At 33.8% G+C, this 144,179-nt stretch overlaps 7 protein-coding genes and 1 long non-coding RNA gene across 11 annotated transcripts; 5 read left to right on the plus strand and 3 right to left on the minus strand.

Moving 5' to 3' along the window:
• The first annotated feature begins 3,944 nt into the window (after positions 1 to 3,944).
• On the plus strand, positions 3,945 to 23,811 carry LOC123531256 (interferon-induced protein 44-like). Its single transcript, XM_053517924.1, has 7 exons — positions 3,945 to 4,076; positions 7,638 to 8,185; positions 9,273 to 9,328; positions 11,706 to 11,903; positions 18,248 to 18,391; positions 18,603 to 18,774; positions 23,012 to 23,811. The coding sequence occupies exons 2-7, from the start codon at positions 7,648 to 7,650 to the stop codon at positions 23,311 to 23,313; spliced, it is 1,410 nt and encodes a 469-aa protein (XP_053373899.1). The 5' UTR covers positions 3,945 to 4,076; positions 7,638 to 7,647; the 3' UTR covers positions 23,314 to 23,811.
• A 10,194-nt stretch (positions 23,812 to 34,005) lies between these two features.
• LOC123531193 (uncharacterized) lies at positions 34,006 to 45,225 on the plus strand. 3 transcript variants are annotated; one of them, XR_008366158.1, is made up of 2 exons: positions 34,006 to 34,839; positions 39,149 to 45,225. XR_008366158.1 is itself a non-coding variant. In XM_053517922.1 (2 exons), the coding sequence occupies exons 1-2, from the start codon at positions 34,761 to 34,763 to the stop codon at positions 37,807 to 37,809; spliced, it is 1,461 nt and encodes a 486-aa protein (XP_053373897.1). In that variant the 5' UTR covers positions 34,006 to 34,760; the 3' UTR covers positions 37,810 to 38,414. The 3 variants fall into 3 exon arrangements, 2 of the variants coding, with proteins under 2 accessions (XP_053373897.1, XP_053373898.1); XM_053517922.1 differs by lacking the exon at positions 39,149 to 45,225 and adding an exon at positions 36,428 to 38,414; XM_053517923.1 differs by lacking the exons at positions 34,006 to 34,839; positions 39,149 to 45,225 and adding exons at positions 35,537 to 36,093; positions 36,428 to 38,414.
• Positions 45,226 to 47,233: 2,008 nt separating this feature from the next.
• Positions 47,234 to 61,102, minus strand: LOC123532535 (interferon-induced protein 44-like). The gene is made up of 7 exons (XM_045313995.2): positions 60,691 to 61,102; positions 53,247 to 53,790; positions 52,533 to 52,588; positions 52,002 to 52,199; positions 51,106 to 51,249; positions 50,469 to 50,640; positions 47,234 to 49,809 (listed from the first exon to the last, which is right to left on the minus strand). The coding sequence occupies exons 2-7, from the start codon at positions 53,779 to 53,781 to the stop codon at positions 49,490 to 49,492; spliced, it is 1,425 nt and encodes a 474-aa protein (XP_045169930.2). The 5' UTR covers positions 53,782 to 53,790; positions 60,691 to 61,102; the 3' UTR covers positions 47,234 to 49,489.
• Positions 61,103 to 67,393: 6,291 nt separating this feature from the next.
• LOC123531990 (uncharacterized) lies at positions 67,394 to 70,576 on the minus strand. 2 transcript variants are annotated; one of them, XR_008366160.1, is made up of 3 exons: positions 70,341 to 70,576; positions 68,404 to 68,595; positions 67,394 to 67,771 (listed from the first exon to the last, which is right to left on the minus strand). It is a non-coding gene; the product is annotated as an uncharacterized LOC123531990 (long non-coding RNA). The 2 variants fall into 2 exon arrangements; XR_008366159.1 differs by having other exon boundaries at positions 70,143 to 70,576.
• A 14,560-nt stretch (positions 70,577 to 85,136) lies between these two features.
• Positions 85,137 to 87,537, plus strand: LOC123531255 (uncharacterized). The gene is made up of 2 exons (XM_045312062.2): positions 85,137 to 85,522; positions 85,859 to 87,537. The coding sequence occupies exon 2, from the start codon at positions 85,864 to 85,866 to the stop codon at positions 87,241 to 87,243; it is 1,380 nt and encodes a 459-aa protein (XP_045167997.2). The 5' UTR covers positions 85,137 to 85,522; positions 85,859 to 85,863; the 3' UTR covers positions 87,244 to 87,537.
• Positions 87,538 to 87,579: 42 nt separating this feature from the next.
• Positions 87,580 to 93,493, minus strand: LOC123531254 (interferon-induced protein 44-like). The gene is made up of 4 exons (XM_053517927.1): positions 93,279 to 93,493; positions 92,098 to 92,241; positions 88,972 to 89,143; positions 87,580 to 88,633 (listed from the first exon to the last, which is right to left on the minus strand). The coding sequence occupies exons 1-4, from the start codon at positions 93,396 to 93,398 to the stop codon at positions 88,329 to 88,331; spliced, it is 741 nt and encodes a 246-aa protein (XP_053373902.1). The 5' UTR covers positions 93,399 to 93,493; the 3' UTR covers positions 87,580 to 88,328.
• Positions 93,494 to 137,264: 43,771 nt separating this feature from the next.
• Positions 137,265 to 138,589, plus strand: LOC128546687 (uncharacterized). The gene has a single exon (XM_053517925.1). It carries the CDS (start codon positions 137,405 to 137,407, stop codon positions 138,566 to 138,568), a length of 1,164 nt encoding a protein of 387 aa, XP_053373900.1. The 5' UTR covers positions 137,265 to 137,404; the 3' UTR covers positions 138,569 to 138,589.
• Positions 138,590 to 138,985: 396 nt separating this feature from the next.
• On the plus strand, positions 138,986 to 140,170 carry LOC128546843 (uncharacterized). The gene has a single exon (XM_053518241.1). It carries the CDS (start codon positions 138,986 to 138,988, stop codon positions 140,168 to 140,170), a length of 1,185 nt encoding a protein of 394 aa, XP_053374216.1.
• Positions 140,171 to 144,179: the final 4,009 nt, after the last annotated feature.

Consider the following 144,179-nt stretch of genomic DNA (forward strand, 5'->3'; position numbering starts at 1 on the left):
TAGGCCCTACTATTTCCTTTTCATTATTTTGATGAGCTTTTTCTGTCGATGTTTAGTAAAAGACTGAAGCGTTAAGTCCCCTGTCAGAAGACAAAATAAGGCTAATGTGAAATAACTTGATTAACGAGATCCGTATTGGCCTCCTCAAATTAACCATTAAAATGTTGTTTTTTTTTTTTATTTCGTATTTGCCTTGTTATTGTTACTTGTTGCTTAATTGAGAATTATATGAGGTCGACCTGTTCTGTAACGTATGCACAAAGTTTCTTATATAACTGAATCAAATCAATGATTTTATTCAACTACAAATCACAAAATGAGATATTACTAAGTATTTCTTACACAAATTAGTTCAGAGGAGAAGAAATTATATCGCGAGGGCGCATCCCGAGTGATATCTAATAATACGCATCTGAACGACAAACAATTCAAGAGCAAATCATTAGATTAGATATATTATTTCGATTCTAACACGTTACCAAGGATTTTTAAGTATATCCTTGGCGGCATCCGTCAAATGTTTGCCTGTTTTCTATTGGTTTCTTTGCCAGTGCGCCAAACTGCCGTTTAACGCTATGACGTAATAATTGTGACGTCAGAAAAATGAATTGTATGATAGCGCACAATATTCAACCTTTTTTGTTTAATTAATAGGAAAATGTATAGGGTCGTGTTAGAATTGATTGTTTTGTTGGTTTTAACATCAAACAGACAAAATTATAGCTCATACAGCGACTTTTCAGCTTTTTTCTGTGTGCCCATAAAAGTTATAGTTTAGGCATGACTGGGCACCTGGATAGAATAACCTTGGTAGAATCTAGTTCCTCGCATGAAAGAAATCTGTTTTTATATTTTCGTACATTGTAATATACACAAAGTGCACATGTTATACAGTTTAACACTGACAGATATTGTATATTAACAATGTATGTCAGAAAGTTGAAACAGTACAAATACTACGTAACAGTAAGCTGATATACCCAATACTAATATTGTGTGTAAAAGGTTTTGTTTTATGATAATAAAAGGTATAGGAAGTATTTGAAAAATACCCAAAGGAATGTAAGCACAAATGTCACTCGTTCAAGTCCAATACGGCGTGATATATGAAGTTTGCAAGATTCAACTTTGGGTATATTTTTGTTGTAGATCTACTTGCACTTTTTATATAGATCTATGTACAATATTTTGCTAATAGATCTATCAAAATAAAGTTGATTATATTTCTTTTTTGTCATATCTTCTAACCCTTATAATACATTTCTATAAATAAGCATGCGTATTTGAATATTTTAGTTCTAAGAAATCTTTGTTGCATTCCCAAAAAAAAAGTATCTGGGTTTCTGGGATTATTGAATAAAAATCACATAACCTAGAACTTGTGAGTTGGTATTATTCTCATCATTTTTTTACGCTGATAATCTCTTACTTTCGTATCGATAATATACTTTGTTGGTACTGTAAACTGTTTAAATTTAACAATTCTGGATTCCATTCAATTAGAGTGTTTTAGCTAATGTGATTTAGTTTCATTTGTAATTTATACAACATTTTGTTTACTTTTATAGTTTGGTTAATTTGAAATACGACTGCAAGAAGTTAACAAACTGAAAAAACAACAACATTGAAATGCAATAAAAACCGAACAAGGACTAAAGTATTTAGTCAATGATTAATGAATATTAAACGTGTATGTTACGTAAAAAATATTGTAGTTGCATTTAACAATCTTGGGGTCATTGGAGTTCAGCCATATATTCAAACTTAGTTTTAGTAATTATAATTGACAAAAGACTATAAACATGACGTCATTAACAATACTTGAAGGCCATTTCAATAGAAAGCATTCTACCGCGTCGTTCGTATCAGAACAGCTTAAAAATGAAATAAGACAAGTGTTTGGTGGATTAAAATGGACCCTGCATTTCTGACGATAGAGTAAAATCTAAATCACATTAGACAAGTTATATTGAAATGTGGTGATACAAAATAAATATTCATGGAAATTTATTTTCTAATTCTGAAAATTATGTTGAACTTTCAGAAACTAAGGCCATTTAAAATGCCATTTTTAACATGAATAGCCAAGCTGATGTCGGCAAAAAGTGTTCTGGAACGTTTTTGCATTGACAAATTCATCATTATTAGCTTCTTCTTTTTCAGTACCCGCATCAGTCCAAAAGAGTACACATGCGCTTTAAGTGAATGTAGTGTTACTGCAAGCAATACATACGCAGCTGAAAAGGAACTAGAACTGAAAGTCTCTTTTAGTATACGGCTCTCGAGAAGTATCTTTTTATATAGTACGGTGACTATGGGTATGTTACGATATTATGTAGTGTGTACTATTAGAGTTAATGGAGCGTATTAGAAATGATAGTTTTTGCGGTGATGGCTGCTCTGTTCTGAATCATCCGTAGCTGGCCGAATTTCAAGCATAGGGGCTACACTGTGGACGCATACTCCAATCTGGTATGTTACTTTGGCACTAGTACGAGTACACATGAACGCATTTTCCTGAGGATAAATGCCATTATGGAGTTTTTTTTTTCAGAGGCTGCGATAAATTTGAAACATTTTGCGCCGTCAGCAGGTTTCAGCGGAGTGTAATGGATTGTGTATGTGAGATCAAGTGGATTTCGTTTGTTGCTTATGTGGATAACCTCACAAACTTGTTAACGGTCTAAGATCTTTGAGCTGATTACGTCTCTCTAACAGAATAGATTTCTGAACTATTAACATCAAGGGCTATTAAGTATGTGCGACAAAGCAGGAAAATAGATTTGAAGCTGTCCCTTACATTGGTGATGTCCAACTTCTGTAGGATGTAGTGATCGTAGTCTAACCTTATCAAGGGCGGTCGTTTCTTATTATTATTATACCACATTTATATAGCACTCTTTTCCGTACAAAATATGTGCGTTCAAAAGTGCTTTAGATCAATGGAGCGGTTGCGATTATTAAAAACAGGGAGATTGAGGACAGTTTGCAGAGTGCAAGGAGAAGTGTCATTTTCCCACAAAGATTCACAAGAGGGTTGCTGCTATAGAATATTAGCTTTCTTCCTGGCTGTAGTGTAGGAGATAACAATGCTGTCCAAAGTTGATATGTAGTTTCGCAAGACGTTATGGTTGGTCTCATTGTCTTCTGCTAATGTAGAGGCTACAAGACTAGTGTCTTATAGGCACAAGGCTTTCTAGACTACACATGTTGTGGCTGTATACTTTTACATTATTTTTTGTTACGAGGAGTTTGACCTTTTGTCATACCTTAGACAACTTAATTCGTTGCAAGACTCCCGTTGAAAAAGCTTACACCATAAACCTGAAACTGCGGCAGAGTTCGACTACAAACCCACCAGCTCTGCCACACTGATATGGAGTGATCTCCCGTCAACACGTCCTCCAGTCAACTCGTCCCCAGTTTGGCCATTTCGTATCCTTTGACGATTTCAAAAATGGTCATTTCGTCCCCCACGTTTCAGTCTTACTTTTTGTCAAAGTTTTCTAGATTATGATTAATATAATTATGATGTAAAATATGTGTTCTGTAAAATATGTTCTACGTAAAAACATAAAAATACTTAAAAAATCTACTTTTATTATTATTATTACTATTATTATTATTATTATTTTTGCTTTATAAATACCCGATAGTATATAAAAGTGCAGAGTGCATGCACGTTTCTCAGCTTAAAGTGTGCATTGACTAATGCGGCCGTGTATCTTTTTAAAGATACTTCTTGTTATATATATTTTGCAACTGCAATGGATATATGAGCGGTCTATTTCTGGCCCCCTGGCGAAATGTAGCCTAGGCATACCGTACCAGAGTGAGTTATAAAACTGAGAAAACTCACAATGCAATATATATATATATTTTAAAACAATCTGACATACTACATATTAATTCCTTTGCGACTTGAACAAAATATTACTTCCGTGATCTGTGTCAGGTATTCAAGATAGTGTATATTTAAGTAAACCGATAACGTTACTGTCGTTTGTAAAATTCAATATAAAATATTTACCTGTTAACCTTGTAAAGGGATTTTAAAGACAGCAAGGAAATCTCAGGTAAAAGTTTGATACATTATTTATATGCTTGTTTGTCTATCCCGATATTTATGTTCTATTTCATGTACTATCACGAAGTATTGAAAACGAATGAGAGGGATGACAGGTTTTGTGAGCCTGTGCTAATACCCGGCATTGCTTTCTAGTTTAGGATGTTTTGCTATACAGGAGCCTTTGGTTCAGTTATTGGTAAATGTAATACTTTACATTACTTGGACATATTTGACAAATCAGCATGATATTGTGATCATTCTTAATTGTTTATTTTGTATCAGCAATTGAATATTAATCAAAGACACAAACACTCGCAGTACTGAATATTAATGAAATATGTGAAGACACAAACACTTGTAGTAACTAAAATTTATTTAATTTTATGTTACTTGTTTCCGAAAAAAAGATAGATAAATTGAACACATTTGCCAATTTCAATTTAATTCATAATTTTTTTATAAATTGATTTTAACGTAACGGTTATGTTATGTGTATATGCTTATTTGTTACGCTGGATTGCATACGATTGGCAAGTGTAACAGGACCTATTTTTTAAACTTTTTGTATGTTCTGGTCCTTCAGATCATCAGGGTAGCAAACCCTTATGATATTTAGTTATCTCCAAAACGTAGAAATCACTCGATTTAGGTAACATTTTTGTTTATAGCTTCCTTATTACTTGACTGACTTTGATATTATAAAATAGCGCCGAAGACAGGAACACGTGTGCTTTCCTTGGCATAAAACGTCTGCCAAACACTTTGCCCATTTCTTTTTCATGGATTGAACGGGTAGGTAACGTGCACACTAGAATTTGGCAAAGTGTTTGAAGAAAGTATTGAGAATGTGTGTCAAACAATGTCATGTCTTCGAATCAAAGTCGCAGGTAATAAAAAGAGACAAGCAAAGATTTTAACTAAATCGAGTAATTTTTCACGTATTTACCACACCGAAAAGTAACGTTGGTAAAACGCGACTGTCATGGAGTCCATTTAATATCTGTGTAACAGAATTCCGCTTAATTGGGTTCAAGAGGGCGCATGATTTTATAAAACCGACACGCTTTATCCATGAAAAGAGAACATCAGTCGTAAAATAAACATCCCACTAGTGTTGTTAAACAAACAGAAGAATATGTAGAATATGCTGTTCAATTTCTATGTTAAACAATTCTTTCTTTCTATTATGTGATGATGTTAAAAAGTCCATCTAAGTAAACTATTTGAAGACGGAAAATTGAATATATTTCTGATATGTTGTTACAAAGATTGTTATTTTCGTGTATTTCTCTCTCATTGAAATATATGTTAAATCTGTGAATACAAACTAGACTCTTCTGCATTTCGAAGATCTCGTAATACAAGATATTATGGAAGTTTGTGAGTCAGCAAGTCACAAATAGTGTAAATAGAAAATAAAATGGAGCTCTGCCCAGATAAACGGTAAAGAATAATGTTTGAGTGATTAAAAGATAAAACTTGGGGAAAAGGCCAGTTGAAGGTAATGGTAAGGCATGTTGTAAGAACTCTTCAAGCTTTGGGAGGAAGGGGATATCAGGTTGGAGTCTGTTCATTAGAACTACAGAACTAGGAATGACCGAGTACTTATATATTAGCCAATGATTACAGCCGAGTACTTATATATTAGTCAGTGATTACAGCCGAGTACTTATATATTAGTCAGTGATTACAGGGATCAATCTTCAGGAGATGAGATTTCCTAGTTAGAGGGATAACCTTAATTTGGGATTGCAACCAGATGGTTTGCAATTTTATACATAAAATACATGCGATATTTTAAACTATGTTGTGTTTCTGTTAAACTAGATTGTCGGTCAATGTCAGACAAGCACATTATTTTTAAATTCTTGTATAAAGATTAAAACTTAGGAGCTATATATCAGTTAGAATCATCAATCTTACTAAATTTCTCGATCTTCCTCAATCTTAGATCTGATGGCGACCCATTCAAATAAAATGATTTCCAATATTCACCAATCTTTGTTTTATTTGAACCAGCCGGGCGACTTGTTTCAACAAGCGTTTGGCTGAAAAGGATAAGATTCCAGATTTAGGCTATAATCATAGTTTGAATTAAAACTTCGTTATATTGTGAACAAAAGAACATAAGCTTGTTTTCTAAACTATCCTAAAATGCGATTTAAAGAAAAAAGCATGCCAGTGTTAAGAGACAAACCCGGGTCGCTGCAGTAATAAAAACATTCCCATGTTCTTGACCAATACCCCATAGAGAAATACATACTTACCGATTGTAGAATAAAGCTTTAATTAAGGCAGTTTACCACCGGTACCTCATTACAAACAGTTTTAAATTTTGAAAGGAAAAAAGGGAATGTGTTATCATAAGTTTTATTATTTTATTTCTTCGCAAAGAAAATCTCACGTGGGCGCAGCCATAAGAATTACAAAACCGCGATAATCTCACATCGAGAACTAGAGATCCCAGGTTGATATATATATTTTGATTTCTACTTTCACTTTAAAAATGCTGAAAGCATAGCTCTGATTGGCCAGCGGAAAGGACGTCTGAACGTGACCTTCTATAGTTTGTATTCAGATCTAATTTGCAGCGTTAACAGGGGATGATTTTAATCAGATTGAGCATCTCTACTAAGCCATAGACTTAAAGGACGTAAAACTGACCTTTATGTTATGTTAAGATATTTTCTGAAACTGTTTCACACTAATGTGCGAATAAGAAATAAATCTTGGATATTGTTTCCTCTAGTAGGTAGGTTTACCATTTGCTTGAAGTTTGCATAAATTAGGATCTCAAGGATACATTTTGTATATTTGAAAGTATTTCAAAAGCAGACAAGAAAAATGATGTGATATGTCTGCGGGTGTGAGATTATAAGGATCTTACATGGCTTCGTGTATAGAATATCATATATAGTTTTCCCAACCCAATGAACAGCGGGGAAAAAGAAACCAAGCGCTTTGGCTGGCTGGAGGGTCAGATAAGTACCTGTCTGACAAAGTGAGATATCTAAGATCAACTTTTTTGTTTTCAGTTGAAAAACACTTCGAAGATATTGTTAGTATTGTAAATTGTTAAATCATGTATGTAGTTTAATATCTCATAAACTTAACGTTAGAATGTGCACTTGTAGCTTGTCTTTTCTTTTGGGAAAGGAGTAGATGATCTACAACGGAGACATAATTGCCTTTATGGTGTTTTCGAAAACCTCAAGACAAAATGAATAATTTCCTTACTAACGCCCAGTTGTACCTCGGTTTGAGAAATATCTGTCTTACACAGTCAGGCATGTACATGTAAAATCCTTATGATCCCGTTGATGATCTCAAACATATTCTAAGCAAGTATGTGAGTTGTTCATGTTCAAAGATTATTAAGAAAAGTGTGGTGTAAGTAGCGGTTAATGCAAAAAGGAGTTAGTTTGAAGAAAGTCAACGGTATAAAAAGTAAGTAATGGAAGCTGAAATTAGAAGATCCACAACAAAGCATATTACTTGTATGTGAACCTAGTTATGAAAGCCTTTAAAATGCAATTTACACTCAATCATGAAAATCTTATCCTTTCAGTATTGAAGCCATGGCGGGAAGATTAACAAATAAAGACAGAGATCAATTAGAGAAGTGGATAGGAACAGGCCCCAAATCATTCACACTTCTCTATGCTATAACAAGAGACAGATGTGAACCCAAAATATTTCACGAGAAATGCGACAACCAAGGACCAACAGTCACTGTAGTTTACAATACACAAGGATCTGTATATGGAGGCTACAACGCTACTACTTGGACCACAAGATCAAGCCATCAGGACGATTGCTGTACCGATGCATTTCTTTTCCAGCTTTACTTTAACGGAAATCCAAAAGCAAACAAATTTACGCTGAAAAAAGGACGGTATCAGTCTGCGATTCACAACGACCCAAACTGGGGCCCTACATTTGGTCACTACGAGCTGAAAACATTTACATCAAATATTGTTTACTCTGGATCTTATTTCCCTTTAAATGGCGGCCCCAGCAATTTTGGAAGCTTTTATGAGATGCAAGGCATGACGAAAGATGAAATTTACAACAATACAATGGACGTCATTGAATTAGAAGTGTACAAAGTTACATGTATGTTTAACTTATTAGATTTTCCCTCTCACAATAACCTCGCTTTTCTTAAAGCAACGCTGATGTTTTTTAACATGTGTCTTGTAGATGTCATGTTTTTCGACGGTGAAATTCCAGACCTTTATAACATTTATATACGGAGTTCTTTTTTGTGCATATCCTGCCATCAATAAAACCGCGAAGGGAGGGCGGCAGAATTGCAGGATAGTATGATGGTAGGATAACGACGGCAGGATTATAGGATAGCAATTATAGTAGGATGGTAGGATAGGAATGGCTGTATGATGGATAATATACTGTCACCCTTCTATCCACCTATCGGTATCCTACCATCCCACCATCCTCCTATCCTATTATTCTACCATCCAACCATCCTACCATCGCCTTTTCTTCCATCGTTTTAATTTCTAGAGCGTACTGTGCTAGGAAGAATAGCCGTTTGTACCAGCTATGTTGGCGATATCTTGATAAGTGTTGATACTATCAGACGATCCCACACTATAGAAGGGCAATGACCACTACAATGCTAAAACACGGGAAGGAAAGGACGAAAGGTAATGGTAGGATAGTAAAATGGTAGTAGTACGATAGGACAGTAGGATGGCAAGATGATAATACATTAGGATTGAAGGATAGCGATAGCTTGCTGGTATGATAGCGATTGTAGGATGGTAGATGGCAATATTTCATCATATGACCCTACCATCGCTTTCCCTCAACCCTAATATCACCAGCATACCACCGGTTATCCTACCATTCTACAATCCTTCTATCTTGTCATCCTACTACCCTACCATCACGCTTTGATAATTGGACGATGGGCGATGGTAAGGCGTGAAAAAAAGACAGTATTTCGTATTGTCTTTAAAACATTTTATAATTATGATAATGTTATGTCAAAACAATTACCTCAAAACAATGTTTTGTTAACTCAGACAGGTTACATACCGGTATCACATAAAAGTGCTTGTGAAAGATAATTATTACAAAATGTTTAGTGTAATATGAGTTTTAAAGTGACTTTTGCATTCTTGTATACAAGAAATAGAAAAAAAAGTCAATACTAGGTCTTTAAAATATTTTTCAGATGACGAAAACAAAGAGAGAAAGCCATGGCGGGGTGTTGGCAGTTGGAATAAAAAGGTGATTCATAAACAAAATCAGCCTGTTGTTGATCGATTATTAGCTATTCTACACACACGGACGTCGGTATCGTCGTCAGTGTCACACTTCATTCGTATCTCAGTATTGAATTGACACTTTAATAAAGGTTTCCTAGTCATCAAAACTACTGAAATAACCAAGTTAGATGACACTTGATAGAAGTTAATTCCAATCAAGACCTTTTTTCGATTTAGAACAGTCGGTTAAAGTTTCGCGTGCAGCTAACTATCAAGCAATGTTTCAGTGAAAATTATTTGTCACACAATGCTTTCAAACCGTCAAACCTACTAAAATAATCACTGTTGGTTGCAATGTTTTTTTCTAACAGGCCCTTTTCAACTAAAAATACCTGGTTGATGTTTTGCCAGCAACTAACTGCAAAGGCTCAAGATGAACTGTTTTGACCGCTTAAAATGTCCGTCCTACGTCGTCCGTCGTGGGTCGTCCGTCGTGCGCCCGGCAACAATTTCTAAAAAAGTCTTCTTAAAAACTACTGGACAGATTGACAACAAACTTCACAGGAATGATCCTTTGGTGATCCTCTTTTACTATTTCCCATAAAATCAAAATCCATTCAGAACTGTGGTTGCCATGGCAACCAAAGGGAAAGTCTTTAAATATCTTCTTCTCAGAAACTGTCGGCTGAATTTCAAAAATATTTTGTAGAAATGATTTCCAGATTACCCTCTACCAAAATTGCTTAAGCCGTTTTATTTCGGTAAAAAACATGGCCGCCAGAGGTCGTGGCTTATTTTCCCTCAATGGCTATATTGTAAATTTTAATTTGTTTTCTTCAAAACTACTGGGCATGTTTACACCAAACGTCACAGAAATGATCCTTGGATGGCCCTTATCAAAATTACCCACAGAACTAAAATCCATTTAGAACTGTAGTTGTCATAGCAATAGAAACCAACTCTTGTCAGAAACTATTAGCCGGATTTCTAAAATATCTTGTAGAAATGATATCTAGGTGACTTTCTACCAAATTTTACTAAGCCATTTTATTTCGTTAAAAGATATAGCCGCCAGGTAAATTTTAACAAATCTTCTTCTCTGAAACTTGAAGACCTAGTGCTTAGATATCTGGTATGTGGCATTGTCTACCAAGTTGACTTTTAGAAAGATTGTTTAACTTCTGATCCCAAGGTCATTACGATCAGCAAATAAAACGGAAACTGTGATGGATATTCTGCATAACATGCCTACATCGGAAAAAATAGTTTTAGAATGTGTAGACCTAAAATAAATCGGTACAAACCACGAAAACATATCAACAAGGAGCTTTCTCTCAGTACACTATATTCTGTTATGACTTCGGTCACTTTCTATCCATGTTGTAAAGCGATTTGGTATAGAAATGGTGTCCGCCCATGTGTTTGTCTGTCCATCTGACTGTACATTAATAACACGTTTTGTCCACATCATAACTGCAAAAGAGTTAAAGGAATACTTTAAATCGAAAGTGTTATGTATTTGAATCATAACTCATAACTCTAACCTCCTTTTTTTTTTAATTGTCTCGCTTCGTATGATTTAATCACTACTCTACTCCTAACAGTGTCTAGAGCATAACTAGAAAACTATTTGAGGGATTTTGTTTCAATACCTCACAATCACAGAGGAAGTTCAGCGTACAATAAACTTGAATATACTTTTCTTACTTTTTGATATTTTTAGTTATCTCCATTTGGTCTTTTGAACCTTTTTGAGCGTGATACAGAACGGTAAAAAATGCAGCGTCTATAAATCGTTACATGCATATATATTGAAAAAAAGTAATTTTTGAAAACACTCTTTCTTCCCTACATTATAGGCATATAATTTATTATTTATAAAAAAATCCAGTTATTAGCCGACTTTTAGAAGAAAACGTGTTTAGGCGAGCTTGAGAATGAATTATAAACATGGCAGTAGATGGTAATTATCTGTACAATTAAATGTTTCACAACAACTGGGAAATAACTCCGCATCACAAATTATTTCGCACTGCTAATCTTACTTTGATTCTTGTTAGCAGACATCCGTACAATGTTGAACATTTCATCGTTTGACCGTGGATTCGTCGCAGGCTAAATGAATTATAATCCTGTCTTGTCTTCATGAGAAAAATAAGTATATTGGTGAAACAGTATCCATAGAAAGTAACAAAATATGTTATAAAAGTATTACTAATATGCGTATCAATAAAAACGCGGTGTCTTTAATGTTTTGAATTTCTTGTGTCGTACATAGACTTTACAGAAGTGAAATAAATGATGAGATAATTGATATTTCTTGTACTTTTACATAACAAGATGCATACTGGCTGAAGACGTCTTTTTACAAGTTGTGAATTTATGTTTATATTTTTCAGTTGCTTGAAAGACTTAAAGACGAAATCATCACATTTAAGCCTGTCCCAGAGTTGAATTTCAATGAGGCGAGGATTGCTTTGATAGGTCCAGTAGGAGCAGGAAAATCCAGTTTCTACAATACAATAGATTCGGTATTCCGCGAAAGAGTTACACAGCGAGCTTGTAGCGGAAGTGCTGAGCAAAGTATTACTACAAAGGTTAGTCTCTTTTTAATTTGAAAAAGAACGTATACAGTTGCGTTGTCTTTTTAAGCTCACCTGAGCCAAAGGCTCAATGTGAGCTTTTGTGACCGCTCGATGTCCGTCGTGCGTCGTGCATAGTGCGTAGTGTGTCAACAATTTCTAAAAAAGTCTTCCTTTTTATAAACACTGGGCAGATTTACACTAAACTTCACAGGAATGATCCTTGGGCCCTTTCAAAATTGCCCAAAGTTTGAAATCCATGTAGAACTCTGATTGTCATGGCAACTGAAAGGAAAACCTTAAAAAAAACACAAGTCATAGGGCTTTTATATTTAGTATGTAGCATCGTCTAGTGGTCCTGTACCAAGGTTGTTCAAATTATCCTCCTAGGGTCAAATATGGCCCGTCCTGGGGCCACATGGTTTACATACTCTTATACAGGAAAAACTTTGAAAATCTTCTTGTCCGAAACCACAGGTCCTAGGGCTTTGATATTTGGTATGTAGCATTATCTAGTAGACCTCTACCAAGATTGTTCAAATTATTCCCCTAGGGTCAAATGTGACTCCGCCCTGGGGGTCACATGGTTTATAAAGACTTATATAAGAAAAAACTTTGAAAAACGTCTTGTTTGATTTTTGGCATGTAACATTATCTTGTAGTCCTCTGCCAATATTGTTCAAATCATGCTCTTGGGGTGAAAAGAGGCCCCACCCTGGGGGTCCCAAGTTTTACATAGACTTATATAAGAAAAAAAAATCTTCTTGTCTGAAGCCACAAGACCTAGACCTTTGATATCTGGTATGTAGCATTGCCTGGTAGTTCTCTATCATGATTATTCAACTTATTACCCTAGGGTGAAAAGTGGCACCGCCCCGGGATTCTAAATTTTACATCGTATATAGGAAAAAACTTTTAAAATCTTCTTGTCTGAAACTACAATGCCTGGGTCTTTGATATTTGGTATGTAGCATTGCCTTATGGTCCTCTACCATGATTGTTCAAATTATTACCCTGAAGTGAAAAGAGACCCCACCCGGGGGTCCCAAGTCTTACAAAGTCTTATACGGGAAAAAAACTTTAAAAATCTTCTCTTCTGAATGTTCAAGGTCTAGGCCTTTGATATTTGGAATGTAGCATTGCCTAGTGGTTGTCTAACAAGATTAGTCAAAGTATGCCTCTGGGGTGAAAAGAGGCCCTGCCCCGGGGTCACTTGTTATATGATTTATATAGAAAAAATACTTCAAAAATATCTGACCTACGGTTTTGTTTTTTAATATACAGCCTTGAAATTCGGATGAACTGTACAGTTTTGCACTTCGATCTTAAAACTGACTTTCAGTGACCATGAATGTGACCTACTGACCTACTAGATATCTTTTGCAAATAAAATCAATTGAAACAACGCAAGAATGCACCGAAAATAAACAACTCGATGTTACACGTTATCAAACACGATGGAGGTATTAATGATTAAGCTAGTATGGAATATGTAATATATTTACTAAGCTCATCGCATCAAGGACGTAAACTTGAATATTCGTTTTATATCAGGTAAAAAAACATACAATATTGACTAGCCTAAAAGTCTGTTGTTATATAAAGTTTACAATAATACATGTATCATCGGTTCACATTATGTGGTCTTGAAATGTCACAATTGTTTAAACTAGAATTGTGTCCATTGGACACGGATCCCTCCTCCACCCCCATACACACACTGTACCACTCTCTAAATAGCAAAGTTTTTGTTTTTTAGTACAGACCATCTTAATATGAAAAACGTTCGACTAAAAATTTGAAGCAAATTGTATTTAGATAACGTTGTGCATCTCAGCAACTTTGCATTCATTCCTTCAAAACAACAAACTTCTTCACTATGGCCTATTTTGTGAAATGGAGAAAGGGCAATAATTCTAGAAAAAAATAGTCCAATTAAAATATCCTTTTTATGGCATATTCGCACGAAGGTCCTCCATCCAGCATATCCTTTCAATAGATTTTTCTCTACATTCTATATAGCAAATTATCAAAGGGCCATAACTGCGGTCAAAAAAAGTCACAGCAAAACTTTCATCCTTTATCGTCATTTTCACATCAAACTTGTTCATCTGTGAAAGATAGAAGCGAGTCATGCTAATAGTGTGTGAGGAGTATGACAAACATTTTTTTGTTTCTCTTTAATAGTATTCTGTATAGCAAAACTATCAAAGAGCCACAGCTGTCGTGAATATAGTTACAGAAAAAAATCCTTCCTTTATGTCATCTGCACATCAAGCCTGTTCATCTGTGAAAGATTGAAGCAAATCAGTCTTATAACGTGGGAGGATTCGGACACACAAGATTTTGGGACGTACAGAACGACGGACGGACGTACGAACAGCAGCAACGCTATATGCCCCCACATAAATGTGGGTAATAAAAAGCAACAGAGACATGAAAAGTATGCGAAGTTCTAGCTTTTACTAATTAAGCTTCTCGCGGAGCATGTTGATATGTCTAAACGTCCCATACTGATAATCTTTGTCAAACATATTTGGCCGTTTCCTTCAATCTATTGACTTCTCAAAAACGTTCGGAGCATAAAAATACATATTTCGCTTGTAATATTTTAATAGTAGACATGTTGTAAAATCTGCCATTGCCCCTTCATGAATTACTTCATCGTGGGCGGCCACCATGGTAGAACCACCGACGTTAGAAAATACTTTAAGAAACGGGATTCGTAGTTGAACGAAACCTTTGTTTGCAGTTCACATGCGAAGGATATCACGTGGCCGTATCTGAACGAGTATGTCTTTATTCAAGAATCACTGTCTGGCATGTATTATTTTGATTTTAACACGATATCAAAGATCATTATCAACATCATTGACGATATCCGCCAAAGATTTGCCCGTATTGCGTGGATTGTTTTCCAGAGCATCGGTATTAGGCAGTTTTAGAATGTAAGATATATTTATATTTATGTATGTATACCAAATTGTTCAGAACAAGTATAAGAGGCTTTCAAAAGAGAATACTATGTTTGATTTTTTCCTGTCCCCGCCCCCTCCCCCCGCACCCCCATCCGCTCTCTTGGAGTGTCATATAGTAACTGGTTTGTAACTTGTCATCCAACAAGGGATTCTATATTAATATAACTATTCTATAATGTAGGGATAATACACGTTTTTTTTTTGTATATTAACGTCTGCAGAAGTCCACGGGATTGTTTGTGACCGAAACCGAAGGTCGAGGTCACAAACATATCCCAAGGGCTTCTGCAGACGTTAATACACAAAACAAACGTGTATTGTCGCTATTCTTGCATAAAAAAATATTTCACGACGATTTATGTATTGTTTTCATATGTGATGACTTGACGATTCCGGTACATTTTTTTATTTACCATTCCTGTTATTCTTGGAAACGGTAAACATGTTTTAAATATCCGTATCCAGGGCCCGGAAATAAACAACACTATCAAAAGTACATCCTGAAGGTTTTTAAGCGATTTTTTTTTATCTCTCATTATTACAAACATAAAATTACCAATAATTGTTCATATCATTTCACAATTTTTTGACTCGATCACAATTTCAAGAATAATAACTTTACATTCGAGTTATATTGAGTACGGGCACGGATGAGTACGAACGTAGTGTCAAGCTTCCAAGCTGTTTATATAAATTCTTCGAGAAATTAGATAAAAACATACCGACTGGTATTTACTAAAATCATAAATATGATACCTAAAAACAAAGAATCGCACAGGAAAACACGCGATTCTTTGACATTCACGGTTGTCTACAAAATCTGAATTAACGCCGAGTTCTGAAAGGGGAGTAAACAAGGGAAGAAACGAGTACGAACAATGTTGGGGGCAGCGCATTTGGAGTTAGTTACTGATACAGTAAAACATTCTATGGTTTAGATTGCATCTTTTATGATTCAAGAAGAGGTTTTTATGAAAGAAACAAGACGCAGATACCAGATGTCAATCTGCGCAGAATTACATATACGTCCCTGGGAAAGCATTTCAAAAATAAAAATCGGGTATTAACAGCACGTGAATTGCCTTGTTTGCACACGATTTTTCTCCCGTTAATACATGGGCGGATCCAGTGAAAAAAGTAGTTTTATGCAAGAATATTGCTTGGCACAAAAGTTCCCCATAATGAGTTGACGTGTTGTGCGCAATACCCCTAGCTCAAAAGATAACGTCGCACTTGGAGGTAAAAGATCATACTTGCTTTTTTTTCTGTCCGGTTTGAAACTCAGCCATCTATCTAAGAATTTTAATATTACATGGCAAAAATGTTTCCCATAATCAGGCAACATGTCATGCGCAATTACCAGAACCCTAGTTTAAGGGGTAAGGTCACACTTAGAGGTCATAAGCCAGTGATGTTTTTCCCTGTCCGATCCATAACGCTGACATCCTTGAAGAGATTTTAATATTACTTTAGTCAAAAGTATCCAATATTTAGTTCACGTGTCATGCGCACAACTTAGACCTCTAGCTCAAAGGCTTTGAGGTCAAACATCAGTAGTATTTTTCCTGTCCGGTCGATTACTCTGTCCTCGTTTAAGCAAATTTTAATATTAATTTGCACAAATATTTCCCAAACTGAGATAACATATAATGCACAACAACCAGATCTCTACCTTAAAGTCAAAGTCACAATTAAAAGTCAAAGGTGGGCCGGTGGTCTAGTGATAACACGCTTGACTGTCAATCCTGAGGTCCGGGGTTCGAATCCTGGTCCAGGCACTGGAAATTTCTGAGATGCTCTTGAGTGTCTCCCACCTGACTAGAGGCCTGTACTGGTTTTTCCCAGGAAAGACGTCTTATCGTGTATAAAGACGGCTTCGCGTGTATCGTAGCTATACACCGGGCACGTGAAAGAACCAGACTGTCTATTCGAAAAGAGCTAGGCTAAGTTAGCCGGGCACGTCTGTATCAGAAAAGTTCTCTCTGTCTGTTCTGGGGGCTTTATCTCACTCTGTCCCTCTGGTCAGATCGCTAGATCAACTACTAGTAGAAGATGATTTCGCGCCCTGTGTGGCTGCAGTATATGTAAAGCGCCTTTGAACATGTTTTTCATGAAAAGGGCGCTATATAAATCTGGTATTATAACAATAATAATAATAATAATAATAATAAATAAACATTAATAGAGTTTTTTATCTGTCCATAAATCTGTCATCTGCCATAGTAAGACGAGAAGACAAAGTGTCATGCGCAACTCTCAAACCTTTAACTCAGATGTCAAGGTCACACTTAAGAGGTCTGAAGTCAGTAGGACTTTTTTCTTGTCCTGTCCATATCGCTGTCATCCTTGAAGGGACTCAGATGTTCCATGGCACAAATGTATCCCTCAGTGAGTCAACGTGTCATGTGCAAAACCTTAGACCGCTAGCCCAAAGGTCAATGTTACACTCAGAGATCAAATGTCAAAAGATTTTTTTCTCTGTCCTGCTCAAAAGTTAACATCCATCTAGGGATTTTAATATTGCCTGACACAAAGTTTTCCCAAAATAAGACATTTTGACGTGAAAGGTCAGTGTCACAATTTGAGGTCAACTTTTCCCATGCAGTCCTTAACTCTGTGATCCATTGAGGAATTGTTATATTTCTTTGGAACAAATGTTTCCTATAAGGAGGCAACTTGCCATGCACAACACCCAGAAGACAAGGTGTCATGTTCAAAGATCAAGGTTAAAATTTGAAGTTAAAATTCAATAGGCATTTTTCTTTCTGTGCAGTACATAACCATGCCTTCATCAAGGGGTTTTATAATTCTTTAAACACAAATGTTTCCTATAATGAGACAACTGTCATGCGCAACACAGAACCCCTAGCTCAAAGAACAAGGTCACACTTGGAAGTCAAAGTTTAAAAACTTTTTTCCATATCTGGTCTTTAAAAGGTTTAAGAAAACATTTACCCAGATAATACATGTCAGTCATCACTGTCATTCAAATGGAGCAGCATGGGTGGCACTGTACCTTTTCAAAAATAGTCTCTTGTCTTGTCTTCAATAACCTTTTATTTTCAAATTTACTGCTCAGTATGTCGGCAAAAAGCGGTACATAAATAATGGTGTCTCTATTTGTATCTCTGTACTACCGATTTCAAATAAAACTTATATCTGTATCTGCGCATTTGTAAATATGTAATAATGTTGGACTGTATAGTTGGTACTTGTCAACCAATAGAAATCTTTGGAATATTTGACTGACAAATTAAATGATGTGAACGTGACGACAGTATTCGAAAGTACAGTAATGGTTGAGAAATATAAAAGCAAATAAATAAATAAATAAATAAATAAAAAACCCTTTCGTTTTATGTTTATATTTGTATACTTCAGTACATACCATACACGGTGAGACTAGAATCTGGAGACTCACTGAAGTTTCTCTTGTGTGATACACCTGGTTTAGAAGACTCTGCTGGACTTGACGTAAACGAATGTACCTTCCTCCTGGACGGAAACATACCCGACTTCTATCTAGTAAGTATCAATCTTCAAAAGTAAGTTGTTGAATATAAATAAACTTAAACAAAATTGCATGAAATAGAAAAATACATACATTCTTCTTAAAAACTCTAATTGATAGGTTGAATAGATATTACCCATTGACATTTAGGTTTTAGATATAAATGTTAACTGACAGACATGCTCACAAAACGTTGTCAATGTTTATTTATCGAACAACAACCAGTTCAACAAGAAATCACCGCTTACACCAAAAACGGAAAGCTTCAAAAATGAACCGACAATAAGAGATATGATCCACTGTGTTGTTTTCGTGCTTGATGCCACCACTCTGGATGTTTTGTCTTCTGATGTATTAGAAAAAATGAAGAATTTCCAAACCTTGATGAATGAAAGAGGTATCAGTTTACAATATCTATTTCTAGCATGGCACACAGGATTTTTCATGTTTTTGTCAATTCAAAAATATCTTGTTTTACAACCTGGCGTATTACACCCTGGGGTAACATGACTTGCGTCCTGTAATTGATTAATGGATGCGCAAAGTCATATGCTATTATAACAAAATAATACTTAAAAGAAATGCTTCGTTTTCTTAAACGAAAAATACGATATGTTAAAAAGCATCTGTTGTTAGTTGAATGCTTGATGCCACCACTCTGGATGTTTTGTCTTCTGATGTATTAGAAAAAATGAAGAATTTCCAAACCTTGATGAATGAAAGAGGTATCAGTTTACAATATCTATTTCTAGCATGGCACACAGGATTTTTCATGTTTTTGTCAATTCAAAAAAATCTTGTTTTACAACCTGGCGTATTACACCCTGGGGTAACATGACTTGCGTCCTGTAATTGATTAATGGATGCGCAAAGTCATATGCTATTATAACAAAATAATACTTAAAAGAAATGCTTCGTTTTCTTAAACGAAAAATACGATATGTTAAAAAGCATCTGTTGTTAGTTGAATGTACTGATGGAAATATCTGGCTCTCGGGCAACTGTTTGCGGTTACTAAACAAGAGCCTAGAGCCGGCTATGCCCATCCGCACCTTCTGATAGTCAGAGATTCATTTAATATGTCTCTGGTGTAGATTAAAAGAAAGATGATTTACTTCATACTTAATTTAATGAGTAAGAACATGTACAAGGGCGTGGATGTATGCACCTTTTTTCTTTTAACTTTAAAACATTTTCCTGGTTCTAAACGTATGTTTCGTGTCCGCTCTATGACTCTTGAACTGCCTGGAGGATTTTAAAGAAACTTGGCAAGGTTCTAAACACACGAAATCATTACCAACTTTTAGTAACATCGATCTATCGGAAAATCGATAAATTTGCCTATATAAACAAAGAAGGAAAAAATTACTTAAACTTAAATAGAAAAAGTTCTATTTGGAAATCAAAAATTCGATACCCCACAAATTAAAGTTTAATTTATTCCGGACATTATGAATATTTTATAAAAAAAATATTTTAATATTTGGTTGGTCCTTTTTGACTTTAAATAGACCCACCTCAGTTCATATAGACTCTGTAGGAAACGAGTCAAAAAAAAACTGACTTTTTCAAATATAACAGATAAAATGAGATATTTTCCGCAAATAATCAAAAAATCGATACCCCTAAAAATGTAGAAAAATTATTCAATTTTCGTTATGTGTAATTTGTTTTAAATTTAATAATGGTTTGTTTGGTCCTTTTTGCATTTTAGTGTGTACAGTGAACATTTCTTCAAAAATTCCGGCTTTTTCCGCCGTTATCCGTAAGTATTCGGAAGTTGTTACGGAAAATATTGTCGTCTGCTAGCCTGACTTTGTCGGTACAAATTGTTATAGCTCAAAGCCTATGAACTGAAGGCAACTTCACACTGACAAAAAAATACAACAACAACTGAGATTGTAATTAGACAATTTAAAACAAATTTATTGTTGAACTCAGAAACACCGAAACCTAGATCCAAGTTTCCAAGTTAGTTTATTCAACAAATTCTCAGTTTGTATGTCGTTTAAAATAACGCTATGGGGGATTTAGTGTTCAATTCGCATTAACTATACAAATGCTTTTAATTTTCATCGCAAAAAAAAGTACTTAAAGCAATTAATTCTCATGTGTTTCCGTAAAATATAGACTGTCAGTAATTGAGTTTCAAAGCATTCTTAAGGAATATAGCGATGATTAATTTCCAGATACCTATATTATTTTTTGCCGAACGATCTGGAGACTTTTTTTATTGCCGCGGCAGTCCAGGTCCGATACCCGACGCGGTCATCTTTTTTTTCTTCATATGGGATTTTGTAATAATTTTGAAACAAAAATATCATTTTCTATTATTCATAATATGACCAAACTTTAATTTGAAAGATAGCCTTGATGAACTGATAATTCTGCTTCTTTCCGAACCTCCTTTGTATATATTATTCTGTATTCTTAAATTAATGCATGTTTTTGGTACATTCTTTAATAATTCGTTTAAAAAATTGCGTTATCTATTATTGTTTTAGTCCCAAGCTTGCACATAATCACATTAAGCATAAAATAATTTAATTGTAACAAATATTTTAAAATTACCCTTTGTCTTTTATTCTGTATTACAATATTGCCTAGGGGTAAACAATATCCGGTCAGTGTTGTTTCAAGCCGGGTCATAAAAAATAAGTGTTACCCCACTTACTACATGTGATAGGTATTTTTATGGTTTTATGTTGTTTTTTTCACTTTCTTCTGTCTTTATATAGTATTTTCCCTTTCTTTCAGGAATTCTGTTTTTATGATTTTTACCCTTATTTCATGAATCGTATGACAGTAGGAAGAATCAGTACAAATTTAGAATTCACATCGTTAATAGAGTTGTTCCGTAAATAGTTACTGAGTAAAGATCCTGGCCCAAATTTCACGAAAAAACTTAAGTTATTACTTAGTTAAGTCTGCTTTTCTAAAATTGAGATATTGCTGAAGTTATTGTTATTTAATGTTGATTTTTCCTGTAACAATGTATTTATAGTTAAAGTATACTATGGTATTAGTATTTGTCAGCATTACTTATTCAAGTCACGCAAATATGATATTTCTATTTAAGCACGATAAAAGAAACTTAATCCTCACCATGCTCAATTACAATAATGAACTTGTCTATCTTTCAATTTGGAGAGTGCTATTAATTATGAAACGGGGTGCATACCAAAAAGTTACTGGCTGAATGGCAGACAGTGCAGATCATGATCAGTCTGCACGGATGTGCAGGCTGATCATGATCTACACTGATCGCAAAGGAAGAACCAATCGTGTCCAGCATGGTAAGGGTTAAGTATTTCCTTTTAAAAGTATAAGTCTTATTTCTATACTTCTTTTTCTTTAAAGCGACTGGCCTCCAGATCGTTCGACAACAAAAATATACTTTTTAGACATCTTGAAAAAAAATGCTATATTTCTTATGAAGGCTTCAATACTTAATTACTGACAAACTTTATGTTACGGAAATAAATGAGATTTTGCTGTTTTTACTACCTTTTACGATGAAAATCGAAAAGCGTTAGTGATTTAGAATTTTGAAAATACAATAGAAACAAAAGCTCATATTCTAATGTTCATAGTTGAATTCTTCATGTGAGGAAGCCATCCAGCTGGCTTACGGAAGGTCGGTGGTTCTACCCAGGTGCCCGCTCGTGTTGAAATAATGCACGGAGGGGCACCTGGGGTCTTCCTCCACCATTAAAGCTGGAAAGTCGCCATATGACCTATCATGTGTCGGTGCGACGTTAAATCCAACAAAACAAACAAACAAATTCTAATGTTCATAATACGTGAAAGAAAGCGCGTATAACGGAAGTATATACGCTTTCTAAATATTTTAGATAACATATTCATATTTTTGAATATTTATTTTATTTACAGACAGTTTCTTGTGCGTAAATATTTCTTTTCTGTACATAGATATATGTTAGCATGATGTTTCATGTATTAAAAAGAAAGTAAATGTATGTGTTCGATGTACAAAATGTAACGATTTCTAAATATTTTAGATAACATATTCATATTCTTAAAAATTACTTTTATTTGACAATTAATATAGTATTATATAAATTTTCGACTTGTTCCGATTTTCACTTTAATATTATTAAAACTTCATTAAAGTATATCGTTTAGCAAGCCGCCCGCCTGTAAATGCATCAGGTAATGACCAAAGCTGTTAATTATCAATTTTTCCCACCGTGTTACTACAACAACAACAATTAGTACGGAAATCAACGAATCCGTCCGGTAGCGCTGATATTGGATTATTGATTTTATTGATTTTTATGATAGGTAGACCTGTCCCGCTTTATCGGTTTAGAGATGTTACTAAAAGTTGGTAATGAGCTAACGGACGGACGTACAGACGCACACCGGCGTCATAACATAAAACGTCCCTTCGGGTGTATAAAAACAATCCCCAAATGGGCATTTCAATGGTACGTGTTCTGTGTAAATTTCTATATATTCTCTATTTCATTTTTTCTTTTGTATGGCATGTTGTCTTGTGAACTTGTTGTCATATCAGAGGTAATACACCTAAATGTACTAAAGGTCTTAAATATATCATGATAAACTATAAAACATTGATTTTACATTTAACTACTTCTATAATTCTCCAGGAACTCCACAAATGATTTTACTGACGAAGATAGACAAGCTATGCAAAGACGTCCAGAACGACATTTCGTTCACATACAAAAGCTGGCTTGTTGAGGAACACGTTGAGAAAGCTTCGCAACGTCTTGGTTTACGCCGCTCAAACGTACTTCCGGTCAAAAACTACGAGAAGGAATGCGAACTTGATCTAAACATAAATATCCTTGCATCATTGGCGTTGCGTCAGATTTTACGGTCGGCAGAGGACTTCATGTACAATCTCCTGGACCGACAAAAGTTTGCAAAAATAGATATACAGGAATAAAAAATGAATACATAACATTCAACTTGTAAGTCTCCGACAGTTTGAAATGTAGAAAAAACATGTGATATTCCAATGTATATTTTGTGCAGTAAAACGATTACACGCAACAAAATGTGTAATATTCAATTCGAAAATAACTTCTTTGTCTAAACATTGACACGTTTAAACATTTGACAATGTAGTATGAAACGGCTTATTTAAACCATAACGTAAGTTTGTTTTTGTTAACATCATATGCCCTTTCTTCTATTTGGTAATATGAACGTATCAGTTGTGTATTTCTATGTTTTCTACAACTATATAGGCCTAGCATTAACTGTAGCTCGTCTAATACTTTAGACAAGTAAGTCATACAAAATGTTTGTCCAACATTATCAGGAAAACTCAGTTTCCTCCTACTGTGGATAAATTTTAACTATGTAATTATAATTAGTTGTATGCTAGTTTATGCTCATTTACTTTACATTTTTCTTTTGAGTACAATGTTTTACAATAGCGTATGAATGTACACATTCATTCATAAACTACAGCAGTACAAGAGTCATCTTTCACCCCGGGGTGTAGGACGTTACTATAAAAGTTGAAATTACTATCGATACATTGACGCCTTAATTAATTCAAATTTGAGTCAAATTGATACAATTTCCAGAAAAAGCTTAGTATAAAAATGGTATGAAAAATGTCCATGAATTTGATCATTGAATTTATTCAGTGTTTGTATTTAAGGTAGTTCGGCACGTTCTGAACAAAAGACGTTTTTACAATGTAGAATTTCATTAAACCCTGATTTTTCAAAACTTCAGAGTTCACTTAGAAATTCCGGCAAATTAAAAAGATCGGGACGTTTGATCGATTTTTTTTGTTAGACTAATTTGAAAAAGTTTAACCTCACTCAAGTTTTCATAATTATTATGACAGGAGTATATGGGATCATCACAATTTTGATAATATTTTCGCGAATAGAATTTTTTCTACGATGAAGATTTTAATGAAACTTCTCACACTCGTAAATAAACATACGGCCTATAATATGGTGAAATCAAATGTACAGGTCGGTTTGCTTGCGTTTGGTTTAAACATATTTTATTTTGCAATATTTACAACATGATTACAAATATACAATAAAGGATTGGACAGGAAGCTTTATAAGCTTAAGGTTGTCCTCTCCCTTTTACAACAATGTGCATATATAGTTCATGGCAATAGAAACCTTCAAATGCATGGAAAAAAATTACAAACGTTTACTAAAGAATATTACACAGGTGTAAAGTAACTATTTATAAAGTTATCCGTAGTAGGAGATACTGGTATAAAAAAGAAAGAAAAAGGAACAGAAATAGTAAGAAATTGACAACAAAACTAGAGGCAATTACATGATGGAGTTACTATCACTTAACACAGTTAAAAGGGATTGATATGCTATTTTCCATGTAAGCTATTTCTGATATGTTTACTTCTTGTAGATCAAAATCGTTTGGATTTAACAATGTAACACTGAACAGCAGTAAATATTTCTACGTTGGAATCATCTGATAAGGCAGGACTACCTTGTAAGATAACATTTAATGTTGGAGTACAAAACTGGGATATGATATTGAACAATTGTATTCTTAAGTGAGAATACCTCGGGCATATGAAAAAATAGTGATAAGGCGTTTCTACATCCCCGCAGTCACAATTTGGAGACTCAATAATGTTTTTAGCATAGAGCTCAGAAGATAGAGAGCTGCATTGCGTACGTAGCCTTGTATGAAGTATCTGAGATTTTCTTACTCCTGTCAGAAAGTACTTTGGAACAGTAGGAATGTCATTATTTAACATACGCTTAAAGGATGCTAGAGAACAAGCATTACGTATTTCGTCTGGAAGAGCGTTGAAGTCCCGTATGACTGATGGAAGGAAGGAATTGTAATAAAATGCAGTATGTGTGAACATAGTCTGAATATTTTCAGCATTTCTAAGAGGGTATCTGTGGTCTCTTCCTACATTAGATGGAACAAGGTCTGAAAGATAGGACGGTGTGAGGTTATTTTTCATTTATAAAACAGCACTAACTTATGTTTTTTCCTTCTGTTTGCAAGGGTTTCCAGCCAACTTCAGATAAAAGTTGTCAATAGAAACGAGTTTCGTTGTTCCAGTTACTATTCTTGCTGCTTCATGCTGAATTTTTTCAAGTTCCTGTTTTTCATTTTGAGTGCAATTGTCAAAAAGTACGTCACCATATTCAAGAATAGGTCTAATGAATGATTTGTAGATTACCTCAAGAGAATTTCTGTCTAGCTGAAATTTTAAACTTTTTCATGACATTTATTCGCAGCCAGGCTTTCTTTGTTATGTACTCAATTTGTGTAGTCCACCTAAGATCATTTGATAGAAAAATACCTAAATGTTTATGATTATGGACTTCGTTTATTTGCTGACCCTGCATTAATAGTGGAGGATGATATACTCTATTTTGTTTGCGGGATATCAATAACGACTCAGTTTTAGAAGGGTTAAAGTTCACTAGCCACCTTGATGCCCAGTTTGAAATTTTATTAAGATCTGAATTTAAGATAGCAGAAGCAGTATTTGGATTTTCAACTACAATTGAAAGGCTCGTATCATCTGCAAATAACCTTATATGAGCTTGAATATCTAGGACTATGTCATTGATGTAGATTAAAAATAAAAGGGGGACAAGGATTGATCCTTGGGGAACCCCTGCAGTGATTACTTTTTGAGATGATTTGCAGCCAGGAAGTATAACACTTTGTTTCCTATTATGCAGATATGAGGAATACCAGGATAATAAGGACCCAGAGATTCCAATAGACTTAAGTTTATAAATGAGACCCTTGTGCCAAACACGGTCGAATGCCTTACTTATGTCACAAATATTAGCCCTTATCTCTTTACCAGAATCAATAGCTTGTGAAAATAAATTGTGGATATATGTAAGTTGGTTTACTGTACAGTCACCCGGAACAAAACCAGACTGCAGGGGAGAGAGGATGTTATGTTCATGAAGAAATTGAAAGTATGTTTGAACACGATTTTTTCAAACACTTTATTGACAGTACTTATGAGAGAAATAGGACGGTAGTTATTTACAAGAAAGGGGTCTCCAGACTTAAAAATAGGTGTAACATTAGCGTTTTTCCAACTGTTTGGAACTGTAGAAATACGCAATGAGTAATTAAAGAGATCACACAAGGGGCCGGATAGTTCTAGAGAAAGCTCACGAAGGATACGATTATTTATACTATCAGGGCCTGCAGCTTTACCTAGTTGAAGAGATTGTAAAACAGATATTACTTCATCTGGAGAAATAGTAATACTAACAAGGAGGTCGTGATCAACAGGTTGTGGGTGTGGCAGCGGGGGTGCTGAGTTCTCATCTATACGTGTTTGACCAACAAAAAAATCATTGAACAAGTTGGCTTTACCAGGCATATCTTCAATAATTTCATCATCATATGACAAGGGAGGAATAGAGGAGGAGGAATATGGTTTTATGAAAGATTTCAAACAAGACCACCAAGTTTTGTTGGTTTGAGATTCTGATTTTAACTTTTTAGAAAGAAGATCCAACTGTTGACTCTTTGCAACACGGATTTTGTTAACTATAAGATTGCGGAGGTTTCGAAATTTTTCCCAGTGATACGGAGTATTTCTTTGTCTTGCCTTTCTATAGTAACGTTTACGTTTCCTAATTAGTAATCTGATTTCATTCGTGAACCAAGACGGTTCACCCTCTCTGATCAGTACTTTTCTGTTCGGGATACATATTTTGGCATTCTCAATAATTTTATTTGCAATGTTTTCCGTGTACTTATCAATATCCTCATGTTTGAGAGAGTCCCAGTCAAATGTTAATGTTATTTGCCTAAGCCTGTCGTAGTTACCCTTATCGAATATCCAAACGTGGCGGTAAAATGGTGGAAATTTTGCCTTTTTAAGGTTTAAAAGTCCATAAACTGGGCAGTGGTATCTAACGTTTTGAGGAAGAAAAAGGTCACCAACGCCACTTATGTGTATTAAGTTTTTATTTGAGGTAAAAATTAGATCAATGATTGAGGATGATGTCTCAGTGAAATGTGTAGGTGTATCAATTAATGCGTCAAGGAGAACTGGTCACATATACTACTGACTTTTTGTTAGAAACCTGGTTGGCTATGTTAAGATTAAAGTCACCGGCATAATGATGTTTTCAATACCTGTATCAAAAGCAAGATGAATAGAGTCTAATATCAAAGAGTGTTGAAAGGCATCAGTATTTGGTGGCCTATAAAATGTACCGAAAAGAATATGTTTGTTAGAAACTACTATTTCAATCCAAAGACATTCCACACCGTTGATTTCAAGATCACGCCTTCTTCTATAGTATAGATACTGTTTTACATAAAGAATAACGCCTCCATATCCGTCTGCTCGGTCCTTTCTCTCAGGAAGTGAAAAAGACTCCAAAATCAATTCGTCGTTAGGAAAATCTCTATGTAACCATGTTTCTGAAAAAGCTAAGATATCGAAGTCCTTTAGCTCTGAATAAAGGGAATCTAACTTTAAAGCTATACTTTGAACATTTAAGTGGATAAAGGAGATGTGTTTGGAGAGATCAATATGCTCCGTAAAGGTCGATAGTGAGGATGATGACGATATGGAATCATTCGATCCAGGTCCTGGGTTTAGATGTACATCACCTGATAAAAGTATAAGTGAATGAATATTCCAAATTTGGACGGATATAAACAGTATAGCAATAGAGCCAAAGAGCAAGGATGAGAAATATATGTTTTTAATCTGCTTTTGGCTGACTGGGTATCTGCGACTGTTCAACTGAACCTTAAGGTTGTGTAATGTTGTATAGGAGAAGAAAAGATCCGAAATTATAGCAAATGGCAGATAACTATCACAGCAAGAATAAACAATAACCATACCAGAAAAAGAATCTGAATTTAACAGGCAGATAAATTCCTCTCATGGTGGTAGATGACTTACGTTTCATAATTACGTTACTGCAGAACACAGCAGAAGAAACAATAGGAAAGCCACCATGAAAGAGAAAGTCCTGGTAAAAACTTTAGGATAACATATCAACAGGTAGTACAATACAAAACAATACTGAGTTGTTGTCAAAACAAAGGAGAAAAGAAACCAAAACAAAAAACAAAAGAAAAGTAAAATCATATTTGTAGAGAAGGAAGATAGATTATACTGGAATCAATGCAGTTGACTGATATTTTAAGGAATAGGATTAATTTTGTATAAATTAAGGATGTGGTGTGAAATTCAGCCGCTCCAGGTCTATAATGCATGGTGTTTTATGATGTTTAAGTTTTAGTTATGAAGTAAAAGTAGTGAATAGAAAGTATTGCTCCTGTTCTGTTAGATCATATGATTAACGTTGATAATAAAAATGAAATCGGCTTGAAACTGCAGAATTAGCCACAAAAAAAAATAAAAGAAGACATACCATACATGACCTCGTAGTTTAAGCCTTACGCCATTTTTTTTTTGAGTTACAGAGAATATTACTTTATGTAATCTAGTAATTATTGAAGTTTTGACTTCTGATGAAGTATACTTTTTGTGAACAATACTAAAATAAAATGACAAAAGTGAAATTCTAAATAGGAAGTAAAGCTTATATAGTGTTCTATAATAAGTAACAATTAAAGATAAAAAAGAAAACATCTTGAAACAAGATAACAGAAACATACACAACATATGGTCTTGTGAAATGTGCCGTTAGTCAACAATATGGGGTACAAGTAGTTTTTAGAATAAAAACAATGGATATTAATTTTTGTAATCTAGTATTTATATGAACCTTGTTTTGTAAAGAAATATAATTTTAAGCGAACAAAATTTATTTTGACACAAGTGTGGAGATTACTAAGAAGTACAGTTTCATACAATTAGCATCTGATGATAAAAGGAAAAAGAAGAAAAACATTGATACAGACTTAGCCATGAGAGAAAAACAGTAGACCTGGCCTCTTGGGATACGCTGTAAAACAACATTTTTACTGTTTTTCCCCGAGTTTCAAAAAATATTAACCTATTATAGTGCATCAGTTGCTAAAAACCATGATTTTGTAGTGAAATATAAAATTTTTGCAAGCAAGAACATTTTTTTTACAAAAGTCAAGTACAGAAAAGAGAGTACGATAAACATTTGAGAATAATAAAACTTTTTTGAAAAACGGACTGAACCACATAACACAACATACATTGACTCGCGGGGTTAGCTATAAGATCACAATTTTAAGGTACCAATATAGTTTTCTAAGTTACAGAAAATGTAACTTTTTGTAACCTAGAGATTGAAATCTTAATTTTATAATGAAATATAACTGTTGCGAACAAAAATACTTTGACAAAAGAAATCCAATTTATGACCACTAGATCCTTAAATGTTCCCATAAAGAACAGGAATACTGGAGAAAAATGAATATACTAAAACACAAACAAACTTGCAGACGATAATGCATATTTTACAGTATGTAAATGTTAACAGTTCACGAAAAACTATCGGTATTAATAATAAAAAAACAACAGAAAAAAACAAAAAACACTACGATATAGCATGTTTCGCCTTACACGAAAATTGATGAGACTTTAGTCAGAGTACAATGCATGCGAACTATAAGTAAGCAGGATAAATGTACTATTTTTCCAAGTTACAAAGAATGTAACTTTTTGTAACCTAGATATTATTAAAAACCTAAATATTTTAATGAGATATAACTATTACGAACAAAAAAAGAAATACTTTGACGAAAGTGAAGAAATTTCTAGAAAGTACTGAAGTCTGCTTGAAACTTGTGACCAAGTCTTAATTGTGTAATGATATATACTTTGCGAACCAAATATATTTGGCAGATGGATAATATAAATGAAATTTATACATAACACGTTAAATTCTGATATTTATGAATAAAAGTAGTCCAAATTATGACCACCAGATCCTTAAATGTTCTCTTAAAGAACAGGAATACTAGAGAAAAAACAACAAACAAAAAAAACATACAAAACACAAATAAACATACAGACGATAATGCATATTTTACAGTATGTGTATGTTAAAAGTTCACGAAAAACTATCGGTTTTAATAAAAACAAAACTATTAATACAATAGCATAGTTCGCCTTACACGAAAATTGAAAGGTTTTAATCACAATATAATCCATGCGGAACACAATATGATAATGACCATATCTACAAATAGCAGGATAACGCTACTATTGTTTCAAAGTTACAAAGAATGTAACTTTGTAAGAATGTAACTTTGTAACCTAGAGATTATTAGAACCTTAATTTTGTAGTGAAATATAACTATTGCGAACAAAAAATACTTGACAAAGTGACGAGATTACTTGGAGGTACTGTAAACTGCTTGAAACTTGTGACACAGTCTTAATTTTGTAACGAAAGAAAAAACAACAAAAATCAAAAGTGACAAAAGTGAGTTGTGTGGATATTAAGTGGCATTTAACAACGCTTGCAGATAAGGTTTGTGATCAAGTAATCGTTACAGCGAATGTATGGAATTTCTTACCAAACTGGATAATGTAAATGAAATTTATACATTACACGTTAAGTTCTGGTAATTGTGAATTAAAAGTAGTCAAATTTTTGATCATTTGATCCTCAAATGTTCACATAGAGAACAGGAATACAGGAAAAATATATACAAAAAACACAAACTTACAGACAATAATGCATATTTTACGGTATTGTATGTTAATAGTTCACAGAAAAAAAAACTATCGGTATTAATAAAAAAACAACAACCAAAAAACCCCCAAAAACTACGATATAGCATATTTCGCCTTGCACGAAAATTGTTGAGATTTAGTCACAATACAATGCATGTGAAACACAATATAATAATGACCATAGCTATAAATAGTAGGATAACTGTACTATTGTTATATAACGTGATCTCAGTGACTGTGACAAAACTTATCAGTACAGTTTGCACTTATAATTAGGACACTCTTGTACACTAACGAAAAGTCAATGTTCGAATCTGACCAGATCCTCACTACATGTGACACGATGTACGTTTTGGTGCTTGTCCTTTACAAATATCATACCGTCGAAAGTCCAGCAGCTATCGATTTTGTTATTTCTTACTAGAAGTCGGGCAGTATAGAAAGCAAAGTTACGTTGCTTAGTGAGATCTTCATTGATGTATATGCCATTTAGCCCGTGTGATTTCAATCCTGTACGAGCCTTAAGAAGACGCTGGCGAGATCTGTACGACACAAATTTTACTATGATGGGTCTTGGGGTTCCGGTGTCACTACGTTTCCCTGCCCGGTGGGACCTGTCAATTTCATTGATGTTAATGTCAACATCAAGTTTTTTGCACATGTCAAGAACTATTTGGTCGGTATTTTCACCTGGAGATTCTGGACACCCAGAAAGGCGAACATTATTTCGTCTGCTATACTGTTCCGCTGATTCTGCAGTGGCTTTAAGCTGACTGACTGACTTTTTAAGGGACTCATTCTCTGATTTAAGACGAATGTTCTCAGACTCAAGGGATTTGACTTTGTTCTCAAGTCCAGTCAGACGTTTGCTTGCGTTTGAGATATTTGCCCACGATTAAAGAGATGCGCGCATTTCAAGCTAATTTTAAAACATTTTTCGGAATTATCTGACGTTTTAACATCATTTCTTAACTTTGGATAATAACGTTGCCGTTATGATAAATGAGCTGCCATAAATTCGTAAAATGAGTTTCATCTTTTTTTATCCAGGCTTTATTCAACGTTTTCCAGATAAATAATGTTACGCCATTACTTCCGGTTTATCAAACGTGCAGAACTACCTTAACGTAAATACCATGACATTGTGCAAACACATATGTAGCATTTTCAAGACTTTGGACATACATATTTGATTGAAAGTATTTTGTATATACAGGAATAAAGTTTTTCGGCTTAAACTTCGTTTGTTATAAATAGATTTACTCACGGTGATAAACCACTATTGTTTCTGTGCATTTAATAAACATAATAACATCAAACAATGTATTGTTAGAGTACATAATACATTGAAAGCTAATTGATTTTGTATTTTTGATGAAAATTGTAAGTTGCTACATGTATGTATCGCAGACGTTTGAACATGTTTCCTTTTTGACTAAACATTAACAGGTTGCTGGTGAAGATTCCCGAGGTATAATAATCATATTAAATCGTTAATTTTGTTTTTAACGCAACAACATATGTTTCCGCTGTGATATTTCTGACGTTACACACCAGGTATGAAATGTAAATTTTAATATGGAAAATATTGACGTATATTCTAGTGCAACTTAACGGCGTTTAAAAATGGGTAGAAAATATTAATTACACCAATTCAAAACGTTCTAAGTGAAATGCAATAATTTAGGATTACCTACTACATGTATGCAACAATGTTAAGCTGCCTTTACAACTATGTCGCAAAAATGTTAAGAAATATGAGAAATATAAGAAAACACACAAGACAAGCTAATACATATTTGCGGCACCCAAATGCTATTACCTGCGGCCTGGAGATCGCAGGTATATTGAAATGCAACAAGTAGCGTAGCACACGGGGAACGTGTTTTTTTTTACCGATAAACGATTTGCTCATCGCATGCATGGAACGCCGTTTTTGCAATATAGCTGTCAATCTATATTATATATACAGAAATACTTGTGACCTAACATTTGTGGAAACTGTAGTAAAGTATTTCAATAGTCAATGAATGTGACCAGTTGAGCTAAAAGTTATGTTATACATGAAAGGGAAATAAAGTCATTTTTGCTCAAAACAATACCTTTCAGACTTAGGAAATACATATTTCATAGATTTACTTGTAAAACATACAGAATGGAGTAATATTTCATACATTTAAGCATACTAGTAATGGTATGGTAAATAAAACCAAGCACACTATTCATAAGTTACTTTTAGGCCGAGTGGTCACACATACATCCATAACAAATTCTGGTCTGTATAACTTCTGGCCGCAGGAAAACTTTCGACTTGTCCTATATTGAACGTTATCAAAGGTATGGTGTTAGATATTTAAATGAATAAGTAGGTAGAACAGCAAATATCATCTCGTTGCAGATCAAGATGATAACGCGACGGTACGATGGTAATTAAGCGACAGTACGATGATGATTACGCTACAGTACGATGATGATAACGCAATAGCACGATAATAAAATTGTGAAATCAAGATACTACGATAACAAAAACACGATATCACGGTATTATGACGGTGAAAACACGACAGTATATCGCTTTATTGGCGTACTAACGTATCATCGCGTTTTCATTATCGTAGTATCGTGTTATCGTCATCAAGTTGTCGCGTTTTCGTTATCACAGTTTCGTGATTTCGCGTTTTCATCATCGTACTATCGAGTATCGCGTTTCAGATCATACAAAGCATCCTTCGTGTAGACATATGTTGAGTCGAATTGTTAGAGTATGTCGTCGAAAACTGGTCCCTAGAAAAATAATTGCGAGGATATTTGTTTGTTTCAGTGTTAGAATGAAATATCTTTCACGACTGGACACCAGATGCATAGAGGATATTTGTTTGTTTGCAGTGAGATATCGAAATATATCATCACCGATAAGGGAGACAATTGAATATTTTCACGAAGGCGGAGCCTGAGTGAAAATATCAGAATTGTCTCCCTTATCGGTGATGATATATTTCGATATCTCACTGCAAACAAACAAATTTTCTTTTTATTTTATGCTAGTTTGTGAAGATCAAAGAATTTTCTGTTTATTACATGCATAAATGTTCATATAAATCCAATATTTCATGACGGAATTCGGATTTATTTAAGCTACCGTGTTACATATGATACATCCGCTAAATTACCATGGACACTTAGGCACATTAATATCGAATATTGGTGATTAGGTTCATTAAATCAACACGACGCCATTTTGTTTTTAAAAACAAAAACTGCATTTAAATGTTTTGTGTAAAAATACACAGTCCGCGGCTAACAGAGACATTGACAAATGCCGGTAGTTAAGTAGAAGCATATTTAAAACTTTTCGGGTCAATCCGTCAGTTCGTTGAATAACCGGAAGCTTGCTTTGTTTACCAAAACACACGCTGAAGGTCAGATTAAAAAAAAACAACACTAGAAATCTAAACAACTGTGGAATATGCGTAAGCCCTTGGAAAATCAAGCTGCAGAATTAAATATCATCATGGATTCAATAGAAATAGCTAGGAAATATTGATCTAGGAGCTGCATAGCATAACAAAATGGAGGGAAGTTGGAACACAACTGGCTGGGCTTGGAGTTGGAGTGGGAAAGGACTTCGACGAAAATGATGGCATATTATGTAAGGTTGAGTTGATGTTTTGTGATAATTAACTAAGACAACAACCAACTAAATGTGTTGTCGCCAGTAAAATCTACCACACGGTAGTGAACCAATGGAAAAAAGTAGAGGAAACACACATGTCTGTAGCTACATGAAATTTATGGCAAGGCCTAGCAACCAAGCTGACAAAGGTAGCATTATTTCTTTTGCAAATTTAATTATATAGCTAGCCTTTTCTATATAGGATTGTCTAGCAGTTCATGACTCCTGTTTTGCTTGAGTATTAGTATAATCCAGTAATTTTAAAGGCAGCAAAGGGAGGTAATTAAAGAATATATTTCAAGGGAGATAATTTATCTGGAAAAAAAAGAAGTTCGGCACTGTGAGTGATATCGATTTATATCTCACTGCTATTTTCCAGTATTTCACCAATAAGCATAAAATAAAATAGTTTCACAACTGTAATAGCCATGAGTGAAAATGTAAGATTGGTGTTCACCATTGAACGTTTAATGTGACAGTGATATGCTTGTACATATACATTGAGGAAATTTAAAAAGAAATTCAATTACTATATTTCTGGTTATTTTGATTTGTAGGTGGTGTGATTTACAGGGAGGAGACTATATATATTTATGCAAAGAAGCACTCTTCATGAGATCATAACAAATTTCAAATTGTTTTATCTCTAAAAATGATAAAATCCATATAAAACATCTCATAATAGATTATAATGTACACATTAAGTCACGGATTAATGATTAAAAGGTGACCCGTTGTAATGTAGAAGAGGTCAAATATTTATTCAAAATTGTAAATATTTTACAATGCATTTTCCTTAAATGGCATTACACAAGAACTTAAAAAATACTTACGGTTTCAGTAATTTTACTTTTATATTACACTACACTTTATAATTAAAGAACATCGTAGTCACTTAATCAATGACACAATCATAATACGACTAAAATATTTTTAAAAAATGTATTTTTAGCAACTGAAAACAATATGCACATAATTTTAAGAAACTTGATCATCTTTGCGTTTAATATACAACTTTAACAAAGTGATAAACAAGACCATTATTGCATGAACACAGAGAGACAATTTACGATTCAATGCACAGTTATGAAGTACCAAGTGTTTAAAACTCTCTTTTTGCTTGACTTACTACGGAACAAAAAGTAGACAATATGTTAATACATATAGGAGGTATAAATAACACTGCACAAAACAACCAGGAAGCAGAAAAAATAAATTATCGTCGGTAAATCGCCTTATTTTCATTTAATTCAAACCTGTTAAAGCAGAGAAGAAGAGAGTGAGTAATAAATAGGTAATATAACTAACACAAACTCTTTATTAGATACGTTGAAGATTCGTATGGAATAACGTCCTTTCTTTATGTTGGATTGGAATTAAACTTTTGGTACTCTTCGTAAAAGGTAATAGACGATTTTGGTAAGATAAATTAACATTTTGATCGTAAGACAATACGTTATTTATCTAAAAATTAAACTTGTATTCGATTCAAGCAATTTACTTTGATTCATATTTAAGGTTTTGATCGACGACATTGTTTCCACAAAAAGAGTTTAGGTTTTTACAGCAACACGTATTGCAAAACATATACAAAGATGATATGTTTGCTTACAATATAAATGAACTAGTTAACCTATATAATTCATCAAATAATTGTCCTGTCAAACTTTGTTGCATATTGATTGCTATAGCACAAAAGGTAGTTATGAAACATTTAGTGCTTACATTTCATTTCAGATTTTATGGCAATGGAATGTTCTCTTTACATTTCTGATCTTATGGATCATCTTGGTTATAGTTATGAAATGATAAGATACAGGCAGCAGACGTACAGTTACTACGACAGGTTTGAACGTTGTTCTATTCATACCCGTGTTACAACCGGCGGCAAAGGCGAGGGAACTAATTTCTATTATGAAAGTGATATCGACTATATCCATATTGTGAAAGACGCTCTCTGCGCACAAAACCCCAAAAAGCTCATTCATAAAAAGAATATCTCATTGTTTAAAATGGACATTCAAGCAACAACACCCGGAACTACAAAGTTAAAACTTATAAAGAGTGATGGAGACCCATATAAAATTCCAATAATGGCATTACTGATACTAGACAACGGCGAAAGATACCTCTCAAGTGATTTGTTCACGCATGAGATCAAAAAGTATGTGCATGAATGGCGCCTGAGAAATGAGATCAAAATTCATCCCACTCGTGGTCCATCCACACCAACATCGTTAGGAAACTTGAACATTGACAACGTCAGATGTTTCAGGTGTCTGTATCATAAGCATTTACAAGCATGGGCATCTAGACGACGGCCTCGAGGATGGCCTTCACGAGAACACGTGCATGATATATGCGATATTAATGGCCATGTTGTCCCTGTAGGACTTAAAGGATCGCCAACCCAATATCTTGAATGGAGAATAAGTTACACACCTGCAGAACTTTATTTGATGAAAAACTTGAATGAAACACAGTTAAAGGTATACATAATCCTAAAGAATAAATCAAAATCTGTTTTAAAACCTACTTCAGACGACATTACCTCTTATATAATGAAAAATATCTTTTTATGGCAATGCGAAACGTTGGGCATGGATATATTTGCTAAACACACCTTGACGGCAACAATTGAGGATTGTCTTAGATATCTGAAACGTTCAGTGGAGAACAATTGCCTTCACAGTTATATGATACCTGAACGAAATCTGCTAGATGGAAAACTAAACATAAATCAAAGAAGACAACTAATAAGTTTAATCAATGATTCACTGGAACTAGGAAATATCCCGTTAAGTTACATGTTACGTGCTGGCGTGAGAGTTATGTTTGATGCACCAGATGTTTTGAAAGAGTTTGGTAGAAAAAGAAAGAGAGTTGAGATGCTTGTATTAATGAAGAAACGAATTATTTTGGAAATGCAAAAAACACATGAAACGGAAACCGAGACTGAACAAATACTAATTCTATCCAAAAATAAAGATTATCTTGATACTGTTAAAGAAATTGAAATGCTTATTAATTTTGACTCTAGTGCTTTGAAACAGGAGGGAAAATTTTGTCTGGAAGTCATTGCTGCTTTGGAGGGGAGGCTGACAAAGCTGCTTTCATAATCTCGAAATTATTATTATAGATGAATGCGCGACACAAAAATTCGGTAGAATAGGAATTCATTACCTTTTAAAGCAAAATCTTTGTATACTGCTCAATCATTTTTTATTTCTGACGGCTTCAAGAATATTATCAGAAATATGTACCGGATATAGTGTTGCTATACGTGAATGAATATTTTCAAATGATTTAAATTTCTTTCGTTAGAAATGAGAACCATGCATTTCGAAGAATCTTAAACACAAATTTGAGACCTATTTTTATGTATATGTTTTAAATTAAGTAAACAAGGAATGACAAATCAATATTGCATAAAACAGATTACATGATTATTAAAGATGTCAGATATTTATATTTGTTAGTATCTTATTACCTTGTGTTATCTTATATGATTTATCATAAAAATATTTTCTAGGGTGCATGAGTTAAAACTCTGTGTAACTCGATCCGTTACTTGAATCAACAGTTTCCATTTTTGTCTTTGAGTGATGATATGCATATACTAGATAGTTTCTCGTACGAACATAACACTCTTATATAAGTCTACATATTAGGATATAGTCATGCAATAACTAGTTTTCTAATATTAAGGGGAAATTGTACAAGAACTATAACTGATAACTGAATATGACAAGATGACTTTCAATAATGATGTTGTTATAGTTTTGCGTCATATGATTGTATTTATCTTTCTCATAATATGAGAAAACGTTTTATTCTATATCCCATTAGATTACACAAATATATTATAGCCTGAAGCACTCGATCTCATAAAACGGAATTAAGCACTCTTGGTTTGAAAAGTGAAGTTAAAGAGGAAACTTACATGAAATAATACACACTGTATTATTGCAAACACACATTCTATTAGGAATACTGCATCATCATTTATAATGAGATGAAAAAGACCTTTTCAAAATACTACAGTATAACCGTATAACATTATACAATTATTATCATTATTATTGTTAATAATGTTCTTTGAATTTTCATTCATTTAAAAATATCCATAACAAAGAAAAAGCTTTATTAATGGGTTTTATGTTGCCCCTTTTTGCATAATAAACCTGTTTATTTTTCATGGACCTCTGTTCCAGTAAGGAGGTCGCGACGAGAACAGTATTTTAGTAATTAGTCGTACGCTAGTTGTTTCCCTTTATATTTTGGACGCAATTTGTAATGAAAAAGCGTGAATTTCGTTTTTGGATTTGCCACGTTTGCATGGCCATTTCAATCCTCGTCAGCAATGGAACAACATAGACTTTCACTGAATTTATTTTGCATATTCACATGGTATTCATTTTATATAGAAGTTGTTTACTACAAGACTCAAAAATGCAGGTTAATTCCGTCCTGAGAAGTTATCCACAACCTTGAGAAATAGGCCAATAAAGATCTTCAGAATAAGTGTGTGGACAAAGCACCTATCGTGGCTCTTGGAATGGTTACGGTCAAAGTGCATCTTCATTGATGGAAGCTCTTAGACACAAATTAATATTGAACCGGGTGAGTCGTATTCTTTAATTTATTTCATTAAATTCAATTCAGAGATGGAAAGAATCTTAGAAGTAATATTTTAAGAATGATCGAAAATGCGGTCATATTGTAGATAGTAGGTCAATAGCGTAGCTCAAAGAGGGAACTGTAGGCCAAGTGCAAAAAAAATATGTTCAAATAGCGTCATATGTAGCTTTATATATGGACAGAGACATGTACCATAAGTACTATAAGTTTGAGCGTGCACATGATGTCTGGTCTCCAGGGCTTTTATTTTAATTTATTTTACAAGTACAAAAAAAAATAATATCGAATTGTGAGGGGTCTAAGGTTCAAGACCCAATTGAGCACTGGTTAGGCCCTACGTTAGATAACTTTTCTAATTTTGATTATTAAGGTAATTTTATTTGTGCTCATTTTGAGTCAATAATAATAAAAAAAAAAAAGGAAAAAAAATATGGACAAATTATTATGGGGCGCTGTGAGTTGTTTTTCGTTCTTTAAGTTTCACAGTGGCGCTTTGGGCTAAAGCATTGAACTATTGTACCTTTCATTGTACCTTTTGGTGTAATGACTGAAATGTTAGCATGAATGCTTTGTTGCGGAATCATTTGTCCATATATGGGCAAGTACATGCTTTATATTGGTTTAAGGGGTAAAATAAAATAAATAAAAGTAAAACCCCTTAACTGTTAGAGGCAGCCTTGACTATAAAAAATGTCGGCTGAAGTGTCGTCTCTGTCGGCTTCCCATAACTGACCTGCGCTTATATACTTCAAGGTAAAATGTGCTTCTCATCGGCCGTCCCCAAGCGTCGAGAGTTGCAAAAGAAAAAAGTAAAATAAAAACAAATGTCTTTGCTAAACCTCTAACAACCAGGGTCCCACCAAAGAGGACCCCCTTGAAGCGTTTCCGTGTGTTTGGTCAGTGCAGGTCTGTTTTTGGGAATAACTGTATGCGCAGTACAAGTGTACTGTATCCTTTTGTCCTTTGAACAAGTAGGTTTTAGTTAAAATAGCAAAAATCGTACAAGTAAATTTTGTCTATAGCTAATTTGAGTACCGTATATAAGGGCATGGCAGATTTGATTCCTGTTTAGTTGGTATTTTTTGCATGATTCGGGCATAATATGTTGTCTTGATCTGTCCAGTTAGCGTTCAAGTGCATTGTTATAAATAGTCTTTAATGTTCTGATGTTTCATTAATTTTCGTGCTTATTTAGGGAAAATACCTCCAGGTCAACATTAAAAATTAAGTTTGTAAAAAGAATAGTCGTTGTTATAAGGTATCAGAAATGATATGGGCGACTACACTTCCATGATACGCATGTCTGACAGCCAGATTGCATTTTTTAGCCACGGTACAAGTCCTTTTCTCTTCGTGAGTTTTGTTTTCCAAGGCGTATCACATATAAGACTAATACCATAATCTTACATCCGTTGTGCTGCTGTTTCATTCATATTTTTCAGCGGCATTTGCTAAATTATTGTCATCACAGATTCCATCGATTGGCACAACGGTTCACAAATGTCTTACTGTCGCCATGTTTCCAGTGATTGTCTATATGGGTTGTATACCTGTTGTGATGGACAACTTGATGAGCATTCAATTAACAGGATGATTTGTATCTGCAGCCATCTATTGTAGTGAAACGTCTCTATTTTAGAAAAGGCAAGTATCTTATTTACATGTTTATGTACATATAAACAAATCGTAATAGGACGGATCGCCCCCGATACATACATTTTATTTATTTAGCTGATTAATGAACAATTATTATGACCAATTTTCTAACCATATTAAGGGGCTTACCTCCACGAGGACACCAAAATTGTTTTAATTTTGCAAACTTGGAAAGTATATATATGAGAAACATAAGCGTATGTTTAATATCTACTTTGAAATATGCTTATAGAATATAAAAGAAATGAAATTCTACCCTTATTTTTCATACATCACTTTTAAATTGCTCTACTGTCGTTTATGTTTATATGTTTATTTCTCAGTATGCTTAACATGCTTAACAAATGTTCCACAGATGCGGCACATTCACATTATCAAATAATGAAAGTACATTCTCGTGTTAAAAAAAAAATCTTGAAGGGTATCACTTTAAGACAGACGTTTACATTTATATACTGGTGGAATTAGACCATTTAGGTCCATGTTTTGGAGAAGAAATTTTAAACATCATCAAATCATGGAAAGTAATGATTGTTTTACACGAAAATTTGATGTAGCATATAAAACATTTTTCATTCTATAAATCAATCGTCAATTTACTCGTATATATATATATATAGTTTCGAAAGGGGCCTGCATGGAGAGGCCATACTTTTGTCAGTTCAGCGCCTTTGAAACCTCATCATTGTTATTAAAACAAAATAATAATAAAAAAAAATAAAGAACTGTTACATGTCTTCCTTTGTTGCATTTGCAACAATGTACGAATGCTTGATATGTACGAATGCTTGATATTTACATATCTAGGTTAAACGTCGTTTTGACTATTGTTTAATTTTATCTATGTACAAATGACATTAATTTTGTAGGGGGACAAATCTTTTAGAATATTTGGGTGTCCAATTTGACAGGACAGAACGGTAAAAAGTGTGTTTGAAAGATGGGTTGTTTATAAAGATGTTGATCATTCACTAAAAATTTCTATGGTTTTCGGATATACTGCTAAACCTTACACAAAAATTTCTACATTGATATGATAAGAGTAACGCTTGGTTTTAACCTTGGGGCAATTATTATTTTATTAAGCAGTTTCATTTATTCATAATGTATATATACGTATGCAAAAATAATAATTTTAGTGGCCCTTCAACACACATAAGTGCATTTCAGGTATGGCACTAGGCAAGGTGATTAATAATAAAAGACGGAAAATAATGATTCAAATCGAATTGGTTCTTTGATATTGTTTATTACTAACAGTTTTTCCCCTTTTGCAGCCATCGCTGGGGATGATTGTTCTTTCGATTGATTCAAATTTTATCTTATTTATTTAATGTATTCTGTTTGTACCTTTGCAGTGTCGCTGGGGCAAATGAAATTAGGTTATTTTCAATATACATCTTTAGATTAGCTGTTTGTATAGTATGTGCATTTTAAACATTATGTCACCTTGCCAGTTGCCATGAGAAATCTTTAAAATAAAGCGCGGCCTTTTCCCACTAAACTGTGTTGTAGTTTTCATTTATACTGATATTTTAGTTGTAGTGGGTGTGACAGACGTATATGGTCGGACGCTTACTCATCTGCCAACGAAATGTGATAATATCAGTCATTAATAAATTCAATCTTGTTTTCTTTTAAAATGACTGATGATTTTGCGTCTTGCTAATGGCTGCTGTCATTCCCTGTTACATACGGTCCAGTGATAAAATAATGGGGTTTATGTTCCCCTTTTTGCATAATAAACCTGTTTATTTTTCATGGACCTCTGTTCCAGTAAGGAGGTCGCGACGAGAACAGTATTTTAGTAATTAGTCGTACGCTAGTTGTTTCCCTTTATATTTTGGACGCAATTTGTAATGAAAAAGCGTGAATTTCGGTTTTGGATTTGCCACGTTTGCATGACCATTTCAATCCTCGTCAGCAATGGAACAACATAGACTTTCACTGAATTTATCCCACCCGCCCATGCCCATATTTGTTGATATTGTTTATAACTTTATTGTGAATCAGAAATCTTTGCTGCTTCTGTTCATCTGTTTTTCAGGTTCCTGCATAGTAGATCTGTTTCAGATCATAGAATACGTCATCAGGGAACAGTACAATAGCAAAAAGTGATATTCCCACAAACAACACACACAGCTATGAAGTGACTGATGAATAATTTGGTCATGTAATAAAGTTTACGATCATTCTTTGAGAGGATGTATCAATAAAGTTAACGATCATTCTTTGAGAGGATGTATCAAAATAATGACATGGATTTTGTGAGATTATTGCTATAAGAACTACTTTAGAAATGAAATGGAATACCCATACGATCAGACACTTTAGTGTTAGTGTTGTTAGTAATGTTGTTCGTAAATGTTCTGTTGAACACCAGAAACTCAAACTGATAGATATATAAATATATGTGTTAACGTTATTATTTGTCGCGGCTTTATAACGTTTTCATAGAATATTGATTCTAATTTGAAAATGCACTGTGGGAGTAGAAGAGTACCAAGGTCATATGCATTAATTTTAAAGTAATAGTATTACTCGGAAGTAATAGTTTAATTCAGAATGGTATCAAGTAACTTGAATAGTCATGTTTTTGTTAGTGTTCTGTGTAGTGAAGGAAATAGCTTATTAGCATTGGTTAATGGTACGCCACTTTGAAAAGCTGTCGACCACCGACCATGGTTTATATTTGTTCGTGGAAAATGTCATGAGTCTAACCAGTGTTAGCAGAAGCATTGTCATAGTTTGTCGGCGTATAAGTTTCAATTGTGGGTCTGCACTTGCGTTTTAATGAATGCGTAGTACAATCTCTCGGCTGAAAATGGCTAGAAGCCACTAAATAATTCGGTCGAGGACTGTGGGCCAAGGCATTTGTAGAATACTGTTTAACTATAAGTTCATTATAACTGATTAAATCAAAATTGCATTCCAGCATAGTCGGGTCTACTGTCTAAGTCACTGTGTCATTACCTGACGTCGAAGGTGGACCTCAATTTGTGTTATTAGATGACGTCATAGGTTGAAGGCAGTGGGATTCGGTGGTCTGGAGACTCGACGTAATCAGTTTTCAGTTACTTTGCTCAATGGCTGGTCTGCTATAGACATCTGAGTCGCATGTTTTGTTCGCCCCTACGGTACATGAATTTTTCATAAATGGTCAGTGACATGAGTAGTTTTTCTTCATACGGTACATTTAATTATGATGAATACCGTTATTTCAAATTAATTCATAACACTTTTATATAAAGCGTATATATAATGCGCTTACATGTACTTTCGTGTTCTTCTGCTCCCACAGGTTTGCGAAGTTAGGCATGGCAATTATACGAAATTGTTACAGAAAAATGATAGTCGTAGAGTATTGATATATATTTTAGCATGCTTGAATTCGTTCCGTTTTTCAGTATTTCGAGGAATAGTCTGAGCATTTCAATGTGTTATACATTGGCTACGGAAACACGTTTCCTCCTGTCCTAGTTAAAAATCGGGAAGGGGGTTTTTCGTGGGCGGCTCGTATTCTGTTTGAGAAATATACAATCGAATTTGTTCAACGTGAAAAAAATGTAGCGGCTTTAACTGTATTATTTAATATACAGATTCGATTGTGGCATGCATATCAATTGATATGACGGCATCTCGTATAGCATTTGTACATATCTGAATAACATTTACATTTTGATGCCGTATGTTTGCTTTTCTATTATCGGAATGTAATAATTGTTGATTACTGTTTTCTGTTAGAAGAAAGATACTTTTGTACACTAATAACTTCTATGTACAGTTAGTATTTCCCCCTTTTGCAGCCATCGCTGGGGATGATTGTTCTTTCGATTGATTCAAATTTTATCTTATTTATTTAATGTATTCTGTTTGTACCTTTGCAGTGTCGCTGGGGCAAATGAAATTAGGTTATTTTCAATATACATCTTTAAATTAGCTGTTTGTATAGTATGTGCATTTTAAACATTATGTCACCTTGCCAGTTGCCATGAGAAATCTTTAAAATAAAGTCGCGGCCTTTTCCCACTAAACTGTGTTGTAGTTTTCATTTATACTGATATTTTAGTTGTAGTGGGTGTGACAGACGTATATGGTCGGACGCTAACTCATCTGCCAACGAAATGTGATAATATCAGTCATTAATAAATTCAATCTTGTTTTCTTTTAAAATGGCTGATGATTTTGCGTCTTGCTAATGGCTGCTGTCATTCCCTGTTATATACGGTCCAGTGATAAAATAAGCATGAATATCAAAATACAAACACAAAACCTAACAAGACAAACGGACCTAAAAGTCATTTTCTATTTCCGATGGGGGAAGTTTCTTAGACTAGAAGCAGTATTTGCAAAGCTCCGGCTAGTATGCATGACGGCATATGACACAATGATGACGCAGTGTCTTTCGATCTTAGGATCCTAACTACCTTGTACAATTATATTATCTCCCTAATATAGAGTATTACAGATATGGGTCAGACTTGGAGCAGTATTAGTGTAGTATAAGGCAAAACGTCATAGTTATAGAACAATCTGCTACGTTCATGTTGTAGTTTGTTTAATAGAGTATTATGAAAACGATTAAACAACGCGTAAAAGAAGTCTATCGTGATGTAATCAGGCAACAAACAAGAGACTTGATTTCATAATACTGATTATGTAACGTTCTTCGTATTTGTCCATAACTTGTCCGGCATAAGAGGAGATATGCTGTTCCATATTTATGATGGAGCCTATCACTCCTCTAGCTTTCGTATTGCTGATTTGATTAAAGAGCTACCGACCTTCATTTACACGTCAGCACTGTACCTGCACTGAAAAACAATTCTGTTTTTCCATATAAAGCCTCGGCATGTTGCAGTGCATCCGCAACATATGGCCGGTGAGGTAACCCTCAATACGGTTCAACGTCACACTCCTAGTTATAGCTTCTGTACTGGTTTAAATGACATGTAAAAGTGAGAGTCGCCTTTGAAATCAAAAGCAGTCCCTTGTAATTACTTATAGCATCCATAGGCTTGATGTACATTATGTAGTTCAGTGGTACCAGTAAAGATCCTTGGGATACACTTTTTTCAAACAGGCTTAGATTAATTCACTATCAATGCAAACCGTTTGATAGCGGTCATTAAGATATGACTAACAGCAACAAATACAAATTTTATTTAGTATTAGCCAATATCTAATTGTATCTGGTACTTTTTCATTTAGTCTGAAATGGTGCAAAATGCGGAGTAAACGATTTCTGGGTCATTAATGACGAAAGCTGCAGAAAAATTAAGTAACACAAGGAGTTTAAGAAATTGTGGTCGGTCAGAAGACTGTAGGATATCATCCGGTATCTTTATTAAAGCCGACTTTTGTGTGTGCGAAACTTTCTGTTAATAAAACGTGTTTCCGTAAGATGGCAGTTAAGGTGCGTATCTGTTACCTTCTCCTAGAATTTTAAAATTAATTGTAGCTTGGTCAAGGGTTCTGTGTTTGAGTGGTTTGGATTCTAAACCAAGATTTTATGACGAGGGATTATCCGCACATTCTTAATCTCTAATTCCGTAGATGTATTTCTGATGTTTGGGTTAGCTAGTTAACTGGATTTGTTTAGAACATTTCGTATAAATAATTTTCCCTACAGAAAATTACCTTAACAGAGAGGTAATCAGTTCGAGTCTGTGCAAGAAGCTTATTAACATTTAGCACAATGGTATTTGTATATTATATGAGTTTAGATTTACACAGCCTGCACTTAAACTTGCGTTTCGTGAAATGCATTGTAAATTCAGGATCAGCAGGACCCAAATACGATAGTTTTTGTGCAGAAGGGATCAGTGAACTCATTTGGTTGCTTATGAACTTACTAACTGATACACGCCTGATGGATGTAAAGAGCGCATGTAGCGCCGGAAGAACGTCCAAAAAAGAAGGGCGCATGCAGTTGTAAATTATTTCAATCGTTCGGAAATTCCACTGATATGTAAGTTATTACCCATGTATTTGTTTTCAATATTTAAAGACGTCACGACAAGTTGCAATGACATGCAGCATTATAGCAAACCTATATATCAGGGTATCCCGCCAAGTAACTTGTTATGTCAATCAACAAAGCCGATCTTTACTTTCCAATGGAACAAACACAAAGTTTAGTAACCTATCTTGGGCAAGAACCCTTGTATAACAACTATAATGATGTTCGCTTTACAGAAGTTAGCAAATAAGAACAATCAGTCCGGAAGTCATTTAAAAGCGAAATTCAGTGAAAATATTTTATTCTATCAATGAGTATTGTATAGATGCTAAGTTTCAATTTCATTCACATTTAACTGTATACATAAATCCTGTCCTGGATCATAGTGGTCATATGGGCAAAACAAAAAATAACAACAACATAAATGCAATATCTATTTCCAAATATTCATTACATACAAGCATGTAATAATGTCAAAGAATTGAGGTGTAAGCTATAAGCTTGTATAATATCAGCTTTCATGAATGAAAAATGTTTTGTTCGGGTTTTTTTTATTATATTTATAATATACTAACATTTTTTTCGCTTAAAATAGTGTCTGCAATATCTATAATAAAACCGGTTTTTGGGAACAATAAATATATACACATTATCACTATCACTGAAAATATACGCAATAAATTGATATGAACCTAACCATGAATGAATATTTGTTCAGTCTTGTTATGATAAATAAATAAGTCTCAAGAAGTTTACTCTTATATCTACTAAGATTGATAATTAAACACTATTATTAAGAATAAAGAATATACAATCAATTCCTTTCTATAGTGAAAGAAATAACGTAACTCTGTGAATGATAATATAATTACCCGATATTAGCTGATTTTACGCTGTAAGAACATACTTAGGGGCATCCATGTTACAAGATAACGACGCTTAAGGTAGTACTCAACAATTAGATTTACATAGTCTTTATCTTTTTAAGAGTTATGACCACAAAATGTACTTCTGACCTCTAAAAGACAGGATCTTCTTACAGAATTCATTCCAACAGGTTTAACTTTTAAAGACACTGGTCTCCAGATCGTTCGAAAACAAAAAAAAAGAAAGATTGTTTTAGATATCTGGAAATTATTGCTGTATTTCTTAAGAATGCTTTGAAACTTAATTACTGACAGACAGATATGTTACGGAAACACATGAGCATTAGTCGTTTTAACTACTTTTTACGATGAAAATCGAAAAGCGTTTGTAACGCTTTACGCGAGGTAAATTGCCTCGGATTTAACGCACTTTGAACACTCTAAAGCGGTACTGGTAACGACAGCGGAAAACTTCTTTATTGCCGCGGCGGTCCGGGTTCGATTCATGACGCGGTCATTTTTTTTTCTTGATTTGGCAATTTTAAAATAGTTTAGAAACAAAAACTCATATTCTAATGTTCGTAATATGACCAAACTTCAATTTAAAAGAAAGATCATTTTTTAGCCAAAATCTGGAGGTCAGTGACTTTAATAACTGAATATATTATTGTCTAAATTACTACAAACAAATAGACATTTGGTCTATGCCTGTTCCTTAGTCTAAAAAGAGAATACAAAAGAATTAGAAAAATATGTCTGTCTAATGTTACTATAACAATCTTGTTGCATACTTTCTTTTTAGACAAAGTAATGACACTTAATATTTTACATGGCCTGTGTACTATATAGTATTTGGTTTAAGATGCAAAGTCTTCATGTTTTCAGTTATCAAAACATAGCTATTAAACGACAGCTACCTAAACATTCTTTGTCATAAAATCATAAGCAAAAATATAAAAAAAAAAAGAATTATACATTAAACAAAACTTTTGTAGTCATTTTAGCTCACAACAAAATATCTAAGAAGGAGCAGTCTTCATATGTTTCTATCATGTGCGGTTAAATTTGCTCTTTGATGTAGACATCAAAATTATCACCTGAGCCTCAAATCATGTAACGTGTAATAGCTATCGTTCGCTGTATTAGAACTGTGGGATAGTCCTTAAAACCACATGAGTGGTAACTTATTAGAAATTTGCTGAGTATATATGAAATTAATTACATTTGAAATCATATAACATATATTGTATGGAGCATTATCTTCAACAATGCAAATGGTCATAATCGTATACATCAGGCAAAATTATCACAAAAATTAGTTTCTAGGTTAATAATTAAATTCACAATTTACCTGTCTTCACAGTAGCAGTATTTACTACTTAAATCAAATGATATTTTATTTCATAACATTCTATTGATTTAGTTCCACAGTTATACAACAAAAAATCACACCATGATTGACAGAATGGAAATGGTATTTTCCATTGAAGTGTGCAGTAGATATTTATTCAGTTGAAACATATGAAAAGACCAATGAATAAGCTGACAGCAATAGAGAAATTAATAATAAGCATTGTTCAACATACATGTGCTAGTATTACGCAGTGTAAGACAAATAACATTTAAACTTCACAACTTAAGCATGTTTTTCTCCTCAAAATGTTTCTGAATTTTTCACGAAGCACTTTTTTCCTCTCCGCAAATTTTCATTTGCCCAAAGGTTTGTCGATCGAGTAGATTGTCCATATAATCTTCTGCCAAATCTAAAATCTTTCTTAAAGCGAGTAAGCTAAGCATGTTTATGTTGATATCCAGACGTGTTTCTTTCTCGTAATTTTTGACCGGAAGTACGTTGCATGGGCGAAGACCGAGAAGTTCCGATGCTTTATCAACATGTTCTTTAACCTTCCAGCTTCTGTATGTGAACGATATATCCTTCTGGACGTCTTCACATAGCTTGTCTACCTTCGTGAGTACAATGAGTTGTGGAATTTCTAAAGCACAAGAGGTAAATTTATCATACCTACATGGAAGTATTACAAAAGCGTTTATAAATTTTTTGTCCAATTATGGTCTTATGCTCATGTGATTTTTTATCGGCATGCACGTTAATTTAAGCATAAAAAACGCTATATTATGTTTTGATCAGTTACAAGACACATTCAGGAGTTTTGAAAAGATTAAGTTTAAGGGACTTTGCTTCAGTTTGATGAAAAAAAAATATTTGATGACGTGGAATGTGGCTTTTGCTATCGGAACATTACTGATTTTAGTTGATTTAGCTTTTATTGCCTAATGACAGTCTTTATATTGCATTGCAACCGATTGTAGCATGTAGTGCACGTACATAGATGAGTGTTAACAATACTACTGTTTTCCGGAAAAAGTGAAGATTCATCAAGTCTTAATCTATAGCAAATATTTTTCTCCGTTTAATTGTTCTACATTTTTACCTAAGGTATATCTTTAATTTTACTAATACTATTTTTTAATTTCCGTGATAAGTTTCACTTTTTCTTAAAATATTTTAAGGCGCTTATTTGATTTGATACGGTACTTTTCATTAAATCATACAAAGTGAAATAAAGTACACGAAGCAATGTGCTGTTCAACATCGTCTTACTTTACAGTATTTGAAAGATTTAATGTGTACCTCTGTCGTTCATTGTACGTTGAAAGTTCTTCATTTTATCTACGATTATAGATGACACAGCTTCCAATGTGCTTGCATCAATCACAAACACAACACAATGGATCTTGTCTTGTGTAGTGGGATTCACTCGGAACTCCTCTGCATTTGGCGATATAGGTGAGTTTTGGTTGAACTGAAATGTTTAAAATACCATCATTGTATATGCGTTACTTTAAAATCAGTATATTTATTGATGTGAGCAATTTAACAAAACTGGTGTAATCCTTTTTCTTTTAATTTGATTTTTATAACTCCTAAATATATACATGTATAGGCTTTTACACATCTTTCATCCTTGTTAAAGCAATGTTGAATTCGAGTGAATATTTGTTAATTTTCTGTGCACGGATCGACATATTTTCATATTTCTGACTAAAGAAAAAAAATGAAATAATGCATTTCCTTATATATGGAATATCTTTCGGTACTACCCTGACTTGATCTACTTTGTGACGATGAAAGTTTGTTAAATATAAACTAGCATTCGCGAAATGCACCGATTGTATATGATTTGTGTTAATATCCATTTCGTAATCATAAAAATCATAAAAAAACATAAAGATATATAAACATTCAGCAAAGCAAAGTATACACTTACTAAATAAAAGTCGGGTATGTTTCCATCTAAAAGGTAACTACATTCGTCGACGTCCAAACCATCAGACTCTTCTAGACCAGGTGTGTCGCACAAAATGAACTTCGGTGAACTTCCGGAATCAAGTCTAACTGAGTACGGGGTATACTGTAGAAACAGGACATATTGTCATATTTAAAAGACGTCATAAAAGTACATGTATAAATAATTTCTTTTAAAATAGCAGTTAGTGCCATATTCTGGATAGATTATTTACTGGTTTTATGAGTACATCGTTATAGTTTGCAACAAAAACAAACTACACTGAGGTGAATGTCAATACAATCTTTATCGTTAAAACTTTTATTTATAAAACACACAATGTTTAACATTTTCAGGGTGTGTGTAGATGGGTACTACGTTCTAAAATACCATTAGGCGGTTTTTGAGAAAAATACAATTGAAAAAGTAGAAACTCCACGGTCGCCCAACACGAAAAAACGAAAATGTTGCAGGCTCGGTTTGATTGAGCCTGTTCATGGATGGCAGTGGAAATGCATGCTACCGTCCACGCCCTTTAGCCCCGGGTTGGGCAGAACTCAACATTTACACATGCTAAAAGTACAAAAAGCAATTTAGAGACATCCGCAGATGTATTCAAACGGCGGTCAATAATTACGCAAGTTGAAAGCTAACTTACAATGTATTTACGGACTGAATAAAATGACGATATCAAATGCATCGAAACCGTGCATTGTTTCATACAATATGATAGAAAATTTGATGTTTTTTTGTATCATGAGGCAAGCTGTATCGAAGAAAATAAAAGATATAATTTATTGCTAAATGTTTGAAAGTTAACAGATAAATGATTACAGAAGGATAAAAAAGTCATAGTACAATTTGTACAAACATATTACCGCTGTAGTAACGCTCTGTGCCGAGCTTCCATTACATGCCCTCTGTGTTATACGACCACGAAATATTGAATCTATTGTGTTGAAGAAACTTGACTTCCCAGCTCCAACTGGACCTAATATTACAATTCTTGCCTCGTCGATATTGAGTCCAGGAGGCGGTCTGAATGAAAGGATGTCTTCTTTAAGTCTTGCTAGCCCCTAGAATAAAGATAATAATTAAGATAAATGTACATTGTCAATTTCAAATAACATAAATCTAATATGAACCAGTTTAGGGGATACGCGATGACATTTTGGTTGATTTAAATACAAATTTCCCCTAGCACAATGCCAGTTATAAATCGAGATCGCATAACATATAGCATATCGCCTACACTTTATACGACATTAATTAAAAAGTAGAAAGTATAATTTATTTGTACAGTTGTCCATATTGCATATTAAGCACCTCAACAATAAAACAGAAGATAAATAATTTCTGATGACGGATTAAAAAGTATAAGAGTGTAATACGGTGACTGTCCATTATACCCTTGTATTCCAATTGTCCAACTCTCGCCAGGGTGTTCCTGGTTTATTTTCGTCATCTGAAAATCGTACCAAACTGTAAATCACATTCTCGTACTGCTGAATGGCATGATTTAACATTAAGCATATTGTAGACACGTACATAATATGACATTTCTTTTATATTATCGAGGCGCCTTTGTGTGATTCGAGTTCTTCGAGGGCCTTCATTTAAGTTTATTACAGGATTGTCGGAGTTTATGGTTTACATTGTAACATTGAAATCAATGCGCCTTAAAGCTGCTCGCCCGCAGAAAGGTTTACGGATTCACAGCACTATATGGTTATGTAGGAAAAAGTAAAGCGTTGCAAACGGTTTATTATTTTTCCAATATAGCCATATAGAGCGGTGAATCCGTAAACCTGTTTTCATAAGCCATTTTCTCAGAACGTTACGTAGATTTTCGCTTATTTTGTTGATCATGCCCTTTTATTTTACATTCTTGTTATAAAATGTTGCTTTTGTGTAATTGAATATTTTCGACCAAACTGAGGGCGAGCAGCTTTAACTAAAGAACGCGGTAATCATAAAAACGTTTATTGGAAGTAAACATTTTTGAATTTATGAGAATAATATTAAACTGACATGAAGTGTTTGCAAAGTGTATATAAGAACTTATTTAGACATAAATCTCACTAAAATGAATTTGGAATACTTTTATTTCTACAAGTACGTACATATCACTTTGTAGACTTCTAATTCAGTGACGTGTAAATCGCCATTGTGGATATCATTTGCCCCGATACCGTGCATTTCATACGTATATCCAAAATTAGCACTACCATTTAAATGGAAGTCAGAACCAGAACGATTAACATTGCTGCTAAATGTCTTAAGATCATAGCCACCACCAAATATTGGTCCGTACTCTACATTGTTGTAAACCGCGTTATAATACTGTCCCGGTTTCAGTTCAAACTTAGTTGCTTTTCTATTTCCGTTGTGATAGAGCTGAAAGAGAAAGGCTTCGGTACAAGAGCTGTTCGAATTGCTTGACGAGTTCCAGGACATCGGACTGTATCCACCATAAACAGATCCCTTGGCATTGTAGAGAACTGTAACTGTTGGTCCCTGACCATCGCATTTTTCGTGGAAGACCCTGGAATTACATCCATCCCTGGTGATAGCATAGAGCAGTGTGAATGTTTTAGGGCCAGTGCCTATCCATTTCTCTAGCTGATCCTTGTCTTGATGGTTTAACCTTTCTCCCATGGTTCAAAACTGTTAGGTAAAGAAAACTTGCGTAATTCCATGCTTTCTATTGCACAGCCCAACATGCTGAACTAAATGTATTATTACATTTTTCAGTTGAATGTTTTGCCTACAATTTAAACTTTTTAATGGAAATAATGAAAATACGAATTATTTTCGAAACAACTACTTAAAAATATTTGTACAAAATACGCTTATATATATAAAAGACGAGGCAATTATTGCTAACTCCATATAAAGTGTATCAAAAGGAAATAAAATTTGCATCGATAATTATTAGTATATATATATATATATACAATAACAATAGCAAATTTTAGAATATTGTTAGCATATACATATACTTAAATATAACATCTGTTATAGGTACTTCTGAATTGCTTCTACCAATTTTAAGATTATCATCTAATTAGGTGGTTTTGATGATGAAAGTGCCTCGGAATCCGTCCAATAAGGGCCGGCATGCTAAAATATTAAAGCACTGAGACAATATTTATGTACACCGTTTGCTTTGATAGCTGTCTCCAAAATTGTTGCAATGTTTTATGTAAATTATACGGGGCAGAAGGTCATTCCATTTAATTCTGAATTTGTGATTTTCCTGTGTAGCTTAGGAAACTGACGTACTATAAACAATTTATCTTGGCTATTACTTTTTATTCAGTCGCCAAATTAGTACAAATCAAATCGTGTGTCACTGACACCAGTTGATTAAACGTGTGTCAAAGGGCTTCTGTTAATCTACTTACTTAATGGACTGTTAATTAAAATAGAAAATATTTCAGCAGATGGAAGTCGTAGGAGACAGTACACACAGGGATTAATAATTATTGTATTATTTATATATTTAGGCACATATATATATCAGGTATATTGCAAGCAAATGATCTTTGATAATTTTACATTACTTTTTTTTTCTGCATATTTCTAAAATGTTAGTTACCACACTTATCTATAGCATTGATATACGTATGCATAGAAAGTTAACATATTCCCGAATGTCTACTTATGAACATACGTTACCATGCGGTTATATATTAAAAATTTTCTGTTGCACATCTTTCACTAAAATAGATTTTTTGTTCATATATTATGTGTCTACTATCTGAAACCCAACACACAGTACTGTGTATTGGTTTTCAGACGCGCTCGTGAAAATATTTGAAATTTTTTCACTTCTCAATAAGATATATTCCATATCCATTTAAAAAACAAATATCCTCTATATATTCGGCAATATTCAAACCTTTGACAAATGTTAAAGAAAAGAAAAAGGAATTAACAAGAAGCTGATTTATATTATGTTCATAACAGAAAATTTGGCAGCCACATTTTTAACAAAGGCATTATGACTCTCTCACTTCAATAAAAAATACTTTTGTCTTTGAAAAACATGCGTAATTTGTGTTAAAGCCCTATTTTGGATACACAGTGATTGTGATTTGAACATAGAATTGTATACTATTCAATATCATTCTTTTGAAAAGAGAAATAATACATGATATGTAATATATTTCTGTTCTTTGAAATGTTAATGTGCTAGACTGGTTTATCAATAACGGTAAGCATTGTAATCGTTGATAAATTACCCTCGTATAGGCAAGATAATCTATTTTTCCTGTAGGCAATTTGATCGTATTTATTTAGTTGCATCCTTAGACATATATTTGTGATAGCTGAACTGCGAAGAATCTGCATGGTAAAATTATTGCATCAATGAAATTAAGAAAATTATATTTACGAGAAAAAAAGTTTTGACACCTCCTTCTTGTTATCAATTGTATTCATTAGTTTGCTGTAAACACAGCTTTTCATATGTATTTTGTGACATTTTATGACTGAGAAGTGGTAGTATAATGAGTAATGTTATGTTTGCCTCATTTAATATTTTTCAATTTGTATTTTGTTATTAAAACACTTTGGTCTAAGGATTTGCCGAATTTTAAAAATCTGTTTAGAGTAATTTTCGTAATATTGGAAAAAAGCATATTGCGGGATAGCTGTATTGTTCCTAATATTTACCTTATGACCTTTAACCTAATACATGTATATGACCATACAATGCGTTATTAAGTTGCCCTTTGACCTTCATCACCATTATTCGCCAGTTCGACAATGGGATGGTGGCACACGTACTAGATGATGGTGAGGCCTCCGGGGACTTTCTTGTCAGCAATGTGATCAAACAAGGTTGTGTTCTAGCGCCTCCACTGTTCTCTATCATGTTATTGGCAATGTTCACCGATGCCTTCACTCAAGACGATACTGGTCTGGAATTCCGCTACGGAACCGACGGCAAACTGCACAACCCAAGACGCCTCAAAGTACCAACTAAAATTAGCCAAACCACCATTCGTGACCTACTCTTCGCCGACGACTGCGTTCTGAATGCTAACACAGATGTGCAGATGCAACATAGAATGGACAAGTTCGCAGAAGCATGTTACAACTTTGGTCTTACCATCAGCACCAAGAAAACTGAAGTAATGTACCAGCCTACACCGGGAACTGCCAACAAGGAACCCACTATCGAGGTCAAGGGCACCACACTTATGGCAGTGGACAAGTTCACATACCTGGGCAGCACATTATCACACTGTATGAACATCGACGATGAAGTAAGCAGCACAACTGTCACGGTAAGCGCAGCTTTGTGCCCCACATTATGCATGGGAAAGAAAAGGTTTTTAACTCATAATCAAGCTGAACGTTTATAAAGCGGTAGTTCTCACCACTCTCCTGTTTGCGTGTGAAACATGGACAGTCTACAGCAGACACTCCCGCAAACTGCAGCACTTCCATACAATAAGCCTTCGCAAGATCCTAAATATCAGCTGGCAAGACAAAGGTTCTGACACAGAAGTATTGGAAAGAGCGAGGCTACCCTCAATCTACACACTTCTTCAAAAAAGCAAACTGCGATGGGCTGGACATGTCTACAGGATGCGAGACATCAAGATTCCAAATCAGCTGCTTTATAGTATGCTGATATCTGGAAAGAGAACTGTAGGCGGGCAGAGAAAGAGATTCAAGGACAGCCTTAAACCTGCCCTCAAATCATTGAACATTGACTGGGAAAACTGGGAAATCTTCGATCGATCCTCACTGGCGGATCCATGAGCTCAGAACAGTCACGCCTTCAGACTGCAAAGGAGAAAAGTGTTATCCGCAAAGCCAGGTCAGCCAGCACCTCAACAGAAGTACCTACAAACTACAAGTGTCTCACCTGTGGTCGATACTTCCGCGCCCGAATCAGACTCATCAGCCACCTCCCGACGCACAGAACCCAGTCGACTGCATAGAAGGATTGTTATGGACCTCATCGTACAACGATGAACGAACAACTAAGTTGTATTAAATGCAGCAATACAGCAAAATTATGTGAAAATATCAGTTTTAACATACGACCTTTTGACCTCTATAGTTTTGCATATAAATAGCATATATTTTTAGAGACAGCAGTCCGAGAGTATTTGTACTACAATAAAGTATGTCTCCGAGCATTGACATTTCGGTCTTTATTAACTTTTCAGGAGCTAAAACACCTCACTAATCAGTATTAGAGATTATCAGCTTACTTCGACTCAGGGGTTAGGGGCTGTTATATTTATCAGGGCTGTTATATTTTGATCTTCTCAGATCGTTCAGCACGGCTTTTATGTCGTGTTATTAGTACTGTTTAGTTTCTCAATATGACCATTTCGGCCTGGGTTCCAATACTCCCACTTTCATAGCCTTGGGTATTGTATGATCACCCCTTGGATATTGTGCCTGCTTTTTAATTTTGTCTTTTGACAGTTCCTGTGATACGCAGACTCCATAACCTCAGATCCCCTTTCTAAATTCCAGTTTGTTTAGTTCTGCCCATTGTCATCTCGTTTGGGGCAAACACTTTACTTTATCTGGGGACCAAACGCCGCTCTTCATGGAATTACACGCCTCAACACGTGTATCATTGAAGGTTCCATGTTCACCGCCGTTTGAATACATCTGCGAATGTCTTTAAATTGCTTTTTGTACTTTTAACATGTGTAAATGTTGAGGTCTGCTCAACCCGGGGCTAGAGGGCGTGGACGGTAGCATGCATTTCCCCTACCGTCCATGAACAGGCTCAATCAAACCGAGCCTGCAACATTTTCGTTTCTGTCGTGTTGGGCGACCTGTGAAGTTTCCACTTTTTTTCTATTGTACAACGGACCAAGGACTGCGGATTTACTATAGGGGTTTTCTCAAACTGTATATGGGGAAGTTATGCATAACTGAACACTGGCATATTTAGCATCCGGTACTCTTTCCATTGAAAATATAAGAGAAAAGACAGACATATGATTTATTAATATCCGTCTTATTGTATATGAACTACCGGTATATTTTGTCTTACAAGCATTCTCAACAGCGTGGGAGCATTTTTTTTTAATTTTACCCTTTACCTTTTATATCGCTTTTTGTTGAATGTATCTATTGAAATCTTTCGACTACCGTATTTATAAACAAGAAGCTAGAGGATCTGTATCGCAAGCTTGTTCTTTTTTATTAGAAGTGCTGCAACTTATTTGTATGTTTGCTGTCAATTTTGTAAAGTTCTAGCAAGTATTCGCTAGCAGTTAGAACGGCTGTTGATTCAACGATCAACATACCCTATAATCCAGGATTTGAACCGATGATCTCCTGGTGAGACAGACACTCTTTCCCTGCGCCGCAAGAGGTTCGCCTATTTTAGCTCAGGCGAACCCTATGCGTAGGGGATCACAGCAACATATGTTACAAGTGATTACTTATTATAATAATTAAATATTTGGTATCAAAGAATATATATAGTGTATATGGAAACATGGAGTTTCCGGTATTATTGCACTCGCGACGCTGAACTGCTATTGTACAACGCACAATTTTGAATATGCACGATACGATGCGTGACATTTTAATGCACCGCAGTAAAAAAATGTCGCACGTGCTATTATATGTTCTTAACCATTTCCAACCCTACAAATTCAGTTTTATACGGTACTGAAGTCTTTCAGTTTTCCCGTTCACCCTTTCGTGATATACATGATGGCTATATCTACACATACCATATATGCACATGCTCGAAAAGGTACTCGACTAAAAAGGCTTTGTCAATAATGATAAAAGGCTAGTCTCGACTACTAAGCTGGTTGTATCAAATGACCACAAGAATTGCTCAAATGGTGTCTTTGGAGCTGACTAAGTCAAAATATAATTTCGTTGACAATTCTATGCATGTACTGGCCATAAAATAATTTTTGGAATATGATCGAACTTTGACCTTGTACGCGTCCTAGGCCCTTTGTTCACTAAACAATTTTCCGTTCCAGCTGGGTTTTAGATTTTAATTTTTACAGCTAGTTTTAACGGTACTTAAAAATTAAAATCCAGTTGAGTAGTTACTTGAAAATAGTCACGAATTTAAAACTTAAATTTTAACATGCAATTTTGATATCAATGAAAATGTTTCATTATCAAACTCAGCTGAGACTCAAAATGTTTTGAAGAATATCTTTGCGTGACCTCAGTCATCAAGATCGAGCCTGTCTTGATCTTTTTTCAAAATCTTATATCAGATTATGTTAATACAAAGTGGCTATTCTTTTTATTATTATTTTCAAACATGCTGATACATATCTAATTCAGGATGTTGTCGCTAAATTGTGGTAGTGTATCAGATATGCTTTCTTTTTTTATTTTCAAATATGCTGATACATAACTCATTCAGGATGTTGTCGCTAAATTATGGTAATGTATCAGATCTCGTTTCGACGGGGATGACAGATACATGTATGAGAACTTTCTGTATGTATTTGTTGAACGAAATCATTCAAGATATTTCATTAAAACTTCTATTTTATAGAACATTCTACAATTATCAAATTAATGAAAGACAATGTATTTTTCGTACAAAGTTTACGAGAACACTGTATTTATACTATGCAATGAAAATTAAACGGACGTTCATTTTATTCAAAATGTTTCTTTTTCCCACAATTATATTTTGTACCCATCTTATCTTGTTGCTAGGAAAAACAAGTCTAGAAATGGACGAACACAAGTTAAAACCAAATTGTTTTTATAGGAATCGCCGTTATCTTCATGTACCTTATTAATGCATGAACATTTAAGGTGAAGTAATATCGTAGTACCGTGTGTTCAAAACTTCACATGTCGTTTAGTTCGAGTCGCGCGGAAGATAGGTAACGCCAGAAATGTCTCAATAGCAAAACAAAATGTTAATGCATACAAATATGCTAAAGGCAAGTAAAATGCGACAGAGTAATTAGATGACATCTGAAAAACTAGGCATGTGTTAAAAGTAGCCTGTTCACTATCCATATATTTTCAAACGTATGTATTGTATAATAGCAGATAATTATAGCCCAATAAACTATTATTTTACAATGAAGGCAAAAGTTACTACACATATAGGGAAAAAAACAGATATACCGTAGGTATGTTTTTTTTCTTGCCAATCTTTTTTGAGAAAACCCCTACTGTAAGTACGCAGTCCGCTGTCCGCGTCGAAGTAAGTTGTAAAACTCTAATAGTCGGTTATTAATCCCAGCTGTCATTACACTAAAGTTGTTTATGTAAGAATATTTCCAATAATTTAGCGTGCTTTTCTGTCTACACAAAATCCCCTGACATAGGCAGTAAGGGTATTTTGCACCAGTGTCGCCCCATGTCTATATTAGACATATTATGAAACACGTATTATAGATGTAATTTCCTTATGCATGAGTTGTTGCAAAACATAAGAGGTACAAGTGAAACGAATTTAAGAACAACACTTTTGGCTTCGTTCAAATGTTAACCTTCCAAAGAGAAATCGTTCCTAGAACATAAAGTTAATACACGATCGAGAAACAATACAAGAAAATAAAACGTATATATTACCTGTTGTGAACTCCTTGTTGTTTATCAATATCACTATTACGTACGCTATTCTTAATGCGTAATTTTATTTTTGTATAACTTCGATCTTCTCAAAAGATTGTTTTGAATATGTCAATTGAATCTGAAACCTTTGATGAATGACACGTCCTACTGATTTATAAAACACATTATTGTGAATCAGTTTAGATTTCAAAATATCCAGTACTTAAACCTCTTGATGGTATACCTGTCTATGCGTAGATAAAAATGGCGTAACAACGGCGGAAGTAAATAAAAACAAAAGAGGTCGAGAAAAGATGTCGTACGCCTTACATTGCATGTTGTATAAAAGGACAATAAGCAAATCAAAGCTAGTTACATATATTATACTATTAGAATTTTTTTTCGCCTGCAAATAATTTACTTTATTTTGCAATGAAAAGCTGTAAACACCGTTGCTAGACAGTTACGTCACTATCACTAAGCAATCGATGACCTTCGGGTATTATCATCCGTTATGCATGGATCCCGGTCTGCATCTTATCATTAAGCCGGATATCAGTTCAACTAACGGTATATAAGCAGAATAAATTCGAGCCAATTTCTGTTTCTCGATTCATCACCGGAGATAACTGCTCTGCTGAAAACTAAATTTCCCATGCCACCCACCCTATTTTGTTAAACCTGTTAAATCTTTGCTGACTTGGAACGGTTACGTTCATTTAATTACTATGTTATGACATACATGAAGTATCTTTTCTAAGAGTTGCTTTGCTCTTCTGTGTTTTAATATATTTTCAGGACCTTCTTGGTAATATATTGAAGTGGCATTACTATTCAACAGACAAGGGGTACCACGTGAACGATCTGACACAGAGCAGTTTAAGACAGAACAGAACAGAACATATAGTTTATTGATCAGACTTAAACCAACAAGGTTTATCATCCATATACAATTTTACATAACAAATGATCACGTAAACACATACAATTATAGAATTAACAAATATACTAAGATGTATAATTATCTGACACATTATTAAACTTGAACATTCGGTACATTTTTACGAACTTCAAAAGCTTTACATAAATAATTACACAAATTGCGTACTATTTTACGTTTTTTACAATCCAGTAATTAATTTGAACATGCTAGGTTTTTTCACATAGTACTTCGAAATATATTCATTTCTTAATTCTTTGTATCTATCACACTCTATCACAAAATGATATTCATCTTCGATGATATTTTTCTGGCATATCTGACACCAACGTTCGTTACGTTTAAGTCTTTTTCTTCCGTATCTCGCTGCTTCTACTCTAAGTCTATGCGCAAATATTCTTAATTGTGTTAATAAACGGTTACCAATACTATGTTTTGTTATATCAAGATATTGTTCATACTTTAACTCTTGTTTTAAAACTTTGTATACTGTCAAACAATTTTTTTGAAGGTTTTCGTGCCATTCTTGTAAGTAACAGTCAATAAGTTTCTGTTTAAACACAAGTATGAAAGTCTTGCCATTAACACATTTGGGATTTTCCCACACATATCCAAAACCATATCTGTGCAGTAAGAGTCTTACACCACGTGCCCAATTTGTTCTACCATTTGTACAATCCTCTAAGGATACATCATACACTGCTTTTAATATGCAATTTTTGGATTCTAAAACAGGAAACCAAAATTTTAACACTTTAACATATATGTTTATATACAATGGGTAACGCCCAAGTTCACCATAAACACCTGCGTTACTAGTAGACAGTTTTACACCTAGAATTCTTTTACAAAATCTTAAGTGAATTCTTTCAAGTTCTTTAGATTTGCTGTTCCCACAAACTTCGCTTGTATAAGATAAAACCGACGACACAAAAACATCAAATAGTTGACAATATGTTTTCAATGAGAAACTAAAATTCTTAATTTTATTTAACAACACATTCATTGCCTTTAATGCTTTACCAGGCAACATTATTTGATTATAATTGAATGACCCTGATGCACTGAATTCTACACCCAGGTAATTGAATTCTGTCACTATTTTAAGAAGATTTTCCGTCATAAGTCCATATTTCAACTCTCTTTAAATGACCCTTTCTTTTGAACACCATAATTTTTGTCTTTTCAGTGTTAACACTTAAACCCCATTTATCACAATACAACTTAAGCAGGTCAAAACTTTTTTTAAGTCAGCTGGTGTTTCTGCCAATAATGCCATGTCATCGGCATACTACAACAGGATAAGAGTGATATCTTTGAGTGTTAAGCCACTGTCTGGACGGTTCTCCAAGTACAGCTCAAGGTCCTCGACGAACAGGGAGTATAGAAGAGATGAGCAAATCTCAGCTTGCTTCAAACCGACCGGGATCTCTATAAAGTCTGAGTATTTTTGACAATAGAGAGTTTGAGATTTCAAACTTCGCTTTCCCCTTCAACGTCTCTCATATATATTTTGGGTAAAAAGTCACCGATATGCGTGTATTTTATTTATATCACACGTTGCTACTAAAGTTTTCCATGTAATATCACGTAAGCCTAAGACTTCTCTTTTTTACTATGCGAAATAAAAAGCTTAGTTTCAGGATTTCTGCTTATTAAGTTATTTGATTATCCATGTATATAATTAGACTAAATTTGATGCGGAACACTATCAATAGGTATAAGAATAATAAAGTTTTGTATGGCTAATGATTTTAACTAAATACATTGAATTGAACCTGGAAGTATGAAGTTATCAACTGATTTTGAGAAACTTTGAGATTTTGTTCAAACTTTAACTTCTACGGCATATTTGTGTCCCCAGGCGGTATCGATTATACCAGATGGGCCTTTTTGTCGTATGAAGTGAAGTTTTGAACGTCCGAAGATGTGATATCACGAAAGTCGAAACTTCATTCTTTTTACATCTACTCTGTCCACATACTCGGCATCAAAGACTGAAATCTGGATGCAGGCACATGGCATGACAGTCATTTTACTTCAAAAATAAATAATTACGTGCGAATATCATTTGGTGGAACATTTTATTTTCACATCCAAATAAAATCAATCTGTTTCTGTCGGACACTTAATACGACAATTGCGTTTTAATATAAACATAAAATGGTACTAGTAAGGCGGAAAATTCTTCTGAAGTATCAGACAATTTCAGATCTATGATATCATGATGAGAGACGTTTCCTGTTAGCCTTATTGGATAACTCCATTCTATAATGCACGGAACCAGAGCCTGGCAGAGGGACATTGTGGGTTAATTCCCCCTTTGATTCTTACATTTTACAAAGAAAGTCGGTCTTGAAACTCGGTGTGACCCTACCCGCCCCCCCCACTCCCCCCGCCCTGAAACGGGGGACCCCCTCTTTAATGTTGGTGTCCCTCTAACCAAAATTCCTGGATCCGCAGATGTTTTATTTATAAAATAGTAATCATATTTTGCTGTCTGAGAGTTTGGCATTATACAGAGTCATACAGAGTGTCATTATCACGTTGATATGATCATTATAGGTTATTAACTTTGTATGTGGATATATGCACGAGTTCTGCAGCGGTAATATTGCGCGACTTTAGGAGCGCAATATTGTCCGCAAAAGAATGAGTGCATATATCCACATACAAAATTGATAACCTTTTTATTACATATCCACTATCAAATGATTAATTTATATCTAAATTATCGTTCTGTCACGAAAGACAGGGAAAAATACGGAAAAAATTCTCTGAAAACGCAATAAACAAATCAAACTGACGCGCATTAATATTTTCCGCGAAAATGACGTCAACTTGTTGTCGCAACGTGCGCATGGACGCCATGGACGTCACGCGATTATTTCCATTACAACGTTAAGAAAACATTCCACGCCCTATATTAGTCCAACTCATGACGTAATTATAACTTTCATTTCATTTCAGTCTGATAAATTATTACGTGCCAGTATCTAATAGGTCAGATTAATCAAAGTGTAAAAGTAAACAAAATGTTGCATAAATTACAAATTAAACAAACACACAATAGCAACAAAAATCTAAAGAAACGAGATCCGCAATGGACGGACCGTCAGGGAAGGTAACTAGAGTCACGGATTGGGACTAGTCCGAAATGAAAGCGTTCAACGTCATGATATGGAAAAATATTGCACGATCGCGGTTCACTGAAACCCAGTGGAAAATACTTTTAGGTATGTATTAATCATTTTTATTTCCTCTCATGTATGATTTACAATCGTGCATTGTATACTGACTATACTGACATAATTTTATATAAAACCTAAATGTTTGGAGCAACACTAACGAGTTTTTACATTGTTTACATTGTTTTATCGTTTATCGTTGTTTTTTTTTGTTTTTTTATTTGGTAATCGCTCTAATATCCATGCGATGATTATATTAATTGAAATGTTTTTATTTAATTTTCATTTTTTCATTTTTAAAACCTCTTGTAAAATTCCTGCCCTTTCGGACATTTAGTATCAAAATGCACGAAAAAAAAAAAACGATCATAATTACGGATAAATTGAATGGGTGGATTAAAAGAAGTAAGGTTCATTCTAATGTTTGAAATCTCAAGGAATTTTAACTGAACTTCAACTTCATACGTTAACTTCGCAAGAGACGTTGAAGGGGAAGGCGAAGGTTGAAATCTCAAACTCTCTAATGTCTCAATTTGCACCTGTTCATACATCGCTCGAACTATTTTTAACATTCTACCATTTATACCAAAATTGTACATTTTGTACCAGAGAGCGTTTCTATACACTGAATTTAAACATTTTTTCATATCAATTAGACCACAGTATAATCGTTTGCCATTGTTAAGATAATGCTCAATCAAGGAATGCAGCACAAATATCGCGTCCACTGTAGACAGGCCTTTCCGAAATCCAAACTGAGCATCAGAAATAATATTGTACTTTTCACTCCAGCTCGACAACCTTGCATTTATTAAAGATGTAAAAAGTTTTGCAAGACAGCTGGCCCCGCTTTCACTAACGTTCTCAAGTCACTAAAAATCTCTCAGTAAAATCTCAACTTCCGCGCTGAGATTTTTCTCAGATTTCTTGAGTCAAGGGTTGGACTGTCTCAGTGCTTTTCTCAAAGAAACAAAATGGCGACTTTTCGACGATACAATATACGCCGCCGCCGTAGTCGGTGCCAGTTTGACACGCTGAGTTCACCAGCATGACATGGATGACAGAGACGGTAATTTCTTAATTTCAAGGGAAGTAATCCAAGTAAAACTAAAATGGCCGATTGTTGCTAGGACACTGTTTACGCGTTTAAAACACATGCAGCAATTAATTTACCACAAGAACAACATTTTCAAACCTTTTTACTGTTTCTAAAATGTTTCTGTCCCGTCTTGAATGCTACACAACTTTGAAGACAATATTTATTAAGTACGGTAGACGTTTTACTGTGCCTATGTTTCGTACCAAAAACGCTCGTACCGAGATATATTGACTTGTGCAGTAACGTCCCTAGTCCTTATTCTTAGCGCACAACAAAATTGTGAAATTTCGTTTCACAACTTGGGGGTTATTATCAAGGGGTGATAAAATGAGCAGTTAGTGGTTGGCTCAAACAGACCTCCACAACTCAAAATTTCTTGGTCAATCAAAGCACAACAAATAACAATTTTAAGAGTGGCCATATTGGGAACATTTTTTGTCCGTCTGTTATCATTTTTGACTGAAATGAACCTCTACCACAAAAACTTAAGCTAGCCTGATCTGTTAAGAAATTATTCCAATGGGATTCGAGCAATGTCGGAGCATTTGTGTGTCCAGCTCCGTTTGGTCTCATTGGTCAAGTGATTTATTACTTTCCCCTCACCTCTACCGTTTGGAGTTTCACTAGGGGCACAAAGTTGCTCATGTGTCGAAGCCATCTAACTGGGTTTAAGACGATATGTTTGTAACATAATGACTTTTTACGGGTGCAATATTACACATGTTTACTTTGAGACGTTGATTACTTTCTTTTCACTAATTAATTAAGTAGAGTACCCGATTAAAGATGTATTTCTTTCAGGGTTTTGCATGTATTCTATAATTATTGTTTTTCATACATGTTAAAGTATATAACTTGTATTTGACATTTTAAAAGTCTGACTTGCTTCGGAGCCAAGTGCACTTGATCGCTGTCCAAGACAGATGTTGAGTTTGACATTTCACTATTACAGAATTGTTTTGGTTACTTCAGTTCACTCACCTGATGTACTAACATGTACTTAAACATTTATCCGAAATGATTGACACATGTAATAAACTTTTGGTCAATTTTGCTTATAAAATATAAAATCTTGGACATAATTCACATATATTTTGACAACACATTTTAAACATGATATTTCCAAAATATCACTGGTGAATTGCATCAGAAAATGTTAAAACCTTTCTCATTGGTTTTTAAATCATGTTAGATAGATTTTGATTAGTTCAAGTTATTCCCATCTTTTTCTGTCAAAATATCTGTCAACGTAGTTAGAGTATTATAAAATAGTGTGCTGGTCTTTGGAGGACAGATATCTTTGGTTTTGCATTTATAATTATCTTTCTAGTTCTTGTCTTATATTTTCATAGTATGTTTTATAATTATGACAATGGATAAATATTAAATCAATAAAATACTACTATACGATCGATTAAAATTGAAATGAAAATTTATTAACTTTTTATTTGTTTGTCACACCTGAGTCAGTGCTACATTACATGTTATTCCACTTGGGTGCCCATTTTGTCTTAAATATTCCTCATCCTCTCCCGTTAAATGGGCCCGCCTTCAGATTAATGTAGAACAATCAAAATTCAAAATAAGACACCCATCCCTTAGTAGTTATAAATACAAAATAAAAACAAACTGGTTCAGTGAGTTTTGGCAATAATTTATTTGCAAAACCATTCATGTAGTTTTTAAAACATATAGAAAAGCTATCTACTGTGTTAGTCACACTGTAAATGTTTGATTTCTGTAGTTAGTGTCAGATTTCTTATATTCTTTAAATAAAATGTTTTTTTTACATAGGCCCCCACTTCCTCAGTATATCTTGCAGCTTGTTCCTTTCACATGGCAGATATATTGTATTCAAGGAGGTACATCAATCTGAAAAGGAATTGTTTTTTCTATGTTATATACAGTACACTATCACAAATTTTATTTTTGTTATGCATTTATGGAGCGAAATTTCCTTTTTTTTGTTTTTTGTTTCAATATGATTCAATTTGGCCATAGTATTTCAGTCATGTAATGGTGTTCAGTTAACCTATCAAGTGTTCCTGCATTCTTTACTAGAAATGACTTGTGCTCACAGACAACTTCCCATTGTAAATGAGTAAGAAATGTTGGGCAAATGACTTCAGACATGTTCTTCTCTCAAACTGTTAAAGATATTGCATGCATAGCCTGCATAGCCAAAGGATCAAACTTACAACTTTTCTTGATTCATAGTCTAGTGCTTTATATTATGAGCTAGGCATGCAAATTATCGTAAGTGAAAGTTTCAAACAAAACCAATACTTGGTCAAAATCAGACTGATCCATTTCAAATGTTTGTAAATAAAGTGCCTCCATTCAGGGTATCAATTTGGTTTCTGTATATTTTGCAAGCATGATTTTATTTATTGTTCTCTTTTATTTCCTTTTGAGTAAAATTAAAATCTAGCATGGTTTGAATTACCGGTATAATAAAGTTTGCAAATTTAGGAAACATTGAGACTAACTTAGTCAATACATACTATACTTGAAATCACAGGCCAGACACCAGTACACGTACTGTCTTCAGTTCCATCAGTGTTTTGAAACCTTGGATGAATAGTCCTAGAACAACTCAGAATGGATTATCCACTGTCATTAGCATCTTTAGAATCAGCACATAGTTCAAGCCTGACCTCTGTATAAGCTGAGGATCTTCATCAGCAGGCTGTGACCTGATATAAATTCTATAAAATTGCTCTGTAACCAGGTTTAAATATGCCTTATTCCATTTATAAGAAGGAATATCAATCTTTAAATTACACAAAGATTTTGATAATATAGAAAATCTTAAACACTAAGTCTGAGCCTTAGGTATACAAGATCAATGGTTATTGGGTGCATGTACATAAGCTTATAATTATTAGCTACATAATTTTGATATCTACAAGAATCTTAATAAAATTGTGTGTGGGTGTGTATTACATAAACCACATATAAAATATGTAAACATATAAAATTAAATAGCATTCTTTGAAACATATGCATTGACAATGAACATTTAAAATCATTATCAAAATCTGTGACATTTCAGGGATGCCTTACAATTGAAATAGCTTTTTCTTTCATAATGATTTTCAAAGAAAGATTTTTTATTGAGGAATTTTATATTCTGTCTCTATTTAGATCTACAATATACAGAAGTGTACAGAAAAAGAAGGAAAAGCTTTAATATACAAATATATATTCTACTGATTGGAAATTTCCCATCATAAAATGCTATTATACTGTCATTCAGATTTTCAAACTTCTGTTTCAAAAATATATTTTGTTACCATGCTTGTGTCAAAAATAGTTTTTACATAGTCCTGTCTCAGGTTATGATATATTACAAACCTAAAACATTTAAAAACAGGAATAAGCTAGGCCTATTTATGACACCTGTTGTTTGCATCTCAAGTGAGACTAATGTTTATACTATTGTCTAACATAACATATTGGTTATTTAGGAAGTCTGGGGGGTGAAAGTGCTGCAAAAACGTAATTAAAAAAAAAAATGGAACACATTTCAAACTGAAAGTGAAAGTAGAAATGAAAAGTAGAACTAGGATCATGTAAAGCCTTTGAGAGCCCCCCCCCCTCCCCCCATCCCCAAATCATGTAAATTTTCATAAATGGAAATTATACCTGACAGACCAATAATATTCATAGCACATATACACAAGTAGCAGATACTTTCTATAAAGGTCACCTTGTTTGGTTATACTTTGTATTTTGTCTTAAACACATGTACCTCTAACTGTCCACATTCTACCTTGTAGAAATGTCAATCTTTTTTTTTTAAACACATTTTTTCTCTAAATTTGTTTTTGTTGTGTGTCTAACATACTTATCTAGGTACTCTGGTTAATGAAATCTAATTAACTTATATATTTTTTGAAATATTGCATTGCATTTTTTTTTCATTTTGACAGCTCTACCTACTTTCACTTTCATTTTGCATTTTCAAAAGAAAAAGTACATGGTTTGCAGCACTTTCAATTCACAGAGTACCTGGCGAAATACATTAGACACAGAATTAATTTATAATCATAACAGAAATGACAAAATGCTTTTGAAAAAGAAACTTGATATCTTCTACAAAATAGTATGTGAGTATTGTGTTCAAAGTTTGAAATGCCTACAGTAGAGAATGCATTGCTATTTATGTCCCTGCAATCATTGATATGAATATACTAATTGCAGTAATTAATATGTGAATCACAAAACAATGTATACTTACGGCTGCATATCTGATTCCCATAAACATATGCCCGATAACATAAAATTGTCACACGTATGGCTGTGTTTACCTAATCCCATATTTGGTAAAGAAAATACATGCAATATGACGTAACTACCCTCGACTGTGTGTATGACTGGTTCAAAAGTGACAGGTTTGAAGCTGATTCATTATAATATTGAAAATACACTGCCGTACCTTTGTACAAACATACAATTTGGATATATCCCGAAACTGTACATGTTGTTTATGAACATTTCTCAACGCTTCATTTCGTCTCAATAAATGAATAAATCCACTGCCCCCAACTATGCACTCGTGTTCGTGGGAAAGTTCACGCGGCTCCTTGGATGTTTGGCCGCTTATGTCTAAAAAAATTACGGCTCAGCTGAGAAAAATCTCAAGACTTGAGAAAAAGTTTATTGAAAGCCAACTTGAGAAATTTCTCAGCTGAAACAATTCTCAGACAATTCTGAGAAAATCTTGAGCTGAGAATTTTCTCACTTTGAGAACGTTAGTGAAAGCGGGGCCTGATCAGCGTTATCCCGTGATAATTGTTCACATCGTTTTGGTCTCCCTTTTTGTAAAGAGGTATAATTATACCTTCTATCCATTCATTTTGGAAATGGCCGCTTCTAAAGATCATACTGAATAAGTCAACAATGTGCGCACTCAATATATCGCTTGTGTGCATAAAATATTCGTTTAGTAAACTATCTGCACCACATGCTTTGTTTCGCTTTAATGACCTTATGCATTTCTGGACTTCTTCCAAAGTAATATCAGAGTTTAGTTCTTGGAAAATAGGATCATCTAATTCAACATGTCTTTCACAGAATGATTCAGCGTCATCGTTAGTTGTGGCGCCTATTTCCTCAGACAGATTTTTGAAATAATTATAAAATTGTTTTATACTAACATTGTCTCCCTTTTTACTCTTTGCACTTGAAAAGAAAGTCTTTTGGTCGTTTCTTTTTAAGATTCTCAATATCGTTCATTTTCTTAACATAGTACTTTCGCCTCTTCTTTCGAATAAAATTTTTATACAGACTTTTCTTTTCAAACAAAAACTGCCTATTAACCGTGTTTTTTACATTGTTGTAAGAATCTAATGCTTCTAAATACGACATTTTCATATCATAGCAAACATGATCAAACCATTCTGCATTCTTGATAACAGATTTAACATTAAAAGAAGTTTGTGAACACTGTTTGTATGATTTAGTAAATAAATCATTTGCAGCGCTATTTACTAAATATACAAAATTATCAATACACCTGTTAACATTTTCTTTACTCAGATTGTCTTTTTGATTCAGCAATGCATTAAAATCAGGTAACAATGAGATAAATTTTGTTCTAAACTGATTATACTTTTCATCATCCCATCGGACAAATACACTTTCTGTAACGTTTGTATTAACATTATTATTCAAAGTGTGTGTTTTCAACATGAACAATAAAGGAGTATGATCAGAAAATTCTGTTAACGGTAAAATTTCAAAAGACGATATATAGTCAAAATCACATTCTCGTGCTAACAAATAATCTATAACGGATGATCCGTTGATCCCATAAAAGGTATAAGTTCCCGTGGGCTCTAGACGAGAGTTACAAATTATCAGTTCAGTTGATTTACATAGATCTAACAATTGCAAACCACGGCTGTTTGTAATTTTATCAAAAGAAGTTCTTTTACAGATATTATCAGGAACATAATTAAAATTATCAATTGTTTCATTTTCTCTATCAAAACAAATAAAGTCATCCTTTGTTCCGACCCTGGAGTTGAAATCTCTTGCTAACAACACCGTGCCTTTGGTCATAAAACCATATACATCAGATTCTAAGATTTCAAATAAATTTTGATTGACAACTTGATATGCCGGCGAGTCTTCGCACCATATGTAGACACCACCTATAAATGTATCTGATTTAATGGAGAAAAAATTCATATCTAGTTTTATCCAAATAATTGCATCGTGATGAGAACGAACAACACTTATTCCATCTTTTAAGCCACTTTCAAGTATAAAATAGTACCTCCGCTATTTCTTTTGGCATTTTTATTTTGAAACTTCCGGTACAAATGTATAGATTCATAACCACTTAATTCGTACTCATAATTGCCGTTCAACCAAGATTCGAATAGGAAAATTATATCAAAATTACCAAGAAAACGACTAAACTCACTATTTTCAACCTTTTCTTTTGTTAACCCGTGGCAATTCCAAGCACAAACTTTCAGATGATCACCTTGTAATTCCTATGTAGGCACCTCTCCGTAGGGGCCGTTAACATACGCCTCGTCGTTCACGATCATGTACGCCGTTTTATTGTCAGTTCTCGCTTTTTTCATAATTGGCACAAGTTTTCGCCGCAATGCGACGATTTCTGGTGGGTACTGGTCGTGCATGTAGATGTCTGAACCTTCCAGATTTTTTCTGAGCGATTTCACATTTTCTTTATCCTTGGTACTTTTGAATTCTATTAAAATATTCCGAGGCTTATTGAATCTCATCATACCTATTCTTTCATCACACACTATTTTGTTTCTTTTCTTTCTTCTTCTGACATTTTAAGAGTATTTTCCATTAAATCTGAGACTGCTTCTTCCGTAGTCTGTAACCGTTGTCTGATATGCGTCGTCATTTGCGACGACGTCGGTAGTTCCTCTCCTTCTGGTTGATTTCCTGCTTTTGGGAGCAAGTTCTCGATGACCACTTTGTCCTCCTGGATTCCACCGACGATTAAATTGTTAATCAGCATTTTCGCTTGCATGTGGGTTATTGTATCTTGACATGTTTTGGTTTGTTTCTTTAAAGCGTTCACTTCTTCTCTTGCCTTCTCCAATAAAAAATCGTTTGTAGCTGCTTGCTCATTTAATGATGAAATATTCTCAGAATTTTGCTTTACTCTTTGATCTAAGTCACTCCACAGTTTCACTAGCTTACTGTCAACTTCTTTTACTTGTTTTTCTACAAGTTCCAATTTATCGAGTATTTTGCTTATTTCATCATGCTTTTTGTTTACTTCGTCAAATTTTGAAGACATGAACTGCATGGGCTCTGTATTTGACACGGATTTAGTCCCTTGTTGTATCATTGATGTAGATGTAACACTAAATGATGGGGGCGGGGGTGGGAGGGGACTTGACACTGTTACATTGGCGCCACAAGTAGTGTTCATACCGTTCATGTACTGGGGTAGACACTGTGGGCCTGCAGACATTTCATACTGCAGTTGACCTCCTTGCGACGGCATTAATCCAATGTTTTACCCAAAGAACTGTTAGAACTATTTATTTGACAGTCAGCGTTAGGGTTAATCACTTGCCCGTTAGCGTTATAGTTCATCATGATCGGTAATTGTTGCTGATTGTTGCTGATAACTGTTCCCTAATGGATTTACGTATGAACTCGAAAACACGGCAGAATTATCGATGTAACTATTGTTCAACAATTGCATGAATGAACCATCAGCGTTTGAAAATATAGGGCTTCCAGCAATTTTTGGTTCGTTGTTCTATTTGTTTGACTTCGATTCACTGCTGGAACTACTGTTTTTTCTCTTATTTCGTCTATTTTTTACAAGAGCTCTTTAAATCCAACATGTACATCCAAAAATCTTTGCACTTTATGTCCAATAAACATTTAAAAATCTGAAAAAACTAGAGTGAGGTTTATGTATGTCTCCGCCATTTTTCGGATCACGTGACCTTAAGACGTAAGACATTCTTGTTACATCAAATCGTCAGTTTTATAGCACTGACAAACTGACTGGAAGCTACGTGATAACGTCTGCAGGTTATGTAGTGTTTTGCATAATAACTGAACTTTTTACTGGAAAGGATGTATTCTTCAGTAATTGCTTGATTTTACTTACACTTAATATCATTCTGAATTCTTGGTGTTGTGTATTTTGCATAAAGACTCTACAATTGATAATAACCTTCTCATGTGATTTAATTGTTTATAACAGTCTTTGAAAAATTGTATAGAAGGGATCATTATTCTGTTAACAAAACTGTTCTATATTTATATGTAACACTTCATCTTATTAAATGTCACTTCCGAAAAATTTCTGTCGGCCGAGGGTTGGACACGCGAGCCATGAAACTTCAATGCTAACTAGTATACACAAAATTATTTCATTATTTGGTTTTCTATTGTATCTGACGATTATATTTTCTCCTATATTGATGTTGAGGCCCTGGCCTCATTCCCGACGATTTTCGGGCATTTACGACTTGTGTATTTATAATAATGATACACAGCGTAATTTTAATCGTGGTTAGATATATTTTAACTGTAAACCTGCAATTCTATTTGCATTTCTAGGTTTTGCCCAAGTGATCAAGTGATCTGGCAATCCTAGCTTGCTTAGTTTACTGTTGCGCTTGCCATATTTGGCTAGTTTGCGTAGTTTATTGTTGCACGTGCCAAGTTTTTAACTTGACTGGTTTCAAGTCAAGTTGCGCGTTTGCCCGTGGATTACAATAATAGCTTGCCTTATTTGCCATTTGCTTAATCTGCTTACTGCTGATTCGGACTGTTGCTTCGGCATTCCCTGTCATACTATTGCAGGTTCGCTCGTCTATTATGGACAATTGCTTCGATTGGCACTCCCTGTTTTACTAGGCTCGCTGGTTCTTCTCTCGGTCGACTGTGTTTGGACTGTTGCTCCGGCACTCCATGTCCAAACCTGAAGCGGCCATAAATCTCCATTTATATTAAAGTTATAAGTTAGCGTAACTTGTTACCCATTACAATATCATCGTACGATGTAATGTTGAATATATAATTAATATTGAATAATAATGATAAATCGTTTAGTATTTTGTTTTATTATTTTTCCGAATGCTAAAATAATGACTTTAAAGCAGAGTTAATCAAAAGTTTCAATCAGTATCATTGTAATATTAATATATATCTGCCAAAAATAACACATAATATTAAAAGAATACGGAAGGTGTCATATGGATGTAAATGGGTTACATTTTTATTAGATACAGGATTGGAGTCACTTACTGGGCAATAAACATTAAAGTAGCTCTACGTGGTCAATGTTGGCTTTAAATTACCCAAAGCCACACTAATTGTTCCAAAGTGATACATTAAATGATCATTATAGGCGTAGCATTAGCATTTCCCAGGTAGTAGCAATTTGATACGACTCAAACGCACCAACAAACGGACAAAATTGATACTTATTTAATCATATATAATAATGATGAAACTTTGTTAGAGCAATCAATAAAACGTCATCAACATGAACAATAAAATATTATCAAAATGATGGAGGAAATTCTTTTACATGATCTTTGAAACATCATCGAAATTTCATGCTTTATTCTGTGTATTCGAGCCCGTCCACGTTTTATATAAAGAACTAGCATATCATGAAGCAAGCAACATAAAGGAATTTATGTTCTCTTGAGAAATATAACTATGTTATTTTTCAGTAGGCACGCAAGAACTATAATTTCTGCTTCTGTTACTCTAACCCAGTCCATATAATATTACGTGCCTCGATTAATCAATTTCACGCACGAGCAGTTAACAGTTGTGGTCACTTTGGTCGTTTTATATTTCAAACCGGTTAATTCATTCACAAATAACTAAGCAGGCAAGTCGACACTTCGTGTACACAAATATGTTCATTACATGTTCGAAGAGCTAGCGTTTTCAAGTAATGTTGCCACAGAGAGGACGCAAACAAAATGCAGATAAGTTTTTGAACAAATTGTCTTTTTTCCTTATAGCGTATTTCATTAAATTAAAGATAAATGAAAAGATACAATTATTGATCACCAAGGGCGCTTTTGTTTGTAACAAACTCAGTTCGGTTTCAAACCGGTTTGCCAAACTTTCGATTTGTTTTGTAAAACTGGTTTTGATCTCGAAAAGGTTTGTGTCATTTGTTTTCAAAAACCGCTAACCGGTTTGTCAAACCGACCAAACTGCCCCCGTAGGCGGTTTGTTCGGTTTGTTATATCCGAAATTTATTGCAGTTCGAGAAAAAATGGCGGACCATGTGGATCAAAATGGAAACGGGTAAAGAAAGAAATAAGAATTGGTTCATTTCTGGTGAAAACCCGTGGTAATCTTTATGCTCAGCCGAATTCATTTGTCAATAATTAGTGCTAAAAACATTCTCTTTGATTGGCATACATCGTTTTCATCAGCTTCTCTAACCATCGAAATATTCCATTCATTTCGTTCCAAGATGATTCGACCTCCAACAGTCCAAAATCCAATTACTGTTATAGAATAAAGTTTTAATTTATAGTAAATGAATAACATACATATGCAATATTTTGTATTTAAATAAATGTCTCTGTTGCTAAGCAAGGGATCACTTCTTGTAGTGTAAAGAAACACACTTACGTTTGTAAGAATTCTAGGTTCAAGTCCTAGCAAGAAGCCCTATGCACATTGACATTACTTTATATGCACATAAACATCATTAGTATATAAATACAGATGCAAAGCAGTTCTCTAGCCTGACTAAAAGATGCAGTTTTAAATTTTAAGAGCAAAATGATTTTTTTTTTCATGGATACAACTATTCATATCAATGAACATTTCATTTTCCAACTAAATTTTCATGTTTTTTTTTATCCCGGACAAGATATTAATTGAAAATAAATTGACTGACAGCTCTAGGACCTGTTAACTTATGCAGAAAAATGGCCGAAAAACACTGCAAAGTCATAAATACTTGTGAGGGACTAATTTTCATGGATTTCATAGTTGTGTAATTAATTTCTAACAAGCCGAAAAATACCATCGTTTTTATCTTCAAAAGTTGAATTACATAAATTCGTGTCCACATGAAATAGCTATTTCAGTATAGACAAAGCAGTTATCAACAATAAAAATAAAATGACTATTAAGTCTGTAAAAAGAACTGATCCTTGTTGTCAAATGTTGTACAATTTATTACAATGCTAACTTCTGAAACAAGTTTACACAAGTTTGTTTCAATTGATAATGCATTGTCTCGTTAGTGCCTTGATGATGGTGACTTTCCCCTTGTAACTCACAGGTTCTGTTGGTTGTTCTGACTGAGCTCCTAGCTTAGCCAGTTTGTCTGCCTCTTCATTGCCTGCAAGTCCACTGAAGTGCTACTTTGTAGGTTATACTCAGGCTCTGCATTCTCCTGGCTAGCTGCGGAGCCTTATTGTTGATCAGAGCTTCCATGACAGACAGTGCATCTGTGAGAAAGACGACTGAGGAGCTTTCTTCTACCGAGTCTTCAATCATTGAGATGGCCTTCGTGAGTGCTTCTTTCTCTGCCTTGTAATTGCTGCAGTGTTTTCCTGTGGCTGCGTATAGTGTAGAGAAATTTCAATTCACCGAAATACATATAATTATATACATAAGTATCAATTATGTTTAATAATGTGTATCCATGGTTTCTGGTTCCCCTTAATACAGTAACATAAAAGTTCAAAGTATTAAGTATTATCTGATCAAGTCAGGGGTGTCATTGGATGCCATTCAACTCATTGTTGCCAGATTTTGGATGTACAGTGTGTCATCAGAAAAAAATGTCAGAGATTAAGTATGTCAACCATTTTTTGAAGAATCTTAATTAATATTTATTTAAACAAGTTTCTGTGAGGTAAGATACACTCGCTGGCCTAAAATACAGCTGGTTACTTAAATCAGTCCAGCACCAGAGTCAGAGTATATGTGCTTTGCTTTTACCTTGAGTAGTATAGCATATCTATTTTAGCACATTAACTACATCACAACTGTCAAACTTTGCTGAGTGTGTCTAAAACAAGGAAACAGCAATTATTTCAGTTTAGTAGTTATCCCTGTTACGAACCACTTAATCTAGCTCTAATTTTCAGCAAATTGAAATAAAAAAAGTCTGCTAGATAGTGGATACAGTTAAATGATTGCATCTCAGTCTTAGTCTTTGTGGCCGTATGGTTAGGGTAGTTGATTTTGTATTATTTGTACTTCACTGCTGTGTGTTCGAAACCTTGCTCAGGGTGTAGATTTCTTTCATGTGTGGATTTTTACGTAATCCAGCTGACTTAAAGGACAGTGGTTTAACCTAGCTGCCCGCCCATGCCTTAAATAATGCATTGAAAGTTGATATATGACCTATAATTCTGTCAGTCTGACATTAAACTTAACAAAAACAAACATTTGTATTCACTAAATTGGTCCAATGGTTTATGTTGTTGAGTGCAAAAGGCAGTTACTCAACTGTCTATGCCATAATTAGCCTTGCTGTATACACATGTTAAATAGTGTCGGCTCATGAGGAGTAGTAATAATAATCCATGTTATTTAATATGTTTGGCTCTTAGATACAAAATCTGTCATTTATCTCCATTTAGAATAAACTTAATCACCAGTTTTTCTAGATTCGTCATTTTGTTCATACAAACCGCCTGTTTGTTCAAGAACTCATTTTAACAGAAACCAGTTTAAGTTTATCATTATTTTTGATACAAACCAAAACCTAAAACCGAAACCGGATATTTGCAAACAAAGGCGCCCCAAATCTCATGAACACATTGTATTTTCAAATGCTAGTTCATGTGTTATTCATGTCGAACAATCATTGGTTATTTATGATATAAAAAACTTGGATCTTTGCCTACTGATAAAATAACATCCTATTGTCTTTAAAACTTTTAAAAATGAACTTTCACACATGAGGTATTTATTGATAATAAATGCACTGTTCACGCCTTTGAAAAAAATCGATACAAGAGAGTTTAATATTTTCAACAAGATTTCCAAGAAAATAAAACTATGTCAATCTAATGAATGATTCATGATGTAATTGTTTTAGCTATTGTTTGTATGCCAGAAATAATAGACTGGTCACAGTCCTTGTATTCGTCAGTCACTTCTTAAATAAAATTACTTCCCTTCAAAGTTACATCATGGTAATCTTCTCTGACTGTGGAAGGTAAGGAATATTGATATTTACAAAGAAGAATTCTATGGAGTTATCAATAAATGTCAAAAGATAGGTGCCCTTACTGCATGATAATATGTTTATACTGGTCATCGTAACACCAGATGTGAAAATATCCGGAACTTAGAGAATTTCATGAGAGTGAGGTGGATACTAAATACTGGTTTTGCAATGAAATATATAGGTGTTATATGTTATTTAGTCATCTGTGTTAATCTTTAAACTCTAAAATATATTAAGATCAAAGAACTGTTTTAAAATACAAGATGAGTAAATGTTACTAACATTTAATTTAACTGGAACTCAATAACTTCTTTTTAATCCCCCGCCACGAGTGGAGGGGGGTTATAAGAATGGCCTCTGTCCGTCCTTCCGTTTGTCCGTAACACTTTTATGTCCGCTCCATATCTCCTTAACACCTTGAAGGATTTTCATGAAACTTGGGTCAAATGATCACCTTATCAAGACAATGTGCAGAACTCATGAGTCAGCCATGCCGGCAGAAGGTCAAGGTCACAACTCAAGGTCAAAGGTTTTAGCCTTACATTTTTTGTCCGCTCTATATCTCCTAAAAAACAAAGACAAATATCAAACAGGGAATGCCACGCACCAAAAACGCAGCCTACTCAAAACGAAACCCACAGCACGCAGACGCGTGCACCACACACACACACACAGCCAACACATTAGGACATAACGAACAAACAAAGGAACACACACACACACACAAAGCCAACACATCAGGACAAAACGAACAAACAAAGGAACACAGTGGGGCACCGCCTTGGAACGGTCAGTGGCAAAAACACCACTGGGGAGCTTAAACCGGTTTATGGTGCGCACCCAACCTCACTCTTACCCCCACCATGTTCCAAAGATACGGGACAGTGTAAATAAAAGTAATCCCCTCCAGGTGAATCTCTTACACACGTAATGGAAACAAAAAGGCATGGCAAGTAAAACACAAAAATGCTCGTGTATAAATATATAAAAAGCAAACCTTAAGAACCAAAAACGTATGTACTCAATGCCTTTTCAGAAGACAGAGCAACAAGAGAAACACCCTTAAGGGCCCGACGAAACAGGCCAGAAGACAAATATCAAAATAGTTCAGTCCTGGTAGGATTTATAAACTGCTTATCATAGAGTCCTCCCCCTCTTCCGTCAGACACAATCAAAGAGGGAAGCGTAGTGTCCAACTGTAAACGGGTTAAACACTAAACATGCGGTATGTCTCAAAACAGTTGGGTCATAACCTCTTTTAATAAAACGTTTTATAATTTTACCAAATACATTTGGAAAATTACCATGACCCAATATCTTCCGAAGTTTGTAAACCACATCCCCATAAAAAACGGGTTTAGAAATACCTTCTCGCAGAAGTGTCTTTAAATTACTATTGAATTTTAAAACTAAATCAGAATTACGATAGTAAAATTTAGCAAAATATTTACGCAATTTGTAATAACGGAAGCCTTGCTGAAGAAGTTTACTTGTAATATATTGATTACGTTCATTGAAATGCTTGACATGACTACACGCTCTTGCAAACCGAATTAATTGAGAAATATATACCCCCCCCCTTGAAGGAATTTTATAAAAAACAAAGACAAATATCAAACAGGGAATGCCACATACCAAAAACGCAATCTCCCAAAACGAAACCCACAGCACGCAGACGTGCACACCACACACACACACACCCACACACACGCGCGCGCAAAGCCAACACATGAGGACAAAACGAACAAACAAAGGAACACAGTGGGGCACCGCCTTGGAACGGTCATTGGCAAAAACACCACTGGGGAGCTTAAACCGGTTTATGGTGCGCACCCAACCTCACTCTTACCCCCACTCCACATCATGTTCCAAAGACACAGGACAATGTAAATAAAAGTAATCCCCTCAAGGTGAAACTCAAACACACGTAATAGAAACAAAAAGGCATGGCATGTAAAACACAAAAATGCTCGTGTATAAATATATAAAAAGCAAACCTTTATAACCAAAAACGTATGTACTCAATGCCTTTTCAGAAGACAGAGCAACAACAGAAACACCCTTAAGGTCCCGACGAAACAGGCCAGAAGACAGATATCAAAACAGTTCAGTCCTGGTAGGATTTAAAAACTGCTTATCGTAGAGTCCTTCCCCTCTTCCGTCAGACACAATCAAAGAGGGAAGCGTAATGACCAACTGTAAACGGATTGAACATTTAACATGCGGTATGTCTCAAAACAGTTGGGTCGTAACCTCTTTTAAAAAAACGTTTTATAATTTTACCAAATAGGCAAATACATTTGGAAAATTACCATGACCCAAGATCTTACGAAGTTTGTAAACCACATCCCCATAAAAACGAGTTTAGAAATACCTTCTCGCAGAAGTGATTTTAAATTATTATTGAATTTTTAAACTAAATCAGAATTACGATAGTGAAATTTAGCAAAATATTTACGTAATATGTAATCACAGTAGCCTTGCTGAAGAAGTTTACTTGTAATATAAAACTTTGGTCTAATGATCACCTCATCTAGTCGATTTGCAGAACTTATGAGTCAGCCTTGCCGGCTCAAGGTCAAGGTCACAACTTAGGGTCAAATGTTTGAGCCTTCTATTTTGTGTACACTCTGTATCTCCTAAACCCCTTGAAGGATTTTCATCAAACTTGGGTCAAATGATCACCTTATCAAGAACTAATGAGTCAGCCATGTCAACTCAAGGTCAAGTCACAACTCAAGGTCCTTGTTTATAATAACATCAAACGCCATACAAAATGTAAGATTATATCAGGTATACAAACAAATTCAACATCTAAAATGAAATGCGTAAGATCTTGACATACATTAAATGAATCTTGAAGCAAATGAAAACTAATGGCATTCTTGTCATGTTACCGCTCAGAAATCACTACTGGAATTCAACGAAATTTTACAGGAATTTTTACTACCAGGGAGAGATGTGCATATAGATTTCATTTCCAATTGTTACATATCTGATACATATGATCACTTGACAGAGCACCGTCGAGAAAGCATCCATAGGTTATACAGATGCTTCTGTATTTCTATGGCATTCTTTAGATTTTTGTTACCAAAGGTAGGACTAAGGGGAAAGTAGTTCGCAACACAGAAACGTCTTTTGAAATTGCAAATTCATTCTGCATTGGTTTTTGGTACAACATAGTAGATAAAGCAGGCAGGTAATTGGAAGGACTGGTACACTACTCTCATTCTTCTCTTGAAATTGATTATTGTTTATGATGCTGTCTGCAAATGTGCATTCAATCCTCAGCCCTTCATTATCCAAACGGACCGCTCTTTATTCTTAGAATCTAGTTGTAGAGACAAGTAACACACCCGAATATATCAAGTAAAAACACAGCAACACATAACATCAATAATGTAATCTGTAATTACATCGGGTAAAGGTGAAACATACCTGTAAAATAGGTAATTCACGCATAAGGGGAAATTGTATTTTACGGTGCCTAAGAAATGAAGTCAAAACTTATTCCATTCGCAGTCAATCTACACCGAATTCGTTCATGAACTTGAAAAGTGATAACGTCAAGTAGTAAATGTCAGTATTACAAATTGTTGCAACAATAGGTTTCTAGTCCATGGTTTCTAGGTTGGCCATCACCAAAGCACGTGTATGATATAAACGATTTTTGAACGCAGAATAAGTTCCACATATGAAGAACAGTTTTTAATGAGAAACTTGCTAAAAATCTGTTATCCTGAAAATTCGACCAAATTCAAAAGACATTATTTTTTATATAATGAAAAATATTATGCCAAACACCAGGTTTGGATATGATTATTAACACTCTTTAACAACCAGAGTTGCTTGTTGATTGCCGAAGATATTTAAAACATTCTGCGGAGAACAGCTGCCTTCCTAAGTATATGATACCTGAACCAAATATGTTAATTGGAAAACTGGACCTAATCAAAGGACATAACTAACAAATGAAACAATGGTTACCTCCATCCCATCTAGGAAACATAATTCCGTTAAGTGACATATGTTACATGCTGGCGTGAGTGTTATGGTTGATGTGCCAGATGTTTTGAAAGAAAAAGAGAGTCGCGATGCTTGTATTAATGAAGACAATTCATTTTATGGAAATTCGTCAACCTCATGAATCCAAAACCAAGACTGAACAAATACTTTTACAGTTGGAAAATGAATTTTATCTTGATAATGTTAAAGAAGTTGGAAAATGCTTATAGTTCTTGGAAACAAAAAAGCAAAATCATGTTTGGAAGTCATTGCTGCTGTGGAGGATAGGTTGACAAGATTGCTTTCATAATTTGATATTGTGTGTTGTTATGCATGAATATAGAGCAAGGGACCTGTGTTTCAATGTATGTGTAGAGTGACATCGGAAAAGATTTGTTTGCTGCTCTTTTTTTTCTTGTTACAAGTACGGGAATATTATCACAAATATGTTGCAGAGAAATAAAACTCTAACATTGTGTTGCTATATTTGCAGGGGTTCTTTTAAAAATAGCAATATATCTTCAAAATAGTTAATGCTATGATATAATTGAACACAAAGAAAAGTGAAAAACAGATTAATCGGCTCCGATTTTTTTATTTTTATTTCTATTTCTTCCTGTAGAATTTCCAGACATAGTTTTCTGCTATTTGTTCGTTTGTTGAAATAAGGAAACAAAATTTATTATGGCATTTATTGTGTCGAATGTTGGGTCAACGTAACGTCAACGTGACAGTGTTTTGATAATATTAAAGCATAGAGAAGGGTTACACGTCTCGCGGAATTATTAGGAGAGTGTAGAAAACTATTAATAATTTTGCTCTCATAATAATTGGTTCAAAGAGTTGCAATGCGTGTAATGCCGTTATGTTGCTTCTTTTTTTATTCTGAAATGTCTTTTATATAAAACAGCCGGTAAAATGTGCTAGAACTCTTTCCCATCGCCTGTACGGCGCCAAATAAAATGTGAAGTGATGTCCGTATTGGTCAATACTGTCGAGTTTCCATATTAGAATCACATCTATAACTTAATTTTAAACTCTACCAGAAATCACAATGGACATGTGAGAACAGATATGAAATATAGCCAATCTAAATATTTGCCTTCTACTTTCATGAAAAATGAGAACTAAGATAACGTAAAAAGCTTTATAAGTCTTCTTTATGCACTAAAGTATGTTGTGTCTCAGATACCCTGCACACTTCCGTTACAGCACTACTTTGTCTTGATATTTATGCTCCATCCTTTTAGACACTCTCTGTTTAAGTTCTTGCATTCGCAGCACTGCAAACTTCAAAGAATGCACTAAGCTATGATGAAATAGTTAAGTAAAGTTTATAGTTCTATGCTTTTACATTATATGCTTGCAACGTTTTCTCATTTTTTCACATTCAAAATGCTCACCTACATGTATAATTGGTCAGTTGGAAACTCTCCAGAATATCTTTCTGAACCTCTCGTAAAACAAACACAGACAAGGAACTTGCGTTCTTCAAATTCCGTTACTGGGTGTTTCGTTGTCCCTTTCAACAAGCGCAAAACGTTCAGCGACAGAAGTTTTGGTACTGTTGGACCTAAACTCTGGAATGAATTGCCTCTCGAAATAAGGAACTCAGACACAATAGATGTTTTCAAAAAGAAGTTGAAAACTCATTATTTTGGAAATTACTATGCACTCTTTTAGAAACTGTGACTGTATTTTTTTAAGAGATTGAAGTAACGTGAACTGGATGATTTTATTGTGTAAATACATTCGAATTCTTACTTGATAACAAACAGCTGTCTTACCGTATCTTAATGTTCTAATATTTTATTAATCTTATCTGATGTCTGATATTTGTCGTATTTTTATGTATTTGTAAAACGCCATTGAATATGTTTTCCGTAAAAATAGGCGTTTAATCAAATAAAACAGTTTCAGTTTTTTCAGTTTCAGACTAAAATATTTTTAAAAAATGTATTTTTAGCAACTGAAAACAATATGCACATAATTTCAAGAAACTTGATCATCTTTGCGTTTAATATACAACTTTAACAAAGTGATAAACAAGACCATTAGTGCATGAACACAGAGAGACAATTTACGATTCAATGCACAGTTATGAAGTGTCAGGTGTTTAAAACTCTCTTTTTGCTTGACTTACTACGGAACAAAAAGTAGACAATATGTTAATACATATAGGAGGTATAAATAACACTGCACAAAACAACCAGGAAGCAGAAAAAATAAATTATCGTCGGTAAATCGCCTTATTTTCATTTCATTCAAACCTGTTAAAGCAGAGAAGAAGAGAGTGAGTAATAAGTAGGTAATATAAGTAACACAAACTCTTTATTAGATACGTTGAAGATTCGTGTGGAATAACGTCCTTTCTTTATGTTGGATTGGAATTAAACTTTTGGTACTCTTCGTAAAAGGTAATAGACGATTTTGGTAAGATTAGTTAGCATTTTGATCGTAAGACAATACGTTATTTATATAAAAATTAAACTTGTATTCGATTCAAGCAATTTACTTTGATTCATATTTAAGGTTTCGATGCACGACATTGTTTCCACAAAAAGAGTTTAGGTTTTTACAGCAACACGTATTGCAAAACATATACAAAGATGATATGTTTGCTTACAATATAAATGAACAAGTTAACCTATATAACTCATCAAATAATTGTCCTGTCAAACTTTGATGCATATTGATTGCTATAGCACAAAAGGTACAATTATGAAACATTTAGCGCTTACATTTCATTTCAGATTTTATGGCAATGGAATGTTCTCTTTACATTTCTGATCTTATGGATCATCTTGGTTATAGTTATGATATGATAAGATACAGGCAGCAGACGTACAGTTACTACGACAGGCTTGCACGTTCTTCTATTCATACCCGTGTTACAACCGGCGGCAAAGGCGAGGGGACTAATTTCTATTACGAAAGTGATATCGACTATATCCATATTGTGAAAGACGCTCTCTGCGCACAAAAGCCCAAAAAGCTCATCCATAAAAAGAATATATCATTGTTTAAAGTGGACATGCAAGCAACACCACCCGGATATACAAAGTTAAAACTTATAAAGTGTGATGCAGAATCATATAGAACTTCAATAATGGCATCACTGACACTAGACAACGGCGAAAGATACCTATCAAGTGATTTGTTCACGCATGAGATCAGAAAGTATGTACATGAATGGTGCCTGAGAAATGAGATCAAAACTCACCCCGCTCGTGGTCCATCCACACCAACATCGTTAGGAAACTTGAACATTGACAACGTCAGATGTTTCAGGTGTTTGTATCATAAGCATTTACAAGCATGGGCATCTAGACGACGGCCTCGAGGATGGCCTTCACGAGAACACGTGCATGATATATGCGATATTGATGGCCACATTGTTCCTGTAGGATTTAAAGGATCGCCAACCCAATATCTTGAATGGAGAATTTGTTACACATCTGCAGAACTTTATTTGATGAAAATCTTGAATGAAACACAGTTAAAGGTTTACATAATCCTAAAGAATATATCAAAATCTGTTTTAAAACCTATTTCAGACGACATTACCTCTTATATAATGAAAAATATCTTTTTATGGCAATGCGAAACATTGGGCATAGATATGTTTGCTAAACACACCTTAACGGCAAGAACTGAGGATTGTCTTAGATATCTGAAACGGTCAGTGGAGAACAATTGCCTTCCTAGTTATATGATACCTGAACGAAATCTGCTAGCTGGAAAACTAAACATAAATCAAAGAAGACAACTAATAAGTTTAATCAATGATTCACTGGAACTAGGAAATATTATCCCGTTAAGTGACATGTTACGTGCTGGCGTGAGTGTTATGTTTGATGCACCAGATGTTTTGAAAGAGTTCGGTAGGAAAAGAAAGAGGGTTGAGATGCTTGTATTAATGAAGAAACGGATTATTTTGGAAATGCAAAAAACACATGAAACGGAAACCGAGACTGAACAAATACTAATTCTATCCAAAAATAAAGATTATCTTGATACTGTTAAAGAAATTGAAATGCTTATTAATTTTGACTCTAGTGCTTTGAAACAGGAGGGAAAATTTTGTCTGGAAGTCATTGCTGCTTTGGAGGGGAGGCTGACAAAGCTGCTTTCATAATTCGATATTGTAATATTTTATACATGAATATAGAGCATGGAATCTGTGTTTATTGCTTTGGAAAAGCTTTGTTTGCTGCTAAGTTTTTTTCTTGTTACAAGTACGGGAATATTATCACGAATATGTTGCAGAGATATACAACTCTAACATTGTGTTGCTATACTTGCAGAGGATCTTTTTAAATATTGTCTTCGAAATATGTAATGATATGATATAATTGAACACACACACACACACATACACACGCGCACACACACACACACACACACACACACACACACACACACACACACACACACAAACAAGAAAAAAAAACCCAAACAAACGCAAAACAGATTAATCGGTTCCGAGTTTTTTATTTTGATTTGTTTTCTTTCTGTAGAATTTTCAGATATAATTTTCTGCTATTTTTCGTTAGGAAACAAAATTCATTATGGCATTTATTGTGCCAAATGTTAGGTCGACGTAACGTAAACCTGACAGTGTTTTAGTAATATTAACTATCCCACTGAATGATTCGGAGAGCGTAAGCATCTACGAATAATTTTGCTTTGCTTAAAGAGTTGCAATGAGTGTAAAGCCGTTCTGTTACTTCTTTTTTTTATTCTGAAATGTCTTTTATATAAAACAGCCAATAAGATGTGGTAGATCATTTTCCCAACGCCTGTACGGCGCCAAATAATACGTAAGGTGATGTCCGTACTGTTCAATATTGCCGAATTTCCATATTAGAACCACATCTAAAATTGAATTTTAAACTCTACCAATGTGAGAATAGACTAAAAATATAGCCAATCTAAATAATCATTTACCTTCTACTTTCATAAAAAATGGGAACTAAGATAACGTAAAAAGCTTATAAGTCCTTTTTATGCACTAACGTATGTTGTGTATCCCGGATACACTGCACACTTCCGTTACAGCACTACTTTGCTTTGATACTTAAGCTCTATCCTTTTAGACACTGAAGTTATTGCATTCGCAGCACTGCAAACTTCAAAGCATACACTAAGCTATGAAAAATAGTTAAATAATGTATATGGGGCATTGATTTTACATTATATGCTTGAAACGTTTTCTCTTGATTACTTTTCGCGTACTTTCAGTCGCTCAAATTCTTGCCGATCTAATAGATTGTACATATAATCTTCTGCTGAGTCTAGAATCTTGCTTACAGCGAGTAAGGTAAGTATGTTGATATTGGTATCAAGTCTCGTTTCCTCCTCGTAATTCTTGACCGGAAGTACGTTAGAGCGACGTAGTCCGAGAAGCTGTGACGCCTTCTCCACGTGCTCCTCAACAACCCAACTCTTGTATGCGAACGAAATATCTTTCTGCACGTCTTTGCATAGCTTGTCTATCTTCGTCAGTACAATCAGTTGTGGAATTTCTAAAGACAAAAGTTATCATATTTCTACATAATATGCAACTGCAAAAACATTATTTATTTTGTACAAAAAGCAGCAACAGCAACAAAAAAACACAAATTCGTATAGCGTTTTATATATAAATGCATATTATGCTAATACGCAATGTGTAATGATATATTCTGAACTTGAATAGCATAAAGATATACGTATTTAGTTAAAGTGGCAACTGAACTTTGGAAATTATTTTAGCATATTTCGGAATGTTAGAAAACTTTTTTTTCCAAGTAGTCCCGTATACAAATATATGTACAATGCGTTACGTTTATCACGAGCTTATAAACAAAAATACAATCTGTACCTCTTTGGTTCATTAAGTGTTGAAAGTTCTTCATTTTTTCTACGACTTGAGATGACACTACATCAAGCGTGGTTGCATCAAGAACAAATACAACACAATGGATTCTATTGTCTCTGGCAGGAACTTCGTCAGAGTCCTCTGCTTTTGGTGTAAGTGGGGATTTCTTATCGAACTGAAATATTAAAAAACTACACTTTTTGACTAGTTACCTTTTAATATACACATTCACTATATATTGTGTATAGAAAGAAAAAAGTGTTTATGTTCGTATAAACTACATGGGCCTAACGATATCAAGGATCGCCCTTTTAGCGTGGTTGCACGCGTAGTCTGGCGTCATTAAAAAAACACACTGACAAAATGGCGTCATTGAAAAAAAAACTCGTTTTAACACCAAAATTTCCACGGTGAATTATTGACAAACCCAACTTTTATGACGATAAAGATCAAAATTGAATCGACACGACAGTACTAATCTGATTTATTTTTTGGAAGAACTTTGAATTTCTCCAAATGACTCAGAGAAGGAGGAAGAATAATTTCAGAAACATTGTCTTTTAATAAACAGCCACAGATAACACATGAGTACATCTACTCACAAGCCCATGATCCGTATATTTCTGCTCTTTCTATCAAACTAAGGGGTCGGCATTCTCTATAGTCAAAGTGAAAGTCGTAAACATTTTGATACACGCGCTAAATAAAGCTTTCTCATCCAGCTCGTTCAAGTGGCAGGGGCCAGTTTCGCATTTGGCCCGGGTACGTTTTTTAAATAAAATAGACAGATGCACTTTAAAGACATTTATATTCAACTGGTTATTTATGATGTTTACAGAACTGAGGATTCCTGCGTAAGAGTAGTTATTGTGTAAATTAATTATGTACTTGAATCGATTTTCCTAGCTCCGTGTAGACGGCCGGGTCTAAAGTCTTACCTGAGGTAACGGAATTCAGACGAAATGGAAACCGTCATTTATCCATCCAGGTTCAGCTCAAAATAGCGGAAAAAGTAAACGGTTATGAGACACTTTTCTTCCAACCATCATTTTCGTCTGGCCACATGCTTTAAAAATATGCATATGTTTTAGGTCAGTCATTTGCAGATAATACGGTACAGGTCGCGCAAGGTGTGCATTTTGGGCCATTTTTGTCTCAAAATTTAGTGTCCTGAAACCTGCGTTTTACTCGTTTTTATCAAGAAGCAACAGAATCGGCTGGCTGAAAATATCACACAATGAAGTGCTAAGTCTATGCAATATATTCGCTCAATACTTGCCTTGAATTTATCAAATTTGGATTTTTCATGATTTTTTCGCACTGGTATCAGCGCAGATTTGTGGAATTTTCAAATTAACTGTCACTTGCCCCCATAATTGAATTCGGCCAAAATTAAATTTCGAAAAATCTCTTGATTTCGCGCGGTTTTACAAAGTTTAGAAACTCAAGATTGATATTTTAAACTTTCTGGGGACTTAAAACGCTAACTGACGGCACAACATGTTACGGTGAGGACACATCAAGGTATGAAAGTCAATATGTACAACTACGATATTTTTTTTAAATTCTACCACCATTAACAGTGTTTTAGTACCGTAAAAACATCATTTTCATTATTCTTAACCCACGTAGCGCATATTTAGCCAATCAGCTCTGCATTTCGTCAATCAGGGGGATGCTTGGAGGGTGGGGACCCCATGATATAGGCAAATAGGGGGTGGGGGCATATTATTTTCGCAAAATGATGCGAAAATGACTTTATATCATTCTTAATGACGGAATACGTTAAATTACGCCAGAAAAGGATAAAAACGGACGTATTTTATATTCTTTGTCTCGTAGCGACAAATTGTAAATTTTGGCTCATTTTGCGCGGGAGGGGTGGGCAAGTTTAGACGCTAATATACAGACATCTTTTCATGCTACTAAAATTATTTTTGTCTGGTTTTATTTGCAAAAGATGTATTAAAGTTCAGAAACAGTAAAATCCGCTTTTGGTCATAAATTGAAAAATCTTAAAGTGGCAGGGGCCAGTTTCGCATTTGGCCCGGGTACGTTTTTTAAATAAAATAGACAGATGCACTTTAAAGGCATTTATATTCAACTGGTTATTTATGATGTTTATAGAACTGAGGATTCCTGCGTACGAGTAGTTATTGTATAAAATATATACTTGAATCGATTTTCCTAGCTCCGTGTAGACGGCCGGGTCTAAAGTCTTACCTGAGGTAACGGAATTCAGACGAAATGGAAACGGTCATTCATCCATCCAGGTTCAGCTCAAAATAGCGGAAAAAGTAAACGGTTATGGGACACTTTTCTTCCCACCATCATTTTTGTCTGGCCACATGCTTTAAAAATATGCATGTGTTTTAGGTCAGTCATTTGCAGATAGTACGGTACAGGTCGCACAAGGTGTGCATTTTGGGCCATTTTTGCCTCAAAATTTAGTGTCCTGAAACCTGCGTTTTACTCGTTTTTATCACAGAAGCAACAAAATCGGCAGGCTGAAAATGTTACACAATGAAGTGCTAAGTCTATGCAATATATTCGCTCAAAACTTGCCTTGAATTTTTCAAATTTTGATTTTTCATGAATTTTTCGCACTGGTATCAGCGCAGATTTGTGGAATTTTCAAATTAACTGTCCCTTGGCCCTCAGTGTGAAAATATGGTCGCATTAAATCTCCCGCACTGTGTGTACGCACGCATTGAATGTACACTATTAAAACCTATGTTAAACCTAACCCTAACCTTTAGTCAGTATATTGTACAATCAAGTCGTGCGTACATCCAAAAGTGGCGGTTGAAATATTTGTATATTTCGTTTATTGCTCTTCTGTGTATAAACATGAAATTATATGAAAATATACCCGTAATTAGATTAAAGTATGTGCTAATCTTTATCATTGTAGCTGTTTATAAACAAACCTTACCCTTGTGTAACAAGTTTTGACTTTAGGGTTCACATTCAATCAGTAAATTATGCTTGCTTTTTGGCTGTGCATGAGGCACGAAAACATACTTTAATGTTTTCCTAAACGTATTTATGATATTTGGTTAGATTTACGGGTATATAATATCTTGTAGAAGTATGCTATTTGAAACAATGCAAGAAAGAAATTCTTACTTGATAGTAATTAGGGAAGTTACCATCCAGTAGGTAACCACATTCTTCGGCATCCCAACCTGTCGATTCTTCAAGACAAGGTGTGTCACAAAACAGAAATTTGCATGACCCTCCCGATTCCACTCTCAATTTGTATGGTATATACTGTACATGAAGGAATTATAAAATGATAGTCAGATATTAGTCACCACGTTTTTTATATATGTGTAAGCAATTATCATATCAGAAGTTCCGCAGTAAGATTAAATGTATTTCATATGACTTGTCAATTTAAGTGTTACAATATAAATTTTATACATTACAGTTTTAATATAATAAACATATATTGCATTTCTCTCTGCATATACATTACAACAGGCACAAGAGCACAGTTATTTACCCTTGGTTGACAATAGTGAAGTGGTTACGCGGAAAATAGTTCCACTCTTTGATGGTGAATATTGTTCAAGTTTTGAGTGAAAGACCTCCAAAAAATGGCATAATTGAATAGAGGGGATATGAAATAGTAGGAACATGCACAATGTGATAGTATGACAATATCAGAATATGTATAACATGATTTTTGATAGGACCAGTTTTGCCTGTTTGCGACCATTTAGAGAGCATTCTTCATACGCATGCGATTTGTTTCAAGATGGTGGAAAAGGAGCTGGTCAACTCCATGTTTATTTGGCTGGTCTTTTTTCTCTTGAATAGTTCTACTGAGTGCAGGTAATTTTAGGGGGTTTAGAATTCAGGCAAAATTGCAATAGAGGTCAGTGTCTATACAGAACATATAATAAAATCAACTTTAGAATGTCTTTAATGTAGTTTTTCTTTTATACAAATCAGCCAAACCACAGTTTCGAAAAACGGTTTTAATCATAAACATTACACTTTACTTGGACCGGATGTTTTATGTTAACTGAAATATCAGATAGTTTTATAAGCAGCTATTCAATATTAAAGTCAAAATTGACGTTTTCTTTCAACTTTTGGGGATCAGGAATTTACAATATTATAAAAAAAATCAAAATTACAAAATGCAATGAAGATAATTGAAAACAAAAGTTTCATGTAACCACCTTCAGAGTTCTTTTTGTATTACATCAATGGACAGGTATTGTATTACGTTTTGAGAGAATCCGCGAAATAACTAGTTTGGAAAAAGGTGGATCAACCGTTTATTACATATAAAATACCCCAGTTGTGATGCTTTGTTCTGAGCTGCCGCTGCATGCCCTCTGTGTAATTCGGCCACGAAATATTGTGTCCATTGTGTTGTAAAAACTGGATTTTCCAGCACCAACTGAACCAATCATTGCGATTCTTGCCTCGCTAATGTTCAGATCAGGAACAGGCTTGAATGTAAGGATTCTGTCTTTAAGAATTTTTAGCTCCTGGAATATAGCTATAATTTAGACATAATATACAAGACACTAGATCAGATAATATATGTGTTTATGATGAAAAACTTTTAAAAATTAAAAACATCTCCTAAACAGTAGATCACAGTCTAGCAGTCGAGTTCACATACATATACATGTACATGTTGATCGAAAGGTATAACAGCAAATCAGATAAGAAAAGAAAACATTCGTCTTTCTATTAGATTTTACGTAAGTTACAAGCTTAAAAGCATTTCTAATGATATCAAGGTGAAAATAATAGTATACACATCAAAGTTCTATGTTACTACAACTATTTTGGTCTATATTTGAACAGAACTAGCCTTCAACATATGAACACACCGACAGCAGTGATAGATGAGTGGTCTCCATATTGACCTTGCTAAACTACTTGATAGTGGTATTATTATATTACCAGTGTTATTTAATGTTATCTGGAATGACATTGATAGTGTTATTAGCTGTATGCAATTGTTATCCAGTCGTCCGAGTCACGCCATGGTTTCCTCACTTTATTTTCGTCATCTTGAATGAAAGTTACAAAACAATGTTGCATATTTAGGGAGATAGTTATTTCAAATATAGTGAACGTTTTGTTACATACATTAACCATTGCTTTCTACAAATTTTCGCAACAAGGAAGAGAAATGCGGACAGCACGGGCATATTACAATCTGATTAAAATTCCAAACGTCGCGTTAGGGTTAGGGTTAGGGTTAGTAATTTCAGTGTTGTTATTTTTTATTCTACGAGATCATGCAGATCATGTATTCTCGTTCTAATATTTCTGATTGATCTTTCCAGTCACGTGTAGCTGACTGTATATACTTTGCAGTCACGTGTAGCTGACTGTATATACTTTGCAGTCACGTGTAGCTGTCTGTATATACTTTGCAGTCACGTGTAGCTGACTGTATATACTTTGCAGTCACGTGTAGCTGTCTGTAAATACTTTGCAGTCACGTGTAGCTGACTGTAAATACTTTGCAGTCACGTGTAGCTGACTGTAAATACTTTGCAGTCACGTGTAGCTGACTGTATATACTTTGCAGTCACGTGTAGCTGTCTGTAAATACTTTGCAGTCACGTGTAGCTGACTGTAAATACTTTGCAGTCACGTGTAGCTGACTGTAAATACTTTGCAGTCACGTGTAGCTGACTGTAAATACTTTGCAGTCACGTGTAGCTGACTGTATATACTTTGCAGTCACGTGTAGCTGTCTGTATATACTTTGCAGTCACGTGTAGCTGTCTGTAAATACTTTGCAGTCACGTGTAGCTGACTGTAAATACTTTGCAGTCACGTGTAGCTGACTGTAAATACTTTGCAGTCACGTGTAGCTGTCTGTATATACTTTGCAGTCACGTGTAGCTGACTGTAAATACTTTGCAGTCACGTGTTGCTGACTGTATATACTTTGCAGTCACGTGTAGCTGACTGTAAATACTTTGCAGTCACCTGTTGCTGACTGTATATACTTTGCAGTCACGTGTAGCTGACTGTAAATACTTTGCAGTCAACTGTAGCTGACTGTATATACTTTGCAGTCACGTGTAGCTGACTGTAAATACTTTGCAGTCACGTGTAGCTGTCTGTATATACTTTGCAGTCAAGTGTAGCTGACTGTATATAAGAACAACGGTACAATTGCGTGCATTCGTTTATAAATGGTATATCAAGTATCGTAAAGTGTATTTAGTTTAAACAGAAGTAGGAATAAAGTAAGCTTTTCTTCTTATTGTAGATAGTTCCATACCTCATATTTTTATTTAATTGTAAATGAGATGTGAAACCAAAATTTGTAGTCCTGTTTGGCGCCATATAACCTATACTGTGTTGGTGCGCCGTAAAACCCAAATAAATAAATAAATAAATAAATAAGTAACTAAAATAAATAAATAAATAAAGTAGATAGGGTTTCTTGTTTAAGCACGTTATAAAGATTTTGAATGCTACAAATTTCAGTTGCCCCCTATCCATTCTCGCAGCTTCTGTCTGAGATCGCGTTTTTGTTCTTCGGTAACGTTGTTTTAGTGTATCACTTTATTCTAGTTATCTAACGAAGGAAACATACAGACGTTCTCGCGAGTTTTTTTTAGATGAAATCTGAGAGACCTCAAACTTTGAACAGTTAACGATTTAGAGTATGTGTGAATGTCATTTTCCATCGTAGGACATTGAGTTTCTTAGATATTTTGTGATTAACACCTGCCTTAATGATCCTTGATTTGAACATCAATATGGGAGAAATATAAAGTTTCAGGTTCTATTGTAACTTTACTTGAATGAATATGTAACATTTCAAAACTATCAGGCAGTTTCAATTGCAGAGAAGTGAAATTGTACGTACATGTTACTTTATAGACTTCTAGGTCAGTTACGTTTAAATTGCCATTATTTATATCGTCCCTGCTGAATCCTTGCATTTCATAGGAATTTCCATAATTCGTGCTGCCATTTAGAGGAAAGTAAGAGCCGGAACGGTTGATAGTGCCGCTAAATGTATGCAGATCGTGACCGCCAAATGTTGGACCGTAGTTTGTATTGTTGTAAACCGCATAACAAAACCGCACGTCTTTCGGTACAAATTTGGTGCCCTGTTGCTTCCCGTTTTGGTACAACTGGAAGAGAAATGCTTCATTGCTAGAGCCATACGAATTGTTTAACGAGTTCCAGGCAATTGGGCTGTAGCCGCCATATACAGTTTTCTGTTCATTGTAGGTACAGTGACTGTTGGGTCCCTGACCATCAAGTTTCGTGATATACCTTGGCATCACACCATTCTGGTTATTGGTAGGAGCAGTGTGAATGTTTGTGGCTCTGTACCCAATCCATTTCTCTATTGGTACTCGGTTTTAGTCGATCATACTTTCACCATCGTTACTGTAACACAAAGACGTTTTGCGTCATTCCGAGGTTTATACTGCAACATGATAAGCAATCTAAATTATCTTTAATATCTTTTTTTCCCCAAATACATGCATCTAACTACAGAAATGACACGCTTAAACACCTTAGAAACCTTAGAAACAAAAGAAAGGAAAAACGTTTTGACCATCGCTGATATAAAATCGCGATGAAATTTATGTTGACTGAAACGCAAAATCGATTGAAAAGTTTTTCTTAAGTACGAGTAGTATCAAACCTGTGTTAAGTTTAAAAATCACGGACGAAAATAACATTTTAGCATCTTTTTCTAATAATCAGTTATCAACCTAAGTTAAAATAAAATATTAAAACACTGGAGTTGATTCGGAGTAAAACTTATCCATACTATGGCAGGTCTGACTGTCTACATAAAATCTACATGCAGAACCAGTAATAGGCTTTTGCATCGAGGTCGCACTTCTTTTGAAGTAGCACTATGCTCAAATTTTATATTTGAACGAATAAACAATTACAATACAGTATCAATGTGAATGTAAACATGAAATAAACAAAATTAACACTTTTATAATTTACAGGTTACTAACATTACCTTTATAGAATTACAGCTCCTTCCAAATCTTTCTGTACATCTGCTTTCGTACACCTCTCACACTTTTAAAATAATCTAACCCCTTTTTATCACCTAAAACATTCAAACAGCTGTAACTTTAGTTATATGTACAGCTGTAACGTTTTCATTTTACAGCTGTATCTAATTTGCATAATTCAAACTGTTTACAGTTGTTTTACAGCTGTAAAAATGAAATATACAACTGTAATATCAATGTTGTTACCTACAATATTTAGGTGCAAATTTGAAACAATCACGACTTTTATTAAATATAGGTCATTTACAGCTGTAAAATTGTGTACAGGATATTTGTAATTATAGCTAAGGTCCGTTGGTCACTTCATACATCATAGTTCAGAGTTCAGATACTTCAAAGTTCATGCTACAATTCCAGGCTCACACTTCAATTTTCACTACCCAAACTTATCTTGAAGGTAGCCATCTGGTGTAGCCCAAGACGCGCCCTTGTGACATGGGCAACACATGTGCAAAGTTATTTAAAAATTGGTTTATGTTTGTAAGAGTTACAGTCCAGTGCGGACAAAACTTCTGCTATAACACAGTATGTAACAGGTTCCGCTGGTTAGGGTGCACGAAGCACCATAGTGAGTAGTATAAGAAATACCGCTTCTGGAACTCTTTTTTTTTTCAATTTTAATTAGCCACCTTCTTTTTAAAAATCAAATGCGCCCAATTAAAAAAAGATTTAAACAAAATTTTTGTTAAAACTTTCGTAAAATATGTTTAAACGGTTAGAAATTATTTTTATTAATAAATTAGCGGCAACCAAAAACAGTTTCACCTATTTAACTTTAAAACAAAAAAATCCATGGTCAAACCAACGTTATGCCAGACATTTAAAATCCACAGGTTTTAACTTTACTTTCGTTTTTCCCGTATTATTCGGAAAACCCGGTTTAATAACTGAATATTGAATTTACTTTCGTTTTCTTGTATTTTCGGAAAACCTGGTTATAAATAACTGACATTTTCCTTTTACTTTCGTTTATGTATTTTTCGGAAAATCTGGTTATAAATAACTGACGTATTATCTGAAAATGTTATATGGATTTTCGTGATATTTCTGGAAAAATGGTCGTATTGTGCAACACAACCTAACGATTTAACACCAGAACATTCTTCCTTTTTTCTTTCCTCTCGGCTACTTTATATTTGCTGACTTATAATAACATACACTATAGAACAGAACAAGGAAAAACGATTACAATGTAAGTTATCTTTTTATAACACATTTACGCCACTATGTTCAGCTTTAAGCAGATCTTTGACGGATCTCTTCACTAACTTTAGAAATATTTATTTGGTGTTTTGTAGAGATAAATTTATTTTACTGCTTATACTTATGTTATTCTTTAGTTTGTGTTTTTTTTAGGAATAAAAAATACAACAGCAGACCTGTTAAAGATTTGACGGAATTAACAACCCATTTAATAAGATAATTACAAAGACGATTTTGTATGTCAAGAATGGACTACAACATTCAGTTCAAATATTACAAGAAATTTGGTGTACCTGATAAGCCACAATGCAACAAACAAGGAGTACGTTTAAAAGAAAGCTAAGAAGAAAATTACGAAATCATTCGGACAAGAGGAGGTTTTAGGAATTTTTAATGTGGATATGTTCAAGCGAGGACAAATGTATGAAAGCATGAGAAATTTAGACAAGCAGATATCAGAAACAAACGGAATATTGTTTATTGTACACATCAGATTGGATTTATTATTAAAATTTAAAATCAGTTTGCCAATGGATTGTGATCTGGGACTTTTGTTTTCAGTCAGAGGTGGTACATTACACAGATTCCTCCTGTCGAAACTGGCTTTAGTTTATGAATTATTTGAGAAACATAAGGAATTTATTGAAGTGTGCTTTAAAACACTGAACTTAATCAAAATAGGGAAATTAATCGAGAAATATGTACATAGTTGAATTGTAACAAAATCAGCTTTTTACTCAGTAGGATCTATATAAGGATTCCAAGTATAGTGTTCACATTTTATGTATAGTATCGTTAACACTGTAAACACACTCACTTCCGTCAAGTATTTTAACTTTAGTGGGAATTTCCATTGTTACAATGTTCACATTTATTATAGTTAGCGTTTACACTGTAAAACGCTCGTCACATCCGTATTACCATGTTCAATTTTATTTTTTAACAGTAGTGGAATTTCTATATATCTTGACATTTATTATGATAGTAAACGTTTACACTGTAATCGCACGTCACTTCCGTTCAATTTTATTTTTAACATTTGTGGAATTTTATTTATCATATACAATTTTTATTATAGAAACGTTTACACTTGTAAACGCACGTCATTCCGTTCAAGGTTTCGTTTTTATATATCTATACTTCTATTTATAGTAACGTTTACAGTGGTAAAACGCACGTCACTTCCGTATACGCTTTTGGGAGTAGTATGGATATAACGTTTATGGTACATTTTTGTTAGTTAGTAAAGAATATTACGTTCTTGATACATTTTTAATACATTTTACTCATTTTATTTAAATTAATTTATAATTGTTGTTCATTTGACTCTTTGATGTTTACTTTTGTTTTTATACATAAATCATACAACGTATTGTATCTTGTAACATTTTAATGAAAAATAAAACATTAATAACCACAGAGTGTACTTGTTTTGTCTTGATATTGTATGCTGTTATACTATACCCCGGGTATTATAATTAATTACTTCCTTGGGTGGAGGCAGTCCAAGTGGATCGAAAGTTACAAAGTATTCAAGTAACAAACCAATGTGTTCCAGGTCGCAGAGTCATCTAGATGATTGATTGATTCCGCTACTCGATCTTTGCTTTTGATTTTATAATTTAATAATTATTTCTACTCAATAACCTTCAAGTTTTTAATTTTTAATTGTATCCATGTTCAATTTTCAAAGTTAGAAATTGGTTTGTTTATAAATTTCATTTTTTTTTTTACTATAGGAATTGTCTGTAAGGTCTTTCTCATGAGAATCACTCTGTATACCTGACCATGTCCCTTACACTTAAACAAAGATGTAATCAAAGGTATTCCTAGACTAGCAGCCACATGCCTAAAAAACCGCCCGTCTTGTTTTTTGTTTTTGTGTTAAAGTTAATTCACCCCAGATCCTACTAGTTGCTTTCTTTGAATTTGGTGTAAGATTATTTAACACACCACATTTTTAGTGATATAATATTTTTTCTTATCTTAGTACTGAAATCATCCATTTCCAAGTATTTTACTAACACCAGTATGGCAAGCCCAAAACAAAGCGCCGATGCCTAGAGGGGCTATATTTTTGGAACTATTTCGTGCATTGGAAGAATGTTTTTCCTAAAAACCAGGGCATAGCTCTAAAAAATCCACCATTTTGACTTGACTGGACATTTGTTTTTTTTGAAAATTTTAATGTCTACTCCTTCTTATTGCAACAGGCTTTTTTAATTTGTTTTAATTTGTGTTTTTGTTTAATAGTAAAGGGAAGTATCCATGTAATTGTAATGTTTTAATCTAAAAGTATGTGGAATTTTATTATATAGCTTGTGCTAAATTTTTCTTTTGTCCATCTGTTAGGTTAACTTTATATTCCTATAATTTGATGTATTTATATAATTTATATTATTTTATTTAAACAAAGAAACGTTCATTTCAATAGTATTTATTTCAAATTGTTTCCCTCCTATAATACAATTGCGTAAACAAGACTATTAAGCTGCCGGTGGAATAGTTAGTTTAGCTGTAATGTGTTATGCTTAGGGTCTTCTGTAGTAGCTTCTTTTATATTCTAAGTTAAAATGAACAAATCCAAAAATTAATTATAAAAATTTGATTATTTAAAGACTCCAGTAGTCTTATTATTTGTTATATTTATAATTAAATACATATCATATATTCCTTGATATACTTGAGTATTCTGTTTCTGGATAAAAACACCATTACAACTTCAAGAGACTAAGCTCAAAGGCAAAATTTTCATTTGCTGCATTTTTTCTAAATGTATTAATAAATGTGGATTATGGTTCAATTACTTTTATCAGGTCGTTGTAAATAAACAAATTATGTTGTGGTTTGTTACACCAGACGTTATTCTAAGGGTGATAGTAGTTGGTTGTGTATAGTTGATTGCGTACCATTTCCCGAGGTATGAACCATCTTGCTTTTGTATCTTTTCAGAAATTAAGTATAAGTCCAAATTCATTGGAAAATTAAACGTGGGAACCCATAGAATTTTTTGTGTTAACAATTACTCTACCAGCATCAGCCTGCATTAGCTCTAAAAAATTAATTCATCATCATCTGCAGCGGCAGTGTTATTTGAATTTGACTTGGAGGGATAATATTTAGTTTCTAAACCTGAAAAAATGGAATAATTATTTTAAATGGAATTTTAGTATTTACCTCATTACCACCTTGCGATTGATAACTTCCTAGATGCAAATCGACTATTATATCCAGCTTGACCATTCCGCCTCTCAGCAGTAGCAGTAGATTCAAAATAAATATATTTCATTGTTCAGTTGGTTTTTTTTTTTTTTTTTTTTTGCAATAATCTTCAGACCAATTCACCAAACTCTTTACATTTACTACCTTATATAAATTATTACAATCATATACATTTTTTCCATTTTGTTAACTCATAAAATGATCAATTATATGAAAGCTGCATTATTAATTAGACCAATTTGATTATCATTTCCAACAGAACATAATTTCATTACGTTAGCAAGATTATTTAGTGTTATACTTACTTCAAAATAAGCATAAACTCAAATCAAAAAATAGTGAGCCATCTATCATTAATTGTAAGTGATTATCCGTTTGTTTTGTTGAACTTAACATTATTTCCCAAAGACAGATTTTAAACGCTGTACAACCAATCCACTCGTAATCATTTATCTTTCACCCAATATTGTTTTGAATTCTAAACATGTATATATTATATTATTATTTTATTTTTTTATAAAATTAATTGTTAGATTACGTTACGTGAGTTGAAGTTCCAGATCCTGACAATTTTCTATTTATTCTCTTATTAATATCTTCCTCATTATCATTATTATTTTTATTATTATTTTTGTACTGTTATTCTTTTCTTGTAAATCCCTTGGCATTATATTACCAACTGCGTAGCAGGTTCTTTTTAAATTTTCAACATTTTTATTAGCAGCTAAATTTCCAACTTCTGTTCCAACCCTTTGTTCCACTTCTAGTGCTGACTTTTCATTGCTGTTTCCAAAGCTTTTTTTTCCAGCTGTGGCTATTTGAAGTTGCGGTGAACTTGAAAGCAATTTGTAAAGTATCAAAGATCATGTTCCGCGTATAATTTCTTCTTCGGTTGAGCATCAACATAAATTAATATATTCGTTATTTTGGTTATTAACTTTTTTGTACATTAATATAAAACTTAAAGTTATAATTTTATTTATGTATTTCTTTAAAATTAGTGTAAAAACTTGATTTCATACATCATTAGATTAATTTTCTACCAAATACATCTGTAATTTATATTCTAATTGAATTTTAATTATTTATTAATTTCAGAATATCCATAACTCTTTGTGGTTCTTTTACGTAAATGGATAAGCTCTTGTAAATCTGCTGTACTTAAAGCATAACTATATCACTGAATAGTACCATCAACAAGTGAATTATCCAATACGATCACAATGAATGTAAATTGTATCCACAGAGTTAGTCTATATTTGGTGTTGTAGTCCCCTTTCAGTATTTCTATATTCTTCTTCTCAAAATCCAAGCAATGTATGAAAAGTTGACCATTCCTAAATCCAACATAAAATTATCTTTAATTGAAATCAAAATCTTAAATCGACTTAAATCAAATTCCAAACTTATGGAGCATTGTCTGATGTATCAAATTCTAATCACCATTACTTATTATTGTTTCCCTAATATAATCATTATATCTGTGTAACTGTAAGAAACCATTTGTAAATATGATATCCTTTTCAATCCTTACCCTTACCATTATTATAACGAATTATTTTATGTCATATTCATCACTAATTTATGCCAAGAGTAGGTCATTAGTGTTAATACTATCCAAACCAACACATAAGTTTTATTTTTTATCTAAAAATTAAAAGAGCGACTAAATCTGATTGTAAATCACTCGGAGTTATGTTTGTTATTATCTTGTTTCAGAACTTAATACTATTTTTGTTCATTATATAGATTAAATTTAAATTCAAGAAAATAATTTTTTATATAACATTTCATGTTTTTTTTGGGTAAGAGTGAATTCATTTTTATATAGTTTATTCAATTATGCTAATACCTTCTATTTTTTTAGTATATAATTAAATGTATCCTCATGTTCATTTTTATTACCAGCATTATTGGAACCACAAATTAACGCAAGTCATTAAAAACCAAAATTCTTACGGATTACATGGACAAACGTTCATAACCTTGTCCTCTAATTATTTTTTTAAACTTCATAGATCTTTTATTGATAGGTAATCCTGATTTTTATGTTAATCTTAAATATTTTTCTAGATTGAATTGAACGTTTATTATATTGTCATATCTTTTATAATCAAATCAATCAAATAATTATCTACTTTAGTGTTTATTACTTCTTTTCCAGTTATTCTATCTTTAGCAATTAATTTGTTTGGTCTCGTAAAGTTTATTTAGTTAATAAATTAAATTATCATATTGTCATTTGGTGAAATTTATATGGGTTATGTTATCTTATTCCTTTCCCATATATTTTCCAGATTTTAGAATATTTCTAATAGTTTCTCTATATTTTCTTATTTTATCAGACTCAGCTATAATTGCTTCCTTTTGTTAGATGTATCAAGATCTGTTTTGTTTTTCTTTCGAGTTATTGCACCAAGTTTTACATTACCCAATTTTTAATATCCTTTGATGCCTGTTCTATGATATTTTCTACTTCTTCTTTGTCATTTTTTCATCTGGATCTTTAGATTTGCTGTGAAAAGTTTCAAACACTTCTTGTGTTGTATTTATTTTCACTAAAAGTGTTAATCAATCTCTTTATTAAAATCAACTGTAAATTCTTTTGGTCTTGCTCCCAATTCTTCTGATGTTTCAGTTGTATCTTTAGTTGTATCATCAGATGTTCAGTTATTCCCATCTTTCTCTTCCATAATCTTCTATTTCTTTTTTGATTTTTGTATCTTCCTGGTATCATCTAACAGGTTATCCCCAATCTACAGGTATATATTTCTTGTTGTCTTTTAGATTTTTCAACTGTTCAGGAGACCCTGTAATTGGTTGTGGGTTCTTGGAATAGCTGTGGTAACCCCTGGTATGTTTGTATGTCTTTCATTCATTCACCAAGTGACTCTAATTCGTCCTCCGTTTATTCCAGTTAATGCTTTTAATGACTTGATAACTTTTTCTTTTTGACTATCTATTCCTTCAGTTATTGGTTTATAAATTTCTGTGCTACATATCCCGATTTGTAGCTTTCTTAATTTTTTCTCTCTTTATTCTTTCTCTAAGAGCTCTAATCTTTGCCGCCTAAGTTTTTTTCTTATTATTATTCATTAAGTTTTGATTGCATTTATATAATAATGTAAGATAATGTAACATATTGTAAGTTAATGTAAGATAAATGTAAATAATGTATTATTATATATAAATGGAAAATTCCAAATTATGATACAAAGTGTATAAATATAATAAGTTTAAACAAATTATCCTTTTTATGCCAAGTTTATGTTTTAGAATGTTAATATGTGGATCTTCTGGATCTGGTTAAAACAAATACATTAATGCATATACTTCGGAAAAACTCTTATATATTATGATAAATTATACTTACATGCTAAAAACCTAGAACAATCTAAATATCAAGATTTAATTAACCAATTAAGTCAAAATTGCATAAAAAATTTTAAAGTAGATCCAAAATGAAAACTTGAATATTCGGCGATTCACAACCAAATTTGAACCTTGTGAGAATCTTGAATCGAAAACAAATAGTAGTAATATTTGATGATTTTGTATGTGAAAGATAAAAAGGTTCCAAAATTGAAATAACAAAATACTTTATTCAAGGACGTCACAAAAACTGTTGTGTTATTTATTTAAGCAGTCTTACTATAAAAACACCAAAGATATCCGAATTAACTGTTCTCACATTATATTTTATTTGGTAAAGTCCAGGTAAACGAGAAAATGTATGATTTGTAATGAACAAAAATATTAACCTAAATCTTTTGCCTAATTGCAACCAAATCAAAAATATGTTTCTTATGTGTATTGACAAACCAAGAAGTTTTGTAGAAATCTAAAACCTTTACTGGTAATATATAATGGGAGTTTTTAATAATATGAACAAATAAGGGAACTGACTGTATAAGTAAAGTTAAATTTGATATTGATTTAAGTGGATTATGCTACTAAAAAACAATTAAAAAAACTTAAAAAGGAAACGGAATCGTATCTTCACAAAATAATATTGGACCTTGATAACACAATGGAACATGTAGCATAGATATGGTGGTATTGAAATAATCAAACCTAGGAGATCCAGATAACTCTCAACGATGCAGTTCAAGACGGTTTATGTATAAAAAAGTTTCAAAGGGTAATAGATGACTATATCTGAAAGACATCAAATCTTTAAAACAGAATTAGAAGAAGAAGTAAAGCTATATTGAGATTTTAACTAGACTTAAAAAACATATTCATTATTAATGTTCAATTACAGGAAACTCGGAGAAGAGATGAAGTATGTTGATTCTATTAAAGAAGTTGAAAGAGAAATCTGATTAGACAGATGACAACATATAAGAAGTATTTGAGTCAATTTAAAACATTTTACACAAGCAACATATGGAATTTTAAAAGTTTGTATGATTATTAACATGAAGAACTAAAAGACAAGATTAATGAAGTGAGAAAATGTTACAAAATATGAATCAGTTAGAAATCAAAACAGAAGTAAATTAAAACTAAGTTACTGAAATGGTAAAAGGGAATCAAGATTTACTTGATACATTTTCAAATAAACTTGCAGAAATATAAATCTGAATCTGGGAAAAGGCAGTTCTCAAAAGATGGGTGATCATGACACAGCATTAGATAACCTTAAAAAAGAGGTCAATGTGTAGGAAATAGTATGAACTTTTATAATAAACAAATTCGAATATGGATTAGTATGTTGACATCCGTCATAATTTAAAGTACGCAGACTTAAGTAAGATTACAAAAAAATTACAAGAAGTTATTAATGATTTAATGCTAAAGTTGAAAAAAATCATAAAAATGAATGGACTTTGTAGTTGAAAAATCAAGTTAAACAAGAGAATCAATTACTGACTAATGCTAAAGCAATTAACACAATTAATGATCTGCTTGAAAATATTTAGAAACAAACTCGGAACTGATTAGTACTGTTGCACACGCCACAATTTAAGTACGCGGAATAAGTACTCTTACAGGAAATGTTAGAACAAGATATTAAGCGAATTTAATAATAAAATATATAAAAAAAATAAATTGATCTGGACTCTGTAGTTGAAATATCAATAAACAAGGAGAATTAATTATGCTATCTACTCAAGAAATTTCTATAATACCAAGAAAGTACTATAAGTAAAAAATGCTTTTCTAAAACAAGAAACACAATTAGCTAGAACAAAGGGTGTTGTTGACAATTATCTGCTTCTGAGTTGCTCAACAAAAACGATTTGATGTTTAGCTGAATTAATTCTTAAAACTTAAAAGGAAAGATAGAAAAGATAGAGTAGAATTGAAAGAATAGAGAAGTATAGACGTTGAAGGGTTTCTTTTGACTATAACAGCGGGTTATAATGAAGGAGAATCCATTGTAGTAGCATATTCATACATAAAATTGAAAAGATAATTTGATCGCCACGGGCTGACTGTTGGATATATTCATTATATGATAATATAATTAATAGTGGGTGCGGGCTATTTTAGTGCATTTAATTTGGTATCTTGAATATCGTAGATTATACATGATTTTCACAAACACAAACAAGATATAAACTAGCTGTCTCACGGATGTGCTATTAAAAAAATGTGTCCTCAGTTAAAAAAGCCGGAATTTATATAATAGATATCAGGTTTTTTATAGTGGCGTCCCCACCAGTCGGACAAAATGCAAAATATCACATTACAACTTTCTTTTTTAGGAGGTGGCAAGAGGGTTTTAGCAGGACATTTCCTGGTGGAGTGTAAATATAACACCAAGATCGATGTTAGTGGGCCCGAAGCGGGACAGTGTATGTATGTATCAGAAAAAATTAAAATTATTTACAGAAAGGACAATGTATGACATTCATCCTTATGGACGATTCATCATCTACAGAAATACCATGTGTTCGTTATTTAGGATAGTTATGTCAAATTTCCTACATATTGGAGGAAATATATAAATTATAAAGGAAAGCCAAACTTTTGGAGAATATATATATTATAAAGAAGCAATTTTTTGGATTACAACTTTAATTAAACTTTATTTAATTCTGTGTTTTTTTTTTTATATTTAACTGGAATAATTAATATAATGGAATATTTAATAATATAAATGAAAAAGTAAATAAAATAGAAAGACAATTAATAAGAAAACCTCCATTGTTTCTAACTTGTTATACTCAAGATACCGGTAGTGGATTATTTCAAATGGAAACTGTAAATGCTTGTCCTGGTTAGTTCAAAAATGGTAATAATGTAAGAATTATTTTAATTGATTTAATTTTTCTTTGTTGATGCAATTAAATTAGATAAAGGAAGAAGCTAAATTACAACTAAAAAATAAAGAAAAAGTATGTAATTCTTCAAAGTTACAATGCAAAAAATAACAGAAAAAATGATTCTATTTCTATTTATTTGCTTATAAATTTAAAATAATGATGTTATTTATATAATCTTTAAACGTTTTTGAATATCAGTTAACATATTTATGGTTCTATAATTTAAGAGTTAATTTAAGAATTAATTTAAAATTAATTTAAGAATAAGTAATGTTGGTCAATTCCATTATCAAAGAAATATCTGTTATCGTCATAACATGATAATGATGTTTTATTTATAACATTGCTGGGAAAGATTTTGTTATCAGAAAGTATAACTTAAAGTGTGTGTTAGTCTGTGGGTTGAATAAACAAGGTATCTTTGTAATTTTTATGAACTTATGTTTTCTTAACAACAAGTGTTTTAATTCCTTTACATTTTTTAATATTAACTTCGTTTTCTAATAAAATTTGAATAACATTTTACTTCTTAATCCACAAATTCAACAATGGGAATGCCGGCAGTTCTCTGCACTTTAAATTTTCAATTACTTTTTTATTATTGTCGAAATAAAATTTTTGGCAATTACTTCATATTACACTATTATCAATAAATCTTTGTCCTATAAATATCTCTATGCATCTTTGTTTTTTATTTCATAAACATAATGAATCAGGTCAGTGAATAGTAATTTACAATTCCCTGTACTTGTCTTAATAAATTATAATGAAAATCATACATTAAATATAAATCTAGAATGCACATTCCAACATAACAAGGGTGTTTAATAACAAACTTTCTTTTTATTCTATGAATTACCAAACAAATTCCTTGTTAAACATCGTTGAACTAACAAATGAAGGTTTTGCTATATATTTTTATAACAAAGGTTTTCATCATGAGGTTATTTTAATATTAAACCTCTTGCGTAATATTCTCCATCGTCTTACCGATTCAAAGTTGTTCATTAACTTAAAAAGTCCTTTCAAAATGAATTTTTTGCTTTAGATCTTTTTTGAGTATTAAAATCAAGATATTTTTGTAACCAAGGACTTTCGTCAAAAGTTATTATTTAGTGTATTTTTGTTACTTTAAACCTAATTGTGTATATTGTTCAAGGAGTTTTATAATGAACTACGTAAATTTTTGGTTTTTTCATTAAGTTTGGAACTAATTTTTTTACATTACTTTTGCCTATTTCAATATTCTGTTTAATATTTTTACTATAATTGGAAAAGCATTGTCTGGTATTTAATTTTTTCATGGAGCTATGAGGATAATCATTATGTTTTAGTATGTAATCTTTTTGGATATTCAAGTGCTCTCATTCAACTATAAAGTTACTCTTTACCTTTTGCATTTAATTTCTTGAATTGTTTTTCGGATATAATGATTTAGAAAGTTTCCAGGTGGGTATAGGTTGAACATGGCCTTCCGTAACGGTTAATTGGGCATCGAGTACTTAATGTATTTGCTGTCAATGTTTGGATTCCTAATCTTTCATATATTTTATTGTTTGTCTTTACTGTAGCTGTTTGAAATTAATTATTCTCTCTCAGTTCCCTTTTCATTATAAAAAGAAGGGGGAAACATATCAATATCAGTTTTTAAAATCTAACTTAATTCCCAGTCATTTTTAACATTGTTACCAAGCTTAAACCAGGATACTAAAATAATGACAAGGATCTAATTTGTAGTACTCTAACATAATTTTCTAAATGTTTCAAAAATGACATCAGCTAAAAGTAATACATCAGTTTTTAAATAGTGGTCAGGAATCATGATATTCTCTCCATGCCCCTCCCCCAGATCTCAAATTAATTTATTCCAAACATTTTTACCCATAGCATAGATCCATCCTCTTCCTGTCCCAGCTATGCTCGGTGTCTTCATTTCAACACTTTGAATACAAAACTATTTCTTGTAGATAGGTATTTTGTTTCTTTGAATTTTTTAAATGAAATCCATGTAATCATCTGGATAAACACCTTTGTTTTTTTCGGTGTGCAATTCCTATGTAATCAAATTCGTGAGATAAGTATTTAAATTCTGGAATATTTTTTACTAAGTTTATCCAATGATTGAGACATAAATTGGAATGAAGTCAATAATGACCATGTCGGAAATCATAAATGCAATATATTTTCCATATTGTTAGGAATGTACTTTATTCTTTTTTGGAATTTTCATTTGTTGCATATAAAAATGACCGTCATAACCTCTTAATTATGAAATAACCGGAATTTTGTGTGATAGTCTAAAAATTAATATTACATTCTGAGTGAGCACTTCCTCTGAATTTTCCTGTTATATGGGACAACGATCTCTCGGACCTTTGGTCGTTTTGGGAAAACTTTGTTTTTCATCAGTTACTTTGATTGAATTTCTATTATATTCATTTTCACAGATATGACAAAAACTTTTGTTTTTTAAATTCAATTTCGTCTTTTTTAGACATTCTCAAATCTTTGTTAAATTGTTTCGTTTATTATTTCTTTACAATATTCCTTTCCTCAAGCATTTTTTTCATAAACTTATAACTGCGTTAGGACCTCTATAAATCTGGGTTGGTTTAGTATAACTGTTATCGCATAACAACAAACAACTTTATTGCCGTAACCACAATCTATATGCTTTTGATATGGCTTCAGTAAATGAAGATTCAGTTGATGGTAAAGCAGTTAAAACTTTTTTAGGTTATGATTCAAATCAGCATAAAATTACAAAAGGTACTGCTAAACCTTTATGATAATTTTTATATTGTACTTTTACTTTCCCTCCACCCCCCCCCCTCGGCCATTTTCAACTCCCCCTCGCAGAGTACCATTAATAGCCTAAACAGTTTGGAATATGTTCTTTTAATATTTCTTTCTGAGTAAATGTAGCAGACAGCTTTTACAAAAGTGTTTTTTATGTTGATCTTGGGTTTTATTAAACATTAATCTATTAAATTCTGTTATCAAACTAAATGTTGGACTACAGTGGTTTTAACCCTCTTCAGTCATTCATCTAAGTTATTTTATCATTAGTAATTAGCAAATGTCACAGTGTATCTTCGTATTGATATTTGATATGTACAATGGATTAATTCCCGTAGGGTCTTCATACATATATTTTAAATGATATTTTCATTTAAAACTTCTATTTTAGGTATTTGATTTTAAATGTAACGGGAAACTTTATTCCAGTATAATCAAGATGTTTATATGTTTTTTATATTTGAAACTCATATGAGGGTTTTCTTTACAGGAAATTTAAAGCTAAATGACACATCTAAACGTTCGTTATATCATTCTTTATATTTATTAATCCTTTCATTGAATTTTGTATTGGTTTTGTAACTCTTAATAACTGAAGCAGCCATGGACTTATACTTATATTCTATTTTATATAAATGAGCATCAACTGGACTCGATTCTCCAGCCCGTTCCTTCAGTAATCCAATTACCATTCTTATTTATTATTTCATAAAAAGCTTGACGTAAGTGTTTTTTATTTCATTTTGTATTAATTATTTCTAAGCCTTTGATTGAAAATAAGTGATTTAATATTGTATCGGTTGCATCATTTTTACAAAGTTTAATTTTAAAACAACGTTTATTTTTTATTCTTTTAAAGTTTAGTTCAGATTTTAGTATTTCATAAGAGTCGTTTATAGTTAAATATAAATTGATTCTTTGGTTCTTGTTATATGTTAATTTTAATTTCAATTTCTTATAATATTGATTTTTGATTCTCTCAATTTTCATTCTATATATTATATTTAGAAAAAAAATCCACTAAGAAAAAAGATTAAAAAAAGTAAATAAAATAATAAAGTTTAAGAAGAATAAAATATTTAAATTTATATCTTTTTCCGCTGGTTTTTGATATTCATCTTTTAACTTGGTTTTTTTCCTTTGCAGCACATTGTTATTAACTGAATTTAATTTTAAGGTCGTTGGATGCTGCGTAAGTGCTTCTATATATTTTTCTTCTTAGTATCCCAATTGGTTGGCAATAACTTTTTTAGGATTGTTTCGATATTATTTGGTCTGGGGACAATCACATAATCTTTAGCATTTCCTTCTTCAGTTAATAGGCAACCGCAGTTCCATTCAAATAATTTATTTTTTAAAAGATAAGGATCTATAACATTTTGTAATTTATCAAATGACATGGTTTTTTATTCATTCGTACTATTTGATTAAGTTTTGATTTCAAAAACAATACTACAAAAAAAGACCTTTTTTATATGAATTCTTTTGTCTCGGATTTCATTATTTTCCTCACGTGCTAGATAAATTTATGCATAAATCTTCACTCTATCTTTCTATCTACCACCCATTATATATAATATATTATACATAAAAATCTTTAAAAACGCTCCTAAGAAATTTATGATTTGAGAAATTTGTTTTATTACTATATCTTGTGATTAAGGATTTTAAAGTCATTTTTTCTAAATTGTTATCAAACTGTTAAAAATTTTTAATACCTTCTTGAGGACATTCTGTTTACCATTCTTTCGGTGTAATTTGTGTAGTTTTTCTAAATAATCTAAACCAACTTGTTTTCTTCCGTTCTGTTTCTTGGTGGAGTCTTTTTAAAGACTATTTCTGGGTCTGTTTTAACATAAACAAATCCATCATTGGTTTTTTTCCGTATGGTTTTATAATATGATCAGTTAAGAAAGATGGTATACTACCCATCGGGTCATTTTTACACCGTTGTCGTGATGCTGTTTTGTAAAAACGTTACTGTTAGTTAATGAAATAACGTTCAAGGACAGTTGAGGAAAACACCCCCCATCAAAAATGTTAGCAGAAAATAACATTTTTATATTGATGTTTAAAAGTTGTTAGCTGAAAGGAATAAATATTGTGGAAGGTTCTTGAGCAGCAAGTTCAAAAAGGTTTAATATGATTATAATCAGAGTCATAACATTTTGCCATCGTGAATAAGGTTCTGGAATTCTATTAAAATTAGGATTAATTCTTTAATAATTAATTAAATACGCGTACTTTTCCTGATGCAATTTACCTTCAAATGATATAATTTTTCTCATTTATATATATTACTTATAGAAAATTCTTTAATAATCTTTATATTCTTTAATTACAACTCTTCTTCTTTTTTTACTTTTATATCCGTTAAGTTTAAATTCCTTCATATGCATTTACAATAGGTGTGAATTATTTTTTCTTTCTGCATTCTAATAGTATTGTAAATTATCCTGAATACTTTATTCTCTTATTCTTTATTTACTTTCCGGGATCATTAGGGTCATGAACAGCTAAAGCTGCGTCCGTGCTTTTGGTATAAGTTGTTTTATTTTGTGATGATGTATTTTTAAAATAAATTTCTTGTCGTCAAGTTTTAGCCGTTCTATTAGTAAATATAGGTAATTATTGTTGGAACAGCGCCAGCAACTGCTACAATATAGGAATAGCTGGAACAAGTGCTAATGCAGCTGAGCAACCAAAGATTACCTGCTGTATATATAACCCCAGGACTGATCTCTCCAAAAAAATTTATAACTTTTTCTGTAAGCTGCAGCTAGTTTAGTTAAGTGAATAATTATTGATCTTTTGTTTCTTATTCCATTATTATTTGAAATTAGATTTTTATTACTCATTTATATAATTAAAGATTAATATTTTCAATTTAATTTCTTCCAATTCACTAAACGGAACCCAACTATTAATTTTTTATTGTAACCTTTCATTTTACTAAGCTTGTTTTTTCTTATAGTCCCCCCGTTGATAACTTTTTCTATTTCTAAAAACCTCTTGTGTAGTAGGTAAAAGTTTTTGTTCATAAAGTTGAACCTTGAATTATTTTCTATAATTAATCTTTAATAGTGTTTGTTCTGCGGATTTGTTTTATTAATTCCTTAAATTATAAATATTTCCTCTGTCCAGTTTGGTGTTATCTTTTTCAATATGTCTTTTAAGTTTACTAAAGCGATTCAATCACCAATTTTAAATTTGCTTTACTTTTGGTATCTTTAATAGACTCCATATAAATTAAGTAAACAGTACCTTATTTAAGTTTTTACTAGCTTCGGTTGGTGTCATTTTTATACTAGAATGTTTTGTTTTTGTTATATTTATCCCACACCATTCCGCCAAATTATCATAAATACAGTTAAGTATTTTTGCTGTAAAATATTCCACACTTATTCTCTACTAAACTTCTTTTTTAAAGTCTTTCAATAACTACAGCCTTTCTTCATTAAAATGTATGTACATGTTAATTTTATTTTTATTCAAAAAGATTCAAATTTTTAATATAAAATTCTTTCCTTCGGTCTACCATTAATTTTGTGGAATCCTTGCAGTCTTCGGGGACTTTCGTCCTGAATTCTATCTTCTGAAAACTATTTTTTAATGCTCAGTAACAGATTCTCTGTTTTATTCTTTAATGAATACCCCAAGCATATTTACTGAATATATCAATAACGGTTAACAAGAACTTTACTCCTTTATTGTATTTTGAAAAAGCTTGCATGTCAACTAAATCAGCTGACCAAGTATCATCAATGTCATTAACTATCACTCTTCGTTTCCTAAATTTTCTTTTAATTGGTTTGTGTAATTCTTCTGCTAATTTATCGCTCCAGCGGTAGCTTGGTACAGTTATTCCGGGGGTATACTCTACCCCCTTTTCCGTTTTTTGACTTTTGTCCCAGCCCAAGTTTGTATTTCGTTTTATTATAGGTTTTACAACTAAATGTTTTGCAATCTTTTCTCCAAATGTTTTTGATTTAGTTTGCTTTAAGTTGGAAAGCATTTTTTTGTCGCATGTACCCTTTTTTACACCGCTGTCATAGCAAAAGTCATGGTCCATACATACTGCATCCAGTTCGTTGACAGGAGGTCCGTTATCTAAAGGATTTCCTGGTCCACAATAATTATATCCTGGGAGTGTTACACCTTTCTTAGGTAATAAAGGTAACATTGCTTTATGAATATCGAAATTACCTGCTGTGATAGTACTTTTAACAAACTTTGATTTCATTTTTCCACAAGACGAACAGGTAGCCATTATCATTTTTCTCCCGTTTTTTGTTGTAACATAATGAGGATTTATATTATCAGTAAATTTTCTTTCTTTCAAACAATATATTTTATTCTGTAAACTCATTATATTATATGTGTTTAAAACTTTTTAGTCGGTTTGAAACCTGTGGGTTTTAAATTGTCCGGCATTAGTTGGTTCGGACCAAGGATTAAAGGTTAAATTAGGTGAAACTGTTTTGGTTGCGCTATTTTATCAATAAAAATAATTTATAAACGTTTAATCATATTTTACTAAAGGTTTTAACAATTATTTGTTTAAATCTTTTTTTAATTGGGCGGCTTTGGATTTTTAAAAAGAAGGTGGCTAATTAAAATTGAAAAAAGTGTTCCAGAAGCGGTATTTCTTATACTACTCTTGTGTTATTGACAATGTTTGTCTGAACTTATTTGAAAATTAGTAATACACAAACGCACAGAAAGCACAAATTCACATGTTTGAATTGTTATGTGTGCAGTATTAAGTAGGAAATGTGAGGTTTAATGAAAAACTGCAAAAAGTGAAGTAGGAACTGTGAAGAGTGAAGTAAACACTGTATAGAAGCATCTGGATAGGCCGGTGGTCTAGTGGTAACACGCTTGACTGTCAATCCAGAGGTCCTGGGTTCGAATCCCGGTCCAAGCCCTGGTAAATTCTGAGATGGTCTTGAGTGTCTCCCACCTAACTAAGAGGCCTGTACTGGTTCTTCCCAGGAAAGACGGCTTCGCGTGTATCGGTGCTGTATACCGAGTACGTTAAGGAATCAGACTGTCTATTCGCAAAGAGCAGGCTAAATTAGCCGGATAAGCCTGTATCTAAAATGATTTCTCTGTCTGTTCTAAGGGCTTTATCTCACTCTGTCTATCTGGTCAGACCGCTCTGTGTTTATACTAGTAGAGGACGGTACGGTGAAATATGAAGTAAGCATTTTTATATATGCTCTAAGTGTGAACTATGAACTTTGATATAATGATGTCACCAATGGACTTTCGTATTGGTGTGTTATGCTAACAATAGCACAGAGTAACGGTATGAATATGTAACAGGCATATTTTGTACAACTGGCTGTAAATGCAATACTTTGATTGGGAAATTCAGATCTACATACACAGCTTCTTCATATTTAGTCAGGTTAAATCATTTTAAGAGGATTTCCTATATATAAAATTAATATCTAATGATAGCAGTATTTTAGTAACAGATGCTTAAATTATACCATTCTTTGATAAATCAGATATATCAGATATATCTGAAACACTTAACAATATATTTTCTAAAGTATAAGTGGCTATAACATAAAAGACGTAGAAATGAAACAATATTTAGATAAACACTTTCGGTTTCGTTTGATTTTAGCATTCCAAATATAAAATTAAACTATAAATGAACAAAAGCTAATTTTTAAAAGATATTACCTGAGAAATCCTTGTTTATCAATAGCCCTGTAATATGCAGCGGTTAATCTAATTCAACCTTGATATTATTGTGTTACTTTGATATCATTTTGACCCAAAAAGATAATATACTAATACACTTTGATAATATGGCAGTTGAGTCCAGTAAGTACAGGGGTTTTCAAAGATAATTCGTCATAGATCTATTGCAAAGCAGTTATTGGATTTACCTGTATTGGAAAAAAACAGTGTCGATTGTATTGAGGTCAACTGCCACATTATTAAAGTTTATTACAGTCCATAAAATAAACAAACGTGTTTGTAAACATGGACGGATCCAAACAGAAGGGGAATAAGCATTTTATAGAAATATTTCGATGGCAAAATACAATACATATCGTAGTCCTGACCAACCTATAAAACGGGTCAATCTATTATATAAGTACAACAACACGGTTGACCCATTTAAACGAGCTGTAGTAACGAATGTTGATTTTACTTCTGATTGTAAAATGTTTACAAAACAACGCTAGTGTATGAACCGTCATAGTATGATGTTCATTTTGTAGCGGATAAATTAAAGTTGCAAGTAAATCCGTTCGCACTACACATGTTATAACCGTAAGTAAATAGCAATAATATTGCACTACTAACGTAATTATCACAATATCAGAATGCTGACTGTAACTATACCAACCAAAAACTTATGCAGTTAAGCATACAAAACATTAAAAAAAATTAAATGTCTATGAAATATAATAATTTGACCTGAACCAGACGATACAGCTGTACTTTCACGAAAGAATGGAGATTACAGTAAAGGTATGACGGGAGTAATGCGCCGGTATTCCTCCGTGGTCCACTCGAATGTAGTCCCTGACACTATATAGTTCAAAATTTTTTTGGGGTAAAAAATGCATTTTCATGCTAGGTATTGCTTTTATTTTGAATTTGATCAGTAATTATATCAATAGTGATGTCATTCAAAGTCAGCTGGTGCTCTTGCATTATGGTCGACATATTGTTTTTTTCTGTGTTTTCAATAGCATTTGGATCCTTGGGTATGTAACAGTCTTTGGCACACAGAATTGGTAGGCTCATTTTACTGCTTCACATTTCTGTGTTGAAGTCAATAGCCTAGTATTTTCCAGGGTGTCAGGACCTAGCAGCTCATTAATGCAAGAAACTAGAAGAGATTCATCAGTTTCAGTCATTCTGAGCTTATATCTTGCAGGCATAAAGGCTTTACTTTTATGGAAGCTGCCATTACACACCAGACTATTTTTCAAACAGTTTGTCCCACAATACCCCTTGTAACACATAACAATCCTAGCTATGATACTGGGCATTTTCTGTTTTATTAGAGTAATGTCATTGTTGAATTTTCTGAGAGCTTTTGTTAGTTCTGTAATGCATCTGGCTTTAACAGAAAGGGCAAACCTATTGCGGAAATTTGATTTCTGACCGGTTGCACAGACAAACATAGATTTGCTAAATGGGGCCTTATTTATTGCCCGCTTTAATGAATTTCCAATGTGTCTGATGTCTTTTAATGCAGTTATAGACTGTGTCTGCCCTTTCTGAGCACCTTCAACAGCTTTAGAATCACCATCACTTGTAAAGGAAGCAATAGTAAGATCCTGATTCACTTCCTCAGTCACAGACTGACACCATTTTTCTTCATTGCCAATAGATGCAGACTCAGAAATGGTGGCAGTACAGTGACCGGGGTGATCCGGACATGTTACATCAATGCCTTTGTTTCTTAGGAGAGATGCTTTTGTACATAGCTTGTTACCAATATGGACACCTATCATTCCCTTTTGATTTAGTGTTGTTTTCACACATTGTTGTTGCAACAATGGTACCAGCCTGAAAAGGGGTGCTCTCACTGTTAAACAAAGGATTGTTGTAGCATGAATCTGCTTCCACATTAACCAAATCAGGATTTTTAGAGCCACAAAGCTTATTGTCAGATTTAATGCTTTTTTCTGATTTCATGCATACTTGATTTGTTCAGTTTAGTGATGGCTGCTCCAACTCTGTTACTGTGCTGCTGCATAGATTTTATGTTAGGAGGGGTTATATCAGCACTAGCCAAAATTCTGCACACTGCTGTGTTAGAAATGGGGGTAGTCATTAACCCAGACTGCACACCTATGTTAGGTTTTGCTGGCTTCCTGCCTCTTTTTTCCAGGATCAACTTCCTCATAGAGTTTATAAAATTTGCTAACAAAACAGCAGTTTGTACATTTCAGACGTTCACGTCAGCACAGGCCCCACCGCTGAGATACAGCAGTATCGATCATTAACGTTCCTATATATACTATTTCGCATTCTCAAGACCAGATTTAGCTCAAACTTTGACGTGTTTTTTGAAATATCGCTAAAAATCTATGAATACTGTGTTGTGGAAAAATAGCCGAAATGATAATGTTTGAAACCGGTTTTGGTAGTCGTACAGAAATTGCATTTGTGAAGTCTGCATTGAGCAGATTAGGTTGAAACTTCTCTAATTTATTTATTATACATTATAACACCTAAAAATGGGCATATTTAGAAAATCTTGGATAATAATTTTTCTTTATAGGTATGACGGGAGTAATGCGCCGGTATTCCTCCGTGGTCCACTCGAATGTAGTCCCTGACACTATATAGTTCAACATTTTTTGGGGGTAAAAAAGGCATTTTCTTGCTAGGTATTGCTTTTATTTTGAATTTGATCAGTAATTATATCATTATAGAGTATTTAAGAAGAGGTCAGATATATGGAAGTTGGTAATATGTAGTTTAAGGATGTTGCTAAGTGACAGCTGGAGATGCTGGGAAAGTTTGCGGAAGAATACATTGTTTACAATAGTGATGTCATTCAAAGTCAGCTGGTGCTCTTGCATTATGGTCGACATATTGTTTCTTTCTGTGTTTTCAATAGCATTTGGATTATTTTGTAAAAGGAACATGGTCTGGCAAGAAGTGAAAGAATGGAAAAGTAAAATAAAACACTGTAGACTTTGACAATTTAATATGACTCAAAGAAGAAATGTTTTTAATACCGTCATACCTAAAGCTTCGATAAATTCACAGCTAAACCTATTGATTTTTGGACCGTGATTTTTACCGTAGTCTGTGATAATTTCTGTGCATTACGTGCTGTGTGCCTAACCGCATAGCGTCTGTACTATAACTACCAACTTGAAATTCTCATGGTATGCCACTTCTCCGGTATAACATGGATTTTGCGCGGAAGAAATTTACAGTTATTTCATTCGAAACACATTCGTAGTGTAAATTATTTCTTTTTATCGACAGTCAAATACTGTATCACGTAAGAAAGCAAATTATTTACTCGAATACACAATGGGTTTATTTTAATTCAATTAAAATATTTAATTCAAGCACACCGACTTTAGCCCGGCTCGTTCTTCACTTCCTGGTTTTAGCCGGTACCCAAATTTTTATCTCCCATTTTTTCATTGGTGATAGTTTTGTTTGTTACTTAAATTTTGATTGGGTATTTCTATCATCTTTAAAATAGGAACCGCGAAATGTAGCGTCACTTAGTTCTTAGTTGTTCAGCGTGTCACACTCATTTTCAATTAGTAGTTAAAAAGAACTATAACAAAGGAAATTGGATAAATCTGTGATATTTAAATAACATGTCAACATATGGAATAATAATATTATAAATTACAGAAATTAAATAAACCCTTTAAGGGTTTAATGTAAAATAATTTTCATTTGACTTTGTGAACAATTGTGTGTAAATTCGTCAATTTGACTTGTGCACAAAAATGTGGTGCAATACGTACACATTTGCATGTTAACATTGATTTGTCAAGGTTTCATCATTTGCTCTTCACAAAATGGCGACTGGATTGCGAAAGGGAGCAAAACTTAACTATAAACTGATGAACGAACAGGGGATATCGCTAGACACTAAAGATAACAGCGACAACAATGATGATCAGGTTGCTGAGGATACTAGAAAAGATTCGGTTTTCTCGCCGGTAAAATCTAAAGCGCAAAAATCAAACGCATCTTCCGCAGAGGATGATGGGAAACACTCCTTCCTCGAGGAGGTTCATTCGGACGATCAGGAAATCGAAAAACTGCAACGTGAGTTGGAGACTCTAGAAAAAGACGAGGCAAAACTCAGGAAAATTAAACAGAAAGAAGAATTACGCCAGAAAGTGGTGAGGAAAAGAGACGAGGTCAAGGCTTTAAGACGTTTGGATATTTCTTCCAATAATTTAAAAACACAAACAACAGCAACTTCTACAGATTCAGTTCAAAACAAGAACTTATCAGTAAAAAAGATGAACTTGAATCTCTAACTATAGCAGATTTAAGAAAGTCCAAATCTTTGAGAAAAAAGGCTTCTAAACAGTTAAAAGATTTAGGCCTGCAAGTTTCATCGAGCGGTTCAAGTTCGGATAGCTTGAGTTCGGACAGTGGCTCAGATTCGGATGGTTCTACTGAAGACAACTCAAAATCACACGATGAACATAGTTCTAATTCATCCAAATCGCATCATAAGAAACATAAAAAAACATAAACGTTCCAGTAAAAAATCTGGTATTACCATGAAATCGTCGGATAAGGTTAAATACAAACAAAAATACCCTCATGCACAATTGAAATATAAATTTGTAAACCAGCATATTACCTTTCAAAATTTAGATTTAAACTTGTTTGTAGCAGGTGAATTAGAGATCATATCTGATCCATCCATCAAATCTGTAGAAAGAAATGGGAGAATAGCTCTTCTTAATCGTATCATGTACTTGAATTCTTCTTATGAATTTAAAACGCTCAAATCTTTTTATGCAGCAGTTTTGAAAGAAATTGAGCTAGGTACTAAAAATTGGGAATATGATTTCACTTATTTAGAGTTAATTTTGTTGAACAAAAGTAGTAGCAAATCAGCTTCTCATCAGGGCGTCTGGGGCAGGAATAAAGGTTACATAAATCCCCCTTTTAAACAACAATCACCTGAAGAAGAGTCACCAGTTTGGTTTTGCTCTTTCTACCAATGTAACAAGTGTGACCATAAAATAGTCACACAGTAGTAGTTAAAGGTAAACTCAGGTACGCACAACATATCTGTGCTACTTGTTGGATTCAAGATAAGGTTAAGCTACAGCATCCGGAGAGTTCATCCTCTTGCCCACATATGTCAGCTTGACTTAAAAATTATACTGTCAATTTCAAAGACGAAGGGAAAACAGAAGATTTATTCATGCCAAGGTTTTGTTACAAAAATCAAGTTAGTACTACTCCAAAATTAGAAGTTGTGTGTAATCACAATCATGCCTGTCTTATTTGTAACAGTTTAATACCGATTTCAAACTATAATACGTTACATGAAATGATAGATCTACATGAACAGGTTAAAAGTTCAGGCAAATTTAATTTCGAAGGTTGTCGTATCAGGGTTAATGATAAGATAAACACTGATTACATGAGAAAAACCTTGGAACTGTTTGATTATAAAGATTTATTGGTATGCGATCTTCTTGAATATGGGTTTCCTCTTGGAATTATAAGTCAAGAAAACGTGTTGCACAAATCAAACGAAATATGGAAATACAAAAATTAAAAAGGGGCAACTGAATTTCCGGATGCAATTAACAACTTTTTGAAAACAGAACTCAGTGAAAAAGCTATCATTGGTCCATTTAAATCAAATCCTTTTTACAGCAATATAGTCATTTCCCCTTTAAATACAGATCCAAAAAAGTCGGTCACAGAGAGAAGAATAATTTTAGATTTAAGTAGTTCCAAACCTAACTCGGTTAATGATCATATAGATAAAGATTTCTACTTAGGTGAACAGGTTTCTTTATTGTACCCAAAGATAGACGATTTTATTAATTTAATTTTGCCTAAAGGTCAAGGAGCATTAATGTTTAAAAAAGATCTTAGAAGGGCATATCGCCAAATAAGTATTTGTCCCTCTCAGTACAATCTAGTAGCCTTTGTCTGAAAAAACATTTATTCTGTGATACGGTTTTGTCGATGGGTCTCAGAAGTGCGGCAGCTATTTGTCAAAGGGTTACCAATGCGATAGCATTTATTTTGTTCAACCTTTACAGTTTTTGTTTTAAATTATTTGGATGACTTCGCAGGTGTTGAAAGACCAGAAAGAGCTCAATCAGCTTATTTACATTTCGAAAAAGTCTTGTCTAAGTGTAGTATTGAAGAATCACCTAACAAAAGCTGTCCACCAACTACCACCATGTCCTTTTTAGGTGTTCTATTTGACACTATAAAAATGACAATGGAAATAACTCCGGAGAGATTATCAGAAATTCGTTATCTCGTTCACTCATGGTTGTTCAAGGTTCAAGCTTAAATCAAAGCAGTTTAGTCATTACTTGGTAAATTGAAATTCATTGGAGCGTGTGTCAAGTCAAGTCGAGTTTTCATAAGTAGGTTGTTAAATTGGTTAAAACAATTGTATGTTATGGACAGTACAGACTCACACAATATTCCTCAAGAGGTTAAAAAGGACATTTTATGGTGGGATTCATTTTTACCATTATTTAATGGTGTTTCTTTAATGTCATCGGGTAATTGGTCTTCTGCTGATGCGGTTTTTTCCTCTGATGCTTGTTTATAAGCTTGTGGCGGTTTTTGGAAAGGAAATTACTTTCATACCAAATTTCCAGAAAGTATTTTACAAAAACAGTTACACATAGGTGCTTTAGAGATGTTATCTGTAGTAGTTTGCCTTCACTTATGGGGGAAACATTTAAGACATCATAAAATTGTCATTTTGTGTGATAACTTGTCAGTATGCATCACTGTAAATACAGGTCGGTCAAAATGTCCATTTCTGCAAAGTTGTTTGAGAGAAATCTGTTACATTGCTGCAATAAATGAGTTCGAAATCAGAGTTCAACATTTAAGCTCAGATGAGAATCGTATTGCAGATCATTTATCTAGATGGCATTTAAGCAGTTATCATGAGCAGGAATTTAGAAGACTGGTGAATGATTCAGAATTAAAGGAATGTCAGGTTCTGGAATCTGACTTCCAATTTATCAATAACTGGTGAAGTTGCATTTATTTGTTCACAGTCAGTTCAGATAAGCAGTTTTCTAATTTGCAGTTTTAGTGGACAGGAGTACAGTTTTATTTTTAAATTTTCAGAGTCTCAATTGAATGTCTTGAAGCAAGATCTGAGAGCTACTAACAAGGCTGCTTACGCAGAAGGCTCCAGAAGAAATCTCAGAATTCAATGGAAGCCATTTTTAATGTTTTGTTTATATTTTAAATTGTGTTTTCTCCCAGTGTCAACTATTACCCTTCAGTTGTATGCTCAGTTTTTGAGCAGATCCTTTAGATCAGTAGATTCTATAAAGAATTATATCAGTGGCATCAAAACCATGCATCAGATGTTAGGTTGCGAAACCAATTATATCAACAACTTTCTACTAAATCTATCTCTAAAAGGTATCGCTAAGTTGAAACAGCATTCAGTTAAACAAGCTGAAACTATTACACCGGTTATACTACAAAATATTTATTTAGTTTTAGACTTTTCTAAAGCAGATAATATCACTTATTGGTGTTTATTTCAGTTTGCCTTTTTTCTAATGGCCAGGAAATCAAATCTGGTCCCTACCGTTAAAAAGGATCTTATGAATCCAAAATCTTTACTAAGGAAAGATGTTGAAGTGTTAAATAATGAATTGTTGGTTTCTATGCACTGGACAAAGACCATTCAGGCAGGTGAAAGAATTCTGAGAACTCCTTTATCTTCTATTTCAGACTCCTGTTTATGTCCAGTAACAGCTTTCCGTAACATGGTTAAAGTCTTCCCAGCTGGAGATAATGCCCCTCTTTTCAATTTGACTTCTGGCAAAGTAGTTACTTATCAGTTGTTTCAAACTAATTTGAGATCTTGTATTCGTAAGATTGGTCTTAACCCAGCTGATTTTTCTACTCATTCCTTCAGAAGAGGTTTCGCTACTCTAGTCTTTCAAATGGAAATTCCGCCTGATCTCATTCAACTCTTGGGAGACTGGCGCTCTGATGCATACAAAAGGTATATTTCACGTTTTGTAGCTAATAACTTAAACAAGAAATATAGTACGTATATTAAAAACTCAGTTTGAGACACTGGCCAGTGGTATGTCACATTCAGGCATTTCATCCTAGCGGAGTTGTGTGTCTGTTGTCGGTTAGACGTTTTCACTTTCCGGCAGACTTTTCTGGTGTGTGCATATTACTGGTTCAGTTGTTTGAACACGTTGAGTATAGTGTTTTTGGTATGTTACTTTCACATATTACAGTACAGCCTTTTATCTGTTTTTATTCATAGACATATGTTACAGACGTGCGACGTGTTTGCATTATGGGAGACTCTATTATTAAACATCTACCTTCAATTCAAGGCGAATCTATATTTGCCTTTCCGGGGGCTACAATTGGCAAATTATCATTTCTGGTCGACTCAAGAGCAGTTCCACTTGCGGACTTCAATTTTGTGATAATTCATGTGGGAACTAATAATATTGCAAATGGTCATTCACTACAGCACATGTCTTCAGATTTCGTCAATTTGGTGGCTTCTATTCGCAAGTTCAACAAGGAGATTGCTATTATAGTTTCTTCTATCTTACCCAGACCGTTAGATCACTCACATACTAAATCAACTGTTCAACAGTTCAATTTTCATTTACAGGATTATTTGGCGTCTGAGTTAAACTTCAAATTTATCAGGTCTTACAGACCCTTTTGTTTTAGAGGCGACATTAAACGTTTTTTATTCGCAAAGCGGGATGGTGGTTTACATCTAAACTCAGAAGGTTCAAATCGTTTAAGATTCTTTTTCCTTAGAGTTATATCTACTTTGACATAAATTTTACTATGTCAATTAGGAAATATAAACATACACAGTCAAACGTCTGTAACCTTCATAATTCTTTATGAATTATTGTGTTTAGTTTTTTTTGCAGGCTATTTTTTATCTTATCTACTGTAAGGTAGGATCTTTTGTCATTCAACCCTATAATTTTTGTTGTGTTATTGCTGATTTTTTCTCTCTGCTTTTGTATTTATAGTTTTTGCTGGGCTTGGCTGAGGGTTGGCGGGTATATCAGTATTCAACTGATTTATTAGATAATTTGTCTTCCCGTACTTAATTAATTGTATTGGTTTGTCATCTTTACATGCTTTAGTGACACGTTTGCTGACATTAAATTCCAGTCTTTTTTATCTGTGATTTCTTTATTTATTTGAGTCTAAAAATAGGGCTTTAATTGGTTTATTTTAATTCAATTAAAATGTTTAATTCAAACACACCCGACTTTAGCCCGGCTCGTTCTTCACTTCCTGGTTTTAGCCGGTAACCAAATTTTTATCTCCCGTTTTTTCATTGGTGATAGTTTTGTTTGTTACTTAAATTTTGATTGGGTATTTCTATCATCTTTAAAATAGGAACCGCGAAATGTAGCGTCACTTAGTTCTTAGTTGTTCAGCGTGTCACACTGATTTTCAATTACCCGCCCACCCATTTCCAATGCCCAATTTTTGTATTTATGTTGTATTTATTTTGTCTGAAATGAAGACAGATGTACTTCAATGTGTTGTTTACACCTTTGTTTGGCTAGTATTCGTGTTGTGTTGCAGCTTTACTATTGTAGTTTAAGTAAAACTACATTAGTTGTGCATGAGCTTTGTATGTATGCAATATGTTATTTATGTTTGCTATTTTATTTTGCTCGTTCTCCTATGCGTATGCATGTTAATATTGAAACAAGCTTTTGTTTACATAGTGTAGTGATAGTGAAAATCAGTTTAAAATAGACTCTGATAGGTATCTCACATGAACTAACATTCCAGTATTCATCGCGTTAAATGTTATAGTGTTTGTATATTGAAGTCGCTTGTGAATAAAGTGCAATTGACAGTTGTTCACAAAGAGACTCTCATGAATATTTCATTGATAGGTATACAAGGATCATTCAAGCACACGTGTGCTAGTGCGCAGTTGAACTTTTTATCTTTGTGTTTGTGCAAGAAGTGATATTGACACTTAAAATAGGCACAATTTCACTTTTCAGTGGTGTTTGTGTTCATTTGAAATATTTAATTCACATTGATATATTGGTGCAGTTTGATATAAATCACCTTATAGATGTGATGTTTCATAGCATTAGCATGTAATTGTATCATGATGTATGTGTATGCGGGTATATCAGTATTCAACTGATTTATTAGATAATTTGTCTTCCCGTACTTAATTAATTGTATTGGTTTGTCATCTTTACATGCTTTAGTGACACGTTTGCTGACATTAAATTCCAGTCTTTTTCATCTGTGAATTCTTTATTTATTTGAGTCTAAAAATAGGGCTTTAATTTAGACACTCATATTAAACAATGAATTAAGTCATTTCTACAAAATGTTTAGACAACAAAAATCTCGGTATAAGGAAGAAGTTAGAAACTGTTATTTCTATTGTCTGTTTTTGTGAACCTCACCACCAGATCCAACACTGTGTCTGTTATAAAGTGTTCCGCTAACGTCGATAGGACTGTTGCTTATCTTATCACCTCTCATCAACAGACTGTGTTTGGTACAGGTTTAGCGGTAACGTTCTATGCCCTATAGGCTTTATTCATAAACATGTGACAATCCTTAACATGTTTAAGGAGAATATATATATTCAAAATATTGATATTACATTGCAGTCGTGCTAATGTTCGAATATGTCTAATATCAGGCTGAGCAAGTTATTTCCAGCGCAATACGATATATACGATCAATATTTATCTATTTTTGGAAGGACATAATATTTATTGCATGAAAATGACTCAAAGATTCTATATGCACTTCAATTTTGAAACATAATGAAGGTATTTTATTTTGTGTTCAAATTAAACACTTAAGGTAGTGGACACGTTATACCAATCGGTATTTTCCGTTTGATAACGTATTTTCCGTACCCACTTTCAACATTCTCCGCTTGATAGGGACAGTAATTTCCGGTTACGGCCTTAGAATGCCGAAATCGTTTGCAGAGAACACGCAATCGATCGAAAATTGCCGATTATAAGTACGGGTCCACTTCCTTAAGAGCAAATTTCAATCACACTCCCATAAGACGTGAATTGCTCCTTTTATATTCGTCTGCACGTAACATCAAAATTCTTGGTTTAACGAATCTCTGACAGATGTGCTGAAAATCAAAGACACTAAAAGAATCAAATATAATTTGCATTTTAATGGAATACTTTTCTTCAGTAACATAATATATAAACTGTCCGGTTACTGCCAGTGGTAGAATTAATATGATTACCTCACACCTAAACCATCTTTGTTGATAATAAATTATTTGCCTACTTTATGTTTTAATTTCCAATTTATTATTTTTGAGGGCATGAAAGAACAAGCATTTCTTTCCAAGCTAAAAATAGCTTTAAATTATACCGATTAACAGACGCACTAGATAGTTATACAGGATTATACTCTTGCTTTATGTAAAACGGCCCATACAGGGTCAACAAAATTGTCAAAACATGGTATTGTCAATCATATTGAAAGTGATCAGGCAATTGAAGACTTGCGGAATATATTGACGACAATTAGAAAGCGCAAATATTTATTAACAGATTGTCAGTAACATTGTAGTGTTGGTTTTTCACCTTAATTTTAATTCTGACAGTTTTCTCTACTATCGAAGTTACCAAAAATAAATTATTTCTTTTCTATTGCTGTTTTTCAAAGAGAAAAAGATCATGCTTTGTCCACCTTTGTGCAAGCATGAACCCTGTTTTGGTAATAAGAGTAATTCTTGCATTGGATGAACGTAACAAAAAAGTATTTGACCTAAAGATGGTTCCTGATATATCAATTTAGCATTTTTATTCTACTTCATGAACTGCATGTCAACTTAAGAAAGTTACCATCTAAAAGACGACTACATTCCTTCTCGTTGAGTCCAGTGGAGTTTTCTAGTCCAGGTGTGACACACAACACACTGAGTACTGTTGAAAAACGTAGGTTCGGGGTGAGGGTTTATACACCATTGATAAAATAACACTTCAATTCCAGTTTTCTATGTTAGTTTGTTATGTGATGGATATATAGTCTAAGTGATGGAATATAGTCATCAAAATTATAATTCTCTCATTCCTCTGGTCTAAAGTCACTTATTTTATTATAATTGTAAATAAATTTCTAGATCCTATGATCTGTATTTTCAAAGTCCGAGCCAAAAGTTAAAATTTCCCTCCCAAGTTCTGACCTAGGTTTATATACAAATGCAGGTACCCTCCCATATTTGGAGTGTATCATAGTAATGAAAGACAAAGATTACCCCTAATATTTATGAGGATAACCGTTGACTGATGGTACCATCCAAAATACAGAGCCTCTAACTCTAACAAACCAGACATGTTTACAATGGTACATGATGACAACGTACCCAGATAAAATGATACAAAATGATACTCACTCCAGTCCCAAGCAATTTATGAGGGTAACTAGTGAATGACAACTCAAGTAGCAAAGGCCAAAGTTTCTCATCAGTAGAATCAATTAATAAATCAGCTTTAATAAGACTGCTAAATTTACAACAGTACGGTACGCATTATAGATACAAATAATACACGTGAGGTAGGATCTGTTATAAAGTTTGAAATTGTCACACTCATTTCTAGTATATGCATTAGCCCAACATTACGTAAGTTGGCATGGTGATATTGTAATGCGTTATAAACGATCACATGGGCATAGGAATAGGAACATTCAAGAAAATTTTAATTAAATTAATGATATTGTTAGTATGTATTTATATAAAATATAACGAGAATTATGTGACACATAAACGCGTGTTTTCCTTACAGCTCTGTTTTATTTGATATATGTTTATAAAATGCATTTTATGAAATCATATGCAACGCATGAATTAAACTTGTATTAGATCTCAATGTTTCAAGACAGTTATGTAAGTACTTTGCTTTGAATGTATACTATTTTGGGCTATCTAAACTATGCTTTTACAGTCAAACGTTTAGTGATAATTGATAAGTGAACATAAACAGGCTGAAAGTTTTGAATAATTTCATTTAAACCTGACAGGTTGTGCAGACATATTACAATTTGAAATATATTTTCATATGATAATGACTGCCCGCAACATTAGAATAAATCAGTTTGAAATGTATATCATAATAATATAATTATAAGTTTATCAAAGTGATTCCCCAGTTACTAGATGAGAGCACTGCCACCAGACAGAAAATATCCGTTTAAATATGGATTAATGTACATGTCATACATTACTCCTACGTATAGTATAGAGAAAGAGTCAAAACCAGTCCATTTCAATCTTCTATTTTTCACTTTAGTCATGGAGAATTTTGTTGTTCAGTAAAATTTTGGAGAAGTGATCTGTACAGAATTTAAAATAAAAGATCAAATGTTCAATATGCGTAGGACAAGCTTGTCACAGTTTAAATTTGCAACGGACTGTTATTTCCACCCTTCATAATCTTGTCCTTCTTCTGTACATTCAGACAGGGCATGGCATGAACACGGAACGTTATCTTAAATTACTGTTTTCTTTCTGGTCTGGTGCAAGCGACTGAGAATACCGTTAGATGGATGGCATCGTATCTTTTGCCAGTCATATATTCTATAGGTTTTGATTGGTTGACTAGTCAAATTATCTTAATAAACCTTTTTACTTATGTTCGGGGCAAGGGAAATTACAAAATGAACGTATAAATAATTTATTAGCATGAAAACATGATCAAAAATAGATCGTTATTCCTCTGGATAGATATTTTGGCTTGAATTATGTCTTGTAGGTGTTTATTACGTTCTACAGAGAGGGCAATACGCGGCGAATTCTAAGTGAAACAGAGGTCTATAATATGAAAAATCGAGTAAGTAAATAAAAAGAGGAAGTATACACATAATGTAAAGTTGTCCAAACAATCTACCTCAGTTGTAATGCTTTAATTAATCAGCTCTTCCACTGGAGACCCTCACGAAATAGCGTGTCTATGTGTTATAAAAAACTTGATTTTCCGGCGCCGACTGAACCAATCATTGCAATTTTTGCCTCACTAAAATTCTGGTCAGGTATGGGCTTGAATGTAATGACTTTTTCTTTCAGTTTTCCGCCTCCTGAAAAAATGGCATAATTGAAACTAGAATTGTATTTAATGAAATATTGAATTACGCACATATTCCTCCAGGATTGACAGTGCCGGGTTTGGAAGTTTATTTACGCTTTGTTCAAGACTTTCTTATGTTCAGCTTTTACGTAGTAGTGTTCTAGCGTCATTTAGTAAGTATTAAAAGTAACCATTGCTATGCCAGTTTCCTTGTACAATGTAGATACAATTATGATTATATGAATACCGGTTTACTGTACTCAGCATTTATAAGTGGCATAAACACTTTTCGTCAACGTTTGTGCTGGTTATCAACAAATTTTAGAATTGTATAGCGTCGTGACCTTCAAGTCACCCATAGGAGTAATAAAACTTACATGGACGATGTTTTTCACCAGCAACTTAGCTAATTTTACGCGATAATTACGATTATTGTGCCATATTTGACTAATTGCATCTGAAATAATTGCTATATATCAGCGGACGAATTCTAAAGAAGTTAAAATTTGATATTTCTAAATATGACTGCGTAAATAGGCAAAGAAAAAGAAAATGCGCATCTTGATTTCAAAATTGAAAATGACTGTTTTAAAAAGATTAAAAAGATAATGCATGGAATTTGTTCATTTTTTCTCCATGCCATTCCTTAGAAAACCAATGCACCATGATGAATTAGATTAAGATTTCTTCAATATTTTAAAAGGTATTTGGACAATTCCATCAGACATTGATTTAACCTTGTTTAAATGAATTCGACAAACAATAAATGGAACTATCAACGCACCATGGCAAAAGAAATTTACGCAACTGAACGAAATATTTTATTTCGCGCTGCTGCTATGGTCTAGCGTTGACACGTGCACATTGGCCACACAATAAAGTGTGTTATTTCAGTCGCGCTGACAGCATTGCAACATAATGAAACAATTTATTTCTACTTCGTCTTGGAGAGCGCAAAAATGCACCCGGACAAATTATTTGTTAATGGCGTATTCACTAACACGAAGCAACAAAAGATTTATTTCTTATTGGCGCTCACGCAACAGCCGCAACATAAACTTTTTGTTAATAGCATGCGCGGAAACATGAAATGAAATATTTAGTTCTCTCGCGTTTGATGTTTCGTTGTGGACGTTGATACTGTCTTTTTTCCCGCTATCGCGTGCGCAAAGACAACTTCCGAAATTGCGTTTTTGGGCCTGGATGACACTCAAAAATGCGCTACATAAGTCTTGCTCACGCCAATGCTATATAACAATACACTCTAAAAAACCACCATAAGTTACGGCTCTACTTAATAGCGGAACAAAGTAACTTGTCATGATATCTGTCCTTTAATATATTTTCACTGATTAGTCTTGCTTTTGAATTCGTGAATATTTGGGTTAATAGATAATTATGTTGACCCTTCACCAAGTCTAAGGTTTTAATGTCTAGTTTTTGTTTATTTACAGTAAATTTTACAACAGCCAGTGTAGTATCAATTGTGTTTCATGTTTGAATGTACTGAGTAAAGGTTTCTTTCAAATAAGGCTCATGTTGGTTTGATAGATTTGACGGAAATGTAAATGCATGTCTGTTCTCAATCATTAAATCACTGCAGTCGGTGCAGACGTATAGGATTGATTAAAAGATTAAACAAAGATTTCTTATAACAATACTTCTATTTATTTATGATGTTTACGCTTTACCAATCATTAGTGTCGCATAATACTAGCATCTATTATTTATCATTATAGCCACTCATCAATTTATAGTTATCAAAATATCACATTGATAAAATACATAAAATACAGTACAAAATATGTACATTGGCAATCAATCATATCAAATTACAAGATGCTTATTCAAGCTGAGTACAAATCATACAAACAGTGTTGATTTTACTGATTATCAATATAATACAGGATATGTAAAAGGATATTAAATTATTATCTTTTAAATATGGATCCGGCTGATAACATGTCTGTCAATTACAATATAAGAGCTTTTGACTAAATTTGATTAATCTTCAAGTTTAAGGGGACGCATATTGCTACATTCACAGTTCATACAGCAATGCGGAAGGGGTGCATATTCAAGAAATCGATGGTGGGAAAATAAAAAACATATTCCTAAACTGATATAATACTGATGGACACCTGTAATATTCAGTATTTTGTGGATAAGGATGTGGTACTATGAATGTAATAGGAAAACAGAGGTCTTTGTGAAAGTACATTCAACACAAAATATTAAGCTTTTGTATAAGGAAAATACAGGTTTTTTACAATAACAGTATTCCAAATAATGTTGAAGGGATGAGATTTTCTTTCTAACACACCAGGTTTGCTTAAACATGTAAAAATTTAACGCCACGTCTGTTCATATCGGGATGGACGCCATATTTCTCATTGATAAAAAATGTAAACAAAAAAATCAGAGTGGGATTAGCATTGCAAGGGCATAACATGACATTCTACACAATGAATACCTTAGAACAGATATCTAAGATGCTACACAGGTCAGGCGGGTTAAATGCATAATGTCGATCACTTGAAATTCATCTTGAAAAGGTGGTTAATTTTAGTTTGTTTACATGGTTTTTAATTTTCCCACGACTTCTCGGCGATTCACTGCAAATGTATTACTGCGCCGGACGAAAGGTAACTCTAATAAACAACGGGAGACAACTTAGGTGTCAGCACGTGTACGATTTTTAAAAAAACATGTCGATGATTATAATTTCTTATCAAATAATGAATCCTATTCAGATATTCGTCTTTAATATTAGAAAATTATTAATTTCTGTGGACATTTGTCAAATAATATTACTTACAGTGGACTACTTTGCGCATCAAACTGGTTTCCGCTTCAGTTGTGAGGCACTTCCGTTATACTTTTTGACAACAATAACAAAACACAAAATGAATCAATAAAGTCACTTATAAACCGACTGCTACTTAAATCAGTGTAAGTAAAGTTGTTGTTACAACATTATACATGTTCGTTACGATATGAGATAAAGTTTATCTTGAACTGCATAATCCATTAATTACGTTTAGATGATACTGCATTTACAACTTATTTGACCCCGTTTTTTTACGTGAATGACAGCATTCTCGTGCAACTCCTGCAAACAGAGTTATGAAAAGTATGGTGGAGAATTCAAGGACAAATTATAAATGACATTAAAGTGAGGATAACTGTATATTCGTCCAGTTTTGATCATTGACATTCCTGCTGTTTATTAGTAACTTTTGTGAACAAGATTAGAATGTTGCTTTTGCACATATACACATTGATTGGACCTCTCAACCAAATTTCATACCTTATTTTAGGGATTTTTAAGACAATACATTTTCAAAAGTTTGTTGAATGTGTTTTGATATTTAAGTGCATTGTAGTTCATGAATACCAAGTTAAAAATTAATTATGGCAACATTTCTAGGCCTTTATTGTAAGCCACTAGACTTCTGTAACGATAAATGTTTAATGTATTAAGGGGAATATACTCTTTTAGTTTTGTAATGTGGCATTCCTTGACCACCGTATCTTTTCTTATGCACTACTTTGTAAACAAACTAAATAATGTGTTTTAGCTCACATATGCGAAATGAAAAGCAAGACAGTGAACTTATTTCACATTCTTTCTTTAAATTAGAATCTGTAGGACATTGATAAATGTTTAGACAAAGTGAAGCACTATTATTTTCGCACCAAAAAGTCTTAATTGTTGACTTTGAATGTACACAAGAAGTCTTACGTAATTCAACAATAACTTTCTTGTTTCAGTTTTTCTCATTTTTATTTTAGTGAGCAATCCTTTGTGTACTTATAACAGTTAAAACAGTATTCATTTCATTTACCAAAACCTTGTACTTTTTTGCAGGTAAATTTTATAATACCCCACCCACTTTTTTCTAATTTCAAAGTATGCGTCCCCTTAAGTCTAGATCCTGTTACATGTATATCCTGACATACAAATCATAAACATGTCATTAGTTCAACATAATTGTGGACCAAATTTTCTTTTGTACTCATTATTTAGAAATATACTGACGAGATAAAGAAACGCCTCATTGAAATTTGGCGTTATTTTTTTCCTAACGCTTTTAATTGTTGTGAAATGTAGTAAATCTACATGTACTCTGACCGACAAACACAGTGAACAAAAACTCGCGCGATTTCATTCAGCCATTTGTCCACTTCATGTACCTGGTCATGATTTCCTCGTGCAGTCCGTGCATGTAAACCATGTGGTTTGATTGAACGATTTTTGCACTTGTACATGTGTAATACGACACACAACCATATTTTCAGCTATTCTGTGAAAAAAAACATTAGTTTTCGTAATGCCGAGGCTGAATTCTGAAGAGAGGGCTCAGGTTTTGGCTATGCTTGAATGTGGGCGAACGCAGGAACAAGTTGCTAGACGTTTTAACGTCTCTCGTTCGACAATTGTGCGTCTTATTCGACGTGTTAGAGACACGGGAACGTCTATCGATAGACCACGTTCAGGTAGACCGCGTGTAACGTCAATACGACAGGATAATTATATACGTCAACGTCATTTACCTGACAGATTTGTGACGGCGCAATCTACGTCACGTATAGTTGTAGGTAACCGTGGACGTCCAATTAGTCGGCATACAGTGAGAAATCGACCCAGAGAACGCGGAATTACCTGTCGTAGGCCCTAATTCTAACGTTACGCCACCGTCAACAACGTCTTATTTGGGCCCGCAACCATCGCGGCCAGCGTTGGCAGAACGTAGTGTTCAGTGACGAGTCGCGTTTCAACTTGTGGAACGCCGACGGACGTATCCGTGTCTATAGACGACGCCATGAACGCTACGCAAACAATTGCGTTTTGGAGCACAATCGTTACGGTGGAGGTGGAGTAATGGTGTGGGCATCAATCAACCATAGCTTTAAGTCCCAACTCGTCGTTTGCCAAGGTAATCTCACAGCCAGGCGTTACATCGACCAGATATTACGTCATGTAGTTGTCCCTTTATTCCGTCAACGTCAAGGATTAGTCTATCAGCACGACAACGCGCGACCTCACGTTGCACGCGTCACCAGGGACTTTCTACAGGCTAGAAACATTAATGTTTTACCTTGGCCGGCGTGTTCACCGGACTGCAATCCGATTGAACACGCGTGGGATTATCTCGGACGGCGGTTACGCCAACGTCAACCCCAGCCAGCAAACGTCCGGGAACTGGTAGCAGCGCTGCACCAGGAGTGGGACAGAATTCCACGGTATCTGTTACGCAACTGGTGCGGCTCTATGAGGCGTCGCCTTGCTGCTGTGGTTGCTAGCAGAGGTGGCCACACGCGCTACTGATTTTTCTAATGCAATTTCTCCGACCGGGCTATTAAAATTCAAGATTTAAGCATAATGCGACAAAGAATGATTTCTTATTGACCATAAATTCTTGTAAAGCATCTAATTTGCGAATGGAATTGTTCTTTTCTAATTTTGAATCACGGTTAACGAAAAATTGTATACCGAGTTTGAATGAGGCGTTTCTTTATCTCGTCAGTGTAGTAATTTTGATATAAAAAAGAAAACACTTTATACAGCTTATATTTATAGCGCTTAACCTATCAAAACATTATGTTTGTAATTTTCTGATTTGAGTCAAAGGCCAGACTATATTGGTGATTTTTTTCAAGTAAATGATCAAATTAGAAATTGATTATAGACTTGCTCCATTGACTCATTTTGAAATAAACTGCAAAGTCCTATACAACTAATAATATTATTAAGTATTAATTTCTAATTTGATATTTAATTATTAAAAATGTGTTGATTGCGCCGTAAGATGGTGCATGATCTTCCTGCAGAAACAAAATCTTTATTTGAACAGTCCTGTTCAGAATGTCAAAGTTTATTTCTGTCGATAAACAATCGAATATTTACAAGGGATAACCGATTTTCCTCCATGTTTTCATTAGAACCAAGTAAACATGAGCTGATTGTGAAAAAAAGTTCCACTGAAGGGTTTTCTCCAAAATTAAAGCACAACAAACTGCCACATTAGACTCGCTACAAATAGAAACTGTAGCGGAAAGATAATAACAAACACCTATCAACAATATATTTTATTTAGATTGAAAATATAAATAAAAACTGAGGATGCAGTACTAAATCTCATTTAGATGACGGAGCAATAATCTTGCTTAGAACAGTAAAACCTTGTATCAATGATTGTTTCAGAAATGTATATTTTATAGTCTGTTTTTATTTTATCTCCCTATTTCTGTCCCTTTGTGACAACTTGGCGTTCTTTTATTGTTCAGCTTTCATATCTTTTTGTGCCCCCCTATGAGTGGTGGGGGCATATAGATTTGGTCTTGTCCGTCCGTCCGTGCGTCCGTCCGTCCGAAGTTCGTGACGCTCCTAGCTCGAAAAGTATTTGACATAAATTGATGAAACCTTGCATGAGTCTTAATCATGATATGAACTTGCGCACCTCCTATTTTTCATCTGGCTCCGCCCCCTATTTTCAGAGTTATGGCCCCTGAAATAGTCAAAAATGCACATTTTCACCTTGTGACATGCCTAGCTCAAAAAATATTTGATATAGATTCATGAAACTTTGCATGAGTCTTAATCATGATATGAACTTGCGCACCTCCTATTTTTCATCTGGCTCCACCCCCTATTTTCAGAGTTATGGCCCCTGAAATAGATGCATTTATGTTCTTTTATGAAATAAATGCTCGTTATTTTTAGTAGGATTGTTGTATCTTATATCACGCCTATCCGGCTTCTATTGTTCCGTTATTTACCCATCAAATTTTATTCGTATTTATAATATAGCACACCTTGTTTATGCATTTCACGCACGATTAATTTCGTGTACTTTTATAAGTCAATCGCAAACGGCTCATTCTTTCTCTTCTCTTACAGCTGTAGAGGACACATTGCAGAAAAAATCTCAGAGATTTTTTTTTGAATTTGAAAACAACGTGGTATATTTCATGAGTTGCTGTATTGAGATTTACGAATTGTTAGCGCGGTGTTTATACTGTTTCTCGTTTCAGTTTTATTAGTCTTATTAGAGGAAACATTGACATGCCAAGACCGGGTCGTGTCAGGGAACGTAATGAGAGGGTGGACCATGTTGAACGGGTCAATAGAAGGGACCGGCCGCCAGTTCGAGGCCAGGCTAGGAGAACGGAAGTTCAACAGGCTCTACGTAGAGATGAGCGACAAAACAGAAACGGGCGACCTGTAAATAGAGAAGAGCGTCACCGAAATAGAATTCCCCATGACGGTCAGGGGAACTTCCAGATTCAGGACGGAAATCAGCCCCAACAAAATGGAGACGCTGGTGCGCCTTTTCCACCACCAGTCGCACCAATTATGACGTCAACGGAAGTACAGACGGACCAGACTTTAGGTGGTGGCCATGTGGAGCAGCAGCAGGCATTCCTCCCTGACCACGGTGAGTCACCTTTATCTGCGTTTAATTTAGAAACTCAAAGGGGGAATCCTGGACAGAGCACGCCCGTGGGTCAAAATCCTAGCCGCGAAGCATTATTTTTATATTCGCTACAGTCAAGCGCAAACAATCCGTTGTTGAGCACTATTAATGATTGTGTCAGTGCTCAGATTCCTTTGAATATAAAAGAAAAAACTTGGGCGGGAAAATATATTAATCTCGCATTGCTACAAAAATCCTCACCTGAAATACTTGCTAGCCAAGGGGCACAACTCATCTTGTCTGAAGATGGTTTCATTGAAACTCGGCCTAAAACCTTATCAGAAAAAGTAAAAACCATAGAACAATGGACGGATGCATTTGTTATTTTCATGGATATTTATTTGGTACAGAACCCACAGGCGTGCTCTGAGCTGCTGACTTACATGGCCACTATCCGCCAAGCGGCGTCACGTAGGCATGATTTCGCTTGGCGCGTATACGACGAACAGTTTCGTATGCGTCAAGAAAATTTTTTGCAACCATGGTCTAGGCTAAATTCGGATCTTTGGCTGAAAGTAATGACAATGCCAATACATCAGTCAAATAACAGTTTTTCAAGCTCTGCAGGCGACAGCCCTTATCTACAAACTTGTAGCAAGTATAATGAAGGTCAGTGCCCGTTTGCTCAACGCTGTAGATACCGGCATGTTTGTTCTGCGTGCGGAGGTGGGCACCCCAGCGTATCATGCTATTCATTTCGTACGAAACAATTGCGCAACTCCAATTTCCCAAGCAAGCCTTCAAAACGATAAATTTTCACTGGGTAAATCTTCTATAAATGTTGTCACACTGCAAAATGAACTCTCAGACTATCCAAGTAGGGATATTGCAGACGAACTTTTCAATGGTTTTATGAACGGGTTTCCACTCCATTATTATGGCCCAAGAATTTCGTTTTCGGCCAGAAATTTAAAATCTGCTGACCAAAAACCAGATATTGTCTCTAAAAAGATCAACAAAGAAATTGAAGCGGGAAGAATGGGCGGTCCCTTTCAAAGCCCTCCTTTTGAAAATTTTAGAATTTCGCCCGTTGGTCTAGTGGAAAAAAAGATAAAGATGACTTTCGTTTAATACACCATTTAAGTTTTCCAAAACACGAATCTGTTAACGATTTTATCCCTGTGGAATTGTCATCCGTCCATTATACCCACTTTGACGAGGCCGTGTCTATGCTTCAGGAGCTCGGTAAACACGCTCTGTTAGCAAAAACTGATATACAGTCAGCTTTCCGCTTACTACCGATAAGCCCAGAGGATTTTGAGCTTCTCGGTATTAAATTCAGGGGCCAATATTTCTTTGACAAATGTTTACCATTTGGGGCATCGATATCTTGTGCAACATTTGAAAAGTTTTCTTCATTTTTAGAGTGGTCAATTTTAAAACGCTCTGGTTCAAAAAATGTAAAACATTATCTTGATGATTTTTTGTTCGGAGGGAAACCAAAGTCATTAGAATGCCACAGTTTACTGGAACAATTTTTCGAGTTGTGTAAAGATTTAAACGTGCCTCTTGCCGATAATAAAACGGTTTATCCTACAACAGTTCTCATATTTGTTGGGCTTGTCCTAGATTCTGACGAAATGGTGATTCGCATCCCCCAAGAAAAGCTAAAAGAGTTAAAAGAAAAATTACAAATTATGCTTTCAAAATCAAAAACTACTTTACGGCACCTTCAGTCATTAATAGGTAGCCTTTCATTTGCGTGTAAAGCAATTCCTGTAGGAAGACCGTTTTTACGTAGGCTTATTGACTTGACCGCTGGAGTTGTACCTGAAAAACACCATCATTTAAGGATATCCCAAGACATAAAGGCTGATTTACTCATTTGGCAGTCCTTCTTGTCACAGCATAATGGAGTATCAATCATTCCTGACAAACTTTGGCAAGAAAACCAGGATATTCATCTGTTTACTGACAGTTCAGGCAAAGGCTATGGTATTTTCTTAAATGGCAGTTGGGCTAACAGTGTATGGCCAGAAAGTTGGGTTATTAATGGAATAACTAAAGATATAACAGTACTGGAACTATTTCCGATTCTAGCTTCTGTATTTCTGTGGCCTGCTGAACTAGCTAATAAGAAAATTTTATTCAGGTGCGATAATATGTCTGTATGTCACATCATAAACAAAATGACCAGTAAGTCTAAACCAGTGATGACATTAGTAAGGAAGTTTGTTCTACAGTGCCTAAAATACAACATTATGTTTAAATGTAAACATATCTCAGGTGTTCATAACGGCATTGCTGATGCCCTTTCAAGGTTTGATTTTCAGCGCTTCGGCCAATTAGCCCAAGATGCGGCCAGGATTCCGGCACAAGTACCTCCACATCTACTGAAAATTTATGGAAGTTAGCTAGGTCGCTGGCGTCAGAAGGCATCTCCAGTAATACAAAGTTAGCATATGATACAGCTTTACGTTCCTTTACGGAGTTTAGATGTTCATACGGTATATCTCAGTTATGGCCAGTTTCCAAGTGGGTAATTTCATTGTATGTCGCCTGGTTATACATGAAGGGCTTATCCTTTAAAACGGCATGCACTTACTTGTCCGGAATAACCTATATTCATAAAATGCATGATTGGGACAATCCAACTAATTCGTTTTACTTTAAGAAAGTAATGGAAGGTTTTAGGCGAAACAAGTCCCTTTCTGATTCTCGTTTACCTATAACCATTGAAACTCTTGATCGCATTTGCCAGTCGCTTCCATTTACTTGCCATTCTTGGTATGAAGAAATACTTTTTCAAGCTATGTTTCTTGTTGCCTTTTTTGGTTTATTTCGCATAAGTGAGAATGCGTTTACAACAAAAACGCAATGCAATCGCCCGATAAAAACGTCCGATGTGTGTTTTGAAAAACTTGGTGGTAAAACACTTGTTCATATACAGTTAAGGAATTCAAAAAACAACTAAAACTGACCTCCACAAACGATTACGTTATCATCAATTGATAACAACAAATTATGCCCAGTTTTGGCGATTACTAGATACTTGTCAATAAAACCTACTTGCAATTATTTGTTTTGCCACGCAAATGGACTTCCGGTTACAAGATATCAGTTTGCGTCTGTTTTAAAAAAGTGTACTAATTATTTAGGTCTTCCTTCTAGCAGGTTGTTGTCACACAGCTTCAGGATTGGCGCTGCGACATACCTTGATTCAAAAGGAGTGCCTCATGACATTATTATGAAAAAAGGCAGATGGGCATCAAATGCCTACTCAAATTACATTCGGAAATAATTTATACTAATTTTCCCTGCTCTCTTATATATGTTTTCAGTGATTTGGATCGTGGGCTCTTCAATCACATTTTGGGCTAAAAAAAGGGAACTTAGAAGATCATCCGTTAACATTGGTCTGGAGGATCGGCACTGTCGCGTGTTCTGGTTAACCCGGAGAGGCATGACCTGGAATGAATTATTTCCCTTGATTCATGAAAAGCTCAGAGCAAATTTTTACCCACCAGACGTCATTCTTATCCACTGTGGCGGGAATTCGATTACAAGGGTAAGAAAAGGTTCTTTAGTCAGGGTTATCAAGGAAGATATATCAAAAATTCATTATCTGGTAGGACATTCAACATCGATTGTTTGGTCGAGCATTCTACCAAGACTTTACTGGTTCTCTGACCGTCCTAGCAGCTTAATTAATAGTGATATCAAATATGTTAACAGAGCAGTAGCTCGCCAAACATTGTCTTTAGGTGGTCGGTGGGTAAGAAATGCTGAAATCACTTCCGATACCCCAGGGCTGTTTAGACATGACGGGGTGCATTTGTCTGATATTGGATCCGACATTCTTTTACTATCTTTTAAAGATGTGATTGAGGCTGTTATTTCTGGGAATAATAAGGCAACTTTTGACTAGATTTATAACTAGGTATTTGTTTGTTTCTGTTCGTTTAATTTTCTTCTATTTATAGCTATACTTTGGGCAAATTTTACTAGAAGTAAAATATTAAGTGGCCCTCAACACACTTCGTGCATTTCGGTATGGCACATTGTAAGTCTCATTCACTTTTGTGACATATATATATTTCGTCAAACAGAACGTCATCATCATTATTTAAGAGAAGTTGTTGAGCATCTTGGCCTCGATTTCTTAGTAGTTGTTCCTGCCTAACTCTATGTACATGTATTTCCCCCTTACACCGTTTAGTGCAGGTCTAGCTTATTGAATAGTTCTTCTGCACCCTGGCGTTGGCTATTCGGTCTCTATGCACCTTGGCTGGAGACTTTTCCTATCATATTCCATTTCATCATTGTTATAAGTCTTACATGTGCCATGATATTTCAATTCTTTTAGAACTTGCTATCTTATATAAATTTAAAAAATAAAGTCACGGCCTTATTCCACTGAATAAGATTTTGTTATTTATGTTTAATAGCCAGAAGCGACGGTCATCACTTACTTGTTCAATTAATTTCAAACTTATAAAGTAGTCAAATTTCTCTGGTTAAGTCTGGCTCTCATCTTTGGTAAGTGTTTGACCGATGCTTCTTATATTCAGTCCCTACTAATAAAATAATCAAAAATGCACATTTTTACCTTGTGACACGCCTAGCTCAAAAAATATTTGATATAGATTCATGAAACCTTGCATGAGTCTTAATCATGATATGAACTTGCGCACCTCCTATTTTTCATCTGGCTCCACCCCCTATTTTCAGAGTTATGGCCCCTGAAATAGTCAAAAATGCACATTTTCACCATGTGACATGCCTAGCTCAAAAAATATTTGATATAGATTCATGAAACCTTGCATGAGTCTTAATCATGATATGAACTTGCGCACCTCCTATTTTTCATCTGGCTCCGCCCCCTACTTTCAGAGTTATGACCCCTGGAATAGTCAAAAATGCACATTTTCACCTTGTGACATGCCTAGCTCAAAAAGTATTTGATATAGATTTATGAAACCTTGCATGAGTCTTAATCATGATATGAACTTGCGCACTTCCTATTTTTTATTTGGGTCCGCCCCCTATTTTTAGAGTTATGGCCCCTGAAATAGTCAAAAAGGTACATTTTCACCTTGTGACACACCTAGCTAAAAAAATATTTGATATAGATTCATGAAACCTTGCATGAATCTTAATCATGATATGAACTTGCGCACCTCCTATTTTTCATCTGGCTCCATTCCCTTTTTTTTAAAGTTATGGCCCCTGAAATAGTAAAAAAATGCACTTTTTCACCTAATTATGTGCCTAGCTCAAAAAGTATTAGATGTAAATTCAGGAAACCTTGCTGGAGTCTTTATCGTGATGTGACCTTGCACACTTGGCATTCTTCTTGAGAATCTTAGCTCTTATTACAGAGTTATGGCCCTTGAAATAGCCAAAATAGTGGATTTTTTGTTTGTGATGCTCATAGCTCAAAAGTAATGAATCCTTTGCATAAAATAATTGTTGAGGCTTTACCCCATTAAGACTGCAAACATTTGAATTATTGCCCCTTATTTGTGACAAATGTACCAGTGGGGGGCACACCCTGTGTCCTACAGACACATTCTAGTCATAAATATGTAAAATCCCTTCTTTGAACAATTGCGCTTCATTCATGATTACGCAATAAAATACCAGAAACGTTTTATGTGCAGTCACAAGGAAAAAGTCCCAGTGTCCGATTTTAGCTCAACTTTTCAAAGAAAAAGTAGAGCTAAATTTGCACCCGCCCCGGCGTCAGCGTCGGCGTCGGCGTCGCCGTTGGTTAAAGTTTTTGATAAAGTCAAATACCTCTGTTACTATCAAAGCTATTGACTTGAAACTTAAAATAGTTATTTACTATCAAAGTCTACACCAGGAGAAACAATCCCCATAACTCTATAAGTCAAATATCTCTGTTACTATCAAAACTATTGACTTGAAACTTAAAATACTTATTTACCATCAAAGTCTACACCAGGAGAAACAATCCCCATAACTCTGATTTGAATTTTGACAAAATTATGCCCCTTTTTAACTTAGTATTTTTGGTTAAAGATTTCGATAAAGTCAAATATCTCTGTTACCATCAAAGCTTTTGACTTGAAACTTAAAATGCCTATTTACCATCACAGTCTACACCAGGAGACACAATTCCCATAACTCTGATTTGAATTTTGACAGAATTATGCCCCTTGTTAACTTAGTATTGTTGGTTAAAGACTTCGATAAAGTCAAATATCTCTGTTACTATCAAAGGTTTTGACTTGAAACTTAAAACCCTTATTAACCATCACAGTCTACACCAGGAGACACAATCCCCATAACTCTGATTGAATTTTGACAAAATTTTGCCCCTTTTTAACTTAGAATTTTTTATTAAACGTCAAATATTTCTGTTACTATTAAAGCTTTTGACTTGAAACTCTAAAAAGT

This window comes from Mercenaria mercenaria, chromosome 11 (assembly GCF_021730395.1).
Source record: "Mercenaria mercenaria strain notata chromosome 11, MADL_Memer_1, whole genome shotgun sequence".
Classification (NCBI taxonomy): Eukaryota; Metazoa; Mollusca; class Bivalvia; order Venerida; family Veneridae; genus Mercenaria; species Mercenaria mercenaria.

Excerpts from the sequence above, each read along its gene's own strand:
- LOC123531256 (XM_053517924.1), top strand. The coding sequence starts at position 7,648 with ATGGCGGGAAGATTAACAAATAAAGACAGAGATCAATTAGAGAAGTGG. Across the intron at positions 9,329-11,705 it reads TTGGCAGTTGGAATAAAAAG|TTGCTTGAAAGACTTAAAGA; the intron begins GTGATTCATAAA and ends TATATTTTTCAG. Across the intron at positions 11,904-18,247 it reads AGCAAAGTATTACTACAAAG|TACATACCATACACGGTGAG; the intron begins GTTAGTCTCTTT and ends TGTATACTTCAG.
- LOC123531193 (XM_053517922.1), top strand. The coding sequence starts at position 34,761 with ATGGAAAAAAGTAGAGGAAACACACATGTCTGTAGCTACATGAAATTT. Across the intron at positions 34,840-36,427 it reads TAGCAACCAAGCTGACAAAG|ATTTTATGGCAATGGAATGT; the intron begins GTAGCATTATTT and ends ATTTCATTTCAG.
- LOC123532535 (XM_045313995.2), bottom strand. The coding sequence starts at position 53,781 with ATGGGAGAAAGGTTAAACCATCAAGACAAGGATCAGCTAGAGAAATGG. Across the intron at positions 52,589-53,246 it reads AGAAGTCTACAAAGTGATAT|ATGACGAAAATAAACCAGGA; the intron begins GTACGTACTTGT and ends TACGATTTTCAG. Across the intron at positions 49,810-50,468 it reads ACGTACAATGAACGACAGAG|AAATTCCACAACTCATTGTA; the intron begins GTACACATTAAA and ends CTTGTGCTTTAG.
- LOC123531255 (XM_045312062.2), top strand. The coding sequence starts at position 85,864 with ATGGCAATGGAATGTTCTCTTTACATTTCTGATCTTATGGATCATCTT.
- LOC123531254 (XM_053517927.1), bottom strand. The coding sequence starts at position 93,398 with ATGATTGGTTCAGTTGGTGCTGGAAAATCCAGTTTTTACAACACAATG. Across the intron at positions 89,144-92,097 it reads ACTTCCCTAATTACTATCAA|TTCGATAAGAAATCCCCACT; the intron begins GTAAGAATTTCT and ends TTAATATTTCAG. Across the intron at positions 88,634-88,971 it reads ACACTTAATGAACCAAAGAG|AAATTCCACAACTGATTGTA; the intron begins GTACAGATTGTA and ends TTTTGTCTTTAG.
- LOC128546687 (XM_053517925.1), top strand. The coding sequence starts at position 137,405 with ATGCCAAGACCGGGTCGTGTCAGGGAACGTAATGAGAGGGTGGACCAT.
- LOC128546843 (XM_053518241.1), top strand. The coding sequence starts at position 138,986 with ATGCTTCAGGAGCTCGGTAAACACGCTCTGTTAGCAAAAACTGATATA.